The sequence below is a fragment of the Ammospiza caudacuta genome, chromosome 18, assembly GCF_027887145.1.
Source record: "Ammospiza caudacuta isolate bAmmCau1 chromosome 18, bAmmCau1.pri, whole genome shotgun sequence".
Lineage (NCBI taxonomy): Eukaryota > Metazoa > Chordata > Aves > Passeriformes > Passerellidae > Ammospiza > Ammospiza caudacuta.
The window spans coordinates 12,360,313-12,492,530 of NC_080610.1; the positions used below are offsets into that span (position 1 = coordinate 12,360,313).

At 49.8% G+C, this 132,218-nt stretch overlaps 4 protein-coding genes across 19 annotated transcripts; 2 read left to right on the forward strand and 2 right to left on the reverse strand.

Annotated features, from left to right (window-relative positions):
* The first annotated feature begins 277 nt into the window (after window positions 1-277).
* On the forward strand, window positions 278-50,010 carry ATXN2 (ataxin 2). Of its 13 annotated transcripts, none has more exons than XM_058816931.1 (24): window positions 278-490; window positions 6,976-7,012; window positions 8,545-8,604; window positions 9,305-9,376; window positions 9,583-9,733; window positions 16,232-16,356; window positions 17,558-17,649; window positions 20,214-20,411; window positions 20,914-21,092; window positions 22,692-22,901; window positions 25,061-25,243; window positions 26,701-26,889; window positions 27,650-27,757; window positions 28,651-28,721; window positions 29,396-29,703; window positions 30,131-30,194; window positions 30,312-30,464; window positions 31,374-31,440; window positions 33,337-33,521; window positions 34,168-34,300; window positions 43,462-43,607; window positions 44,555-44,782; window positions 48,109-48,277; window positions 49,154-50,008. In XM_058816931.1, the coding sequence occupies exons 1-24, from the start codon at window positions 378-380 to the stop codon at window positions 49,180-49,182; spliced, it is 3,270 nt and encodes a 1,089-aa protein (XP_058672914.1). In that variant the 5' UTR covers window positions 278-377; the 3' UTR covers window positions 49,183-50,008. The 13 variants fall into 13 exon arrangements, with proteins under 13 accessions (XP_058672914.1, XP_058672915.1, XP_058672912.1 ...); XM_058816932.1 differs by having other exon boundaries at window positions 31,374-31,434; XM_058816929.1 differs by having other exon boundaries at window positions 48,109-50,010.
* Window positions 50,011-50,338: 328 nt separating this feature from the next.
* SH2B3 (SH2B adaptor protein 3) lies at window positions 50,339-74,241 on the reverse strand. Of its 4 annotated transcripts, none has more exons than XM_058816987.1 (8): window positions 73,937-74,241; window positions 67,086-67,868; window positions 56,432-56,533; window positions 56,099-56,190; window positions 55,917-56,011; window positions 55,525-55,739; window positions 55,113-55,284; window positions 50,339-54,398 (listed from the first exon to the last, which is right to left on the reverse strand). In XM_058816987.1, exons 2-8 carry the CDS (start codon window positions 67,839-67,841, stop codon window positions 54,103-54,105), a joined length of 1,728 nt encoding a protein of 575 aa, XP_058672970.1. In that variant the 5' UTR covers window positions 67,842-67,868; window positions 73,937-74,241; the 3' UTR covers window positions 50,339-54,102. The 4 variants fall into 4 exon arrangements, with proteins under 4 accessions (XP_058672970.1, XP_058672973.1, XP_058672971.1 ...); XM_058816990.1 differs by lacking the exon at window positions 73,937-74,241 and adding an exon at window positions 68,159-68,574; XM_058816988.1 differs by lacking the exon at window positions 73,937-74,241 and adding an exon at window positions 68,188-68,346.
* A 5,425-nt stretch (window positions 74,242-79,666) lies between these two features.
* On the forward strand, window positions 79,667-84,300 carry PHETA1 (PH domain containing endocytic trafficking adaptor 1). The gene has a single exon (XM_058816800.1). The coding sequence runs from the start codon at window positions 79,667-79,669 to the stop codon at window positions 80,426-80,428; it is 762 nt and encodes a 253-aa protein (XP_058672783.1). The 3' UTR covers window positions 80,429-84,300.
* A 273-nt stretch (window positions 84,301-84,573) lies between these two features.
* On the reverse strand, window positions 84,574-109,794 carry CUX2 (cut like homeobox 2). Its single transcript, XM_058816820.1, has 19 exons — window positions 109,696-109,794; window positions 100,073-100,151; window positions 95,041-95,181; window positions 94,812-94,926; window positions 93,878-93,954; window positions 93,729-93,795; window positions 93,001-93,049; window positions 92,196-92,300; window positions 91,503-91,694; window positions 91,306-91,364; window positions 90,961-91,208; window positions 90,142-90,777; window positions 89,156-89,257; window positions 87,757-88,532; window positions 87,139-87,298; window positions 86,436-86,705; window positions 86,015-86,203; window positions 85,629-85,902; window positions 84,574-85,228 (listed from the first exon to the last, which is right to left on the reverse strand). The coding sequence occupies exons 1-19, from the start codon at window positions 109,792-109,794 to the stop codon at window positions 84,574-84,576; spliced, it is 4,293 nt and encodes a 1,430-aa protein (XP_058672803.1).
* Window positions 109,795-132,218: the final 22,424 nt, after the last annotated feature.

The window sequence follows — 132,218 nt, forward strand, 5'->3', positions numbered from 1 at the left end:
CCCGCCCCTTCACCCGCCGCAGCACCGCCGCCGCGCCCTCCGACTTCCCGTAAAGAGTCCGCGCCGCCGCCCGCCCCGCGCCCGCCGCCGCAGCCCCGCCGCCCCCCGCCGGCCCTGCGGGGGTGCCCCGAGCCCGCGGGTGTGGCCGCCGCTCCCCCCGGCTCCGGCGCTGCCCTCGCCCCGCGGCGCGGCCCGGCCGCCGCCCGCCCCCCCCCCCCGCGGATCCCTCCGCGCCGCGCTCCGCTCCCTCCGCCCCGCTCGCACTGTTTGGGAGCAACCGGCCGAGCCAGCGGCGCCCCGGCCCCGCCAGCGCAGCGCGGACCGGCCGAGCGCACCCAGCCCGGCGCGACCCCCGGCGCTCTCCCTCCCTCCTCGCCATGTCCCTCAAGCAAGCGGCGGCGGCGGCGCAGCCCGCCGGCAACAACCGCAAGCCCCCCGGCGGCGGCGGCCCCGGCCTCCCGTCAGCCGCGGGGAGGCAGAACATGGGCAGGTGGGTGCGCAGTGCCGCGGGACCGGCCCCGGCTCCGGCCCCGGGCCCGGCGCGGGCGCCGCTCGCCCGCCCCCGCCGCCCCCCTCCCCCCCGCCCTCGCCCCGCACCGGCCTCCATGGGCGGCGGCGGCGGCCGGGGAGGGGGGGCGCGGGGCCCGCAGCATGGCGGGGCCGGGGCGGGGGCCGCGATGGCGGCGGGCGCGGCGCTCGCGGCCCCGCCGAGGGGGTTCCGCAGTGCCGGGGCGAGGCCGGGCCGCGGCCGGTGCCCTTCAGGCGCGGGGAGGGCACGGCGCGGAGGCTCCATTTCGGCCCCCCGCGGGGCCCGGGGCGGGGGGCGCCGCTTCCCCCGGGCCGACGTGACCCGCCTGCTGAGGAGGGAGCGGGGGGAGCGGGGGGCGCGGGCCGCACGTGTCGGGGCCGGCGCGGGAAGGGCCGCGAGCGATGGCGGCGGGGCCGGGGGGCGGCCCGGGCGGGGAAGGGGGCGGCGATCCGGCCCCGCGATGGCGGCGCAGCGCCCTCGGCTCACCCGGGGTGGAGGGTGGTGGGGGGGGGGTGGGTGGTGATTTTTAAATTTATTTTAATATTTAGGGATCGTTATTATTTGTAATATTTTTAAATTTTTTTTTTTAAATTTTTATGATTTTTTTTTTTTTTTTTTAAATAATGGAAATCGCAATAAAATTCTCGCGGGAAGGCGGGCCGCGCCGCGCCGCTGGATGGTGGCTCCGAGCGCGGCCTCGCTTTTTCCCGGATTTTTGGGGCAGGAATCTTGCAGAGGCTGAACCCTCTCCTCGCCTCCCCCCCTCTCCCCGCCCCACGCTCGCTGCCTCTGGAAGATTGATCCCGCTCCTGCTCTCAGATCATTAGCTACGCAAATCCACTCACATTTTCCCCCTTTCTTTCCCTCAAATAATAAACTCTATAGTGCTGTGGATTTTTCCGGGGCTGCGGGGGTCATAACAAACGATCAGAGCAGGACGTTAACAGTTCTGAAGGTCACAGTCACTCAGAGCAGTTTCATTTCGAGTTTTATTCATCTTCCTCTTCAACTGGACGTTTATTCCCACTCGGTTTTGTGCACTGGCAATAAAACAGAATTTACAGTGGCCCCATTGTTGGACATCACTGGAAATAGGGTTTTACTTTGTTCCCAGCCAGTGGAACTGGAAGCGGAAGAGCTTTGGAATGGTATGAGAAGGACAAAATAAATAACAACAACAATACCTCAGCAGCTCAGAGCACCCATTTAATAGTTTTTACATATGGCATTAGGTGGGACATGATGTTTATTGGGCTCTGTCCCTGCCAACACACAGTGGCACTGTAGAGGGTAACGTGAAGGGCAACAAAACCTCCAGCTTATATTCTGAAATTCAGCCTGATGGCAACCACTTGCCCCCATAGATTTGGGCACGTGGGCTTCAAATTGTCTCCTAAGTTTAAGATTAAAGCCACTGGATTTCTCCAACCAGTGTTGCCTTTCTGGTTCCATTGGATAAATTCCATTTCAGAACTCCTTAGGTAGTTCTGATGGGGCTGCTGAACAACTGATGAACTCTCAGAGGTGTTGGTGCTCTTTCTTTCTTAATTTTTCAAGTTATTTCTGAATGGAGGATGTGTAAAATCACTGCTGGAGCCCCATGGAGCACCTTCAGAGAACTTCCCCTACACCTGCACTTGGTCTTTTGGGGAGTGCAAATTCAAAGATGGTTCATGCTGTAAATCTGGCCACGTGAATGATAAGCTGAATGGCTTTTCTGTTCAGAAAAATGAAAATTTAAGTGGCCTGCATCTTGGTATTAATATTCTTGAATAAAAACTTAAACATCTCCAGTGTATGTCAAGCTTTCTGCCCAGCAACTGGTTTCCCTGCAGCACTAACATTCCCATGCAGAAAAAAAAAATTACTTTTCATGGCTAAGTTGCTTTTGAAAGCTTAGTTTGGGCAGAAAACTCATTGATAATTAACTGTCCTAGGCCTAATTTTGTGTGTTGCTGGAAGAATTGGGCTGAGCACTTGTCCTTGTACCTCTGCTCTTGAGGGAAGGGTCAGCTCTGCTCTCCATGGCTTCACACTGCTGCACATCTGTATTTCAGATCAGAAAAGGTAAAATCCTGTGTCAACAACCAGTGTTCTTTACCACCCTATTAATTGCTTTTAGACAAAAGGAACAATCAGGAATGAAGGCATCCTTGAAGGTGTTTGGGACAAAAAAGAAGGATTAATACCTTTATGATACAGAGGCCCCAAGTGAGATGCTGTGTTTGTTTAATGTGCACTCTGGCAGATGGGCTTGGGCTGCAGGGGAGATGCCAATAGCACAGCAAGCTGTAATTAGGGAAGATGTAGACTTGGTTCCCAAACTTGCTCCCTGTGCTATCAGAACATTATCTAACATCCACTTTCTGTGTTGGAGTGGAGTTTTGCTGTTATGCAAGCACAGGAGGGTTTGCTCTCCTCTGGCTGCAGGTTGCATCTATCCCAGCCTTCCTCCATCTCCATCCTTTTTTTGTTCATTTTTCCCCATTGTTATTTTATCTGAAGGCAAAACACCTTAGGGTCAGGGTTTGATGTTTCTTGTCTTGTTACAATTGTGGCAGAAGGGATTTTTCATTTTGGTAACTTGCTTGCCTAACTGGGCTTGGGGAAGAATACATGCAGTTACTGCCCTTTAAAAATGGCTTTTTCCCATAAAAACCTAAAACTGAAACCACCCCATTGTTCAGTTTTTAAAGAAAATGTCACAAACTTCTCAATTTATTTTCATTTTTCCTTGACATCCCTTTCTTGAGAGCATGGTGACCATCCTGTTCAGAGGGAAGGGAAGGGGAATGTTGAATTTCAAGGTGCTGGAATTTCAGGGCAGTGGCTGTTCTGGAGATCTGCTCACACGTGCCAGCCCCTGATTTTTGAGTTGCTTCTGACATCTTTGTGTGGGTTTTAGTGCAAGTGTGCTAAACTGCTGAGCAGAGTGACTGCTTAACCTGCAGGCCTCTTTCCTTATCACTGTGAGAGCACTTTGGGGTGGTTTTACATCCCTGGTTTTGAGTAACTTTTAATTTAACAACTGATTCATGGCCATGTCTGTGAAGGTTCTCCAGTGACTAAGCCCATCAAGAGGTTCCAGGTGTGCACTGGGCCAGATTTGAGTCAGGTTGTTCAATATCCAGATGCTGTAGGAGCTGTCACCCTGTGTGGAGACAGGAATTGACATTACTGATGTCAATATTGGGGAAAAACTACAGAAAATAAAACTGCAGGACTTCTTGCATAATCTTCACTTGACATCTTCGATTCATTTGACTTGATAGAGCCAAACACTGCAATGAAATAAAACCTTGCATTTCAGATTTCTCCCTTAGAAGAAAAGCTTTGCCAGCTCTCTGCACTAAAGTTCTTTAGAGTACCCTGTAAATTTGCTTTCCAAGCTGCAGCAATGTCAGTCAATGCTCCAGAAACATCCATTCCCACTTTAAATTCAACTCTTTGTAGCTACATTTCTGCTCCAGTCATTAATTGCAGCGTGGCTGCATTTATTTCTTAGTTTCAAAGTGCAGATGCTGCTGGAAGGAAAACTGGAGACTCTTTCCCATCCAGGAGTGACTTTGTTTCCCTTGCATTAACTGGGAAAATACAAATGCGTGACCTTGTTTTGCTTATCCAAACACTCCACTTGGCATGTAAACACTAAGGAGGGAGGTGAGGGATGCTGAGGAAATACTCATAAAAATAGAAAAAAATGTGCAAGTTGCTGCTGGGAAAAAAAACATTTATAGTGCAGCTTTTGGGCCCTGATGGAGACTTTGCTTCTTGGGGTGGAACTGCTGGAGCCAAGGGGTTGGCACTGAGTTTAATTGCTCAGTTGTTACTTTGTCCTGAGTTTGTGACTTTGCTACCCCCAAGCAAAGGGTTTCCAGCTTGGATTGCTAGGCTGTCCTGCCTTCCCCCAGGTTTACCTTTAACCATGTATCTGCAATGCAAAATGAATTATTTTCTAAATTTTGCCATATTTACCCTAATGAAAATGGGGTTTTAGGTAGCAGTGCTAAATTGCTACTGAGCCTTCCTAGATTCCCCCACCTCCATTTCTTTGTGTTACTCTCCTGTTCCAAATGTTGTTAAACATCTGGCAAAACCCATCTACCTTCTCCTTTTGTAAAGGTCTTGAGGGTTTTTTTTTCATATGTTGCATCAAAGATGTGTCAAATGATACTTTGAACTTGATTCTTCACCTGTTGGAATATGAAACTCAAGTTGGTGGCCTTGGTTTTAGCAGAAGATACAGTTTTGGCTAAATTGTTGCATTGGTAGGATTGGTAAATACATTTCTTTTCTCATCTTGGTGAATGTGTTGGTTTGGTTTTTTTTTTTCCCCACTGGTTTGTGATTAACAGTTGTAGCTGGAAAATAAGAGGTCAGATCTATAAAGAGACCTGGTAGATCAGAGAATTTCTGCTTTAATTTTTGGCTGATGTAGAGGCTGGGACTTCTTGCTGATGTGGATGTGCACAATCAGTTTATTTCTTGAAAAAGTGTGGGTAGGAGCAGTAATTTTGGAAATGTGGTAAGAGATGGAAAATCTGGAATACTCTGGTTGATGCTTAGAGGGAATACTCCAAACTTTCAACCCAGTTATTTTCAGGTCTAAGAATACTTTGTCACTAAAAATGGGAGTGGTTTCTCTTGCAAAGACACAAAACTCTTTCACTTTTGATCTATAGCTGATGAAGGAAAAGGAGGAACTTCTAAAATCTGTGAGGGCAGCAGATGGAACTGGTAAAATAGTTTGAATTTGGCCAAGTTCTGAATGACCATGGTGATCACATTTCTGATTGTAGTAGAAGGACAAATCAAACTGGGCTGTGGGGGTTCCACATCTGGTGAAATTGGCTTTCAGATAGAGAAGGGTCTGAATATTATGCAAAAAATGCTGTTCCGTGCTCACAAAGCTTCACTTCTCTCAGAGGCCATTTAACAAATGTCAGATTTGGTAAATGGTGAGATTTGCTCCAGAGCAAGCCTGACATTGTGAAGCTGCCCTATGGAAAGTTAAGGTAGTTAAATAAAGGTTATTTGCATTAGAGCTTTTTTTTTGGGTGAGATTAGCTCTCTGCAATATCCTGAAAATGCCTGCTGGGCACCCCAAATCTGCAGTTCTGCCATCAGCCAATGCCCTCAGCATGTGTGATGCTCTGAGCCCACAGTTCTGATGCAGAAGCTTGTTGGAAATGAGTCAGGTGATAGTTTAGTGGTTTTTCATTTTTTCCTCATTAAGGCCTTTCATGGCTCTCTGATGGCTTTGCTTATTTCGGCAGAATTTATTGAAGGGTTATTTATGCTCACTGAGAGAAGTTCCTTTGATTTTTTGACTACCCTCTGAGCTCTCTTTTATAAGGGCCTGTTATTCTGGGGGGTAGGGTGTATTCAGCCCCAGCTTGGTGTTTTTAAAAGCACTTCAATGCAGTTGGCATCTAATGAAGGTGTTCAGGAGCTCTGAGCAGCCTGCTCTAGAGGAAGGTGTCCCTGCCCATGGGATGAAAATGGATCTTCAAGGTCCTTTCCAACCATTCCATGATTCTCTGACATGATTCTCTGACAGCTGGATTTAGATTTCAGTGTTGTTTAGATAATACCAGGCATGATTCTTCGGGTGTCTTTATTGAAATGGTTGTGTGTCAGTAAGGTGAGTCTATTTAAAAAATTGAGGAGTTTTTTTAATAGAACAGAAGATTTATTTTTGCCTCACATTCCAGTGAGTGCTCCTGAAGTCATAACACAAATCTAAATCACTACAAGGAGTATTTGAAACTAGGACTTCTTGGTACAAGGGAGGAGCTTGGAATTAAGGCACACCAGTGGAGTTGAAGAATTGGAGCTGTTGGGGACTTTTTTAGCTGCAGGGATGATTTGGGGCTCAGGTCCTGGGGTGGAGGGCACAGACTGAGCCTTGTCAGGGTGTTCTGAGCATCCCCAGGTGTCATGAGTGCCACACACTGACAGATTGGCATTAGGAGGAGCTGGTATTTCTGGGGAAATGGACAGAATTAGTTAGAAATGAGCTGTGTAGGTGGAACCTCACAGTCAGGGCAGGGTCAGTTGTTTGGGTGGCCCAAATCTGACACAGTGACAACATTTGGAGCCTCCTGGCTCAAGGATGGGACCCTGTGCTGTGTAGGGCTTGAGCCTGATCTTGCCTTTGTGTGCCATTTTGGAATTTACTCTTATTCTTCCTCTGATTTTATAAATTGAGTATTTTCTTCATTTTATCCTTTAAATTATGACAGGTACCCCCCTGCCTGCTGACAGGTCAGCAGCTTGGAGATAAACCCAATGGGTCCTTGTCAGGCTCTGCTCTCTGGGAGTGCTGCTTTTCCCAAACCCATTCTCAGCCCTAAATTGGGGTGGGTTTGGGCTTCTTGCTGGGTAGGAAATGGAGCAGTTTCAGCAGCTCTTTACTCACCTGCCGTGTGTGTGTTTCATTGCAGAGGCCGCAGCAGTGGCAAAGGACCCCCTCAGCCCACGGTGAGTTTGTGCTTTCTGCTCCTTGTGCCAGTGCAGGGTTGGGGAAACAACTTAGCAGAATGGCAGATACTGGAATATTCTCTCCATTTTTTCCTTGGTGGGTGGATACTTTAGAGTGAAATATAATTTTTTCAAGAGTAGCATCTCACATTCATTTAAATCGCCTGGGAGGGTGAAGGGGGGAAGGTTCACTTAAACTTTTGTCTGCACTAATATAAATATTCTGCATTTTCTTGAAATTACAGCTGTAAATATAAATAACATTTAACTTAAGGCAGTGCTTTTTGAATTAGTTCCTATCTGAAAACTCTAACATTGGCTTCTCCAAACAGATGACAGTAAGGCAGCATTTAATGAAATAAAAATAACTACTTTGTTTAGCTTTACTATAAAATTGCTGAGCCATTGTTCTCAGTAGCTCCAATGTACAGCTTTAGTTGTGCATTACTGGAGCATAGATGTGACTTGACTTGCAGAACATCATTTTATCAGAGCTAAATTCATGGATCTTGATTGAAAGAGTGAATCTTTGAACTTCACTAATCAAATATTTGCCAATTTGTTGCTGGCCTGGTTTTCAAAGATGCCTAATTTTGGAGAATGGAGCAGAAGCAGGAAGATCTAAAAGGACTGCAGTTTGCTTACATAAATGTTTATTGAAGATACCAGGACACTTGAGAAAAACTAAAGAAGCCTTGAGGAAAATTGGTGGAAAAGGTCATAGGCAAACACTAAACATCCCCAAATGTTGGTCTGGAGAGCTCGAGCTGTCCCCAAACTTGTCTGTTCAGCCCAGAAAAGTGCGTGACAGTTAAAAATACATTATCAGTTGAAAAACTCAGAATGTGGTGAGATCCCAGGAGCTGTTTTAGCATCAACACAAAAAAGTACCAGGTATTGCAACAAAGCAGCTGCACTGAGGTGAACGTGTCCTCCAGCAGCCTGGGGACACCTGCCCAGCTCTCCCAGTCAGGATTGCAGGTCCTGCTGCTGCTGCACTGAGTTACTTTGGACTAAATTAATAATAGGCTTTGTGGCAATTTAGCACTCCACAATTTGATGGCTTTAGCTGCTGTTAATGTGTGTAATCAGGGCTGGGAGATGAAAGGATGAGCTTGAGCAGGCCTGAAAACACCTTTTTGCTTCTGCAGCTCTGCAAGTGCTTTATTCTCTTGATGGTTCTTAAAACCAGCAGGGCTTATTTTTTTGTTTAAAAACAAAGGCTTGCTGACATCCCTCAAATCTGAGCCTATCAGCTGCACTCAGCCAGCCAGAGAATTTCCTTAATGGAGTGACATTAGGGGCTCTCCTGGGATTTTTAGCTTGTTTGGGAGGGTGTTAGATCTTTAACTGGTCAGAAAAAAGTCAAAGGCCCTCTGAAAATCCCCCCTGGCATGTTTAATATTAATATTTAATAATAAACATTCCATCTGTCTTGCCTGAGTAAGTTTCTGAGATTTTCTGTGTGCTGGGTTGGGTGCTCTGGTTTTTGGAATTTCTTCAATATTCATGATGGCTTTCTTATTTTTCAGATTTCTTTTGATGGCATCTATGCAAACATGAGAATGGTTCACATACTCACATCAGTTGTTGTAAGTCTTCATATTTGGAATAATAGTTCCTAGGAAATTGTTAACTGATCCACTAATTGTAATACAAAGGAGTAAATATTAAACTTGAAACACTTTTTGCCAAGGCTGAGCTTTAAAGGATCACAGAAATTTTAGGCTTGGAGAGGTTTAACTCTGATTTGCAGAGCTACAGCAGATTTCTTAGGTGCACTGGTTGTATTTTGAATTTCCTGTCTTTGGAGAGGTTATGGATAAATAAAATTTATTTTATTATATTCATTTTATAGGGATTAGAAACCTTTCTCCCAAGATTTTAAGGGAAGCCCTGACTTGGCAAAATGAAGTAAGGCAGACTGTCCCACATCTGCTTGAGGCCAGGATAAGCTTTTATCCTTATTTGTACCCACACAGGCACAGATTTGGGGTTTGCACAAAACCTCCTTTGTGTGTTTAACTGGTCAAGAGTCTTGTGAGACCAAATATTCTCCAGTGAGTATCTTAAATCCCTTCAGAACTGCCCATACACACCCAGCTATTTGAATTTGCAGAGCACAGCAGTGGATTTATAAATGGGCAGATGCTGAATGAGGAAATTTGGCTAAAAATTGAGCTGTATTTTTACATTTTGGACCTATGTAAAGAACACATGTTTTAGAAAATCACTGTAATGTTATTTGTCATGTTGGTAGAAAGTTACATTTTCATTTTCCTTGCATTCTAGGGATCCAAATGTGAAGTACAGGTGAAAAATGGTGGTATATATGAAGGAGTTTTTAAAACCTACAGTCCTAAGGTAATTTTTTACATTTTGACTCTTCCCTGTTGTTAAAATTCCTAATACCAAATAACCAACATTTCATAAAAAATTAAATATTTACCCTGAATTATTTTTACTGTTCATGCCTAGATTTAAAGCAGATTGTAAAAACCTGGTTTTTGCACATTTTTGAGGGCATGGCTGTGCAATAAAGCAGTGCCCTGTGTTTGTATTTCCCACAGTGTGATTTAGTGGTTGATGCTGCTCATCGGAAAACTGCAGAATCCAGTTTGGGGCCAAAAAGGGAGGACATCCTGGAGAGTATCTTGTTCAAGTCTTCAGACTTTGTTATGGTGCATTTTAAGGATATGGATACCAATTATGCCAGAAGAGGTATATTTGTTTTAAATTTTTTGTTCATATTTTAAGTTTATAATTCAAAATTTTTCATAGTAGATGCTTTAGGATCCAAATACTGAAGTTCATATTTATATTTGTAATTCTTAAAGAGTACAAAACTTCAGCACCTTGTGAAATCAGAAATTTATAAATTAAAAAAAAATGTATTTTTGTGTAGCTGTTTTGGTGTCTGAAAAGCAAAGCCCTTAGTGGTTTTACATAATATTTTATAGATTCTATGGGAGGCAGACACATTTTTGGAAATGTCATTCTAAATTTCTCTGTTAAGTGTTATACAAGAATCTTTGAATACAAAAACTCTTTGGAAAAAGGTAATTTCTCAGAGTTAGGATATATCGAGTCTATACTGAGGTAACATCTATGTCTAAACATGCATTCATAGAAATATTCCATAAATACTCCTGCCAACAAAGCTAGAAATTCTTTTAAAATCCTCTATTTGTGTTTTAATTTCTCCTTTACTCCTTGTAGACCTGTAGGTAAAGCTCTTCAAAATACAGAGAGGTGAGAGACAGATCTTAAAATCTTGAAGACATTGAAACTGTTCAAATCAAACAATTTTGCAGGCAGTCTTCATACTTCTAATGTCTGACCTCCAAGCCCCTGATTATTCTTCTGGAACCTGAGAGCTCATGAGTCAGTTCTATTCCTTTGCAGATTTCTCAGGTTTTGGGCAGTAAATCTTCAGAGTCTTTATGCCTAATGTTGCTGATTTGCTGGGATAAGGAATAAAAGGAAATACAGGTTTTTATGGCATGGGGTGAAATTATCTCTGTGTACATTTACAGGCTGATTAACAACTGTCACAGGAGCTCAGTGGTTATTGGAACATAGGTTTTATTCCCATTAGCAGGGACTTAGAGATGAGGACATTTAATGAGAATTTCTCTCCTCACCTTGTGTTTGTACCTGTTCTTGCCTGATCTAAAGCTGCAGAATGAGAGGTTTGTTGTTTCAAGGAATTTTTTGCTTTTCCCAGATGATGATGCATAATGTCAGAGCAAATGCAGCATTGAAATGCAGATAAGTTCCAGGTTCTGGATGGGACTTGGAATTTAAATTACATGAGAGCTGTTTTATAATGGGTTTGGTATGAACATCACTTTAATGTAAATGCAAACTGGGCTCTCCCTCACCCAATCTTTATAGATTTTGAGCAGACTGAATGAGGAGTATGCTACTGCTTCTAGGAATAATTGCTCAATGGATATTTTCTAGAAGAAAATTACTGTTTCAGGTTGAACAATCCCTCAGTTCACTTTATTAGGTGGAATGACTGAGTCTAAATCTCTTAAATACTGGAGAGCTGAAATAAAGCCATAAAAACTTGGAGCATGATAAACTGGAAGGCTGCAGAACTTGATAAGTCAGAGTGGGTGAATTAATCTGCTTTCCATTTTGTCCCAAAAATACATTATCTGGAAATGACACTTGAAAGTGTACCTCAGTCTCTGATCACACCTTCACATTAGAGCAATGAGGGGCTCTCTGCTTCCTGGGAAATTAAATAAGGATTCAAAAGGTTGGAAGTTTGGGAATGTGCGTGAAGGAACTAGGAACATGAAAGGCCTTTCTTCTTGTAAATAAACCCAAGTCTTTGTGGTGCTGGAATGATTTAAAGTGAAAACTGACTCTGAACTCCTGCCTGAGGACTTGGTGCTCCTTGTTTTGGGGATTGTCCCTGCTTGGTGCTCTGGTTACACTTACCTAGGAACAGAGACTTTTGAATTGTCTAACCCTCAATGTTTTTTTGGCTTTCACAGACAGGTGAGGAGAATTTGGGAATACTTGGTTGGAAAGGCTTTAAAATCATAGTCAAATAAAAGATCTTTTCATCAGCTCTCCTTTGGGAGGCTTACCTGGTGTCTGATGATCCTTGTGGGTCCCTTCCAGCTCAGAATATTCTGTGATTCTCTCTGTGTAGTTTCTTACCCTGTAGGAGACTTCTAGATTTTGTGGAGCCCTTGAACTAAATAAATTTCTGCAGAAGATACTGTTTTGAAACTTTTAATGCATTCTGGTCTCCCAATAAGTAGCTGTGGATTTTATTCTGGTGTTTGTTCTCTGCTGGGCTGGAGGAATGTGGGTAAATGGGTTTGAGGAGCAGAGATGTTCTCTGGAGACTGGAAGGGGAATGGGGAAGAGCAGCAGGTGGGGAGAAAGGGAGCGGGATGGAGTCTCCTTTCAGAAGAAGGAAAACAGAGTTGTGTGTGAAAAGGCTCTGCCAGAGGCTGCCAGGCAGCTCCCTCCCAGTGCTATCACAGCCCTGCAGCTTTGGGGCAGAGCTGATAACCCCCCCAGAGAGCTCAGGGAGGGAGCAGCACTGCAGGCATGGGGTGGGACTGGAGCAGCACAGTGGGGTTTGTGCCAAGCATGACTCTGCACCTTCACAGGCACCCCTGGGCAAAGCCTGGTCTCTTCCCAGATTGTACAAATTGGGAGAGAAGTTGGTAAGTCTGCAGAGAGAGAGGTGTTGTGGCTGTGGATGTTCCAAAATTCAATGTGTCCCTGTTTGCTGGGCCTTCATCTGCAGCTCTGTCAGCCTGCACAGGCCTTGCAGCTCCTGGGGTGCTTGTTTGGCTTCCAGGGGAAGGGGAGGGATCACCTGAGGGTCTCTCTCTGTGGAATTGAGGTTTGATGCAGTACAGGCAGGCTGATGAATGAAACATACACTGGAAAGCTCAGCTGAAGCTGTGTTAACACCCATCATTCCCCTTCCAGACTGTTCTGTCTGCTCCTAAAGAGGGGCTGACACTGATTTCTGTATGATTTTAGCAAATCAGCTGCTAAAACCCCACTGTCAGTGCAGGCTGAAATCCTTGGCTGTACATTAATATCAGCAAATCTTTCTGCTTCACCTTTGAGTGCTGAGATCCTGCTGCTGCTGCTGGGAGATTTGGGCTCCTCATTGATGACAAACAGAATCAGGTTCTGTTTGTCCTGGTTCTACACCAGAATTGTTTCCTGGGAGCCCTGAGCACTGATCAGTCCTCAGAGCTGGTTTGCTTGGGATTCAAATTTCAATCAGGCTTTGGAGTTGCCTTCTTGGCTTCTCTTTAAAGACAAGACAATTCAAACATCATAAATTACTGGTAAAGTAAAAGACTTCTGCAATGTTTTTATGGTTTTTTTGACATGCTGAGGAAAATACTACAAATGCAATGAAAAGAAAGGCAGAAGAGAATTAGCTATTTAAGTTTTTCCTTGAATTAGCTCTGAGAGTGGCATCCTTCCAGAGAAAGTGTTGCAAGGGGAATAGCAGAAGGCATCTTCTGAACAAAGGAAGGAAATGTTGGCTCTGCAGAGCCGGTGCTAACTGGTTTTAATGTTTCAAATCAGTAGTAAGGAGTTACAAAACAAATCAGAGTTTGCTGTTGAAACCTTTGAGGTAAAACCTCAGTTTACTTTGCCTTGATCAAAGCTTCAGTGGGTGCCATCAGCACCTTTGGCACGTAGCACTGATTGGTTTAATGGCATTTCAGCTGCAGACTGGCACTTAATTGCACATTTGTGCTCTTCACCAAAATCTGTTTGTGAAAACAAGCATGTTAGACATTGAAATTAATTAAACCCGGACTCTTAATTGCTCTGCTCTGGCACTTTTTGCTTTAACTCAGTTAGCAGCACACACTTGAGGAATTTGCCCCAGCTGAGTTTTTCGCAGAATGTGTATTTTTAATTTGCCTTAATATGAATTTCCATTGCATAGAGCTGTCCTTGGGATTTTTTTCCATTCATGAAAAATGATTTTTTTACCAGGCTTTAAAACAAGGTCTTTGATACCCAGCTCCTGAGCTTAGGAAATGTCACATTAAGCAGGTACAGAGGCAGTGGGGGCTAATTGAGTGTTACAGCCTCAGCCCCTTGTTTCACCAGGTCCCATTTGATCTTTAACTCAGGTTTTACCATGTAGAAAAGAGATTGATTAAAAATTTGGCCTTGTCAAGGTGTCATGTGAACTGCTCCTTCAACAGCTCAGAGATAAGAGGCACCAGATAAGGGAGAGCCTGGGCAGTGTCTTGTCAGCTATTGCTCTGCCAGTCAGCACTTCCAGCAGCAGCTCATGCTTTACCTTCTACTTCATTAATCATCCTAATTGCCACATTTTTGTTTTGGAAACTGTTATTTTTATAGATTTTTACATTCATTTTCAAGTTTGTTGCTGATTAATTTTGGGAGAGGCTTTGCTGGGTTTTTAATTCTGGTCTCCCATGTGCCTGCCCTGCTGTTTGTTCCAGGAAAATTCTGATCTGTGCCTTGAGGTACCATCCTGCTGCATTTAAACTTTGCCTGGATGCTCTTGAGACCACATTGTCTGGCTGGGAGTGCCTTTGTAACTTGAATTTCTCCTGTCTTTGGGTTTTCTTTGAGTTGTAGAGGTTAAACAGGCAAAGCCTCACTTGTGATTTTAATTGTAAAATGAGAGAGGAACTCAGAGCAGTGGAGCTTCCTGAGCCCTGTGATATCCTGAATTTACTGGGAAACTCAGCAGTGACTGCACACATCCTACTCAGACCTGCAGCACTTGCTGATAGTGGAGTTTTTGTTTTGACTTGGGTGTTTTTTCCATCTGTATCATTACAATAACAGCGCTTCTGAATGTTTATGTGGCTGTTTAAATAAGAAAATTAGTGGGTTGAGTGGATGAGTCTTGTTAAGCTGGTATTTTATTCACAGTATCCAAAATGGCACAGTTGTGTGGAGTTTGCCTGGAGGAATTTAATAGAAATTAAGGAAACACCCTTCTGAAAAACAGATTGCCTTCATCAGGTGCTGCCATCAGTCTCCTAATTCATATTTATTTAATCTCACTGGAGAGGAGCTCCCTCCATTCCCAGAGACACAAAACAAATTTCAGTTTCCTAAAAGACATAAACAGCCTGCAACTTGGGTTTGGTGTGAAATGTCCCAGTCTGAGCAAAAATAAAACATGGAATTAATGATGTTTGGGGCAGGAACAGTGCTGGTTTATCTGAGCTAAGCCATGGGGTATTGATAAGGTAAATGCAGAGTTTACATTTTAAAAAATTCTTAAAAATATCCTCTTTAGCTAGTGCTTAACTATGAGTTATAGCACTGTGTTTCTGTGTAGTTTCAGATGACATTTGAATACATATATATAGTACATATTATAATAAAGTATATTTTAAAAGCTGTTTGTGTGAGCATTTCATGGGATAGTGCTGGCTGTTATTAGAAAGATCAAGCACAATGAATTTTTATCCAATTTATGTGCAGAATTTCACTGTGAGATTGGGTAAAACAGGAATAAAAGCAGTATCAGCAGTCTCTCTCCAAAACATCTTCAGTGATTGTGTAAAAGCTGTTACATCAGTGGCCAACTTCATATGTTGGGAATTCTTTTCATAATAGCTTTAAAGTTAATTTTATTTTTTTTCAGGCAGATTTTTAGATCTTGCCAGAAGTTAATTTAGGCCACGTTTTTCCTTATCTGGCACTGCCTGGTGGTTTGATTTCATCTTTTCTAAAGGTCTGCAATGTTTGCTCCTTATTTTATCAGCAGAATGATGATAGGAAATTCTGGATTGAAGACTTATTTATTTTAGGCTGATTTATTTATTTATGAGCTTACAACAAGCTTATTTGATTTTTTTAAGTTCTTTATGTAGTTCTGAGATCCAGTTGCTTGCAAATACAAAAGCTTAGTGAATGGCTTTAGATATATTTTTACAGCAACTGAAATACTCTGATATTATTCCTTTTTAAGTCTGGCTTGAATGAAACATGAACAAGTCAAAATAAATGTTTGTGATCTTTATTTTTTGATGTTTTTATAATTTTTATAAACAATAGAAGAACCTTACTGGTTATTTATTCTCTTATGTTGTTGAGAACAAAATATAGAGAGTTTCTGAATTTTTCTATGTGATTTGAATAAGCTGCTGCTTGGAAAAACTCTGGCAGGAGAGGAAACCCCTGTGTTCATGTCACAGGAAATGGGAGCACCAAGCTGATGGATAATTGCCCTGTGGTGTGTTGAGGAATTGTGGAAATAGAATAAATTTGGAAATAGAATAAATTTGGATATTTGAAAGGCAAATTGCATTTTGCCCATTTAGGGAATTGCTTTCCTGTTTTTTTGGTATTTCCACACCATTGTGGCGTGCAGTTGTGTGGGCTGGTTGGAAAAGAATTTTATACAAGTCTTTGGATTTCTAGAAGAATAGGGATCCTTGTGTTGTCTTTTTTTCTCGTTTTCTCTCCCAAATATACATGTAATCATAGAAAACACTTTGAAATAACTGAAAATAATTTTATTTGCTGATATGGGAGAAGTTAGTCTGGACTTTTATCTGGAACAGGCACCTTTCTCAGCAGCTCCAAGAGAAGGGCAATGATGATATTGTGCTGTGATTCAGCTGTGTTCGGGCTGTTCCTCAGCTCAAAACCAGTGTGCAAACTTACCCAAACTGGTCTCACTGGTCCCAACCCTCCCCATTTCTGTTGCAGATGCTTTTACTGATTCAGCCATCAGTGCTAAAGTGAATGGAGAGCACAAGGAGAAGGATCTGGAACCTTGGGATGGAGGAGAGAACACGGCCTCCGAGGAGCTGGAGGCGCTGGAGACCGATGTCGTGAGTGATGCTTTGATCATCTCTGGCCAGCAGTACAAAATGAGCTGTTTCCCTGGATATGCCTTGAAATAATTCCTTAATTTCAATTTACTAATGAGCTTTGGAGGAGCAGAATTGCTGTCCTGCATTGTGCTGGTGGATGTTCAGTCTTTGCCAGCAGCTGCCACAGCCCTTTGGAGCGATCTGGCTGAGAATAGCTGCCTTTCAAATGGCACTTTTGGCAAATTCTGAGCAATGGCAGCTGCTGTGGTGAGAGCTGTGTTGGACTCCAGGAGCCAAAGAGCAGCTTTTGTTAAGGACTCCAAATCCAGCAATGCCCCAAAGTGATTTATGTTTAATCAGAGCATTGCTGTCTGACTGTCATTGCACTTGGAAATGATGGGGAGATTGTGCTCAGCTCAGTGTCCCTGGGCTGCAGAGGGAGAGAATTGATGGAAGCCTGACCCAAGCACAGGGACAGACTCAGATTATGAATCATTAGATGGAGAATGTGGCCTCAGATGCCATCTCCTCATCTATCACAGCAGTCAGCTTTTCCTCAAGCAGAAATTCTTGTAGCCAGGTGTCCAGCCTGCAGTGTGTTCAAGGAGATAATGTTACTGATAAGAGCATATTAACTATGGATAGAACAAGTCTCCTGTCAGTTTGGGTGTCCATACTGTAGAGCTGAGATTTATTGGAATATCCAGTACTCTCAGTGCCTTTATAAATATTCAAAGCATTTATTGTTGTGCTTGAGTGCTGTGATAGCAATTTTACTGAAGTGGGGGAGTTGTGCAGATCAACAGGAGTCTTCTGCCTGTGGTGCATCTCAGGTAATTCCATCAGTGCTTTTGAAAAGTTTCAGAAGTGTTAATTTGCACTTTTTGGAAAAAGCAAAAAAGATATTAATGTATGTATATCTTGCTAGCCAGTAGTCTTCTAATACAGAGTGAGCATGTACTTAAAAAAACCTCAAAAAACAATACAGACTCACAACAAACAAAAAAAAAAGGAATTTTGAAGGTAGGATCTGTGCAGCTGGTGAACAAAGCTCCCTGAAATAAACTGTGGCATTAATAACTTTGTTATCTGGACAGTGAATTCATAGGCCCAGGAAAAAAAAAAAAGGGCAGAAGCTTCAACTTCTGCCATCAGCCCTTCATTTGAAGGGAATGTGTTTCCAGTGTCATTTTGAAAAACAAGCATCATTTTCTTCTAGTCTAATGGATGGGATCCCAATGACATGTTTCGTTACAATGAAGAAAATTATGGTGTAGTGTCAACTTATGACAGCAGTTTATCTTCTTATACGTAAGTTCCAAAATATTTTGTTATTAGATTTGTATTGAATGTTCTCCCTGGTTTGACAAACTTTATATTCTGCAGCTCCTTTTGCATAGTTTCTGAAGTTGTGGAATCAAATAACTGCAAAAGCAATGAATGAATGGTGCTTAAGAAACCTTGCCAGCTTTCTGTGAATAGTTAGATGTAGAAATCTTTATATATTCCCTTAAATGGGCACAGCTCATTGCCATTGCAGAGTTTTCTGAATTTAGCCATGCAATAAGGCTTGTTTCTTGCAGAAACTTCCAGGAATAGGGTGGAAAGCTGTGAATTAATCTGTATGTAGCTGCTATACCTACAGCTTTTTGTTTAACCTAGCAGAGCAGTTTAGCTAAACCCTGATTTTATTGAGACAATTGATCTGGAAGATCCTGGAATGCTGAAAAGCTGCTGATAACCAGGCTGGGGGTTGTGTGCTTGTTTAACAGACTTGTCCAGCTCTAAACTAAAGTTTTAGTTAAATATAATAACAACTGGAATATAGAAGTAGTATAAAGGCTGCTCTGGCTACTCTGGCAGTGATTTATTCCCCAGAGTCTGCAGCTCTAATGTTCACTGCAACTGCAACACAAATGGACTGCAGATGTTCACAGCCATTGTGAAATGGCTTCAGTATTTCCCCACTCTTTTAACCCCCAAAGCAGAAATCTGTTTTTTCAATATCAAGGAATAGCAGTGAATATTTTGATTTTTTTTCTGTGTGTATGCACTTCTCTACAATGTGGTTCAACAATGTGATTTCTGTGTTTTGTGCAAATGGACCTGTAACATGGTGATAATCAAAGTGTCCTAATCAGCTTATGTTTGAATCCTGGGGAAGCTGTTCTTTCCTTCCCTTCACTGCTCTAAGTACTTTTTGTACTTTTGAACTTTAGTCTTCCATCTTTCTGCTTTCTGGATATTAATGGAAACAGATTAAAAACATGAAGGTGGCTTTAAATTAATTCCATTTTCCCCCCTCTAGTCAAGCAACTTGCTTTGCATATCAGTCTGCTAAACTGGGAAGCTCTTTTGCTGATTTTCCATGAAATGCTTAGATGTGCAGCTGAAGGGTTTCTTGTTTGATTGTTTTCTCTTCCTAGAGCTAAGCAGTAGCAGGTAGAGTTTGTCAAACTGCATCAAGGTACAACTTTGTGTTCCAGCAAATGTATTGATCATCTCCAGGGTTCTGAACAATGTCATCCTGTCCATCCCCTTCCTCTCATCTTTAATGCCCTGGTAGAAAACATGAAATCATTCCCTGCCTCTTTAGGTTGCCATATATCCCTTCATTTTTTGCACTCACTTGAAATAAATGAGGATTATTGGCTGTTCTCCTTCATTTGTTATTAACAGAGGTGCCTGGGACCAGGTTTGCATTCTTGTAAATCTTATTTGAGCCAAAGCTTTATGCTGAAGGATTTTATTAAATATTCCTGCAGTTACCATTGATAAGGCCAGTAAATGTTTTGACTGGCCAAAAATGTGGGGGAAATCTTGTGCTGCAGTAGCTGAGTGCTGGATTGGAATCTGGCAAAGCCACTTGTTTCCCTTGTTCTGCCACCAACACTTGAGCAATTTTGCATGTATTATTCTATACCTGGCTTGGATCTCCACCCACTTTCTTTGTTTTTCTTCTTTATATTATTCAAAATATGGGCAGTTGTGATTCTATAATGCCCAAGCCTCAGATCTGTTCTGCATTTTTATGTAGCTTATTCTGAAGTAAGGTTGGTGGAACAACTTTTGCAAGTTAAAATCAGGGAAAAATATTGTTTTTTTAAAACCTGAGACAAACATTAGGACAGGTAAACCCCAAAAATGGGTGGCAGAAGGAAGTGCCAGGTATGATCCCATCCCTGGTTGGGTTTTTCAGTGTTTCAGTGCTCATGTATTGAATTTTGACTTGGTAGCTTTCCTGTGGGGTGATTTTTGCAATATTCCATTGCCTGCCATAGAGAGAGACATGGAAAGAATGGGATTGAGGTCCTGGCACTCACAGATGATTCAGAAATTTCTGGTCCTGGGCTCTGAAGTGTTGCATCCATCTTTTCTCAGTTCTTCAGAACTGGGAGAGCTGAAATTCTATGGCTGGAATTATCAAAGCAGTAAGGATGTCAGTCTCTAGTTTCACTAGGATTGTGTCTGCTGGCAATGTGTAAACAGCTCAAAAAAAATTCAAATTTGGGCTCTTGGAGTAGTTTCTTATGTAAACAGCAGTCTGAGGCTTTTTATTCCTGATGTTCTCAATCATGTTAAAAGTTGGAGGCTTTGCACAGCTTTAGGGGCTGGGGATTTTACAAATCCTGTAGAAAATTCTACACCCTGTCCTCAGCTCTCTAAGCAGGTAAATGACCCTGAATTTGTCCATGATATCAAACCAGCCCAGGAATTTTATATTAAAAAACAGACAGCAAGTCTACTGGCTTAGGAGCAAGATTTTTTTTTTTCCTCCTCTGACTCGGTTAGAACTAACACTGTGTGATTTTTGTAACTCCTTTGTGCTTTTGAATGCATTTCAGAGATTCTTTTCCTTTCCATTGTCTTTTTAGGGTGCCATTAGAAAGAGATAATTCAGAAGAGTTTTTAAAGCGGGAAGCCAGAGCAACTCAATTAGCAGAGGAAATTGAATCAAGTGCCCAATACAAAGCTCGGGTTGCCTTGGAAAATGATGAAAGGACAGAAGAAGAAAAATATACTGCTGTTCAGAGAAATGCTAATGAAAGAGAAGGACATGGTGTGAACACTAGGTACTTGAGTACACTATGAATAGTATTTTTATTTAAATTATGGAGGTATTTTGGTGCTGTAGCAGTTTGCTCATTGATACTGGGCTTTTTCAGCAGGCTTGATTAGGTTTGGAGCCTTGTGTAAACAATCCTGTGCTGCTTTTGGCACTCAGGCTGACTTGGACACCTCTGCCTGGCCCTGTATTATCTCTGTAGTGAAACAAACTTCCCCATTCTGACCTGTCACCGTGGTGAATTTGTCCCAGATTCCAGGAAGGGGCAGTGGTTTCGGTGTGTCCTGGAGAATTTCAGGCATTACTGCTAATCCTTCAGTGCTGTGGGCTCATAAAGTGGACTGTGTGGCCATTATCAAAAGCCAATTCATGAGGTGACTCTTGGGTCAACATCTGATACTATTTAGACTTTCCCCCTTGGCTTGATGGGAGAAAAAGAGAGAAAATGGGGAGCTTTTTGTTGCCTCTCAGTTGTGTCTCAACACTGATAGAAATTTGGTGTGTTTCAGAGAAAATAAATACATTCCACCTGGACAGAGGAACAGAGATGTCCTGTCCTGGGGAAGTGGAAGACAAAACTCACCGAGGATGGGCCAGTCTGGATCAGGCCCACCCATCTCAAGGTCTGCATCCCACACTTCAGAATTCAGCCCTAACTCTGGAGCAGATCAGAGAGTAGTTAACGGAGGCAAGTATCTGAAATCTGAGTGTATGTACCTCATAAAACTGCAGAAAATCACCTCATTTTGTGTTGAAATGGTGTGGGATTGGTTTGTGTATTCCATAAACCAGGTTAGCATTCATCATTTAACTCAGAGGTTGTGAGTTGGATTTGGGCTTAACTCACAAAGGAGCCCTCGTTGCACTGCTCTGTCTGTGGCTTTGCAGAGCAGAAATGTCATTTATCTTCCTCCTCAAACGCCTTTGTCTTAGATGATGGTGCACTGTGTGGTTTTAAAGATGAAAAACTGCATCAGCACTGCAAAGCTCTGGGTGGAGGAGCAGCAGTGCTGACACCTGCTGAAAGGCAGTGGCAGGAGGAAGCTTCTCTTCCTTTCTGGAAAAGAATAAAGCCACTTCCTTGCCTTGATGAAAATGGGAGGGGAAAATAAAAACACTGTTAGAGAAAATGAATCCAAAGCCTTCCCTCCAAATGGGTATTTGAGTATTTTCTGCTGGACACATGGGAGGTATTTCTAACCAGGCACTGCATGGCAGCAATTGGTGTCCCAGAAGCCAAAAACATTTCTGGAGATGGGTTTCAGCAGTGGCCTGTCCTCAAGGCATTATTTGTAGAATTTAAAAATGCTATTATAATGAATTGCTGTGAATAAATGAAAAATACATAATACTTGAGTGATCTATCTGGAGAGGGAGTCTGAGAAGCATCCAAAGGTAAGTGAGACTTCCTTTCTAAAGCCAGAGTCAGCTCTGTAAAGGATGGACAAACTGAGCCTTGCCCAAACAATGCTAACCTTGAAATTTGTCTGTAGTATTTGTGGTTTCTCTCACCCTATTCCTCTGCTGAATCGACATCATAGACCTAAAATATTCCGAATGGCTTGTAAATTCAATTAATTCTGCTTTGAAAACCTTGAGCCCTATATCCTAGATTAAAATCCTCCATCAATACCTCAGATAAGTGATAAAGGCATAAATGTCAGCATTCAGACACTGAACACCGCTGGTTTTTGTAAAGATCCAGCTCCTGGATGGATATTTACTCATCATTTGGTTTTTGTAAAGATCCAGCTCCTGGATAGATATTTACTCATCATTTGGTTTGAAAGTAGCAGTTTGTGTGGTCAGTACTGTTTGTGAACAGCTGTTTGAGAACCTCTGGTAGCTGTTAAGGACCTTGTGGAGTGCTGGGTGCTGTGGAGCATTGGTATGCCAGGCTAACAGATCAAACTTTTCTGTCTGTTCCTTAGTAGTGTTTGTAGATCCTAATTAACCCTTTGGGGAGCCTGTGACATTCACAACTTCAATTTGACCCCAAAAACCAAGGCAGACCCAACCGTGCAGAAACTTTTATCTCCTTAATTACCACCTCAATCCATCCCCAAAGGGTTAAACCACAGAAAAAAACAAAAACAAAAACAAAAAAAAAAACAAAAAAAAAAACAAACAAAAAAAATCATTTTGTCATATTTTACTTTTTTTTTTTTTTTTTTTTTTTTTAATTTCTGTTGCCCTCCCCTTCCCCCTTCCCCCAACACCCCAACCCCCCCCCATAATTTTTTTTCTTTAGTTTTTATACTTTCCTTCATATCATTTGTTCTGTCAGGTGTTGCCTGGCCATCGCCTTGCCCATCTCCTTCCTCTCGCCCACCTTCTCGCTACCAGTCAGGTCCCAACTCTCTTCCACCTCGGGCAGCCACCCCTACACGGCCGCCCTCCAGGCCCCCCTCGCGGCCCTCCAGGCCCCCGTCTCACCCCTCTGCTCATGGTTCTCCAGCTCCTGTCTCTACTATGCCTAAACGCATGTCTTCAGAAGGTACAAATATACCACGATTTGTTTTCATGGTTTTTTTTTTTTAATTTATTTATTTTTTTTTTTAATTTTTTTTTTTTTTTTTGTTTCGTCGTTGTTTAACTCCTCCGTGAGTTGTTGTTGACAAGTTGTTTTCATTTCTTTTGTTGTTTTGTTGTTTTTTAATTTTTTTTCTCTTCATTACTTAACCTATAATTTGTGTTTAACTTTAGTTTATCAGACTATTTCTATTAACCTTTTGTTTTTGTTTCGTTGGTTTGGTTGGTGGTTTGTTGTTTTGTTTTTTTTCCTGTTTGTTTGATTTGAAGAGCTTTACAAAAACGAAAGAAAGCTGTGAAATTTCCCGAGTTTTGGTATGAAATTAAACTCAGCTTTGTAAACGCTGCTCAGTGTCTTAAATTAACCAACAGCAACATGCAGGACCTGATAACTTGATAACCTGATAACTAGGGAGCATTTTTAGGACTATTAATTTGTATAAAATACCAATTTGTATAAAATACCAATTTATATAAAATACCATTTAAAAAAAATACCAATTTATAAAAAAGACCAATTTATATAAAAGGCCAATCTATATAAAATACCAATTTTAACACAATTATTCCACAAAACACATAACTAAATCATCGAATCACCTCTTGTAAACAACTAATGGTAATCATGATAATAAAAATGCTGTATTCAGAGAAATGAACTGTAGAATGAGGTAGGATGAACTGCTTTAAAGGTGAATTTGTAGGAAATGTTTATTCAGGACTATAAATCAGCTCCCTAGCAGTCAATAATATGCAAAGAAAGGCTGACCTGTGAGTCTTTGGTAGCTGTGTGCAGAATTATCCCAACTAAATTTGTCCTGGGAGGGTGCAGTAAGGAACGTGGTTTATTATTTTTATTTCAAGTGCATTTAAACTCTGCACAACATGGTGTAGCAAGGCTGAAAAATGCAAAGTAGTTGTACTGAGCTCCCTGGAAACCTGCAGTGGGTGCTGTACCTGACTCCACTGGAGCCATGGGAGAGAGAGGAATGATCCCTGAGACTCAGCAGGAACACTGGGAAATGCTCCTGACCAAAAAGTGGGGGGTTGCCACATCTGTCTGGCCTACTGTCCATTTATTGTGGGTTTTTTGTGGAGTAAGGAACTGAGAATCCACCTGCAAACTGAATTATTTCTTAGCACTTGTGGTTGGTTTGTCAGGCATGCAGTGAACTGGGAAATGTGTGTTTAAAATATTCACCTGTGTGAGATTTGCATTGAAGTGGTCTTGAGATTCATGGTTAAAATAGAGGCTGACATTTAAAGATTTATGTAACCAGGAAAGGTACTTGGTATTTTAGAAGTTTTTTTGAAACCTAAAAGCCATTATCTGAACTTGACCCTGTTACTGACCTGTGTTAAAAAGGAGCTGCAATCAGCCAGATTCTGTTCACACACAGTTTTTCCTCTTGAATATCAACATTTGAGTCTAATCCTGTAAAGAAAATGTTTATTAGTATGTTATAATTGTATTGCTGCTTAGATTTGAGCATGTAACCATGGTGTGGCGGCTGTGCAGAATTCCTGTATTCACTTATGACTTTGGCTTCTGGTGTTAAACATGCATGAGTTGAACCTTGGGATAACAATCCCTTGTTTAGTTGCAATTTTTGCTGACTTGTAAATGAATTGTGACCTGCTGCAGGCAATTGAGCCTGGCTGCAGAGAATGCTCTGCTGAAATTCCCCAAGAGCATTGGTCAGCCAGTGGTGGGATCACTATAAATGGTTGGGATCACTGAGCACCTGACAAAAACACTGGGAATTCTTTATTTTCTGGAAAAATGTTTGATAGCCTGGAACTGTGCTTATCCAGGGGCAGCTGCACCACTTTGTGGCTTGGCAGCAGTGGATGCTTGGATTGAAATATTTTAAATCCAGACCTTGCACACCTGTTTCAGTGCTGATAAAACCTCAGAACACCCAGGAGCTGCCCTGGGGAGGTGATGAGCTTGGCAGCTTGGCTGAACCAATGCCTTGGCCTTTTCAAGATATCATTGCCAATTTTATTGCTGCTTTGTTGAGAGTTTTAAGATGAAATGCAATTTGAAGGAGAGATATATTTGAGTTTTCTGTGGTGAACATCAAGCACTTATTGTGTGGGGTTGTCTTTTTTTCCCCTCAGGGCCTCCACGGATGTCACCAAAGGCTCAACGGCACCCTCGAGGTCACAGAGTCTCTACTGGTAGGGGTACAATTTCAAGTGGCTTAGAATTTGTATCTCATAATGCACCTGGGGAAGCATCTACTGCTGCAGTGGCACGAGGCAGCCCTTCAGGTGGGACGTGGTCATCAGTTGTCAGTGGGGGTAGGTAAAGCTTGGCTTATTGCAGATGGCTTGCAGGGGGATCCTTAGAGTGGGAATCTTGCCTTTTCCAGGCAATTCAGGCTCTGAATAATCATTTTCCAGGCAATTCAGGCTCTGAATAATCAAATATTGGGTTAAAGTTGGAGTGGGGATGTTCCCAGCTAGCTGAGTGAGAGTTGGTGCAATATTGTCCTTACTGTAGAGTCAGGTGTGGAGAGAAAGGAAGGAAAAGTGTGGGAATTAGTTGTTGAAAGGATTCATTTTTAGGGGATTTGTTGGAGGAGTTAGAGATTTGCCACTGCATCCCTGAGTTTGGTTATGGCAGCGTGGCTGGATTGTGGTTTGCAAATGAAGGAGGTGTTTGGGTAGAGGTTTTTGGTGTTTAAAGATGAATTGATACTCAGTTGGATGTACTTCTCCTTTAAAATTTACATGGATTTGAAGTGGTGATGCTGTTCTTGGCTGCTGTAGGAGCAGTTATAGTGAGTGTTATTTTTAATCTGTTAATATTTTTTTTTTTTTAATATTTGACTTAAAGCTCAGTCTTGTGCCACAGGTCTAGTCTGGAGCTCTTGAGTTGAGGCCATGTTCTGGTGGGCTGTCAGGAGCTGAGTGTTTCCTTGAGGGCAAGAGAGCAACAGTTTGGTCCTTTTTGGGTATTTTTAGCAGTGCAGGATTCTAGAGGAGCATAGAGAACACATTTCTCAGAAAGAAGGTATAAATTAGACCCACATAGGCTTGTTGTCTTGTGGAAAAAACTTCAACTCTTCTATTGTGGCATTATTTGTGATTTACCTTCCCTGTTTATATATTATTAACATGCAAGTAGGACTGTTAAACCACTTACCTGCCTGTCTGCTCACTCACTGGGAGTTAATATATGACAAAAAGCACAAGTGGGATGAGCAGGAAGCAGGAGCTACAATTTGCTGTCCAAAGAATACCCAACTTTCCTTGCTGCTTTAACACGGGGGCAAAAATATACCTAAAACCTCTCTTTTTTCAATAGGCTGTGTTGTTTTTTTTCCAGCTGGCAAACCTCCAAGAGAGGACACTGTAAAATGGATGTGTTTTTTCAGCCCTCTTAAAAAATATTTTACATCTCTTTGTGTGGAGACCTGACCACCTTTTGTGTTCTGCCTGAAACTGGGTTAATGTGAGCTGGTGTAGTTGCACTGCTGGGGATTTGGGGAAGCATTTTGCAGATTCTTGCTGGAATTAGAGGGCAGGGATAAATTTTGGGGGACAATCTGCAGAGAAATCACCCCATTCTCTATGAAATGCTGTGCTGTAAAGAACTAGGAGATGTGCCTGAAAGGTAAACAGGTTCTCAGTTACCACATAATATCTCACCAAGTATTTCAAAGCATGTTTTGTAGCCATTTTTAAAACTAAAACAAACTGCTGAGCAGATGGGGAAGCTCATCCTATAACTGCTTTTTCCTGTTTGTTTCTAGTTCCAAGATTATCCCCTAAAACACACAGGCCTAGGTCTCCAAGGCAGAGCAGCACTCCCATGGGACCAGCTCTGCCTTCTCCTCAGCCTGGTACAATTCCCACTGAATCTGTTGCCATGCCTGTTCCAGCTGCCTCTCCTACACCTGCCAGCCCTGCATCCAACAGAGCAGTCACCCCCTCCAATGAAGGTAAGTGCCCCTCACTGCCTTGCAAATGCAATTTTTGCATTTCCCTAATTCCTGACAAGAAATGTGCCCCCCAGGCAGGAGCACAGCTGCTTGCTGAATCACAGGAAAACTTGGGATACATTGAATTTTACTGTGAGTTCCCATTTCTCCAGCTTTAAATTAAGGTTGGAGAGAGGCTTTTTGACTCTATGTTTAGTTTCTTATGCCCTTAAGGAATATGGGTTTATAGGTGTCTGACTTAATTTTTTTAATATTTAATTTTTTTTTCTTAATTTTTTAAAGAGGATTTCTTTTTCCAAACTGAATTTTTGCCTCTTTTTTAATTCAAAGAAAACACAGGCAACTGGTTTCAAGCACAGCAGAAGGAATGGGGAAAAAAAAACATTCAGGAGCACAGTCAAATATCTAAGAACTCTCAAGTCTTTGTAGCATTCTGTATGAAGAGCTTGGACTGCTGAAAATAATTGGCTCTAAGTTTATAGTTTGTTCAGTGTGGTTAAGGTTTTGTGTATGATGAGAGGGATGAGTTTAATTGGGTTTTTTTCATTAGACAGTGGGGTGGGGAAGGAGGATGAGGGAGGGTGATCCTCCAGGCACCAACTTGGTAGCAGAAAATGTGTAAAGGTTTTAAGGTTTTTTAACCTTTTAAAAGGTTTTTCAAGCTAAAAATGGTTAAATCTCTCCCATTTCTCTCTTGTCTTCTCTCTTTGGTCAGTTGGAGTTGTGTGTAAAAGAATAACTTTGGCAATTTCTTTTCCAGCTAAAGATACAAGGCTTCAGGACCAGAGGCAAAATTCTGCAACTGGAAACAAGGAGAATATAAAGCCAAGTGAGACTTCTCCTAGTTTTTCTAAACCTGAAAACAAAGGTTTGTATCCAAAGCTTTCATGTACTGGAGTGATGTAGGCATTGTGCACACTAAACCTGCTCTCCTGGCTGCTTTAGTTGGCATTTTAAGGAAGGCTTGGAGGCAGTCTGGTGTTCTACAGTGAAATTTGGTCATGCAGTTGTGAAGTGGCACTTTGAAATGTTGTTTGTGACTCATTCCATCAACACCAAATGTAGAGATGCTCATGTGGATGGTGTGATTTCACTTGTTTTTTTTCTTTTTTTTCCTCCTTTCTTTCCCCTGCTCACAGAGCTGCTTTTTAGCTGCCTTTGGACTGAATATGTTTCTGCTTAGAGCTGTGCTCACAATACTTCTGAGCATCGTGGTCAGCAGAGCTTTTCTAACTGTGCTTTTCCTATTATGCCTCACATTTGTTTGTCTCTGTAGAGCTGTTTGTTCATTCAGTTCTCAAAAAAAAAAAACCCCAATCTTTTCATGTTGTTAAACTGAGAGCCAGATTAATTCATTCTCTCATTGGAGAGACCTTTAGGATGAGTCCAGCCATAAAACTCACCTTGGTCAGTGTTTCTCCTTCGCTTGGTGTGTTTTGAAATGCTGGCACAGGCTGGGCTGGGGCTTTTGTTGCATGTTCTTTGTGTTCAGTGAGTTCTGCAGTCCCTGCACCTCGGGGCTTCTGCCTTGGTGTGGTGCATGAGAACTAAAGATAAATCAGTTATGTAATGCTCTGCTTTCACAGAGAATTTCTGTGTGCTCACACACATAGGTCATTGGATTCTACCAAATTAAAACCCAAAATAAGGGGCTGGATTTCATTTTTATATCTGCAAAACCATTACATTTCTGCAAACTTAGTGATGTGTATAAAATTTGTGTTAGGAATGCTTGGACAATGTTGATCTTGTGTTTGGCAGGTGTCTCTCCAATTGTTTCAGAGCATAGAAAACAGATTGATGATTTAAAGAAATTTAAGAATGACTTTAGGGTAAGTTTGTCTCTGTTAATGGTGTCATCATTCTCATGTGCATCCAGATTATTTTAATGAATTGAACACACTGCCCATGTTAACAGGTCTTTATGCTTTTGCCTAATGTATGAAAATATCTGTAAGAATTCATGTTATGTATTGTAAAATCAATGCTGACTCTTGTTTGTACAATTGCCTAATGCACATAAATGTGAATATTGACTGCACTGAAAACAGGACTTGAAACCTGTTTGATCATTAGGCACAAATAATTATCTCACACTCCATATGGAGGAGCTGTTGCAAAATTAAATGAAGAGTTTTGCAGAGGAAAATTGAAGATGAATTCATATGACTTATTTCCTGGTTATAAGGGTTTATTAAATCAGGTTAGCTTTTCAAGTGGTGCTGTTAAATCACTCAGGGGATGAGTCCAGAGGGTTGTCTGGAGCTTTCCTGTCACTCATTAATCAACATACAGGTCACTTGAGTGGCTCAGCAGCTCCTTACACAGTGCCAGCTTAAACATTCTCAGTGCCCATGGATTTCTTTCCATGTAGAAATGGAAATGAGTGTTTTGAAAGGTCATTTCCCTTGTGGGACTGTGTTTTACTCTGTGTATGTGACAGCATTAGATGGTCTCTCCTGAGTTTTGTATCAATTTACTGAATATATCCCTTGGGTTTTTTCAGTTACAGTCCAGTTCCTCTTCAGATGCAGTGGATCAGCTGCTAAACAAAACCAGAGAAGGTGAAAAATCAAGAGATGTAGTTAAAGAAAAGACAGAATCCACCCCTAAAGAATCTATCATAGAAGCTGGCAGTAACACCAACTCCAGTGGTGGCAGTAGCAAACCCAACAGTCCCAGTATTTCTCCTTCCATGAGTAACAGCTCTGAGCAAAAGCGAGGGCCTGAGGTCACCTCCCAAGGTGTGCAGACATCTGGGCCTGGAAGTAAACAAGACAAAGAGGATAAAGAGGAGAAGAAGGATACTTCAGAGTGAGTAACCATGCCTTTTGGGAAAAGCACATCTTTATTAACAGCAGACCTTGTGTAGAAGTCATGGCTGGGTGACACATTCCTGGCTCTAGGTGCTGTGACACAGGAGGAGCAACAGGGGAAGGGACTGCCCTGAAAGTCATCTCCTGACTCAGTGCAGAGCTCTGCTCCTGTTGATGCCTAGTTCACATCTAAGAGCTTATTTCAATGTTTTCCTGGCTCACATGAGCTGTGGTATCAACTGGAAAACTTTTGTGGTTAGTTGTAGTAAGTCCCTCAAGGAGAGTGGCTTTTTGCATGCCATGAGGTGTTTGACTTCTCAGAAATGTGACTCACAGGTGGAAATGAGGTGTTTCTTAAATGATTAATTGCAGATACTCCTGTAAAAGAATAATGCCCAACTGAATTTTTTGTTCTTTATGTTTAGGCAAGTTAGAAAATCAACACTTAATCCCAATGCTAAAGAGTTCAACCCTCGATCTTTTGCTCAAGTAAGTGATTTGCTGCTATTTATCAATGCCTTTGAGTAGATCTTTATTGAACCAACCTTTTTTTTGGAGGATACTCAAACTAACCCTGCCATATCCATTGCTCACCTCTGTTTGCAGCCGAAACCTTCTACTACACCAACCTCCCCTCGTCCTCAAGCTCAGCCCAGCCCCTCCATGGTGGGGCATCAGCAGCCAACCCCCGTGTACACACAGCCTGTTTGTTTTGCACCAAATATGATGTACCCAGTTCCAGTGAGTCCAGGCGTGCAGGTAAAGTGCTGCAAACTCCTCAACACTTCACTGAGATCCTCAGGAAGCTGAGCAGGGCTTAGGAGTCATAGAATGGGTTGGGAAGGACTTTAAAGATCAGTTTGTTGCAGCTTGGGAGCTGGGAGTTAAAGCAGTGAAATAGTGCAGCTTGTATTGCTCTTGTAAATATAAATCATGTTGTTGTTAAATTTTGACTGTGTAAATACTGACTTTTCCCAGTGCTCCCCCAGTCTGGATGTTCAAATACTTCCAAACACTTGTAAATGGCAGCAGCCCACGTTTATTGTGGATCTGTGCAGGTTTCCTCCCAGTTCTCCAAGCATAGTCTCTCACTCTGCAACTGTTTCTTTGTTCCAGCTGTGTCCCCCTGGTTGTTGTAGGGATCACTGGGATTTCAAATTTAGCTCCATTATGGAATATCCAGGGGTGGAGGGGACCCACAAGGATCTTCATCCCAACTCCTGGCTCTGCACAGACACCCCAACAATCCCCCCTGTCCCTGAGAGCGTTGTTCAACCTCTCCTAGAGCTCTGGCAGCCTCAGGGCTGTTCCCATTCCCTGGGGAGCCTTTCAGTGCCCCAGCACCGTCTGGGGGAAGAACCTTTCTCTGATATTTCATCCTAACCCTCTCCTGAGTCAGCTTTATACCAAAAAGCTGCTGTGAGGCTGTCAGGGAGAGCCCAGTGCCTGCAGTAGCAGCAGTAGCATTCCTGGGCTGGTTGTTGCCGACCATCTGGTCTGAGTTGTGTGTCCGTGCAGACTCAATGTCACTGATCCAAGAAAATCTCATAGGTTAGACAGAGTTCACTAAACCCTGTAGCAGAACACATCAAAGCTGAGTGGGGCCCCCATCCTAGCACACAATGAGTTTTTAAAGGAATATCATACCTTCAACTTGTTCTGTTTCAGCCTTTGTATCCTATTCCCATGACGCCCATGCCAGTGAACCAAGCCAAGACATATAGAGCAGGTAAAGGTGAGAATAATACTGCCTGTTTGGTTCTCAGTCTGCATGCAGCATGGCTAAATGACAAATGTTTGTGTGTTTTCTAATCCATGGCAATTTGGTTTCAATCAATATTTTAAATGCTATTTTTATTAAAGGGAAGTAAGTGGAAATACTAATGGATTTGTAGATAAACTAATTCAGCTAAAACATGCCAGGTTTGAGTAATGGGGGGTTGCTTGGTTTGGAATCTGATTTGACAAACAGGAAAACATCTCTGTTACTTGGAGCATTAGGGTGAGCTGATCATCTCCTGTATTTCATAAAAATCACAGGTTTGTTTAAAGGGAATTTCTCTGCTGGTTTTCTGTACTGGTTTGCAGCAGTGCCCCAGTTGGTGCTTTATAGAAGGGTTTTTAACAAGATGCAGAGTCACTATTTCTCCAGAAAGAGTTTGCTGTGCTGCTCTCTGGAAAGAGCTGGTTCCAGTTTGTTCTTGTTCATTCCTGCTGCACCAGTGACTGAGCAGCTGGACTAACAATGACAATGCCACGTTTTTAAGTGACACCCGTGGCTGTGCAGTCATGGTGGGTGGTGGGGTGTTCCCTGAGCTGGGCAGGGCAGTGATGGAGCAGAAAGTGCTGCTCTTGTTCTTGTGCTGCTGTTCCAGGGCTGTAACTGTGCCCAGTGAATGCTTCTGCAGTGGCAGCAATGCTGCAGGACAGCAGCGCTGCAGCTCCAGGCACTGCAGGAGGAAATTGTTTCCTGCTGGTCAGAAACAAACAAGGGGCCTTTATCAGCCTAGGGGAGACAAAACCCTGCAATGTATTTCTGTGTTAAAACACAGTGACTTCACTGTGGCCTCACCGTGAAATCTCCTGGTTAGTAACACTGTTTTAATCAGAAATACATTGCTGAGGGCTCCCTTGCTGGGTGCGGCACCTCCAATTCTGAGTTCCTTTTAAAGTTCCAATATTTCCTGCATATCCATCTGTGTGCAGCACAGCCCTGTGGGAGCTGCCTGGGTTGCAGCTCTGTGCCTTTACTCAGTTCAAGTTGCCTCCTGTATTTACTTCTTTCTGTTGTTGATCTGCAGTGTAAATAAAATCATCGAGTGAATTTACGGATGTTTTCAACATTTCCTTCTCCTCTCCCTAAGAGGTTGCCCCTGCAGTGGAGTTTAGAGGAGCTTGAGGTAGCTCAGTTAATAGTTGCAGGAAGCTGGAGCTCTCCTGGAGCTCCCATGCCTGTGCTTTATAGACTGAATTAGTTTGTTCCAAGTGAGTTGGGTGTCACCTTCCCATGACAGCTCAAGTGATCCCACACTGCTCTGCTTTTTTCATCTTTCTTCCTTCTTAATTATTCCTACTCCTTATAGATTTTATCTCCCTCAGTGTTGTCTGTGACGTAAAATTTGCTTTCTGCTGCCCTGAGGGGTAGCACAGAGCTCAAAAGATGTGAAAACCTTGAGTTGTGGCTGGGTGGAGACCTTTATTGTGCTCTCCTCAGCCATAAGCACAAGTCATTTTAACATAAAGTATCAGATTTCCAGCTGATGGAACAGTGGCTGAGTTGTTCTCATAGAAGGTGAAAAAGCCTTTTAAAGGGGGCAGGATTAATTGGTTAATGTAGGAGTCCTGATATAACCTTTCTCTTCCACTTCTGATTCTGGTCAGTCTTTCTCTCCTTCACAAAAAAGGCAGGGCTGGGTTTGTGGCTGTGTATGTCCAGCCCAAAGGCAGTGATAAAATCATGTGTTTCCTGGAGAAATTCTTCTTCATTTTTAACAGAGCTCTAACCCATGGCTAAAGGTGTGGGGTGAGGATATTCCACATGGTCCCAGTAACATTTTTATAACGTAGAACCTTTCAGAAAGGTTTAATTTTTAATCTGTCTTTCTTACATGAGACAATCTTTGTTTTGCAGTACCAAATATGCCCCAGCAGCGGCAAGACCAACACCACCAGAGCACCATGATGCATCCTGCCTCAGCAGCAGGCCCTCCAATTGTAGCTACTCCACCTGCTTACTCTACACAATATGTTGCATATAGCCCCCAACAGTTTCCTAATCAGCCTCTTGTGCAGCATGTGCCACACTACCAATCTCAGGTAAGAGTCCTTTCCATGCTCCTCATCAATCCAAGCACAAATAATGAAGTGGTTCAGAGCTAAATAACCCCCTTGTGTCCAGTCCTGAGTCACCCTGAAGAGTTTCTGTGTTCTGGAGCACACGTGGTGATCTTGGAATGTGCTTCAAAGCCTGTAACAAATTTTAAGGTCCTAATGAATTTTAATGTCCTAACGAATTTTAAGGTCAGTTTACAAGTTGGCATTTATTATTGATATGGTTTTTTAGCTCTTTGAAGAGTTTCTTTAGGTCATGGCCAGCACATCTTCTGGTTAAGTGTTCTAAAAATAGCTTAACTTGGTGGACTGCTCTTACTTCAAAGGCTATTCAATCTACGTGTGTAATTGGATAAATGTATAAGCTTAATGCATTATTAGAGAGGCAAAAATTGGACATGCCAATGATTGCTGTCAGTTTCTAGCCCTTAAATTTTGGAAACAATTGGGACAATCCCAGCAGTGTGAAATCACAACAGTGAAATCACAACAGTGAAATCCTCAGCTCGCTCTGCTTTGAGCAAGGCCGAGCTGCCGCCCTTCAATCCCGACTGTTTAAATGACAAAAATTTCTTTGGAGTTAATTGTTAACCCAATTAACTGTGTGGTTTTTCCTTTGTTCTGCCTGCAGCATCCTCATGTTTATAGCCCTGTAATACAGGGCAACGCTAGGATGATGGCCCCACCAGCACACGCACAGCCGGGTTTAGTATCTTCCTCTGCAACACAGTACGGTGCGCATGAACAGACACATGCTATGTATGGTAGGAAACGTTTTGTGTTATATGTAACTTTTTAAGTCCTTACCTTGTGCAGGGGATGTATTTAATCTCAGCCTTCCAACGTGGGTATCTCAGTAGATGTGGTTTATATTTCATAAAATGATGATGATGATGATGATGAGCAGAGCATTTGAAAACTGAGCCAGCTGGTTCAAATGAAAACTCAAGTGTGCTGATTTCGGTAGGATGCCAGTGACCAAGATGAGATTTCAACCTGGGAGCTGCTAAAGAATATCTGCTGAAAGAAGTTTGTTCAAGTTCTCTTGATGCTCTTGATACATCATCCCTTGTTTGTTCCTTGATTATAATTAGTACTTGTTTTATTGCAAGGTTATGACCTCAGTTTCAAACTTGACTTTAGTTCTGGCAACTAGTGAAATGCTGTCTTTATGATACTACTGGCATTATTAACAGTATGAACACTGCTGTTTAAGCAAAATAAACCATGTGTTGCTTACCTTTCTCATTTGGTAAGTCAAGAATAAGTAAATGCAACAGCTCATGTACTGCTCTCACTTGGACAATTAGTCTCTAGCATTATCAGATGGGCATTTTTCACTCACAGTGAAGTGCTGAAAATGTGGGTTACCTTGTGACAAAAGTAAAATGTGCAAGAACTTTCTAAAGCATTATAAATGTATGATAAATCAAGGCCCAGTTTGGAGGAAAAAGAGCTCACTGCAAAATATGCTGTTGAAAGAGGTAGAGTCAAGGTTGTTTAAGGCTTGGAAATTGTCATAAAATGTCAAAACAGCAGATGGTCTCTTGAAAACATGGCATTTCAATACTTGTTATAGCATCTGAGGAGAAGTTTTATTGGGTCACATATATTATTGACTTAGATTCTAATAAAAGATTTTCTGTACCTTTAGACATCTTTGTATGTTTTCGGGTGCTTAGTTTTACACTGCTACTTAATGGAAGTCCATGACATGTCATGAAAACTTACAGAGAATCTGGAGTTTAGTGGGAAATTAATTCTGATTTTAAGAGGTGTCTTACCCGTCTGAAAACATCTTGTCAGCTCTCTGCAGTGGTGTGGTAACAGAGTTAAGAAACAAAAATAACTTATTTTGATGCTCAGAGGAAGAACATTTGAGCTCATTTGTGCTGAAGCTGAAATGGAAGTTACTTGTAGAGATTAATCTTTCTCTCACAGGTCCTTGCTAATTGTATTACTTTGATCTTTTCAACTCTTGTGCTTGAGGTGTCCATGTAAACAGATCTTCTGTTTGCTTTTTCATTAGATTAAATAGAATTCCGATAAAGAGAATGATCAAAGGCTTTCAGACCTTTATTGGTGAAAACCCTCCTCTCAAATTCTAATTAAAATAAAACCAAACATGAGATAATCTGAGATTTGATTCAGAATGGTTGCATGTGACTTTCTAGCAATTTCCCATTGTGCACCATCCTTATCTTCTGTGATCAGTGGGTTCTGCAGTACAAGCCTGTTGCCTTGCTTGGCTTTGATCAGATGTCTGTATAGGTTTTTTTCACTGATATTCTAACTTACAACTGTTAGATCTCATTTTGTGTTGGTTTTGCAGCTTGTCTGTTGTAGATATGTGACTACCTGCCAGTGCAAACAACTAAGTTGGGTCAAACTTGAGAATTCTTTGGTATTTCCTGCCATGTAATTAAATATTACTTTCCCAAGAGCACCTAATTTAACAGAAATGGCCTGTCCTCCTGTGTTCTTTCAAGTAGCTGCTTGGTGACTCTTCTAAATATTCTCCCACCTTCCAGTAAATGATGGAGTGCTTGAAATTTTTCTTACTGAAACCACTGAACCCAAGAGGATCATGAACTCCACGTGACAGACCTTTTTTAAGGGTGTGTTCTTGCCCCTGTGCAGACGTGTTCAGTGAGCATGAACTGTCTCAAATGTACCCTTCACCTTCCAAGGTGACAGTGACACATGGAATGACTCCTGATGTTCTGCAGCAGCCTCTCAATTCACATTTTTGCAAGGCTTGCATGTGCTGAGTGCCTGAAGACCTGGCCCAGATAGACTGTGCTTCCTCAAAGTGTGTCCAGCTGTATTGTGTCCACTTCAGCTTCCATTTATCCATGTGTGGGGAAAGGCAGGAATGCCAGAGGTGACCAATCTGAGCTGCTCATGGAGCTAAAGAACATCATGCTGGAATTGTTCACACCTGACTGAGTGACTATGAGAAAATACCCATAACTTATGTGCTGTCTATTGGAATCTTAAGTTTACCCACATTTGAACTAAATATACCTGTGCACTTTGATTCTGGTCCTCTCTTAAAAAATAATTTGAAAGTACAGAATTACAACTTCCTGAGAAACAACCACCGCTGCTGCTTTTGATTTTGCTCAAACAATTTCCTTTTTGGCTCTTAAAAATTGCTATCTGATTTTTAAAAGATACATTATTACTTAATTTTAGCACTGATATCAGGATTCAGTGGGGCCACGCTGCCCTTTTAACCCTTGAAGGTACTGGTGCTTGCTTTGAGTTATTCCTGCAAAATTCACTCAGTTTTTCTCCTGCATATGTGGTAGAGAGAAGATGTCTGCAAGAACTACTGTGCTGAGACCTGGGGGTTGGGGGGAAACTGCTTATCAAGTGTTCCTAAGGTGTGAAATGTTTTCTGGTAAGATCTGAAACTCCACCTTCACTAATGGTTTGGGACGAGTTGAAAATCTGTGGCAAATAGTAACAGCCTGACAGCCAAGAGAAAATCCTGTTGATTTAAGGGAGCCACCCTCACTGCCAGAATTTTGGGGTTGTTTTCCTTCCTGTCTTGTGAAGAGATAGCTGAATCCAAATTACATGCAGTGAGCTACACTTGGTGATAAGCACTCTTCCATTTTAAAGAAAAGTACTTTTGTCTGATGCTGTTTAAGGGGATATTCCTGCACTTCTGGGATTTCCTTGCCAGTTCACGGTGTCGCAACCCCGCTGTTGCCAAGAGAGAGAAGCAGAGCTGCATGGTCCCAGTAACCCCAGCCAAAGACAGGACAGAGGAGTGTTCAGATCTCTGGGGTTTTCCCCTCAAAATGGGGAAGGACAAAGTCCAAACAACTTTCATCCCAGCCAGACGATAACAACGTCTGTGACACTTCAGCTGCGGAGCCACCATGTCCAGGAGAGTTTGAGATGTGACACCTTTACCTGGAAATGTGACACCCAGCCCACCTGGAGGTGTCATCCTTCCCCTGCTCAGCTGCACCTTGGGTTCGGGAGGTTCTGTATCTGTCTGGCAGCTCTGGCTCGGGGTGGCCTCCCAGTCCTGTCCTTGGGCTGCTGGAGTTTGCTGGCCACGGTCCCAGTTTGGCTCCTGTGTCACACAAAGCCCAGGCCAGGCTTCTGCTGCTGGTAGAGAATTTGGTTACCAAGTAGAGGGTGGATCTGTCCATTCCTGTGACAACGAACTTGTGGTAGTTTTCTGTGTGGCTGATTTGTTTCCAGATAATTGGAGTCCTCTGAAAAACTCAACTTTTGTGTTTAAGAACTTGTGTAAAACCAGACCTTGGTTTTACACAGATGCATTTCCTGTTTTTTGTGCTCTCATTCCTGTCCCTGTTCTCCCTTCCCTTTTCCCCTTGTGCTATGTTTTACTGGTGTGGTGTTGTCTCTAACTTTATCTGGTTTCTGTCTCAGCAGTAGAGTAAATTCTATTCCCCTGGTAGTACAATGGTGGATATAATATAAACTTCAGAGGATTCTCCAGGGACTAAGAGTGAACCAGTCACCAAAATTGTCTTGGAACTGTTCAGAATGGCAGTGCTATAGCTGAAAAAGCAAGGGCCAGTTTCTGCTCTAGTGTTAATTGCATTTTAACCTTCTTGTTACAGTGGACAGTAACAGACCATGAATTGACATTAAGTTTCTTTTTGTGTTAATGAAGAACTGCAGACCTCAGTGTCAGAGTTAAGGAAGGCTTACTCAGACTTGTGTTTCATCTCCACTCATTTGTAAAACAAAATATGTAGCTCTAATAGCAGCTAAGTGAATAAAAATATCTGCATGGTTCTAGAGTCTTCAAAAAAGAATTAAAAAAATATTAAAACTGACACTGACCTTTCCAGAAGATGGGAAGTATGCACGTGGCAAGAGGCTAATTTACCTTTCTATTTCCCAAATTCAGCATGTCCCAAAATACCATACAGCAAGGAGACAGGCCCTTCTTTCTACTTTGCCAGTGAGTTGGGTTTTTTGTACTAATTTTGATTGTACAGAAAAGCACTTTCTAAAGAACCACATGTTAAAGGAATGGGACCTGTTGAGGGAACAAGTTTCCTTGCACCAAACCAGGATGTGGAAAACGCAGGAAGGTTCCTCTCAGTGGGCAGGAATGGAGATTTATATAATCACAGGAAGCTAAGTTGTTAAAATCTTCAAAAATTTATTTTGAATATGGAATAATCTCTGACTTCACTACCCAGTATTTTCATGTGCAGCTGGAAGTGGGCTCTAGAAATCCTTCTCTGTGAGGGTGCTGAGGCCCTGGCACAGGGTGCCCAGAGGAGCTGTGGCTGCTCCATCCCAGAGGTGTCCAAAGCCAGGCTGGATGGGGCTTGGAGCATCTGGGATGGTGGAAGGTGTCCCTGCTATGACAGGGGGTGGCACTGGATGATCTTGGAGGTCCCTTCCCACCCAAACCACTCTGTGATTCTGTAGCTTCTGTTTAAACCTGTGGGAGCTGCCTTGCTCCCTTTCATGAGCCCACCAGGATTTTTACACCTGCTGAGTTCCCAGCTTCCTAAAAGGAGAAGCAACCTTGGGTGTCATCCCTTTTGAAAGCCATGGCTCAAGTTCTGAGCTCCTGGGAGGAAATAACTCGAGCTGCAGCTGGGGTGGAGGAAATTTTCTGTAGAAATGCCACTGAAGGAGTGCTGGGAACAACTTGTGGTGATCCTTGTGTGACAGGGATGAGATGAGGGCTCCTTGGGACTTTCTCAGTTCCATTCCCTGGCTCAGGTGGGGCTGTGGTGGCATCACTGGAGGCACTGGGACAGGATCTGGTGCTCTCTGGACACAGCAGCCTGATCCAGCTCATCCAGGAAAGGCAGAAAGCTGCAAAATCCTGCCTTGTCTGCCCTGCCGGTGTTCAGCAGCTGCTTTGAGGAAGCTGAGGTTTGATTGAGGGGTGTGTTTGCAGGATGAACTCTCACCCAGGACATGGGAAAGGAGGAGTTGCAGTTTCAGACTGTTTCTGTTCTTGCTCCTGTCCTGCTGTGGCACTTGTTGCTGTGTCTGTCTGTCAGTCTGTGCAGCCCATGCCAGGCACTCTCCTGGTTGGGTTTTTTTTTTTTGTTTTTTTTTTTTTGTTTTTTTTTTTTTTTTTTGCATTAGCTCATGCAAGAGGGATGTGAGAAAAAGCATTTGTTCTCCAAAAAATCTCCTCTGGAGCAGGTTTCCTGTGTTTCTTGTGCCACACTGGTTGTGCCTGTGTGGGGGCTGTAGGATGCTGCCCTGGGCTGTGTTCATGCCCCTTGGTTTGGTGCACTGAAATTACTTCAATCACCTCATTCCTTTCTTGGATATCTTTGAAGTCAAGTCCACTCTACCTGTGTAAAATGACTTCTTGAAATGTTTGTATGATGAAAGAAACATTTGCTATTTCTTTGCTTCCTACCATTCAGGTCTTTTAAATGTAGTTATCCTCACCATCTTACTGGCTCTGGTAATGGTTTTGAGGTTTGTTCACTGGTCAGTTCTTGAAAATAGGCTCTTCAGTGCATCTTTGGGCCATGACCAACACTGACCACCATTGGCACCATTGAAATTCCAGGGAAAAAAACAAAATTACAAAATGCCACGATGTGGTTTCACATATTCCCTTGTAGCTGGGAGTTCTGCTTGATTTCTGCTGCTCTGACCTCTTCTGATTTCAGCTCCTTCTGTGGCTTCTGTGGCTGACTGCTTCTTGTTTGCTCTCAGAAATGGGGTGCAGTTCTGTAGGGTTGCATTCAGTAATTCAATCCCTGTGATGTTTTTCTCCCATCCCGTGACTGAGTCCCTCCCCTCCCCGTGTGGCTCAGTGCAGTGAAATATCTCACATTAGAGCCAATTTGATTAGAAAGCTGCAGAAGTGAAGCAGGGCAGCCCAGGCAGAGGAATTTAAGGCATAAAGGCACAGAAACCCAGTGTATTTGTGCTGGAGAGAGCTGAGGTGACTTGCAGCAAGGTGTGTCCTTTCCTAGAGCTTATTCTCAGATAATAGGTGGCCATTTGAAAAATCTCCAAAATACTGACAACTGGGGGAAATGTTGGATAATGGGTCTTTTATTTGATTTTTTTTTTTCACCTCATATCTTGTCTTATTTGCTGTTAATTTGTGTAGTGAGCTGTTTTGATGAGCAGGCAAAAATTCCTTTTAAAAATCCCAGGGAAAGTGCTTTAGTTCAGGTGAATTTTTCATGACTTTTACAAGACTCCTTTGACAGCCCTGGTGGTCTCAGAGATTTCATTGGCTTGGCAGGAATTACTTGCACTAACTAAACATGAAAAGCCATTTACACTGCTGGAGTTGGAGTCTGAGCTCTGGTTTTGAGCTGGGAATGCATTTCAGACCTGCTGAGTTGTCCTTGGTTTGTGTGCAGGGACTGGCCAGGATGTGAAGAAGTGCCCGGATAACATTTTTTGAAAAGCATTTTTAATATTACTATTAAAACATAATTTGCAGCAGCATCTGAAGTGGTTTTAAGCTTTATAAATTTGGCCATTAGGGTGACCTGCTAAAGACAAAACGAAGGAGAGGAGAAATTGAAAATTAAATATTTTCAGTATACAAAAATCCAGTGCTTCAAATCCAAAGCTGTGGATAAAATATTAGGTGGTTTTGGAAAAGCTGCCACTAAGACAAAAACCTGATCCTCCCCCTGGTTTATATCTGTTCTTTGGGGTGCTATTCCTTGGTTTAAATGGTGTCTTAAGAGAGAAATTCCTTATTGTGAAGTTTTATTGCAGAAATATCTGCTTCAGAACAACTGAGTTTATTATTCTCTTGGCCATAAAGAACCAAAAGATGAATTGCACAAATGGTTTAATGGAGTCCCACATTATTTTGGGGGCTCTTAACGAGTGATGTGGGAAGCCTTGAGTATCTTACAACTTGGAATTAAATTTCACATACATTTTAAAGCCTCTTGAATGGAGTTAAGTTGTAGTCAGGATTGCTGCCCTTTGGCAAGCAAGTAATCCCTCCTTCCATTTATTTCTATTGCTTTAACAAAGATAATAATTTCTGGCCTTCTTCAGAGTGTGTACAATAATGAGGTTGAGAAATTGTCCTCCTGTAGAAAGCCATAAACTTGGTACTGTAAAAATGATCAGTGTTGCATTGATAATTTTGGTGTTGTCAGAGGAGAAATGTCTGAAAGTCAAGTAGGAGCATGGCAGGGATGCTGCTGCAAAATACATTTTAGTAGTGATACCAAAAAAAAAAAAATCAAAAATACTTGTATTTAAAGCATAACAAAATGCTGTGGCAGAAGATCCTGCTGGCTTTGACAGCGTGCTTAGAAAATATTGAGGTGTTTTTGAAACCCCTCTCAATCAGGAGGCCTCAGAGTGCACAACTGTGCTTGCACATGTGGATAAGAACATTAGGATCAACTCCAGGCTGCAGGAATTTAGTTCATCTGCATTAATAGCCTGAAACTGCTCATCACTGCAAGGCCATTTGCTCAGTGAAGATTTAATAGAGCTTGCCAGGGATTAAGTTAAATGTGGCAGGCAGTTATTTTCTAAAGGAGGAACCTGCACAGGGGAGAAAAACCTCAATTAGGCAAAAATATCCAGGCTCTCTGTATTCTGGTGAGTTGGAATGTGTCAGAACTTGGATTTTTAAGGTTTACAGCAAACCAGACTGGAGGAAAACTGCAGTGGCCATCAAGTTCTTATATAATACAAACCTCATTAAAAAATATATATATATCTATATATAACCTGGTAGATACTCATCAGTAATTAACTTCAGAACCACCAAAAGACACCAAAACAAATAAGGAACAGTTGAAGGAAATATTGAGGAGCAGGCTGATAATTTTCTTTGGCTGTTTGCTTTTTTAGCACTTTGTCAGCAAAACTCTCCTTGGTCTTTCAGGCTGTGACATCAGAGGGATTGACACGAGTTGTCACACACAGAAGTAGCTGCAGACAAGGCTTGCTTGTTGCACAAGACCTAAAAAAATAGGGGGAACATCCTCATTTTGAGGGTCCTGCCTTTGCATTGCATGCTTTGTGTTGAAAGGAAGACTTCTTGTCATTATGGCTTTTCATACTTGCTGAGATTCCCTGAAAAATTAAAAAAAAATAGGATTTAGTGTGGCCCATTTGAAGCAGGACAGAGCAGGATCCAAGAAGGAACTGGGTGTTTGTTGTTGGAGACTGGCACAGCTGTAGCAACAGATGTGGCTTCACTGGGGTAAAACTTTTCTGTTGTTCAGTTTCTTCCTTTTTGGGAATTTTGTACCTTATTTGCTTCTGGTTCAAGGAATGAAGAATTCCATGGCAGTGTTGGGGAGCTCACAGGATGGTGGTGATCCAGAACAGATTGGCCTCGAGGGCAGAGGCAAAACGGGTTATTTTAGCACAAGAAAGTGGCTTCAGCAAAAATCTGATGCTTGAGCAGCCTCAGTTTTGTCAGCTGTGATGTGTTTATTTACTCTGGAGTGCAAGGGCAGAGTTTGTGCTTCCCTCTGACTGTTCTGTGAGCAATTTCCAGAAGAGTAGCATGGTGAGGTTAGCCAGGTATAAGGCCAAAGAATTTTTTTTGGATGGTGGAAATAAAAATGGCTCATAACACCTTTGAAAAGTATATCTCAGGAAATCCTAAATTGTATGAAAATTATAAATTTGATCTGTTTGACAAAACAAAAGATGAAATACTGCTTTTCTCTATGTAGTATCTGTTACATTGTCAAATTAGGGAAGATGAACTGTCTAATTATGGTTGTTTATAGACTTTCCTGCCAAACCAAACTACACAAAAGCAAGGTAAGATCATCAGCTATTTGCAAGATAAATATATTTTTTTTTTTTTAGAAGGGGGAGGGAATATATTTACAGACTGAGTTGTAGTGAAATCTTCAAATGCAGCTGGTGATTTGATAGAGGTGCATGTCCTGTACCTGGTGTTAAATATTCTTCTTTTTCATCCTAGTTTCCACTGGCTCACTTGCTCAGCAGTATGCCCACCCTAATGCTACCCTGCACCCGCATCCTCCTCATCCTCAGCCTTCTGCCACCCCAACTGGCCAGCAGCAAAGCCAACATGCTGGAAGCCACCCTGCTCCAAGCCCCGTGCAGGTAACACAAGCCTGAGTGGCTGCAGATTGTGTGGAAGGGATTGCAGCTGTCCAGTGCTTGTTGTTGATGTATTGATTTCTCTGAGGGGGAAAAGGGGAGGATGGAGCAGAGTCCAAGCACTCATTTCTCCCTGTTCACAGGGGATGGGGGATGTTTCAGTTTAAGGATTAAGGAAGGATCATAATTGTGTCAGTGCTTTCATATGAGAGAAGTGGAAATAGCAGATAAATGCTGAGAAATGTTTGATTGGATTTTGTCAAAGCAGCTGAAAACAAAGTGATCCTTGGATAGTGCTGCATTCCTTAATTCCCTCCTGGGAATAACTGAGGCACTCCCAGCTCCAGGTCCTGCATGGTTTTACCTGGCACTCTGGGTTCTGTGTGCCAGAAGCTGAGCCTGGTGGGTGTGACCGTGCTCACAGGGGTTTTCAGATGGAGGAAGAGATGAGGATCTGACTCCGTGTTGCAGAAGGCTTCATTTATTATTTTATGATATATGTTACATTAAAACTATACTCAAAGAACAGAAGAAAAGGTTTCATCAGAAGGCTGGCTAAGCTAAGAATAGAAAGGAATGATAACAAAGGCAGCTGTCTTGGACTCTCCATCTGAGCCAGCTGGGCTGTAATTGGCCATTAATTACAAACAATGAACATGGGCCAATCACAGACCCACCCGTTGCATTCCACAGCAGCAGATAACCATTGTTTACATTTTGTTCCTGAGGCCTCTCAACTTCTCAGGAGGAAAAATCCTAAGGAAAGGATTTTTCATGAAAAGATGCCTGCAACAAGGGGGGTTGTAAAGAGTTCCCCCACGAGCACAGCTGATCCTTACATTCACCATTTCCAAATTCAGAATTAAGAGCAGTTTCCCACCCCTTTCTCCTCAACAGAATCAATACAATTCCTCAGCCCTAACCTAAATAATTTTTGTGTTTTCTTGCAGCACCACCAGCACCAGGCTGCCCAGGCCCTGCACCTGGCCAACCCCCAGCAGCAGTCGGCGATTTACCACGCAGGTCTAGCTCCAACCCCTCCTTCCATGACGCCAGGCTCCAACACGCAGTCTCCACAAAACAATTTTCCTACAGCACAACAAACAGTCTTCACCATTCATCCCTCCCATGTTCAACCTGCATATACCAATCCGCCACACATGGCCCATGTCCCCCAGGTAAACACAGTTTAACAACCTTCAAGACTTAAATGTCTTAATGCCACAAAAGTTAGGACAGTCGGGCCTGCTGAAGTGATTGCCAATCTGTCACCTCTCAGCACAGACTTACCTGTTGTTGTTATTTAGGTTTCTGTCTGTACATTGCCTTTTATTTAGAATTTTGACAAGGTGTACTTGGACCTCAGCTTCCAACACCTAGTGCATCTGCAACTGTAGTTTAATGAAGACATCTTAAGCTGGCACTGCTACTGAAATAAATTGAGCTCTCTTCCCAGTTCCTGGCTCCCATCCTTGTCCCTGCCCCACCACTCTGCTCACAGAACTGCTTGGCCGTGGAGCAGAGCAGGCTGGGGACACAATTCAGCTGAAATGTGCCTCCCCTACCCCCTTTTTAGGCTATTTCTTGGTCACATCAGTTCCCTGCTCAGTCAGGTGCCTGATCCCAGGAAGAGCTGGCATACAGAAAGGTTGGAGGTGGGAGGTGAGTGCAGAAAGGCTGAATTGCTGCTTTTGGTGGCAGTTTCAGGCTCTGCATCCTAGACAAATTTTATACAAATACATCCAGAAAAGGACATGAGAGGATTTCCAGGGAGAAGCAAGGCAGTGCAAGGGAGAGAGGAAAGAGTTAAGGTGACTGCAAGACAATCCTTGCAGAAAGAAGCCTCTGTGTGTGTGGTGTGAGTGTGGTTCTAAATGAACTGCTTGTGCTGAAGCTCCCCAAAGATTGTTGGCTAACCTAAACAGTCTTGGCTTCAGAATCAGAAACTCACTTCTCTTAACTGCTCCCTCGTGGTCAGCTTCCTGAGAAAAAGGATTTGGGGAAGGGAAGCACATGATAGATTAATCAAGAGCTCCATGTAAAGCAGTGTGACACAGATTTTCTGATGTTTACTAAATCTCCTGGATTTAGTGTCCTTTGTCAAGGAATGGGCAGTTCAATCAATAATTTGCCTGCACAATTTTTTCTTCAGACCAAGAACTTGGTGTCTGGTTTCTGCCTTCTCCTACAGGTTAACAATAGTTTGGGATAAGGTGACTAACTGTGATTAGGGATGTTAATCTGACAGCTGTCCAGTCCCTTGCAGAATTCTGATAAAATCTTTGCTTTGGTCCCTGGGACAGTCAGTTAAGCCAATAAATCAATAGTTCTGTAGGAATCCTTTTACTGATGTTGAGTTTTTACCTTTTTGATTCTCTTAGGCTTTTGATTTCTCTGCTTTTTTTTGGGGGGGGGGGGGGGGAGGATAAGGAGAGGATGGCCAGAGCTGATGATTGCTGTGGCATCTTGGCTCATCCTCCCCTTCTCCGGTTTCTGCCAGAAACAAGACTCCTGCTCTGCTCTGGTGTGAGGACACTGCTGTGAATGCCTGGGTTGTGTTTAGAGCTTCTCAGAGGGGTCTTGGCTTAGTGGCGTGTCCAGTGCTGTGATTTGAAACGTGAACATTTGCTTGAAGGCCATGAAAGGGTAAAGCTGTGCCTGAGCTGTGCCCTGGCCAGGCCAGGGGTGTGCAGGATGTGACCATTGCCTTCCTTTCTGTGTGCCAAGCAAACCAAATTAAACAAATCAGATGCAATTTGGAGTCAGAACTGACTGCTCAGGCAGCATTTTTAGCAATCACAGACAAGGCTTGCCTTGCCCTTGATTTTAACTTGTGCAGTCTCTTCTGCAATTTTTTTAGAATGAAAGCTGCAATTTGTGATATTTACACCAAACTAATTGACTTTCCCAATGAAGTAGTTCCCTCAAAAATCTCTAGTGAAGGCATAACTACAGTTCTGTCAGAAATGTTAAATGCATGTAATTATTCCATCGTGGGGAAACTAATCACTGGATTTAATAATTTTTTAGCAGCCTCATTCCCAGCTTCTAAACACAATTCTGAAATACCACGTAGTAAAAATTTCAGTTAGGCCAACACAGGGGATCAATCCAATTTCCCTTCAGGTTATCAGATGAATCTTGAGCTGGTGGATATCTCACTTGAGAAGCAGTACTTTAAAATTCATTAGAGAGTGCTGTCAGCTGCCAATTTGCAAAATGTTTGAGCCACAGCAGAAAAATTTTATCCACTGTGTGTATTGACTCCAGCTGCTCTATGAATAGCTGCTTTATAATGATGGCTTCTACAATAGCATGTTTGTCAAAGTCAACGTGGAGCCAGTCCTGGGAGGTATTTCTGTTCCACAGCCTGATCTCCTAAAGCTTTTTTAGAGCAAGAGTGAGATTTGAATTGCAGTTCCTGCCTTTAAAGGCTTCTGGGGTGCTACTAACACGTGCAAGTCTGATCAAAGAGTTTGGGGAATGTCTGTGATGAGTCAAGTAACCCTTTTTGTCTTTAAGAAATAAAATTCTAGCCACTACCTGCTATTTGTCTTTACTGGCATGGGAGACCTGTGAGGCTGCAGTGCTGGGATATGGTAGAAGGACAAAGCAAACCTTAGGTACAAATGATGGGGTTTTGGGGCTGCTTTTTTTTTTTTCCCAGGAGAAATCCACCGAGAGCTCTGAGTTCCTTTGTGCTTTTAAGAAATGAATGTTTGCTAGGTTTTTAAATAAAATAAATTGATGACCTCTAGAGACATGAACTGCTCTGAGCTAAAGAACCCACCAAGTTCCTGAAGTTGTTTGCCAGAGGTGATCAGCCATGGGAAGGAATAATCTCCTTTTCCACTGAGACTTAGCCCTGATTGCTCAGATTACACAAGAACTGCGATGAGCTGAACTGGAAGCAGAACAAAGCTGCCCTGAGAGTGTGAAGGGATGAAATCACTCGTGTCAGGAGGACTTGGCTGAGCACTGTGTGGGCACAGGTCACTGGAGAGGACAGGGAGGTTCCCAGGGCAGGGAGCCAGCACAGAACATGGGGTTGTGCAAGGAGAGAGCTGGGGAAGGGATGCCAGACTCCCAGTGCCTGTGAAGTTCCTATCTGTACCCTCTAGGAAGTGCTTTGATCTAAGGTGTCTAACAGAAATGTTTTGAAGATTTGTTGCTGAATTGTTTTTTATTTTTTTAATACCCCCCCCTGTTTAATGCTGGCAAAATGGCTAAAACTGAGAACGCAGCTCAGAGCCAGCAGTAAGGAGCGCTTTTTTAATTATTATTTTTCCTTTTTGTTGTTATTATTATTAATTTTTTTTTTTTTGTGTTACAACTTCTGCCTTAATCCCTAGTTTAAATAAAAAAAAAAAGAAAGAAAAAATAATTTAAAAAAATCAAATAAATGAAGAGTAAACCTTTGCTGACGGAGCAAACTTTCGCCAGTCATGTGGCCAGGAGTTGCTGCCTCCTTGTGACCATGATACTAAAGAGCTCTTTGTTTCAGGCTCATGTACAGTCAGGAATGGTTCCTTCTCACCCAACTGCCCATGCTCCAATGATGCTAATGACGACACAGCCTCCCGGTGGTCCCCAAGCCGCCCTCGCTCAAAGTGCACTACAGCCCATTCCAGTCTCGACAACAACACATTTCCCCTATATGACCCACCCTTCAGGTGAGGAGTGTGTGCCTGGGAGACCTGCACCCTAACTGAGCCAGGTCGAGGAGTGAGGACTGGGAGAAACCAGATCTTTGGGGAAAAAAAATTCAAAAATAATAATTAAAAAAACAAAACAAAACAAAAAAACGACAAAGAAAACCAACCAACCTTAAGATGTCCTTGTGTTTCACAGCTGTGCTTTGGCAGCCTGGAGGAGAGTAGGTTTAGCTGAGATGTACCTAATTCAGGGAATATTCTTGATTTTTCTCTATCTGGAGTAGAGGAATGAGGAGTGTGAGGCCCTGGCACTGTGGGACTGAGTTTTCCGTGGATTTGCCGTGGGGGATGGAGTGTGTGCAGTTTATAATGATCAGAGGTTGGATTAAATCTTGAGGACAGCAGTGAAATGTTGTGTGGGGGTAGGGCTGTGCTAGGCTGCTGTTAAAGTAAAGTGACAACTGAAATCTAAACTTTAATTCAGAGTAACATTCTGCAGCTTTGCTTTGGGGGAAAAGTAGGAGTTGTGTGACTTCTTTCCGCTTTAAATTTAACCTTATTTAGGTTTCTTTGATTATTCAAGTTCAAACAGCCTCTGAACTTTTGTAGTGATTTAGTTTTACCTGATATTTCTTGGGGAATGTGTGAGCAGAACAAAGCTGCTCTCTGAGGGCTTTCTGAGGGCTTAGGTAGGGAAAAAGAAAAAAATAAAACATCCCAAGGACATCTTGATGTGCAGGGTTTTGTTTTGTTCTCTAAAAAAAATAAAACAAAAAGAGAAAAAAATAAAAATAAAAGAAAGTTGAGCTCAGTAGTTGTCCTGTGACCACTTTACTAGCAAACTGTTGTGTGGCTTGCCAATTTATTATTTACATTTGAACTTTTTTTTTACAGTACAAGCCCACCACCAACAGCAGTTGTAAGGCTCATCTGGAATAACTGAAAGGCTGGATACCTTTTGTAGGCCAAATACCCTCCTTCTACTGCTTCTGCCAACTGGAAGCACAGAAAACTAGAATTTCATTTTATTTTGTTTAAAAAAAAAAAATTTGATTTCTTGTAACATCCACTAGGAATGCTAACAGTTCATCTTGCAGTGGGAGAGATTCGGACTGAGTAGAGGCATTTAGGAACTTGTGGGCTATTCCATAATTCCATGCACTGTATCTGAGTCCTGCAAGTGCCCCAACTCTGCTTGCTGAAAAACTGGAAGTTATTTATTTTTTAATGACCCTTCAAAGTTATGAACTCGTCAGCTAGCAAAAGAAGTAACAAGAGTGATTCTTGCTGCTATTATCACTAAAAATCAAGACTTGGAGATCCCTTTTACTTCTAACTAAACTTGAAACAGGTTCAGTAAAAAAAAAAAAAATTCTAATCGTCAAACGGATGAGTTATTATTTATAAATCACGTTTGATGAGATAATCACTATCGTGAGACAGTGATGTAACTTTTAAGTTAAGAAAACTTTTACTTTGTAGATAATATAAAATAAAAACTTAAAAAAAAAATTAAAAAATAAAAAAAGTTTTAAAAACTGACCCTCCTCGGTGTTTGTGTGGTGATTTTTGGATCGCTTCCCATACCAATCCCAGCTGGAGCCAGGGTTTGAGTCTGAGTCTATTGTGTGCTGCAGGGGCATTGCAGGAGTAAGGGAAAGGTTTGGGAATCCCAAATTCAGCTGTTTTCTAATGAGGTTTTGTGTCCAGGTGATTTTGTGTTGCTGATCCCTCAGCCTTGAGCTGCTCCACACGGGCTTGGGGAAGGTCCCAAATGGGCCTTTAAGGTGATAGAAGTATAAAAATCAGTGATGCTGCTGGAGAAGGAAAGGAAAGGTAAGAATTCCCTGGGAAAACACCTTATAAAATGGGGAGATAAAGTTATTCCTGCTCCAAGTGCCCTGTCCTGTTGCAGGCATCATCCCATGGGGATAAACCAAAGTATTTTCATGTCCAGGAGAGCATTCCTGCCTTTTAGCACCCAGTATCCACTAAAACAATGTCCAGGCACCTGGAGAGAACCAGACTGAAGACCACAAGTGAGAAACAAGTTCTAAAAACAGTTTATTAAGAGCAGATTTTTTTTTTTTAATATTATGGTAAAATCGCATTATTCAAGAATAAGTTACTTGTACAGTACATACAGAAACAATATATAGAAAAAAATTTACTATACAAGAAGAACTTTTCTGTGCAGGTGAAAAGTAGAACTTTCAAATTAATACACTCCCAACAAAACTGTTGGCTTTAATCGTCCTGCTGAAGGCTGAGTTAGGGAATGCAGAGTGACCTCCCTGCCTCTGGGAGCTGCTGGGGAATGTTGGGGCTGTTGGGATCAAAGCTAAAAGTTTGGAATGCTGGATGACACCAGGCTTTGGTGGTCCAGATGAGGAATGAGAAGTTTGGCTTCTCCCTGGGTGCTTTCCTAGAAGTTTCACCCCAAAATCGCTTCAATCCAAAGGGGTGGGTGAGGAGTGGTGGTGTCAGTGTTTGGTACCTGCTGGGCTGGGAGGGAGAGAGGGAGAAATCCACTAATGCTTCGTGTCAGGAGCTCCTTCAGAACCTGACACCCCTGGGGACACAATGGCCACCAAGCAGGAGTAGCCATCAGCAAACAGCAAGAGGAAGAGGAGGGGGAGGAATTCTGGCAGGGCCCAAGTTTTGGATTGTGCCCTAAACCAAGTCCCTGCTGTCACAGAGCAAAGGCACTGCTTGGTTTTCATTTTTATTGCTCAAAACTGTCCTGTGTAGCTGGATGAAGCGGGGCTGCCCACCCCCAGCTCTCCAGGGGGACACCTTAGGGCAGGGCCAGCTCCAAGAGCTGCTCCTGAGGCTCCTGCCTTCCTTAGGTGGGATCCAAACTCGTGTTCCATGTGCCCTTCTCCAGGGCCAAGGCACAAACTGCTGACTACACCTGACCAGGGGCCACCTGCCCTTGGCTTCCCCTCCTCCCAAAACTCCCACAAATGCCAGTAAAAACCCACAGGGGCTGGGGAACCAAACCTGCCCAGCCCTGGGCTCTTCTCTCAAGTCACAACAACATAAAAATCCTGAAAAATGCTTCTATTCCATAGAGTGGAATGGCTTTAATGCTGTTTGCCCACTGCTGTAATGCAGAGGAGTGAGTACCTTAGGGCTGCAGTAACGTGCTGGCAGGAGCAGAGCTCTGACCTGTGTCACAAGCCAGATGTTTTCTAGGAGAAATGAGATTTCAAACTCAGCTCCCCCTGGGAGCTTGGGAAATAGCCCAAAATTCCCCTGCAATGGATGTGAAATGAGGAGCTGGTGGGGCTGGCAGGGCTGGACAGCCCTCGGCTGCCTGTGGGTGAGTTTGGGGATGGAATCAGTTCAATAATTATTAAATTAAATAATCAGAGGGACTCTCCCTCCTCACTGGTGGCGAGAACAGGAGTTCTCCCCCACTGGAGTTTGTTTGCATGGGAGAAGTGGCTGGCAGGGAGATAATGAACCCAACGTGTATTTTACTAATCAAGCACAGCAATTTCCATTTAAGCTGCGGAGAACCCCCTTGTAATTAAACTGCAGGTTAAAAATACCACATGCAGACGCGTGTTTCAGTTCTGGCACCGGAACAATAAAGTCCTGGCGTGCCAAAACAACCCACCCCAGCAGCATCTGATTTATCTGGCAAGGATTTCTCTGGATTCATCTGGCAGGGGATGTGAATAGCGCTGCCTTTTCCCAGCCCATCCTTTCTTTGCAGATGTCGGGAGATCTGGGAGATTACACCTTGCCTTTTGGGGGAAAACCCCTTTGAGCACAGCTCCCTGGAGCTCAGTGGGACTAAAACCAGCAATCTCAGCAAGATTTAGCACACCCCTGTGTTCTCCAAGGCTTTGGGAAGCAGGCAGCCAGCGAGGAAAGGAAACGACAACTTGTGCTGCGCCGTCCCCCCTTCCCTTCCCCATCCCCATAAATGCAAGAGCACGGGGAGTTATTTATGAGCCTGGGAGGGAGCTGCCTTGCCTGGCACAAGGCAGCCCTGGGGATGTGCTCCTGCCTCTGGCTGCAGCCTTTGTGCTGCTCCAGGGAGGAGAACGGGATGCGGATACAGCTGAGGAGCCCGGCGAGGACAGGGCTGCCTTTGTTCCTGCATCAGCCTCTCCGGGGCTGGCACGGCTGCAGGACCAGGGCAATTTGCTCTTAATGCTCCAGTTTCAGGCACAAGTGTAGAGAAAGCAGGGGGAAAAAAAAGCCTTTGCCTGCTCTAAATGCACAAAGCCCAGGAGAGAGCAAGAGCAAGCAAAGGGGAGGCACAAAAGGAAAACCTAAATGGTTTCTCCAGTTGATGGTTCCCAGCCTCATAGTTTGATTTATAAACCCACATTTGCTCTCATGGCTGCTTCCTGGGCTGTTTGCCTTTCATCTCCTGAACTTGTCTCCTTGAACCTGCAAAACCCTGTCCTAGAGGCTGGGTTTTTGTGCAATTCCCTAACTCAGCCCAACGAGGCTTTTGTGTTTGCTGGTTTGCAAATTAATTGCTAAATGTTAATGCTCCTGAGGGCTCCCACCTGTATTGCAATTTTAAGGAAAACAGGAATAAAAAAAGCTTTCTGTAAGGCAATCTCAAGGCAAGTTTTGCATCCAAAATCCCAGGGAAGGCTGTGCTGGGAAATCTGGAAGTTGAACACTGTGAACATCCCCTCCTGTGTGGCGCAACGGCTCCAGCCCTTCCTCTTTCCTAAAATAAAGGCAACTTCTCAGAAGTGCTTCCTCTCTCATGGCTGCCCCAGGCAGGTGAAGCAGCCCCGGGGGCTCAGGAACAGCAGCAAGAGTCTGGGGACAGTTGGGGGTTCAGGGGATGCTGAGACCCAGGGATTTGGACCCCAAATTTGGTCCCCAGGGGCCCCCATTGCCTGCAAGAGGCTTTAAATGCCACCAAGCTCCTGGTGACAGGTTTTGGGGGGAAAAAGGCAAGCAAGAGTAGGGGAAAACTGACTTATTTGTGCCTAAAACCACTGGGATAAAACGGTTCCATCACTGGGATAAAACTGTTCCATCACCAGGATAAAACAGCTCCATCACCGGGACAAAAACGCCTCCATCTCCAGGATAAAAACCCATTCACCACAGGGATAAAAAAGCCCCCATCACCAGGATACAAGGGGATAAACCCCTCCCTCACCAGCAGGAGAGGTTTGTGTCAGTCTCTGTGTTAGTTCTCAGCTGGTGCCATGGCTAAGGATGGAGCAATTAGTGTTCAGTCTCAATCAGCTGGGAGAGCAGGGTGAGGATCCCTCTGCCTGGCAGTGACCAGGGCTGTGCTGGGTTAAAAAGGAAAAGCAAGAAAAAGCCAGTTTTTGCCGTAGCTATAAAAAAAAGCCCAAACCCTGCTCAGGTCAGGCTTTGCTGGTGGGTTCAGCAGCCGGGGCAGGAGGATGAGGCCTGGAGCAGCAACTTGGCAATGGATTTATAATCATTCTTTTGTTGTTATCCTGGGTTTTTTTTAACTTCCTCCAATTCCACGGGTGGAACACAAGCCCCTGGTTCCTTGGCTGGGCTCTGGGGTGTCAGGGACAGGCAGGACACCGGGCCCAGCGCAGGCACAAGTGGCATTGTGTAAACAGTAACGAGAAAGCTTCCATAAGAACAACAAAAAACAACAATAAGAGGCCCTTCAACAGGCCAACGAGAGGGAGCACACCCGTACAGGAGTGAAAAATTACCCCCTTCCTTGCAAAAAAAAAAAAAACAAAAAAAAAAACCAATAATAATCCCTAACCAGAAGGAAGAAACAGGTACATTCTTTCTCTCGATGGATCCCCCAGAAGGTCTCCAGGATTTCTCCACCCGAAAGTGCATCCCAGTGCCGGCCGTGCTGCTCACAGTGGCGTGTACTGGTTGTCAATGGCACGGACGTGGCCCCTGCCCGGTGCCTCCACCTCATAGTCCGAGTCGCGGGGCCGGGCCGCGGTGGCCGGGGTGGCCCTGGCCGGGCGCAGGCTCTGTGCCAGCTCGGCCGGTGGTGGCACCAGGTGGAAGATCTGCTCTGCTGGGGGACCCCCGGGGGGCTCGTCGGGGCCGTGGGGGCAGGAGGAGCTGGCGGGGATGAGGCTGAACTCGGGGCTCCAGCCTGGGAAGGGCAGGGGGAGAGGGACCGTGGTGCTGGAGCCGGGAGCTGCGGGCAGAGAGAGGAGGTGATGGTAAGGGGGATGCTCCTGTCACCCCCTCTCTGGGGCTGTGGCGTGCATCCCATGACCCACCCCCCCAAATGGTGGCTGGGAGCAGCTTCTCCTTTCTCAGAAGGGGAAGTTGGGAGCTTGGGAGTCACCTTTTGTGCCACTGCCACGAGGCTTCCGCTTCCCCACTCCAGGAGCAACCAAAGGGCCCGGGGATAGCACCCACACCCAGCCCGGGCACCCTCCATCCCCGCATCCCAGGGGAACATCCCTTTCCCTTCCTGAACACCTTGTGTCCCACAGGAACACCTTGTATCCCATGGGAACATCCCCTTCTCTTCCTGCACACCTTGTGTCCCACAGGAACATCCTCATTCCTGCACACCTTGTGTCCCATAGGAATATCCCCATTCCTGCACACCTTGTGTCCCACAGGAGCCTCCCCCTTCCCTTCTTGAGCACCTTGTGTCCCACGGGAACATCCCCTTTCCCTTCCTGAATACCTTGAGTCCCATGGGAACATCTACCTTCCCTTCCCTTCCCTTCCCTTCCCTTCCCTTCCCTTCCCTTCCCTTCCCTTCCCTTCCCTTCCCTTCCCTTCCCTTCCCTTCCCTTCCCTTCCCTTCCCTTCCCCCTTGTGTCCCACAGGAACATCCCCATTCCTGCACACCCCCTGTGTCCCACAGGAACAGCCCCTTTCCCTCCCCACACACCTTGTGCCTGTGGCAGCACCACGACGTAGCTGGAGAGCCGCACGTCGCAGGCGGAGCCGCACTCCAGCGGGATGGGGTAGCGGTGGAAGTGCTGCAGCATCTCCATGATGGAGGAGAAGCGCAGGTGCTGCACCCGGCACTGGCCCCGCTCCGTCAGCGCCAGTCTGAGGTGCTGTGGAGAGAGGCAGGGACCTGTCACCCTCCCTGCCACCCTCCCTGCATCCCCTCCTGGAGGGCACAGTGGGGATATTTGGGATGGGGGACACGCCGATGTGCTGCATCCCCAGCCTGCGCCTCCCTGGTCGGGGCAGAGAGCAGCAGAGCATCTCCCTGGGGTGGGATGCAGTGGGACAGGGGCTGTCCTGCCCCTGTGAGATTCCCCCTCCCTATCCCAGCCCCGTCCCGCCCGTACCTTGGCTCTGCCCTGGAAGTTGAAGGTGAGCACGTACTCGCCGCGGCGCGTCTCGCTCTGCCGCACCAGGAACACGCCGTGGCCCTCCAGCCCCCCCAGCTGCACCAGCTGAGCTGCCTTCACGCGGGAGATGGGCCCGTGGAACCAGGGGCAGGAGGAGAGGAACTGCTCCATCTTCGGCCCCGCCGCCTCCCCCGGGCCCCCCGGAGTCGCCCCTGCCAGGCACAGGGATGAGTGGCCCTGGGAAATGGGACCCCTGCCCATCCCTTCCCCTCTGTCCCCTCCCCTCGTGCCATTTGGGGAAGGCTGATCAGCCCAGCCATGGCAGGATGTGGTGGCCCCCCAGTGAGGGATGCTCTGTCCCCAGGGTCCCCTGGGTGTCCCCAGCTCACCTTGGCTTACAGGGTCGGTGCTGGTGGCGAGGCTGGCGGCCGTAGGCTCGGGGTGTCGGCACGTCAGGAGCTCAGGGTCACCCGTGTCAGACCTGCTGGGGACAGGAGAGGCCAGGCTGAGTGCTGGCAGCGGGGACACAGAGTCACCGTCCCCAGCCCCAGGGACATCCAGCAGTGCTTACCCCCTGTGCACACACTCCCGGATCTCGGCCGTCCAGCAGCTGAGCTGCTGCTCATCCCCTGCCTCAAACAGGATGTCGGTGGCATTGGTGACCTGGGGGACATCAGAGAGGTCTTCAGAGACAGAGAGGGATGTGCATCCCCCACCCACCCACACTCGGGACCCCAGCAGGGACAACTCATCCCCCCCCCTGCACTCCACATTCCCCTGTGCATCCCCTCCCGTGATGGGAAGAGGAACTGAAACTTGGCACCGGAGCTTTTGGGAGCCACACGTGCCCCAGGGGCTGGGAAAGGCCTCGGGGGTGGCTGCAGACCCTCCCAGCAGGTCCTACCTTGAGGACAAAGGTGTGGAGGTTATCGGGCATCTCCAGGCGTGTGCACCTCCGCACCTCCTGCACGGCAGAGCAGGGCACGAGCAGCTTGGGCTTGGAGCCCTGTGGGGGGAACACGGAGCCTGAGCCAAGCCCCAACTCCCCCAAACCCCAAAATACTCCCCTAGACCCCAAAATACTCCCCTAGATCCCAAAACACTGCCCCACACCACACTGCTCTACCCAGTCCAAGAGCCACCCGAGGCACAGCAGCCAGCAAGGAAATACCCTAGGGAAAGGGAAATACCCCAGCAGCAAGAAATACTCTGTGTGGTGAGGAAATACCCTGTGTGGTGAGGAAATACCCCCCCAAAACACTGCCCAGTCACTGTCAGGACACCCCAGGGGGGCTGAGTGACATCCAGACCCATCCCAGGGGTCCCAAGGAGGAGAGGAGGGAGAAGGGGTTCCCAGCATGGCAGCACGTCCCAGGGATGTGGCACCAATGGGGAAATTGGGGTGCAGGCAGGGAACGTCCTGCTCATGGCTGAGAGGGTCAGTGGCCTGCCAAGAGCTCCCTGGTGGCTTTGGCACCGACACAGGCACGTGACAAAATGCTGAGCAAGCACTTCCACAAAGGCTAAAATATCCCTGCGGCAGCTTTCGGTTCCTCAGGAGGCTGCGGCACGTGGCACAGGATCCGGGGTGCCAGGGGGGCAAGAATTCCCTGAATTGGGCAAAAAAATCACCCAGTGGGGCTGGGTGATGGAGCCAAGGCTCTGTGCTCAGCTCCACGGCCAGAGCCACCCTGTGCATCCTGGCAATGCCCAGGCAATGCCACCACGTGCCAGACCCTGTCATCCCCCTGTGCCAGGCTTGCTGCACCACATTTGGGCTGGCTGTGATTCACACAGTGGCTTCATCACCCCACGGGATGCTGGTTCCAGTGTCCCTCCTCACTCACACTGTCCCTACACAGTGACAGTGTCCCTACACCCTGTGCTGTGGCACTTCAGCAACTGCCAACCAAACTGCCCTGAGCTCATGAAGCTCACAGCAAACCCACCCCAACCACCTGAATGACACTCAGAATGTCCCCACCGGACACTCCTCAGTCACCCAACCACACCATCTTTAGCTTTGCTTTTTTTTTTTTTGCTTTTTTTTTCCGTCCCCCCCTCCTTCCTCCCTCCCTCCCTCGAGCACTCGGTGTTCTCTGGGGCCGGAAACGCAGCGCGAGAGGGATCAGCCCTTATCAGCTCCGAGCTGCACCGAGAAGAAAGTTCTTAGAAGTCGCTCGCGTACGGCGTCATGCACGGGGCTGGTGACACCGCGGTGGCTCCGGCAGCCCCGGGCCCGCTGGTGACAGTGATTGCAGCTGTGCTGTGCTGCAATCACTGTCACTGGGCTGCCGTGGGGCGCCGCCGCTTTATCCCGAAGGAATTCGATTTTTCTGCCACCTTTGGAACGTAACCGTGCCCCGTGCAAAGTCCTGTGTGTGGAGAAGGTGACAGGATCTCTCTGGTCCTGGCCACTTTCCCACACAAGGAGCTGTGACGTCCAGCGTGACCCTGAGAGGGTTTTATCAACATCCCAACCACAGAGCTCGGGGTCGGCTTCTCAGGAAACGGAGAAATTCCAGGAAAAGGGAGTTCGGCGAAGCCCCCCGCGTCTCTCGGCGCAGGGAGCGCAGCTGGAGCGTGGAGGGAGAAGGAAATGATGCAGCACAGAGATTAGGGTGCCCAAAAACCAGGCTGGCTTCGGGGAAGTGCCTGCCGCAGGCACGGTGCCCCCGCTGCCGCACCTGACCGCAAGATGCCCGGCGTGATGCGGCCGCTACCGGGAAAGGGAGTTCTCAGTAAGCAAAAGTGCACACTCAACACACCAGGGGTTCACCCACGGGCTCCTTCTCGGCAAGAGGTGCCCCAGCAGCGCTGCAGGGATGGGTAAAGCCCGCTGCTGCCTGGCTCAGGATGCTCAGGATGCTACAGGTGTTGCTCCAGTTTAACCCCAAACCCCACCAGCATCAGCTTCCCCACTGAATGTCCAGCAAGGGCATTTGGGATTGACGGTGTTTTTCACAGCAAAGCTCCTCCCAGCTCGCCCAAATGTGCCAGGAATGCTCTCCCCACGAAGCTGCGAGCTGCTGCCACAAGGAGCACGTCCTGCCTGGGTGCTCAGGGGACACTGAGGGTGCTGGGGGAGCTTTTCCCACTCAGGTGAGAGGGAAGGCGGCTCTCCAAGAACGAGAGTGGCACGATGACGACAGCGGTGGCAGTGGCTCGGTGATGATGGCAGTGAGGAGGGTGGTGGTCTGGCAGTGGTGGCACAAAGATGACAACAGCAATGACGGCAGTGTCGTGGTGATAGCGGCAGTGGAAGAATGATGATAACGGTGGCACGATGACGACGGTGGCATGGTGATGATGACAGTGGCACGTTGATGATGGCACTGACAGTAATGATGACAGTGGCAAGGTGATGATAGCAGTGTCTGGGCCATCAGGCCAAGTTCATGCAGAGCAAATCCTTCGAGAGCAGCAGGAGCTGCCCCCGGCCCCTCCACGCTCCGGGGTTTCCCCAGGCCGGCTCTCGGCTCTCGCTTCCACTCTGAGTCACCCACGGGAGGTGGGGAAGTGCCTGAGCCCTTGTGCAAGGTCCCCAACGGATACGGGCGAGATTTGTCACTTCTTGTAAATCACTGTGGCCCTTACGCAAGGGACAAACCTCAGCCAAGCTGCAGGGCCAGGCCTGGCTGTGCTGGATGGACACAAAACCGTATCCTGTGCCTGCAGCCATGGGGAAGCTGTGAAGTTTTCCAGAAGTGTGGGTACACACAGCTCTTTTCCAGGGAATGCTGAGTGAACTGGGTGGGAAACATCCCCTGGTGCCAGGGCAGGGCAGGGGGAGGCAGCAGGGCCCTGCAGGGCTCCAAGGGTTCTGCTGGAGAGTCCAAAGTGTCTGCTGGAACAGCCATCATCCTCAGGAGTTTGCACCAAGGGTAATCCCAGCCTTCATCCTTGGGGATTTTGTGTGGCAGGAAATACCACAGGTGGTTTCCCTTGGGAGTTAAACCCAAGGCTCACCCTTGAGGATTTCAGCACCATAGATAATCCCAAAATGTGTCCTCAGGGATCTGCACCATGGCTAACTCTGGTGTTCATCCTCAGGGATCTGCAGTTGACTAATCCCTCTCTCCAGCAGCTAATCCCAGTGCTCTGGGGGAGCTGACAGCACAGTTAATCCCAGTGCTCTTCCTCAGGTGTTTGCACCACAGCTCATCCCAAGGGCAGAGATCCACCCTGGACAGCCCCTGCCAATGCTGGTTTTTGGGACAGGCACTGGAATCCCATTGATTTGTGCCTGCTGCAGGGACCCCTAGCTCAGGGTGACATTCCCAAAACATTCCTGCCTCTCTGCAGGTGCAGACTGCTCACTGAGAAACCCGACAGCAGCAAGCACCACCCTGGGCTCTGTTCTGCATTTGGGGAACTGGAGCCTGGACTGTCAAACAGGAACATGGGAGGTGATTCCCGTTGCTGTGTGAGCTCAGCACCCCCCATCCAAAAATCCCCAAACCCCTCCAGCATCCTCCACCCAGCACACAAAGGAGCCCCCAGGACGCGGTGTCTCGGAGCATCCCGCGGGCTGGGCAGGGACAGCGCTGTCCCCAGCGGTGACAAGGGACACCGTTGTGCTGGCCCTGCCACAAAGACCCCTCTGTTCCTGCTGGGTGAACGGTGACGGGAGAAAGCACAGCCCCGATCCCAGTGCTCCCCGAGCCCCCATCTCCTGCTGGATTCACCCGGGGGGGCTGCGAAACAGAGCCCCAAAACCACGGGGGGAGGCTGGGGGTGGGATTTGGGGGGTGCAGGAACCCCCACCCATCCCTGGATGGTGTTCATGGATCATCTGTTCATTGATCGTCCTCCCTGCTCTGCTTGAGTGAGCCAACGTTCCCAAACTCTCCAAACATCTGCAAAATCCCAAATCCCTGCAAAGCCCCCCAAAGACCCTGCAAACCTCCCCAAAACCCTGCAAAGCTCCCCAAATCATTGCAAAATGCCCCAAAACCCTACAAACCTCCCCAAAACCCTACAAAACTCCCCAAAACACTGCAAATCTCTTTAAAACCCTGCAAGGCTCCCCAAAACCCTGCAAGCATCTCCAAAACACCCCAAACCTCCCCAAAACCCTTGAAAGCCTCCTAAAACCCTGAAAACCTCCCCAAAACCCTTACAAACCTCCCCAAAACACTGCAAAGCTCCCCAAGACACTGTAAAGCTCCCCAAAATCCTGCAAAACCCCCAAAAACCAGCGAGCCCAGCACCTCACAGCAGGGCTGAGGGCGATGGGGGGCTATAAACAAGATCTGTAAACAGCTTTCGCCAGACCCTTGATTTTTTAAAATTTTTTTAAAATTTATTTTATGCCAGATTCGGTTCCAGCGTGGGCTGCTTTAATAATTTCCTGGAATAAATAACAAGCATGGAAAGTAAACAAGGTGTCTGCGTGCAAGTGGGAGCTGCTGCAGCCAGCACTGAGTCACCCCAAACCTCAGCCCCACGGGAATGAGGGGGTCCAGCACAGGCTCTGCAGGCTCCCCACAAGCCCTGGGGTGTCCTGGGGTTTTTCCCAAGTTTTTGCATCACCCAGGATGATGGAAAAGGTTCAAAATTCCCACAGAGGGTTTTTGGTCCACATAAGAGCGTTCAATCCCACTGGATGGGTGTTTTCATTCCTGCCTTTTGCCTGGGGCTGGGGGAAGTGAGTTTGCCCAAAATGCTAATTTTTAACACAACCCCAAAATGAAATTGAACATCACAGACACTGGATTTGGGACCTGCCTGGTGGGAAGGAGCAGGGTCCACCCCAGCTGAGCCCCCAGCAGGGCTGGGATGAATCCTTGAATCCTTCCAGAGCCGGTGCTGCCTGTGCAGGCTCTCATAAATATTTACCTTTGAAAGAAGCAGCTCTCAGCCTCGAAACAACCACATCCTGGGCCGTGAAAAAAGAGAGAGAGAGAGAGAGAGAGAGAGAGAGAGAAAAAAAAAAGAAGAAAAAGGGGGGAAAAAGAGAAGCAACCACCCAACAAAACCCCACTAGGCTTTCCACATCAGCTGCGGGGACGCAGCACCCACAGCTCTTGCGGAGCAATGCATTCCCTGAGTGCTTTCCCAGCCCTTTTTCCTGTGGTTTGCCCAATACCTCCATTTTTTGCATTTTTTGCCCACTTCTCAGCTGGCACATGGTGCTTTCCACCCCGAGCAGCTCTGCAGCATCCCTGTGAGTGACACTGATAAGCAGGGGCAGTAGGACAACAGCTCCGGGAAGGGCAGATTTTAAAGGATGGGGTTAAAAGGACGGAATCCTTCCAAGCCCAAAACCCCAGAGTTCAATGAAGCAGATATTGGGGTCCATCCTGCACCCCTCCCCTCCCACCCAGGCCCTGGCAAGCCCCCATCCCAGCAACAGTTTCCAAAATAAGAAACTCTGCTCTTCAGCAATTAACGCCGGGGCTGTGGTTACGCTGCTAAAAGTGTTTTTTCCGTGCATGACCAAGGATGGAAAAAGTTGTGGTTAATAAATGACAAATAACCTTTGTCTCCTCGCCCTCCTTCCCACCCCCCCTCGATACCCAAAAACAGAGCTGGGGGGGGAGGGGAAAGAGAGCAAAAGTCGCCACCAAAATCTCACAAAGCCCCGAGGCCGCCGGTGCCTTCGAAGAACAGAGAGGATGCGCCCGCCCTGCCCCGGGGAGAGGCTGCTGAGGGTTTTGGGACAGCTCCAGGGCAGGTTTTGCCTCTCCCAAGGGATTTGAAGGACACCCAAACCCCTCCAGGGTCATCACAGATGTTTTCCCAGCTCCTGGCTGTGTAGTCTTTGGGGTTGCCAAAAGAGGGATGCGATCCTGGAGGATGCTGCTGGGAGCAGGATCTCAGAATCATAGAATGAAATGAGTTGGAAGGGATCTTCAAAGGCCACCCCGTCCCACCCCTCTGCAATAAGCAGGGACACCAAGCAGATCAGGCTGCAACCCCTGGGAATGCCAAAAAAGGGATGCAGTCCCTGGGAATGCCAGGAGAGGGATGCTGGGAGCAGGATGCTTGGAGAGGGATCATAGAAGAACAGAATAGTTTGGGTTGGAAAGGATCTTGCAAAGGCAACGAGTCCAACCCCCTGCAGTGAGCAGGGACATCTTCAGCTGCACCAGGACAGGATGCAGCCCATGGAGATGCCAAGAGAGGGATGCAGTCCCTGGGAATGCCAGGAGAAGAATGCCATGAACGGGATGCAGCCCATGGGGATGCCAGAAAAAGGAGACCAAGAGAGGGATGAAATCCCCAGGAATGCCAGGAAAAGATGCCAGGAGAGGGATGTGATCCCTTGTGGATCCAGATCGGCACAAACCTGCCCTTTCCTGGACCAGGGATGGGATGATGGGACACTGATGTGCTTCCCATCACTGGGAAAACTCTTCCCAAGGTGCTCCGGGGAGGAAAACTCCCCCTCCACCACTGCCCTTCCTTGGCTGAGTCACTCAGGCCAGGTTTGAGCAGCTCCAGGAGGAGCAGGGACAGGGAATGGGGACCAGAACACTGGGATGTGCCCCATCCCATGCCTGACCAGCTGCCAGTCACAGCCCCAAGCACCAAAAATCGGGGACAGGAACCTGCTGGCTCAGGAGGTGGCAGTTCTCAGAAACCAGATTCAGGTGAAAGGTGTAAAAAAAGAGAAAAAAAAATTAAAAAAAAAAAAAGAGAAAAAAAGAAAAAAAAAGGAAGTCAAAGCAGGCTCACACTGAGCACAGATAAAAATACTGCTCCTCCCGTGGCTTCAGCAAAGATGTTTGAGCTGGGGCAGAGGCTCCGAGGGCTCTCTCCGGAAGGAGTCTCCGGGCCAGCCCCGGCGTGCCATCAATTTGCGGGACGCGCTGGATTTCATTAAAATGCTGTAAAGAAGGCAGCACAAATGCAAATCCCATTTCCCTTCCCCTTCCTGTAAAAACATCTGGTCAACAGAAACGGCTCGGGACATTTCCGCTGCGAGTCACGGCTCTCGTGGAGTTTGGGATTAGGCCACAGAAAAGGGATCCGGGGCTGGGGCTCAGCTGAGGAACAGCCCCAAAGCTGACAAAGCTGGGTCTGCCAGCTCTGGTTGAAATTTATCAAGGTGGAGAGACCTCAGAGTTACTCTAAAGGGTACCCTAAAGTAGTCCTAAAGGTGGCATGGGATAAAATGGTGTGGGAGAGGAGAAAACTCTTAATGCCTCCAAGGAAATCAGGGAGGATTGGTGAGCATTGCCCTCATAGCAGAGATCAGAGAATCCACATGGGTGCAACTCCAGGACCATGCCCAGGTTTCCAGGTTTTCCTGTGGCACATACATAAAAATGAAAAAATGTGTGTGTGTGTGTGTGTGTATAATAAATATATATATAATAAAAAATATATATAGCCTTATATAAAAATATTTTTATGTATACTATATTTTTATATATTATACATATATGTGTGTGTACATAATAAATATATATAATAAAAATATATAATATATAATAAAATATATAATATATAATAAAAATACATGCATGTGTATATGTAATAAATATATATAATAAGTATATATAATAAATATATATAGCCTTCTATATAAATATTTTAATGCATAATATATTTATATCATATTATAATTTTATTATATATATATATATATATATATATAGCCATATAGAGAGAGAGAGAGCGCCATATATACAAGTCTGGCCTCCAGAATGTCCCCAGGGTAGGGTTGCCCCCCAATCCTGTGCCCTGCAGCCAGGCACGGACCCTCTCCCAGGAGAGATCCCATCACCCCCAAATCCCTCCTTGGCAGCATCATTTTTCCAGCGCTGGAGGGAGGAGGGAGCGATGCCAAAACCAAGCCAGCTGTGGCTGTGAGCACGGGAAGGGGAGCTGCTCCCTCTCCCAAAATCTTCCCAAATCCAAATCCTAAAGTCCTCATCCCTTCCGGCACACACCTGGGGCAGGGGATGCCCACTCCAGGCAGTGCCACAGGTGTTGCCCCATTCTCCAGCACAGCTCCCTGACCCCTTCACCCAGCACAGCCACCCAAGCAGCAAATGGGATCAGGGCTCTTCAAAGCCCCCACTCCCTTTGATGCCAGGCACGTTATGGGATTAAGCTCAGAGGCCCCATTGGAGCACCAGGAGAAAGGGGGGAAAATGAGATAAAAGCTGCCAAAAGCAGCAGGACCCCCCTCCTTTCTCTGCACACCTGCCTTTTCCAGGGTCATTCCAAGGGGATGGATATTTGGGGGCTTGGTTTGATACTGTAAAGCTCTGAGGCTGAGATGAAATTTCAATTGCATCCTATTATTTATAGGGTGAAAGGGGGAAGGAGGAGGAAGGGGAAGGAAGAGAAGGAAGGAGGAAGGAAGAAGAGGAAGGGGGAAGGAAGAGAAGGAAGGGTGTTTCCAGAAAAACTGAGGGTAACCAACCTCACAGTCCAGAGATCATTTGGGGTTGAAAAATCCCAAGAACAGATTTTACAGTTGCTTATTTAAAACCATCAATTTTCTATGGTGATCAACAGCATCCACAAATCAGACCCATGAGATGGGGAAAAAGCAGTGGAAAAACCCTGGGAGCATCCTGGGGCAGGAGGATGGCAAGGAAGGGGTTCCTCACAGCCGAATATTCCCAGGGGGTTGTTGAGTGTTATTCAGTTATTTTAAAGGAAAATAACCCCCCAAACAAACTGTTCTGTTCTCACTGCTCTGTGGTTTGCCCCGTGCTGGGTTTGGGGAGTGGGAGCCACCAGCACCGTGGGGGATTTTCCACCGCCCCCAGAATCCAACCGCAGTGACTGGGAAAGGGTCAGGATTGATTGTGCTGTAAAGGAGAAGGGAGCTGGCCCTGGCCCAGGGAATTGGAAAGGAAGGAGCCGCCCTGAGAATATTTGCACAGGAAGCAATTTAATCCAGAGACTCGCAAAAATCCAGCAAGGAACATCCCCTCCGCTTCCGCAGGCCTGGCTGAGAAACCCCCCCCGCTCCAGGCTCGGGGGTCTCCAGCCCTGTGGGGATGTGGAGCTCCAGGAAATCTCCATCCCATGGAGACTGCAAGGAATAATGCTCAGAGCACGGGGGGAACGTGGTCAGTGCCTTGTTTGAAGCGTCTCCCACCCCTGGGTCACAGCTGGGCAGGCAATGTGGGGAGAGGAAAGGAAGAATGTGCTGGGCTTGCTTCCCAAGGGGGAGGGAAACAAAGAAAGAAAAAGGAAGGAGAGCAAAAAAATAGGGGGGGATAGGGAGAAAAAGATGGGGGTAGTTAAAAAAAAAAAAGTGTGGGGGAATTGAAAAAAGAAAAGGGGAAGTGAAAAAAGAAAAAGGAAGGGGGGAAAAAAAAAAGGGGGGGAAGAAAAAAATAAAAGGGATTTTAAAAAAGAATAAGGGATTTTAAAAAATGGGGAAAAGGGAGAAAAAGGATGAGGGAGGGGAAAAAGGCAGTGCTATCCAGCTGCTGGAGGACCCTCCAAGTGCCCCAGAGTGCCTCTGACCTCCTTGTGCCCCAGGATGGGGACACACACTCCCACGGGGACAAACAACTGCAACCCTTGACATGACGGAGCAAAAGCAGCTTTTACTTTCAGATGTTACAATTTTGATGTTGTTTCTTTTTTCAAATATTTAATATTGGAGCCGTTTGATGGAAATAGCAGGAATTCAGCCAGCTGCTCCCTGACCCTGCTGCCCTGAAGGCAGGGACAAGGCTCCAGCTCTACCGGAGGTTTCCTCCTTCCAAAGCACAAGTTTGCCATCAAAGTTAAACGAGAACAAAAAAAAAAAAAAAAGAAGAGAGAGAAAATTCATCCCATCACGGCCTGTGCAAGTCCTGCCATGTGGAGGAACCATCTTTTTACAGATTAAACACCCCAACTCCCCCCACATCACTCCCCACTCCCTCACATCCTGCATCATCTCCACTCCAGCCACGTCTCAGCACCACGGGAGCTCCCTGCAGCAGCTGGGAGCTGAACTTCCAGTCACAAAACTCCTCACAAAAAGCAAAACTATGGGTCCCACAGGGAGCAGAGAAAAGCACAGAGCCTAATTCCTATTTTCCCTTTTCCTCTCCCAGCTTGCCCAGGCGAGCAGATGCTCAGGCTGCCAAAGGCACAGCACAAGGGACAGGGTGAATTTGGGGTTCATCAGACTGGTGGAATCAGGCTGGGATGAGTGGGATGGAGGCCACCAGCCTCTATCCTCAGCTCAGAAGGCAGGCACTGTGCTTCCAGCTGGAAAACCCAGTTCTGGATTCCCAGCAGGGAGAAATGCAGTGACACATTGACCGACTGCAGCAATTAGCACACCTTGGTCTCAGCATCTCTCACTCCCCAGACAATACTCACAGGGGCGTCTTTGTTTCTTTCCCAGAGATATTAAACAAACAAGGCCCAGCCTCGTGTGGCTGCAGCAGAGGGCGAGCAGTGGCAGAGCAAACCCATCCAGGCCCCTCGTGGTGAGAAACCCTCGTGGTACTGGGTGCACCGTGGCCCGGCTCGTCCCTGTGGGATGCACTGGCACCCAGGCATCATTCCCAGCCGAGGGACCCTCAGCATCACAGGCAGACCCTCAGCATCGCAGGACCAGGCGAGAGGCGGCAGGTCCTTACCTTGGGCGGGTCGAAGAGCTCCAGCACGAATTCCTCGTTGTCGGGCGGCGCCGCTCGCCGCAGCACCAGGCGGCAGCGCTGCCAGCGCGTCCCGCTGTCCAGGGAACGCTCGTCCAGCAGCCCGTACTTGAGCAGCCCCTCCTTGCGCACCTCGGGGGGCTGCTCCCGCGACAGCCCCCAGGGCAGGATGCGCTTCCCCAGTCCCGGCTTCAGCGCCGCCTCCGCCGCCTCCCCATCGCCATCCCCGGGCAGCGCGTCCGAGGAGCGGCGTCGGAAGAGGCTGCGCCAGCTCCGGCGCAGCTGGCTGAGCGAGAACGGCCTCCGAGCCGGCCCCGTCAGCTCCTCCGAGCTCCAGGACTTGCGCAGCCCGGAGGGAGCGGCCTCGGAGGCCCGGACGGGCTGCTCGGGGCGGGCGCCGGGCTCCGCCTCGGCCTTGGAGGCCACCGTGCCCAGCGAAGCGTCGGTGTGGCGCCGGTGCGTGTCCCGGTAATCCCGCGCCGGGCCGGCGGGCAGGATGCGCAGCTGGTTCATGGCGATGCCCTCCTTCACCTCGTGGCAGAAGTACTGCTGGAAGAGGTCGGTGAACTGCACCGAGAAGTTCTCGGCGGCCAGCAGGTCATGGTGCGGGTGCTCGGTGGCGAAGCGCAGGTAGTGCCGCGCCAGCTCCTTGGCCGTGCTGATGGCGTGCAGCTCGCAGAACTCATGCCAGCCCCGGGGATGCGCTGGCGTGCCGGCCGGCAGCGAGTGCCCATTCATTGCCGAGGCTCCAGCGAGGTGGCGGCGCTGCAAGACAGAGCACACGGATGGTGAGGGCAGCCCAAGGGTCCCCATGTGTCCCCCACCCTGGCTGGAGTGGGCACACCCCACTTGGAATGTGACTCCTCAAGGGAACGCTATGGTCAACCAGGCCCCACTTTAAGCTACCTCATTCCTATGGATACATTGGTCAGGAGACGCTGCTTCCCAGCGAGCAGCATGGCCCTGTGACCAACCACTGTGACCAACCACTGTGGCCACCAGCAGTGGCCTTGCAGACCCTGAGCCCCCCAGCCCCTTTATACGCCCATCCCCACCTGGCTGGGCTGTGCCTCAGTTTCCCCACCTGCGCGGTGGGAGCGGGCAGGTCCCGGCTCGGGGCGTCTGCGCGGCTTCCTGCCAGCACAGCTGCCTGCAGCTGCCCGCCGCCCGCGGGGACGCCTGGCCCGGCCACATCCGCTCGGCTCCTGCCAAGGCTCCGCAGCGCCGATGGGTTTCCCTCCAGGGACCGATTTCAACGGAGTTGATAAAACTGGAACGGGGGCGGGAGGGGAGGAAGCGACATGAAAAGCTGCAGAAATCCAGGGATGGAGCTGCGTCGCTGCCAGATCCTCCCGGCCCCAGCGGCCGGAGAGGAGGCGGCCCCGCTGCCCGGGGTGAGCAGTTCCTGAGGGGATGCTGTGCTGCCTGCGGCACCGAGGAGCTGCCGGGCCCTGGCAAACCACACCGTATCTGTGCCCCCAGCAGATTTCGCAGCCAGGCTAATCTGGCAGCACCGTGGCTGGCGTGCAGCCGGCCCGGCGTGCCCGGCTCGGCCGGCAGTGGTGCTCCCCAGGGCCGGCCCCGCTGCTCACCAGAGAACCTCGTGCTCGCCCGGGGCACTTATCGGGGCCGTGCACTCCGCTCAGGAAGGAAACATCGGCCAACCCACCCGGATCCTGCCGCGCCGGCAGAGGCGTTGCTGCCTGCCCGAAACTCCTCCAGCAGCAGCACCCCGGCTGCTGGGAGGGGAGGAAAAGCGGATTTGTCATGGGGAAGAAAAATAATAATTAAAAAAAAAAAGACAAAACAAAAGCCCTGAGGGGCCAGGAGGAAGCGAGCGGGCGATGAGGAACGTGCGGGCACCGGGGATGGTGTTTGCAGCCGGGGCGGCGATAACGCCGGCAAGCGGAGCTCTATCTCTGCCCACCCGCTGCCCTGCCGAGCACGTCCCGCCAAGGTTGCAGGCGAGGGAAGATGCTATCAGCCCTCCGCCAGCCCCGGCTTCTCAGAAGAGCCGCCCAAAGCTCGGGGCCGTGCGGCGAGCCGGCAGCGCGGGGCATGCGCCCGCCGCAGCCCGGCCGAACCCCGGCAGGGCCCCGTCTATCAGCGCCGCCAGCCTGCCGGTGACTCAGCATCCCCCGCCGCTGCTCTCCCGCTTCCTCCCGGCACCCGGGAATCGCCGCCGCACCGCCCCCGCCGCCGGCACGCTCGGCGGGATGCTCCGCTAAACGCGGGGGGAAGGAAGCGAGGCGCTCATGGTGAGAACGGCTCCTCGGGCAGGTGGGAGATTCCCAGGATAGGGAATTCGCCTTCCGAGATACCAGGCTCGCTTTGCACCAGCTTTGGGAGAGGTTTGTGGCGCGGGAAACGCCGGGCTTCGTCTGGGCCACGCGGTGGGAAGCAGCCGAAGGCCGTCGCCAGTGGCAACGCGCTTTTCCAGCCCGACGATGGGAAACGCTCCCCAGCGCTTCCTCCGCCCAGCACGGGCACGATGCCGACCTCACTGCTTCTGCCTGGCACACTTCCCGCATGGAAGGAGCTATCCCGGGTGAATCCATGCTGGAGTTACCACAGCTCTGCTCTGCCCCAGGTTTCAATAGTGACAACCACAGGGATGCGAGTTCCTGCTGCTGGGTGAGCTTCCCCCTGCTCCAGCCCGCTGTGCTCCACAAAGCTGGAATGCAGCAGCCAGAATTTACGTTTTATTCCTCATGTGTTCCTGTGAGGAGCTCCTGGCCATCCTGCAGGTCGGATGAAGGACTTCTGATCGCTTTAACTTGCTCTGAGTGGATACACCTGGACTAGTTGGGGCTGGGGGGCTTCCATCCCCTGCTGACTGCTGCAAGAGCTGTACTGCACCAAGCCCGCTCCACCTCGGGGCTGTTTGCGGCTGCTGAGGTTGTTTCGGGGTGCTGGGATTGTTTTGGGGTGCTGAGCCAGGAACTCGAGGAAGAGCAGGACAGGACAGACCAGCCACGGTGGCTTTGATGCGGGCTGGGACGGCGAGCTGGGGCTTGTGCAGGATCCAGCCCTGCAGCCCAGCCACCCCCAGCAGCTTCCCTCAAACTCTTGCCCAACCTGAGCGTTGCTGCTGCTGCGGTGCCAGCCCCGAGCGGGACGGGAATCTGGCAATGGGTTATTTGTCCCAGTAAATGCATTTGTTGTTTGATTGCAGCCACAGGAGCTGCCAGCACCAAGCAGTGCCAGGAGCCAGCGCCGCAATCCTGCCACCCTCTCCCGGAGGATGAGCATTCAGAGGCAGCTGGACTCGCCACAGATCCAACTCGCCACCTTCGCACCACAGAACAGCCACCCAGGGGCGTGGAGGGCACCCTCCAGCCCCCAGCACCACAAATCAGCCTCGAGGGGAAGCGTGAGGGAGCAGAGCCCACGTGCCCTGTGCCCAGCCCTGCTCACAGGCTCTGCATGTGCAGCAGCACCACCTGAAAATGAAACCGGCCCCACTCGCCACCAGCTCCACGGCAGGAAAATGCACACCAGTGACGTGAATGGGAAATGTGATTGATGCCCTCCCAGAAATAACTGTTCCCAGCTGGAGGAGAAGCATCCTGAGGCATTTTCAGCTCCCTTTATAAGCACAGAAATACTCAAAACTCATCCCAAGGACTATTTTCAGGAGACGGCAAAGCGAGGGGCCGGGAGACGCCCTGGTCGGGCCCTGGAGCTCCCCATTTCCTGAGTGGCAGAAATACAAAGTTCCCACAATCCCAAGAGCGGGAACATTGTTCCTTCCCAGGATGTCCTCCATGAAAAGAGCTATTCTGAGCCGGCTGCAGCCTTTCTTGGCATGGCCCCGCGGCCGCTCCGAGGCAGCTATAAAAGGCCAGGTTACAATGAACGGCGCTTCTCAATGGAGCTGCATCTGGCACGGCGAGCTCGGGGGGATGCAGCTCCCTGCAGGGGGCTCAGGGGGATGCAGGCCCCTGGGGGATCCAGCCAGCCACAGGTGGGCTTGGAAGGGCTGGGGGATGCAGAGCCTCCTGCCAGGATGGGGGTGGTGCAGCTCTGCATCCCAATCCCCCAGAGATGGCAGAAGAACATCTGGATGCACCCCTGGATTGAGGGGGACAAGCGGGTGCTGCAGCCATTTGGGGGGGGCATGGAGATGCTGCCATTCAGGAAGGCAGCAGGGGTTGGTGCAGGGGGAGAGGTGGGGAAAGGGTCTGGCAGCAGCCTCGGGATGTGGGAGACACCCACACATTCATGGATACACCCACATACTCACAGCATCACCCACACATTCACAGCATCACTATAAACCAGCCAAAGCCAGTGCCAGCACAATCCACAGCAGAAACTGCCCAGCATTCTCCTCCTCCTCTTCCCTCTGGAGCAGCCCCCTGTGATGGTGAGGATTCTCTGGGTCTCACAAAGGGTGGTGGCACAGCACCATCGCTGCCTGTGACCCTCTGGCTGTTTCCACTCAAGCTGGAGAATCCCACAGGGTCTCAGGAGTTTCCCTCTTTCTTTTTCGGCTGAATCAAACCAGCCAGACAAAAAGCAAGAAAGGAGCAGGACAGAGAGATCCCCCAGTTCCACATGTCCATTACAGGCTGTAGGAAATCAGTTTAAAAGCCAGTGTGGGAAGGCAGATTTTGCCCTCCTTCTCCCCCTTTGTCACAGGACGTACACACTCCTCTCATTTCACCTCCTGGCACTACACAACTTTCCATATTAAAGACCCAAACCTGCCTTAATTTACAGCTCCGTGTGGACTGAGCAGCACCACAGACCTCTGGGCATGTGGGTGATGTTACAGCACTTCAAATCCAAGGAAAGTTCACCCGTTTGGCTTTCCCTGACCACTCCAACAGGACGGAGACAACCCAAACCCATCTCAGGTCAAATCCAAGCTCCACTCTGGCTCGGCCCACAGCAACCCACCAGCACAAACAGCTGTGGCCAGCCCAGCTCCCCAAAAACCCCTGAGCCTGCCTCTGTACCGTGGTGTCTGGCACCTTGCAGCCTGGTTTACACCATCACACTCTCCTACACCCACTGCCTGCGGGGAAAAGCCCGGCAGCGGGGTGGCCTCTTTCGACAGGGCTTGTTTTGTTGCATGAAATGAATCGCTGCGGTGTAGGCGTGGGAGCACCCGGGTGCAGGGAGTGCTCCTGGGGGGGAGCAGCTGCCCCGGGGTCCCTGGGGACAGCAGGGAGCAGCTGAGCTCCCAGGCAGCCTGGCTGGCCACAGCAGCCCCCGGGGATTGCTGGATTTGGGCCTTTCTCCTCGGCGAGCTGCGGCGGCACCACAAACCCCAGCAGCGATGAGCGCTTGCACTTTCACTTTGTGTCACCCACTGGGATTTGTCACGACACCTCCACGGTGCCCAGCAGTCCCATGGGTGTGTGGGTGGGGAGGATTTGCTCTGGCAGAGGATGGAAGAGCCCTCAAAAGCCGCTGGCACTCGCACCCCAACCTTTCCAACACAGCACAGACCTGCAGCCCTGTAGGCTCTGGTGAAACCAAACCAGACCTTACCAGAGGCAATAAATATATAAAAGTTAGAGAAAATAGAAGAAGCTTTGGGGAGGGGAAAATGCACAGGGATGAGTCTCTCCTGCCCCAAAAACAAGTTAAAAAGAAAGCCAAAAAGCATTGTTCTAGTCCCAAACAAGTAAAAGTGAATTTGCCACTAATTCCGTAGGCCTTAAAACAGCAATCCTGCCAGCAAATCCAAGTGCAGTGAGGACACGCAGGAGCTGGCAGTGCCAGGTCCCCTCACAGGCCACCTCTTCCTCTGGCTGTCGCTCCACTGAGTCTCCAGGCCACCAGCCCACAGCTCCAGCACATCTTGAATCAATTTACAATAATATCGAAATCGCAGCTCGGCAACTCATCCCGGTTTCCTTGACAGTAAATCCCAGCCCGGGCTGCAATGACCGTGTCACTGCCATGAGCCAGCGGCTCCAGGCTCTCCGTGGGTGACCCTGACGGGGTTTGGCACAGGCAGGACCGGGCACGCTGGCAGGGCATGGGAGGGCTGCGGGGATGCTGACCGCGGGTGCATCGGCCCCGTGCTCCGAGCCCCTGCCAAGCGGCGGGGCCAACAAAGTCTGCAGGGAGCAGAGAGTCAGAGGAGCTGCCTGGCAGGCTCCAGGTGCCAGCTCTGCTTGGCACTCGCGGTGGGCACGGGGGCAGAGGCGAGGCACGGCCCCTTCGGGCAGCGCAGGGCCCCATAAATGGGGCAGGTGGGCATCACCCCACTGGTGCTTCACCCCCCCAGAGGGGTCACCCCCACGGCAGGGGCTGCGGGGCTCCGAGGGGAGGCAGAGGAGAGGAGCAGGGCTGGCTCCCTGCGTGCTGCACCCCGGCTCTGGGATCACCAAAATGCGGATGCTGGGAAATGGGGACATCGAGAGATCCTAAAAGAAGGGTGCTTTGGGGTCCTGTGCTGCTAGAAGGACGGGGGTCCCCACGATGGGGGCACGCACAGAGGAACAGGGAGTGCCCACGAGGAAAACGGGACCACGGGTCCCCACGCGTGAGCAGTCCCTGGAAAGAGGCAGCCCGAGGAAAAGGCACTGAAAAGGGGTGAGGGGGACGGGGCTGCTGTGCGAGGAAGGGGCTCACGACCCCGGAACGGGGGCACCGGAGTTCCCCGGTGAGCGAATCCAGCCCGGGGCAGCTCCGGGGGCTGCACAGGCGGAGCGGCCGCCTCGCTGCTTCCTCCCGCCGCTACTTTCGCTTTGCCGCGGCCGCTTCCCGGGGCCGCCCGTCCCGTCCCGGCGCAGCCCAGCCCGTCCCGGTGCGGTGCAGCCCAGCCCAGCCCAGCCCGTCCCGTCCCGGTACGGCCGCTCGGTCGCGGTTACCTGCAGGAGAAGGCGTCCGGCTGCCGCTCGCCCATGATGGAGCGGCGGAGCGCCCGGGACGGGGCGGGCGGGACGGCGCGCACGGCTCAGCACAGCACGGCTCAGCACGGCTCGGCTCGGCTCGGCTCAGGCAGGAAACCGGGGCAGGCGGCTCCGCATTTCCGCCGGGCGGAGGCGCGGGGCGCGGACCCCGGCCCCGGACGGGTTATGTAAAGCGGAGCGGCGCGGCCGGGGGCGGAGGCTACGCGGGGGCGGAGCGCAGGGGCCGCCCCGTCCGTCGGTCCGTCCGTCCGCTCGTGTGACTGTCCCTGTGTGTGTGTCTGTCCGTCCGTCCGCTCGGGCTCCGCGGGTGCGCCCGGCTCCGCGCCGCCCCTCCCCGCTCCTGCCTTTCTTATCTTATCGCATCCGCGCCCGCGGAGCCAGCGGCACAAACAGCCCGGCCGCGCTCCCCGGGGTGGATTTAATTTTAATTTTTACATATATCTCTTCAGTTTTTATGAATTTCTAGAATGTTTTCTCCGTGGATTTGGGGGTGTCCGCCCCAGCCCCCCGGGAGTCGGGGGGGAGCCCGAGCGTGGGGCTCTTGGAGGCTTCTTGGAGGCTCGGGAGGAAAATTCCCCTTTCCTGCTCCTGCTCCACCAGCTCCGCGGGCTGGGACCCGAGGGACCTGTGCGGTGGAAACAGTGGGCCAGATGCCGTCTCAAACCCCACTTCTCATAATTTTCCCAATTATCTTGTGGCGAAAGGCAGCGCGGGCTGCTGCCCACGTCCAGCCAGAGCGGATCAGGACAGTTGTCCCACAGCTGTCCCGCACGGTGGGCGAGGGGCTCGGCCGTGACAGAGCGGTCACAGCCGAGCAGGACTGGGGACTGGTGTGGGTGGGCAGGGGTCAGGCTCAGCCATCCCGGTGCCATCTCATCCCAGGGGAGCAGGGCCCCCACGGCAGAGCCGCAGCCGCCCACTCTGCCGTGGGAAATGGAGCAAAAATAAACTTCCACTGCACCTTTTTCCAGTAAAGCGCTGGACTGTGGTCTGTACTGTCACGTCTGGCCCATTGACATCCCCCACTCGCGTTACTGATGGTTCCAAGAGTTCCTACAAAGCCTTGTCTGGAATGGCAGCAGTGGCAGGGACAGAGGGACAGATCCCCGCGCAGAGGCCACTCACACAGGGCGGGCAAAAGTCACGGCAGAGCCCAGGATGTGGCACTGGGATTTCACACACACCACACAATGGATTTGCGGGTGGTGCGAAGGTGGAAGCTGCAGGAATTTGCCCTTGGAGAGTGGGCTGGGACACACTGAGCCGTTTGTAAACATTTGTGAGGGTCCGTCCTCTGTGGTGCTTTAAATACACCTCAGTTGTTCACCCCATCCATTCCCAATCCATTTCCAGCGAAGAAAAGACTGAAATGCGAACTCGCTGCTGGAGCTGCGCCACCCCTGGACCGCAGCCGGTTTGGACAGAAGAGCCCTGCTGCCCTTCTGCAGCCTCAGCAACCCCCCGGATCAGATTTGAGCCATAACCCCGCACCCCTTCGGGCATCGCCAGGGATCCAGGTGGCTCTGCGTCCAATCAGCCCTTCCCAAACCCCACAAGGAAGTGGCTGGGAGCAGCTGACACGATAAAATCTTACCTTGAAATCAGCTTTTTAATTCCTCCCGCCGTTGCTTTATGCATAATTGCCCCTTCTGGCTCTTTTCCTGAGAGCGGAGGAGCGGCCGGCGGATCCGGGTGCCCGCCCCCCTTCCCGCGGGCGGCTGTCCCAGCTCCCAGCGATCGCACTTTCCTTTATCAACTTCATCTACGTCAGGTCATTTTCACATCTTTTCCCATCAAAACGCCCTCCCAGCGCCCTCAGCCCCACTGGCCTGAGATTTCTCCTTTGTTTTGCTTCCTGTATGGATTTTTCTCAGTCTCCAACTGCTAATTCACTACCTCCGACTTCTGCTTTTTTGTTGTTTGTGTGTGTGGAGCTGCGCAGATGCTCTTACACTCACTCACTCAGGCGCTGCTGCTTCCCTTCCGCTCTGCACTGCCCTCAGCTTTTAACCATTGCTGCTTTCTTCTGCTGCGTAAAACCCTTTACCAGCCTCCAGCCTTCCCAATTCCCTCCTTAACTGCTCTGCTCTGCCCCATTCTGTTTGCAGGATGGGTGGAGTGGTTTGGAAGTGGCTCATTAGCACATCTCGAGGTGCGATGTGAAGGGTTTCAGGTGACCTCTTCCACCCCACTCTGAGGTCTTGTTCATCCCAAGCTGCCCGGAGGGGGTAAGGACACCTGGAAATGCTTGGCTGTGAGGGTCGGTGCCGAGCTGCAAAATGCCCCCCAAAATCAGCCTGGCTTTTACCGAGGTTGGGTGTGGGGGAGATGGTAACGGAGGTGATTTAGGGATGGTTGGGTTGATTTAGGAGAGGGTGTTGATGGGCAGGGCGGTGATGGAGCAGGATGGAGGCGGTGATGGAGCGGGATGGAGGCGGTGATGGAGCGGGATGGAGGCGGTGATGGAGCGGGATGGAGGCGGTGATGGAGCGGGATGGAGGCGGTGATGGAGCGGGATGGAGGCAGGGATGGAGCGGGATGGAGGCGGTGATGGAGCGGGATGGAGGCAGGGATGGAGCGGGATGGAGGCAGGGATGGAGCGGGATGGAGGCGGTGATGGAGTGGGATGGAGGCGGTGATGGAGCGGGATGGAGGCAGGGATGGAGGCAGGGATGGAGCGGGATGCAGGCAGGGATGGAGGCAGGGATGGAGGCAGGGATGGAGCGGGATGCAAGCAGGGATGGAGTCAGGGATGGAGGCAGGGATGGAGCGGGATGCAGGCAGGGATGGAGTCAGGGATGGAGGCAGTGATGGAGCGGGATGGAGCGGGATGCAGGCAGGGATGCAGGCAGTGATGGAGCGGGATGGAGCGGGATGCAGGCAGTGATGGAGGCAGTGATGGAGGCGGACACAGGCAGTGACGGGGCTGGCTGCCCCCGCCGCGCTCCGGCCGCCGTGCCCGGGCTCCCGCCGCCCTCTCCCGGCCCTTCCCCGCGCTGCAGCCGCCGCCTCGGCCCTTCCCCTGCTCGGAGGGGCCCCGGTGCCCGGTGGAGGCGGCGCGGGACGGGAACCCCGCGTGGAGCGGAGCGGGGCAGGTCCCGCACCCCCAGAGGCGCCGGGAGCGCCCCACGCCCGCGGTCTGTGACACTCGGGACTCGCTCGCCTTGAACGCCGAGGCACGGCCTGGGATCCATTTGGGTTCTCCAGGAATGGCTCTCTGCACAGAGCCGGGTATCCGAGAGCCCCCGGTATCCCAGCACCCCGAGTTTCCCGGCACTGGGGGTGACTCAGAGGCCCCGCTCTCCTCCCTGAGCCTTCCAGCACTCGCTGCTGTGTAATCGCACCCAGTCACCGGTCATGGGAGCAGCAGGAAGCGGGGCCCAAGGGCATCCCACGTCCAGAAATGCTCCTGGCACCCCTCACCTCCTTTCAGACCCTTTTCTTTTCCCTTGTCCCCAGCTGTAGGGCAAGATCAACATGAGAGGTCATTTTCACATCTTTCCCATCAAAACTTGATGGGGAAACTGAGGAATGAGGTCTGGGCTCCTCCTGGGGGACAAAAGGGAAAATATGGAGCTGCTCAGAAAGTGAAGTCCTGGAGCTTGTGCAGCAACGCGTGGCTGTCCCAAGAGAGACTCAATGGGAAGCAAAAATCCACAGGGGAACTTTGTCGGTGTTTTTGAGGAATTGGGATGATTTTCCAGAGCAGCTGTGGAGGAGGAACAACTTCTGCTAGATGAACATGTGGCTTTGGAGTCCCAGGAAAGGAAAGCAGAGCTGAGAGCGCTGCTGCCTTTTTCCAATTACCCGAGCTACTCTAATAAAGATATTGCTTCTCCCCACAGCCCTTCCCATCCTAATCTTGCCGTGTGAAAAGCCATCTCTGAGCTAGGCAGGGAGATAAGTGCTGCAGAGCCCCAAGAGCTTCCCACCAGCGACCTTGAACAGAGCTGTTCTGCTCAGGAGGGAAGATAAAGCCCAGATGGTTTTAGTGCTGGTTTGAATCCCTTTTTATATCCTGAAAGTGAAAGTCTGCAGGTGACAAGGAAAACCCTCGGTGAACTGAAAACCTCTGACACAAGCAGAAAATTGCAAAGTCCCGAGCAGCTGTGCAGGGAAATGAGGGCGTCTGTGGGTGGGGATGAACCACAACCTGTGGCAAAGGTCAGGGACAGCAGGGTTTCTGGGATGGGGACCTGTAAAATTGTTGCCAGTGCCTCGATTGCCAAAATGCACACATGGCTGTGGAGCAGAGCAGGGGGATGAGGAAACTGGAAGAAAGGGACAGGAGATAAGGAGAGCAAATCCTTGATGCTGGCATTCACTGGGACGTGGCGAGGACAGCAACACTGCCAAGGTGGTCCTGTGAGCCTGGCAGGCCAACCAAGAGCAGAAGTCAGACTGGAGGCTTGTCCCACTCAGCTTCTTCTGTCCCTCTGCACTGAGACCACCCCACGCGTGCCTGTGGCCCGAGGATGTGGCTGGAGGGTCAGGAGAGCAGCCAGAACTTGCAGCCTGGTCCCCTGCAGCATCCCCCACCCACACAGGACCAGTCCATATCCTGACATCAAACCTCCTTGTGGGGCTTGTGTCGTCCACCTCATCCACCACCTCTGCCTGTTCCCTGCCAGGTGTTCCCAGAATCCCAATTCTTTCCCTCCAAAACGTGATCAAAAATTCAGCGTTGCGCAGCCACCTTCAGGACTGAACTCCTGGGTTTCCCACACACGCGCACATCCCTGAGTAAACCCATACATTCGTCCTGGGATGTGCATATCCCCTGCATCCTCCAACGCGTGCCCCCATCTCTCCCCCATTCCCCCCTTCCTCTCCCCGCTGCTATCCCAGTGCCCATAACCGTGACCTGCCGCGGGTTTTGGGCCGAGCCAGGATCTCCCTGCCCCGGGGCCGAGCTCCGGAGCGCTTTTCCAGCTCCTCCCTCCCTGCCGGCCGCGGGGATGGGCGGTGGCGGAGGCGGGCGGGAGCAGCGCTCCGCCCGCGGGGCCGGGCGGGCCGGGCCGGTGGGAGCCGAGGACAAAGGTGACTGTGCGGGAGCCGTGCCCCAAAGCCCCCTCAGCCCCCTGGCACCATCCCACCCCGGACCCAGCGCTCCCACGGCCACCGCGGCCACTCGCGCGTCGTTGATGCTGGTGAGCGCCGCACACCGCAGGTAGAGCCCAGGTGAGTGCAAAGTCTGGCACGGCGAGGCCACCAGCGATTAGGGGACAGGAGCAGCGGTGGCCTTGCCCGGGTGGCAGGGTTCATGGCCACGGCTCTCTGGAGCGGCAGCCAGATCGGCGGCGCCGGCCAAAGCCTTCCGTGCCGCCGCGGGGAGGAGCGAAGGGACACGGAAAGCGCGGCGCCGGCGGGAAGGTCACCTGTGCCAGGTGAGGCACCGGGACAGGCCCTGCCCGGGGCTCCTCCCTGGGAAAACACTGCCGGGGTGGCGGTGGGAGGGTGAGCCTCATCCCTTGGGCAGCCGGAGCCCACCGGCCATCCGCCGGGCTCAGCCCCTTATCAGCGAGTCCTCTTATCCCGGCTATCCCGGCGTTGTTTATTCAGCAGCTCCATTTCCTGGGCGCCAGGGCTGCTGCTGCTGCCGCCAGCACGAACAAAAAGGCGCTGGTTCGTTTCCGTGCCATCGATGCGCGGCGCTGAGCACCCGCTGTCCCCGCAGGGCGCGCAGCCATGAAGCTGAACGAGCGCAGCTTGGCCTTCTACGCCACCTGCGACTCCCCGGCCGACAACTGCGGCTTCCTCTACAAGCGCGGCGAGCGGCACACGGCCTATCACCGCCGCTGGTTCGTGCTCAAGGGAAACATGCTCTTCTACTTCGAGGAGCGCGACAGCCGGGAGCCCGTGGGCGTCATCGTGCTGGAGGGCTGCAATGTGGAGCTCTGCGATTCGGCCGAGAACTTCGCCTTCGCCATCCGCTTCGGCGGCAGCAAGTCCCGCACCTACGTGCTGGCGGCGGAGAGCCAGGAGGCCATGGAGTCGTGGGTGAAGTCGCTGTCCCGAGCCAGCTTTGACTACATGCGGCTGGTGGTGCGGGAGCTGGAGAAGCAGCTGCAGGAGATGAGCCGGGGGCTGCCCGGGGGATGCTCCCAGGACGCTCCCGACCCTCGGAAGCCGAAGCCGTCGGGGCTGGAGCAGTGCCGGGAGCGGCTGCCGGCTCTGCCCGCTGTCCCGCCGAAGGAGAACGGCTGTGCGGTGTGGAACAACGTGCTGGAGGCCGAGGAGCGGCCGCCCGACACCTCTGGGCACGATGAGGAGGGGGCGCCGCGGCCGCCGCCGCTGCCGCCCCGCCGGAGGGTGTCGAACGGCAGCGGGACAGCGAGCGCTGTGGCACAGAGCCCGTCCACGTTCTGCCGCCTCCACGAGCAGTACAGCCGGGAGGTGGCCCGGCTGCGGCAGGACTGGCAGCAGAAGCGGCGTGGCTCCCAGCCCTGAGCGGCGGATGAGCACTGGGAACCTAGCAGGAGATGGGGCAGGGTGGAGGTGGCCGTCCGTGGTGATGGACGTGTCCCCTCCTCGCCCCGGGGTGTGCAGACCTGGCTGTGGTGGTGTTGGTGGTGCCAGCGAGGGCTGGGCACCAAGGGACACCAGTGATGGTGAAATGGGCACCATATAGGTGCCCTCCAGCCATCCCTCATGTGGGTTTGGGGTGCTCCACTCAGCACGAGCAAACTACAAACCACTCACTGCCTGAGTGGACATAGACCTCTGCTCTGGCTCTGCTGGGGCCTCTGGGTGCTCTTGCAGTGGGATCACACCCTGACAACCTCTGGAGGAGGATTGTGATGGGATCCCGCCCGCCTGAGCTCCCGTGTGGGTTCCACAGTGGAGAGCCTGCCACCGACTTCCCCTCCTGGCCAGCACAGGGCTGAGGTCGGCTGAGCTCTGCCAGATCCCTCTGCTCCAGCAGGATGTGGTTTGAAATGAAAATATCAGTGAGTGCAGCCCTTCCTTAATGGCAGCAGCAGCTCCGCACGCTCCGGGGAGCTGGTGACGCCCAGCCCCGGGCATTTCACAGGGAGCAATTGCTGCTTGCAGCCTGGATGGTGAATGTGGAGGGGGGATCAGACCCTGGGGGAGTTCAGCAGCTGCAGGCACTGCTTTGCTGGTGGGTATTTTGGGACAGCACATCATCCCCGTGCCAGCTCACTAAGGGGAAGCATCGCTCATGGTGGCAAATGGGAACGTGTGTGTCAGCAGCAGAGCGTGAGGAATGATTCATGTGCCAAACCAGAGCAAAGCTGGTGTCTCATGCCTGTGTTCCTATCTTATTTCCACATCAGAAACTCAAGCTGCTGGCCCAGAGGTGGGGTGACCCACTCTGGAGCACGTGGGAGCAGTCAGGGTGCCCTGGCTCAGGGTTGGGTGGCTCGAGCTCCCTTTGCTCCCTTGGGACAGGCACAGGATTTTTCTACAAGAAAAGTTGTAGATTTTTCTACAATAGAAGTTCAGAACTTCCCTCCCATCCATGGTCCTTGTTTGTGCCTCTGAGCCCCTGGGCACAGGGGTCCAGGCGGGAATTAATGATTTATTTTAATCCTCCTGCTGTCCCCACCATGTCTGTGGGGCTGGTCAGGGACTGTGTCACCCGAAGGGGACATGGCCAATGCCAGGGTCTTGCAGTGCCCTGGAGCCCCATATCTGCCTGCAGGGATGGGGTGAGATGGGATGGAGTCACCCTGGGGACATCAGGACACCCAGTGCCAGGGTGGTCCCATGTCAGGGCACCTCTTAACCAGGACAAAATATCTGTCCCCTTGTTGATGCCACACAGGGACCAAGGACTCTGCCCTTGTGAAAGTGGCCAGCACATCCCCATGTCCCTGCCCACACATCCCACTTCATGAATATCTCCAACTTCTCTTTAATACAGGGTCTGGCAGAGGCTGGGCAATCACTTATTGGGGAAACTGAGGCACGAAGCCAGCCAGGGTCACCTGCTCACCGAGAGTCCTGCAGAGCATGGAGCCTGTCCCTGGCCAGGCATGGCATTCCTCTATGGAATGTGGCATTTGGAGCAGTGCCAAGGGCAGCCAGGGTGCAGCTGCACCCAGATGGTTCCGTGGCTCCGTCCTTTGCCACAGGGAAGATCCTGGTTTCCATGGCAGCTGGCACAGCTTCGCCAGACGTTCAGATATTCATCAATAAAAGTCCTCCTCAACATGTTAGCTGACAAACAAGCTCAAACAGATATGCAACATATGGATTTATTAATTCATCAGACACAAACAGCCCTGCCTGGTGTCAGGAGCTGCCGACTTGCCCAGCAATGTTGGCTCTGAACGAGAGCCGTGCTGGGGCACGGTGCCACAGGCACTGCCAGGCTGGACAGGGCTTTGGGCAGCCTGGTCTAGTGGAAGGTGTTTCTGCCCATGGCAGGGGGATGGAGTAAGATGATCCTTAAGGTCTCTTCTAACCCAAACCATTCCAGGAAATGATGATTTTATGATAAACTCACGCTGGAGGATGCTGAGCTACCCCAGGGGCAGGAGCAAACCTGCAGCAGGGATGAGCACAGGAGTTTTATGGGGCAGGATCACACCCTGAGCTGGACTAACCCCATTTAAAACCCTCTTTTTTTATCCCCCCACTCACAGGAATAATGAGAGCTCTTGCCACAATCCCAAAGCAAAGCTGAGACTTCTGAGGGTGCCAACACTGGGCAAGTGTGAGAGGGGTTTCCATTCCATCACCTCCAGACAAAACACCCCAAGGCCAGAGTCGTATCCAACTTCTGTATTTAGTGGCTCTTTACAGAACTTGTTCCTTCCAAAATTGTTAAACAAAGTTCATCGATCTCATAGAAACTTTTGAAGTACAGAACATGAGCCTAACAAAAACGTGACCGGTGTGTCCCGCTGGCTTTCATACAACAGGATTGCCGTGCTCAGGACTGTCCCAAGTGCTTCCTCAAATCCCGTTCCACTTAAAGCTCCCTCTAGCACACAACGGAGAAGGCAGGCAGTGGTCACACCTCCACCTGCCACAGCACGGTGGCAGAGCAGCCCTGGGGTTTGTCAGGGCAGGAGAGGCAGGCAAGGAGAGCTGTGCCCTCACCCAGCATTGCTCCACTACCACCCGAGTACAAAAATACCCTTTTTTCTGATAAAAACATCTGCAGTGGAAAATCAGTCAATGGGAGCCTGGCAGGGCCTTGGTGGGCAATGGTTGATGCTGTGTGGGCAGGGGACAGGGCAGAGCAGGCCAGGGTGGGACTCCCCACATTGTTTAAAGGCATTTTGTTAGCAGAGGCTGGCTGGAGGTGGTGGGGTCAGGGAGGTGACAGGGAGCACACTGGGATTGTGCCACCACTGAGCTCCTGTGTCTGCACAGGATCAGCCCTGGAATGCCAAAGCTCCGTGATGCTTTGCCCAACTCAGGGCTGAGCTTGCCCAATTTAGGCAGGAGCCTGCTGTGACACCCCAGAGCTCATCCTGGCATCACTGACACCCACCACCTGGGACATGGGAAGGGGATGCTCCTCCTGCCCAGGTGCTCTCCCTAAAAAAGTGCTGGGCTGTGATGCTGGAGCAGCCTTGAGGAGGGCTCAGCCTGTGAGTGGGTGGCTCACGATTTTTGGGTGCTCACCTCAAGCACTGCTGCCCCAGAGCCAAAGCTCAGAGGCTCCATCTTTCTCTTTCCTCAGTGGATGGGGAATCAGGATGCCATGGATATCCATCCCCAGTGAGCTGGTACCATCCTCAAGCACCACACCCAGGGACATTTTCCCATCCCAAGCTCACTCAGGTTGCTTTCTTTGCTTTTGCCTCATTTTCTCTCCTCCTTTGGGAGCTGGCACGAGCTGCAGATGGCAGGTGGGAGCTGCCACCGGCCGCCGGCCGGAGGAAGCGCGAGGGACGGCGTTGGGACCATGCTACATCTTGTTCCAGAAGGCTATTGCAGACATTTCTACAACATATACAACCGCACGGGACATTCTGTGTTACAAAGGCTTCCAAAAACATAAACCACCAGAACTAAATACATACTCGATGGCGTCGGGGGCTTTAGAGTCTTCAGGGACTAGGACGCAGTCTCTGGCTGGGGCAGAAGCGATGCAGTGTCTTACAGACAAGGGTGGAAACTGCAAAAGTTTCTTAAATTTGGTCAGTCTCATAGTGCTTCTTGATGGCTTTGCTCAAAAAGTCTTTTCTGTGGGTTTTTTTTTTTTTTGTTTTTTGTTTATTTGTTTTTAATCTCATCCAGTGGCAAACTACAAGACTTCAGTGTACATTTAATGACACGACTGCTACATCATCTTGATTTTATAGCTATCTTTAATATCAAAGCAGCTTAAGCTGTTAATAAATTCCAAAGTATCCTTTTATTAAAATATCTAAAAGAGGTCTATAAATATTTTTTGTTTTTTTGTTTTACTTTTCTAAAATTGTTCCCAGTTTTTCACATTTAAAACAAAGCCAGAGGGGTGGGGTGGATTCATAGAGAGGGGTCCCCTCTTTTTTCACGGGCGCTCCTCTTCCGTGGCGCCGGCCACTCGTCACCTCTCGGTGCACACTGCATTTATCAAAATATATATATATGTGTGGGGGTGTATATATATATTTGGGGCGTCGGGGGGCTCAGAACTCCCACTCGAGGGCCTCCTCGCGGTTGGCAGCCCGCTCCAGGCGGTGGATGATGTTGTTGAGGTTGGCCATCTTCTCGTGGCGCCGCTGCACGCTGGTGCTGAGCCGGGGGCCGGCAGCCGGTGGCAGCGCCGGCGACACCGGCCCGGCAGAGGACGGTCCTGGAGAGGCTGAGCCGGTGAGGCCGGGCGAGGAAGCTGCCGAGGGCGACGTTGGGGACACCACCAAGCTGCAGCGGGACGAGCTCGCCGAGGACTGGGAGCTGTCGGGGTGTGGCGGCGGCGGCGGTTGGGGTCCCCCAGCGGTGGCACCGGCGCGGCCTCCCCGCCGCAGGAGGCTGGGGGCGGCGGCGTGGGGGGCTGCCCCCGGCTCCTCGTGGGGAGGTCCGGTGCCTTCGGCCGCGCCGGCCGGGCTGCGTGAGTCCCGCCGGCGGCTCCAGCCGCCCGGATCGCCCTGCTCCTCCTTCACCTTCACGGGCGCAGCGGCACAGGGGGGCTCGCCCCCCACCAACACGGGTTTGTGGTCCTCGGGGTCCGAGTCGGGGCTGTGGGGGGCCCGGCGCCCGGGGATGGCCGTCCCACCGCTCTGCTCCGGGTCCGTGTCATTGTCCTGTGCGCCCTCCACCAGCATCTCTCGGCGCATCCGTGACCTGCGGGACACAACCACGGAGGGGTGGCAACAACCACCCACTGCCCCATGCCACATCTCCAGCCAGTGGATGAACTGTCCACTGCAATGTCACCTAAGGATGAAACCTGTGCTGCTCCCCAGGGCTGGGCTGCTGTGGGGATGGATCCTGTGCTCCAGCAGCCTCCGTAAGGCTCTCCCCCTTCACAGAGATCCCGCTCTGGGGTGAGCAGGTGGATGTGAGCATGGAAACCACTTTAGATGCTCAACATGACTTGGTCAAGGTAGCCAACACCACCCACCAACCTGGAGACCTCCAGTGGGTCTGCACCTCTCATCTAGTGAAGAGTGACATGGAAGGCTGGAAGGGGAACAGAGACACTCTGTGTCACAGTACCCCCAAAGCCCGGGAGTGCCCATACCTGTAGTTGTGGAACCAGTTGATGACGGTGTTGGTCTTGAGGTTGAGCTGGAAGGAGAGCAGCTCGATGGTCTGCTGGGAGGGATATGGCTCCAGCTGGTAGGCTTTCTTTAGGGCTTCCTTCTCCTCCGGCGCCAGCACCACCCGCGGCTTCTTGATCTGGAGCAGGCTGAGGTCCTGCGGCGGCGCGCTGGGGCTGGCGCACTCGGAGCGCGCGCTGGGGGACTCGCTGTCCGAGCCAGCACTCATCAGCCCGTATCGGCGCTTCAGGTAGGCTGCAGGAGAGGACACCCAGCTGGCACCGCTCGCCCCGCAGCCCAGGAACCCCCCCTCAACCAGTGGGATGTGTCACCTAACCCAGCAGGGCCGTGTCACCCCGTCCCTCACCCTTCTTCTCCAGCTTCTTCATGTCGCGCAGCTTCTCCACGTTGTGGGGGTCGTTGAGCCAGAGCTGCATGCGCACGAAGGGCTCCCTCCCCTTCAGGCTCAGCTTGTGCCACGGCTTGGGCCTGGAGAGGAGATCGGACACCGAGCCCTGCGTCAGGCCCAGGATGCTCTCCCCAAACAGCCGCTGGCCTGGCGGAGGAGAAGCAGAGGTGGTTAGCGGGGTAGAGCGGCGGGACGGGCACTGCAATCCCCCTGCAGAGCAGGTGCACCCCATTTCCCAGCCAGCATCCTCCTGGAATTCCCATGAGCACCCACAGAGAAACATCTGGAAGGGGGGGTTGCACCTACAGGAACTGAGGTGCTGGATCCATGCAGTCTCACCAGCAGCTCCCAAAAACCTGGGCAGAGAGAGGGCCCGCACCTAAATTGTTGTCTGTCAGGACCTCCTTGACCTTCTTGGTGATGGAGTAGGTGTCCAGCTCGGGGGACATGGCGACGATCTCCTGGATGCCCATGGGGCCCTGGCTGTTGGGATACATCTTCCCGCCCAGCGCAGGCGTCGAGCGGCTCTCGGGCTGCTGGTTCTCCTTGCTGCTCTCCAAGGCCAGGGTGAGGGGCTCCTGGCAGCCCTTCTCGTGCTCAGAGGGGCTGGGGGGCGGCGAGGGGGACGGCTGGGGCTCCGCTGGGCTGGCTGTGTGACACCAGGGCACAGGGGTCAGTGGGAGGGGACGGGGCAAGGAGCAGGAAGGGCATTTGGGGGATGCTTGTGGATTTGCCCTCTAGAGGAGAGGGATACCAGCCAAGCTTCTCCAAAGTGGGAGATGATGGTGGTGGAATAATTAAAGAGAGAAAATGCCACCAATATAACACAAAAAATCCAGTTATTGCTTTACGTCAGGCACGAAGCCCAAGGTTTTTGATGTGGCTTTCCTTTTATTTTTGTTTTAAATGAAGGAGGTTGGGGATGGAAGGGACTTCCCAGGATGTGGGTGCTGGTACTGGAGTTGGCAGGGACAGCTCTTCCCGTGCTGGGGTGGGAGCAGGACAAACTCCCTGGGATGCAGGGGATGGACACAGAAGTGGTGGGGACACTGATGACACATGGGGACACTGATGTCACTTACCCTGGGAGGGTGTGGGCTGCTGGCTGATCCCCTGGCCCAGCTGGTCTGTCAGCCAGAGCTGCATGCGGATGAAGGGCTCCCGACCCTTCTGTGTCAGCTTGCTCCACGGTTTGGGCCGCGACAGCATGTCACTCACACTGCCCTGGGACAGTCCCAGCACCTGGGCACCACGCAGGTGTCACCCTCTGAAGGTGGGCTGCACTCCCCCAGTGCTGGGAAGCCGCCTGCCCTCCACTCCCCTGTCAGGGGAGGGGGAGCAGGATGCCACCCACTGCCACATGCTGCCACCCGCTGCCCCACAGCATGTCTGGACCCTCTGTCCCCAGCCATGGGTGCTGATGGTGGGCCCCCCAGGATACCCAGTGGGGTGGGAGGCTGGTCCCCAAAGGGCTGGGTTGAGGGGACTGTGTGCTCTTGGTGGGAAGTGCCACAACCAGTTAGCGGTGGCCACTGGGAGACTGGGCTTGGGTCAGACCTGAGGACTCAGAGTCCTCCAAGGAGAAACAGACCAGGGAAAAGGAAGACTCTGGAAGGAGCTGGTGAAGGCCATCAATGAGCCCCAGGCTCTGGCTCATGGAGCAGAGGGGGACACCAGACCCCCCTTCTCCAGGCTGGTACCTTCTCTCCGAAGATCCTCTGGCAGATGCCGTTCTTGGCCAACTTCTCCTTGACCTGCCGGGTCAGCTCCAGCGTGTCCACCTCCCTGTACATGTACATCTCATACTGCTCTGGCGTCAGCGGTGGCACCGTGGGCTTCAGGGTCCGTGGCACGTACGTGGGGTAGTAGGACAGACGCCCACCGGCCGCCGGCTCCGCTCCAGCTCCCTCCGCCTTCATCTCCGACAGCCGCTGGGGCTCCTCATCCGCCGGCTGCGGCTCGTCCTCGTTGGTGCCGCCCTCACCGGGCTCCCCCCGCGGCCAGCCCCGGCCGTTGGCCATGCTGGAGTAGCTGGAGGAGGAGGAGGACAGCGAGGGCGACACGGAGGTGTAGGGCCGGCTGAGCAGGCTCCGCTCCGACGCCCAGTGCTGGTCGAAGTAGGAGCCGGCATCGCCGATCTCCGACTTCACCTTGCGGATGATGCTCTGGACGAAGGCGGCGGGGGAGAGCACGGCCAGGGGCGTCTGCGGCGGCCCAGGGCTGGCCCCGCTGCCCTCCTCCTGCTTGACCAGGGCGGGGGTGATGTTCTGGCTGACGGTGCCCAGCGTGGAGCGCTCGGAGGGCACCGTGTCCCCTCCGCGCCCGCCGGGCCCCGACTCCATGTCCAGCAGCGCCTGCTGCTGCGCCTGCATCTCCCGCCGCGCCTGCTCCAGGATGCTCTTGATGGCGTCCTCCGAGCTGCTGCTGCTCGCCCCGTTGGCCACTGCCTGTGATGCTGATGGTGTTTTGGGCTCCCCTGTAGAGAAAAAGGATGAGGGCAGCCCAGAGGAGCAGCAGACATCGTTTACTGTGCGGCCACAACTCAAAGTGTGGGAGGAAAGTGGTTTATTCCAATCTGGTTTGGACCAGCAGCATTCACAAAGCAATGGCGTCAACAGCCCCAACTCAAAGCCAGCTTCTTTTTTGATGATTGCAAAATAAATCCCATTACCAACAATGCGATAGACAAACATGTTTGTTTTCCCTGCCTGTTTTTTCCACCGTTGCGGTCTAATTTAATTCTCCGGGATTCTGCTTTCTCAGCAGACTACCTGTTTTAATGTATTTCATTTCTTGTAATTGACTGTGAGAGCAGCTGCTTTAATGGTTCCTTGTGCCAGATGGATCCTGAATACTCATTTAATCATCTGGTTTGGGGCAGGGGGGAGGAAAAAGAGTGCATCCAAAGTTTCTGAAAGCCCAGATCTGAACTCTGCTGCACAGGGACTCTTCCATCCCACACGGCATTTTCTTCCAACATGCCCTAAAATTCTACATGGATGTCAATGGGTGAAACACCCCCCAAAAAGCCAATTTTTGGGATGGGTGCTGCTGCCACAGGGCAGAGCAGGGATTGGCCACCCCTATGGCAGCACCTACCTCCCTTCTGCGACTCAATCTCCTTTTTTGCCTGCTCCAGGATGCTTTTGATGGCGTCGTCGGAGCCGGTCTCCGGTGTCCTGATCCGTGGCGTGATGCTACCTGATCAAAGAGGCAGGATAACAGCTTTGTCACCAGCGCTGGTTTTACAAGCTCCACTTGTATGTCAGGAAGTATTTACTGCTCCTCATGTTCAGTTATTTTTAGGGATGCTGGTTTGAAGACAAATGTCACTCCCGATTAGTCGCTACCGGAGCACAGGGAGCCCTGGTAGCCCTGGCTGCCAGCTCCTGCCTCTGGCACAGCATCTCCCACCACCTTGCTCATCCCAGCCAAGGGCACCCTCTCCCCACCAGGAGCAGAGACACGGGCACAGAAACCATGTCCCCATCCCTGGCACTGTGCCCTCCTGGCTGTGCAAGAGAAGTGTTAATGATGGATCAGATCCAGGGGATAAATCAGAGCCCTCCAGGCTTAAACCAGCAGGGGCATGAGCCATGGGTCTGCATTGTCCACTGCTGGTGCCACCATGGGGACTTGAGTGACCCGCTGCCACTGCTGAGATGTGGCCAGCAGCCACTGTCCCCAGAGATGGGAGTCACCATTCCACGACAGTGCCAACGCCGCGCCGAGGTTCCGCAGCACTAAAACTTCATTATTTTAATGAAATATTCCCCAGCACATTGATTCATACAGCACAGAACAGCCTAATGAATAATTAAATGGCACTTGTCAGAATAAATGAGTAAAGCACGTCCGGGGATGCAGTTCCACAGCCATGGGTTGCTGTTAATTGCTGCCGTTTGCCAGCGTTCATCCCACCCAGCAGCCAGCTCCATCCCAGCAGGGAAAATCCTGGGGAACAGCATCCCAGCACATCAGGCTCTGGTGAGCATCCCTGCCACAGCATGAGGCACCCCAGGGTGAACTGGGGTGCACTGGGAGGGGGACAGGACCCGTTGGCCAGGGCCACCCCAACCACTCACCTCTCTGGCGCACCTGGATAGTCCTCAGGGCCAGCACGTTCTGCTCGTCGGACAGGAACTGCTTCATCTTGATGAACGGCTCCTTGCCCTTCACCGTCAGCTTGTGCCAGGGCTTGGGCCGCGCCAAGATCTCGCTGACGGAGCCCTGGGACAGCCCCAGCACGTAGTGCCCGAAGACCCTCTGCCCAATGTTGTGCTTCAGCAGCTGCTCCTTCACCTGGAAGGCGATTTCGGCCGTGTCCAGCTGCTCCTCCTCGCCGGAGCTGCCGGCGCTGCCCTCGGAGGGCTCGCCGGGCGGGCTGGTGGCACTGGTGGCCGGCACGGGGACGGGGTGCACGGTGCTGCTTTTGGCCCCAAAGAAGGAGGAGGGGAAGGGCGGCGCCCCGCTGCTGCTCTCGCTCTTGTAGCCGGGCACAGGGAGGTGGGGGGCCTTGGGGTCCCCTGAGAGCCGCTCAGCCCCTGGGAAGGGGGACAGCGAGAAAGTCCGGGGACCATCAGGGGCCACGCCGGGGCCAGGCAGCGGCGGGAGGGGAGTGGGGGACGCGGGGTCGTCAGCTGGGGCGTGGTGAGGAGATGGGTACGGCTGCTCCATGCCCAGTGGATCCTTCCCTGACTCGTCTTCGGAGTGATCCTCCTCTAGAGATGAAGGAGAGAGAGGGAGACACACTAGAGTCCCCCTGACCACGGCTCAGGCACAGCCCTGCAGCCAAACAGCTCCTGCCTCAGTTTCCCCAGGCAACATCCCACCCCACCACAGCCGGGCCACACACATTCCCACGGATATTCCCAGCAGGATGGCACAGAATCTAACATCCCTACCAGTGCTGGCCAGCAGGCTGGGCTTCTCCAGCAGGTACTTCTGGGAGGGGTAGAAAGCCTCCTTCCCCAGCAGCAGGGCCTCCTCTGCCTTGGAGATGCTCTGCAAGGAGCCAGGGCGAGATGGGGACAGGCGGCGGAGGCACCGTCGGCAGGGCTGGCTCAGCCCGGCCAGCGCCTCGGGACGCGCCACGCCACTTGCCTGGGGCAGGCTGCAGCCAGCAGAGGCCACCTTCATCGCCTTCAGGATGCTGGCAGGGAGACAAGGAGGTGACATGGTGGCTGTGTCACAGCTGTGGTGCTGGGACACCAGTGAGGAGGCAGCCATGGGCGCCGGTCAAGCCATACCTCAGCTCGGTTTTGATCTCCTCGTAGTCAGCCTGTGCCTGCAGCTTCTCCTCCAGCTTCTGTGGAGCAGAGGAGGGGACTCCTTGCAGCCAGCTCCTGGTGGCCACACGGCATGGCTGGACCCATGTCCCCCACCCCTGGCATGGCAGGACCTGTGTCCCCCACCCCTGGCACGCCCCAAGCCCCCACGGGCGCACCTCGATGGCCTCGTTCTTGGCGGCCAGCTGTCCCTCCAGCTCGGCGATCTGGGTGGCAGAGGACTCCTCCAGCTCCTGCAGAGAGCTCTGGAGGTGCTGCACATCCTTCAGGAGCCGCAGGATCTCCCGGTCCTTGGCAGCCAGAGCTGCCTCCAACCTCGACCCTGAGCACATGGAATAGTTCACTTTGTCCTGCTGGGAGAGGGGACACTGTCAGCTCCCGGCCACCCAAGGTGGGGACAAGGGCCACCCTCCCCATTGGACATGTCCCTGCAGGAAGCAGGGCTCAGCTTAGTGCATTTGGGACATTGGTGACAGAGCCCTGGGGAGGGACAGACATTCCTTCTGCCCCTTAAAGGTCTCCCAGGTGCATTTCAGTGCTGTGGGGGTGCGTGTCCCCTTCTCTGTGAGAGGCTGACAGGCACAGCCAGTTCTACTGCCTCAGGGTGGAAACACTCCTCAGGCATTTTGGGTTTCCTCCCCTCAGGCATTTTGGGCTTGCTCCCAAACACAAAAAGGTGCTCCCTGCATCAGTGAGGTGCTCCCAAGTGCAGTGGGACGTTCCTGGCTGTGACAGATGCTGCCGGCCCCAAAGGATGCTGCAGGCCACAGGGCTGTCCCTGGCCCTGAGGGGTGCTCCTGGCCCCAAGGGCTGTTCCTGAGGGGTGCTCCTGGTCCCAGGGATGCCCTCACCCCCGTGGTGCCCGTCGGGGAGCAGCAGGCCAGGCGCAGGGAGCTGTTGACGGCCGCCAGCTGCTCCCTCAAACTCTCCACTTCCCTCTGCGCCGCCTCCGCCCGCTGCAAGGGAACAGAGCAGGAATCACACCAGGCACTGCAGCTCAGCCCACCCCACACAGGGCCCAGGATCTGCCCCAATCTCTGCCTCTCCTGAGCATCCCACTCCCACCTCCAGCATCCTCAGCCCAGCCCAGATATTTAAGTTCCCCCCATGTATTTAAGGTCCCCATGTCCTAGCACAGTTCCTGATCCCCATCCTTCAGCACTGGCTGCAGACCATCTCCAGGATATCTTTTTTCCACCCAAAAGGATGGTTTTATTTACACAAATTGTTCTTTAGACCTCTTGTATTATCCACATGCATTTATTTGTACCTACATTTTCAGAATTAAAAAACCCACTAATTAAGAGGAGTGGAGAGACCAAGAGAGATTTCAACGGAATCTACCACAGGAACAGTGTGGGTTGTGCCCTAAAACACCCATGGGAGGCTGGAGGTGACAAGTGCCAGCTCCAGCAGCCAAATGGAGCCTGGCAGAATCCCAAACACACCCTTGACCCCATACATGGGGCAGGGGGTCCCACCAAGGGGAGGAAACTGAGCCCTCCTTTGTAGGAATTCCCAATCGTTGTGCCTGTCAACCCCTTATCAGTTTTGGGGACAGACACTCAGGCCACACAGATGCTTGGGGTGCATGCAGCACCTCGAGTTCTGCAGGGCCAACCCCACCAGCCCCTGCCAAGTCAGCTCCTGGCTCACCTGGTTGGCTTTCTCAAGGTTGGTCATGATCATGGCCACTTCATCTGCCCTGAGACAGAAAACAAGAGGTGTCAGAGGGTGTGGGGGCACAGACACAGCCCAGAACATGGGCAGGAGGCTGAGGGATTTTGCCTTTGCCCAGGGGGAGGAGAACTGAAGTTTCTCCTCAAAAGACTCCCGGGGAAGAACTGGGAGTAGCCGGGAGATAACAGGAGATAAGAGAACATCAACAAACATTTCCTCCCTGGTGGGTCGGAGACACCTGGTCTGGGAAAAGATCGATAAGAGAGCCCAAGGATGAGGACCCAATTAAGATCGAAGGTGAAGAAATTAATAACCAATAGGAGATGGAATACTAAGGGTTGTGTCATTTGAGATCAATGAATGTGAATTTCTGTGGGGCTTTTATGTACTAATAAATAAAGGTCTGGTACAAAACCAGGTGTGGTTTAATGATTTTCACTGCATAACCCGGGCATGAGTGGATGAAACAATTTCTGTTGCACATCCCGGCCAGAATAAAGCAACACCTTGGCTCTCCAACACTTAAAAGATGTTGTTGGAGAGTTTGTGTTTCTCTCACAATTTCGGTGACACCACAACTGAGGATGTTCCTGCAGGGGCTTGAAGCGTCTCAGCTCCTCAAGCAGCACCACAGAGATGTCCCAGTGCTGCCAAAGGTGTCTCAGCTCAGCTCTGAGCACAACCCAGCCCTGCTGGGCACTTACTTGGACGCCGCTTCCTCGTCGTATTTACAGCGCAGCTCCAGCAGCTCCGTCTGCGTGGCCTTCAGCGCTGGCAAGAGGAAGAGGAGGGTGAGCTGTGGGGTGGGGGCCAGGCCCTGCACGGTCAGCAGCCCCTGTCCCGGCCCCACTACCTGCGTGGAGCACTTTGATCTTCTCCTCTGCCTCCCCCAGCCGAGCGGCCAAGGTGACCTGAGCTTCCTGCAGGCCCCTGCGAGAGACGGGCACCAGGGATGGACAGGGGGCACCGCCGACCCCACAGCCCCCCAGAACCACACAGAGACCCCTCAGAGTCCCCTCCTCTACCCCATCACTCACTGAAGCCAGGAAACTCCCACCAGTGGATACCAGGATGTGTCCAAGCTGTGTTACCCCTCAGTAAAACATGTTTAATGTTTATTGCCCCAAGTGTAAAAAAAATTCACATTGGGTTGAAAATGGTCCCTGATCCCTGAGGCTGAAACCCCTCTGAGGGGGGCATGGCAGCCCACCCCCACCTGTAATTAACTGGAGGAGGGGGAAGCAATCAGGGCAAAGTTATTCTGCATTATTTATAGCCTGCACTTGCCAGGAACTTACTCGCAGAGATCTGCAATTTAGGCTTTAAAGATTCTTCATTTGTTTCCCTGGTGCAGCGTGTTAAGGAATAACAATGAAGGCACCAGAGTATCCGAATTAAAAGGTCATCTAATGAGGTTCACACAGCGACCTGGATTGAGCCCACCAGTCCAAGCAAAGCCACGAGCCAGGGATTCCATGGAAGGGGACAACAGGAGGGACCTGTCCCCGCTGTGCCTGTGCCTGCTGCTTCCCCAAAACCACCCGGAATGGGGATGGACAGACAGACAGACACTGGGAGAGTCTGGTATCGAGTTTCTGAGCATGGTGTGACTGCTTCAAACTGGACAGCAAAGGGAAGGAGAAGATGGATGGATGGATGGATGGATGGATGGATGGATGGATGGATGGATGGATGGATGGATGGATGGACATCCCCGTGCAGGAGCGAGGACAGAGCCACGCGTCCTTACAGCGCCCCAAACCCACCCCATTTGGTCTCTCACATACTTTTGCTTGTCTGCCTCATGTCTCTGCAGCGGGGTCTCTGTGCCGGGCGCTTTGGCTTTGCCGTCGGGGCCGGGCAGCGGGGGCTCAGCTGCCGGCGACCTCGCGTCCCTGCGCTCTGCGGGGACACAGGCACACACACACGGCTGCGGAGGGGACACAGCGGTGGCCAGGGGGCAATCCTGGCCCCGCATGCCAGGGATGCTCCCAGGGGCTGCCCCTGTCCCGGTACCTTTGGTGCTGCCGAGCTCCGGGTGCTTCTTCCAGGGCCGGCTGAGATCCTTGAGGGGCGGCGGCGGCTCCGGCTCGAGGCGCTGCAGCTGCTGCAGCCGATCCTCCAGGCTCCGGGCAGCCTCCAGCACAGGAGCGGGGTCTGTGGGGTGTGGGATGGGCGGTGAGAGGCAGGGATGGTCCTGCACAGGCCCTCTCCCACCTCCCCGTGCCGTGGGGACACCCCAGATCCTGCGTTACCCAAAGCTATGGGGACAACACACCAGGTCCTGCCTTGCCAAAAGCCATGGGGGGACACGCCAGGTCCTGCCTTTCTAGGAGCTGTGGGGATATCCTGAGTTCTGCCATTCCAGGAGCCATGGGGATGCACCAGGTCCTTAACCGTGGGGATATCCTGAATTCTGTCATCCAGGAGCCATGGGGACATGCCCCGAGTTCTTCCTTTCTAGGAGCTGTGGGGACATGCCACCTCCTTCCATTCCAGGTGCCATAGGGACATGCCAAGTCCTGCTTTTCTAGCAGCCATGGGGACATCCTGCCATTCCAGGTGCCATGGGGACACACCCCAAGTCCTTCTTTTCTAGGAGCCATGGGGATATTCTGAATTCTGCCTTTCTAGGAGCCATGAGGACATGCCACCTCCTTCCATTCCAGGTGCCATAGGGACATGCCAAGTCCTGCTTTTCTAGCAGCCATGGGGACATCCTGCCATTCCAGGTGCCATGGGGACACCACCCTAGTCCTGCCTTTCTAGGAGCCATGGGGACATGCCAAGTCCTACTTTTCCTGCAGCCATGTGGGCATCCTGTCATTCCAGGTGCCATGGGAACACCCCCTGAGTCCTGCCCTTCTAGGAGCCATGGGGACACGCCAGGTCCCGCCTTTCCAGGAGCCGTGGGGACACACCAAGTCCCTCTTTTCCAGCAGCCATGGGGACATCCTGCCATCCCAGGAGCCACAGGAACATCCCTGCCTTTCCCCGCCAGCCCCGCGACACGGAGGGACGGGCTGGGGACATGGGGACATCACCTCCCCGGGCACGGTGGCTCCTGCAGGGCTGCTTTGGGCACAGACAATGGAGGTTTGTGCCGAGGTAAGCAGGTGCATCCGGAGCCGTCCATCTTCCCTCTGTCAGCATTACACCATCATTAGCTGGTGTCTGCTCAGCGGGGTGTGCCATTATGTCTCCCAGGGCTGATGTAATTATACATTGACATAATTAACCCAGCAAGCCCATTAAGCAGGCCAGCTAAAAATTCATCTATAATTATTTGTTGTGTGCATGCTAATGAGTCCATCTGCACTGCCATTGTACAACATGAACAAATTAATTTACAAGTCTGGGTTTTTTAATAAGTTCAAGAAAATGCCTCCTATTGAGCCAGGTTAATGTAGGTTTGGGGGATTTTTTTTTTTTTTTTTTTTTTTTTTAATGGAAAAGAAGAGGAGAGAAAATAGATTTGAATTCTCCAGGGTCAAAAAGTTAGGCAAACAGGGAAGTGGGGTGGAGTTGGGCATGCTACTGTACAGCACGTGGCAGGCATCCAAGGGTAAAAGATAATAACAGTGGGTGGTGGAAAAAAATTCCAACAACTGGCTGCCTCCACTCAGAACGGGACACAGAGCAGCTCTGCTGCTTGGCAAGCCCCTGGCTGAGATGGAAGAGGGATGAAGGAGGTCAAACATGGGATTTGGGGGTCAAACACAGCACCAGATGATTTTGGGGGTGAACCCGCCCAGGAGATGCAAGATTTGGTCCATGCCCATGTGGATGCTCCTTGCAAACAAGAAATGCCAAGGCTGTGCTCCTCCAAATGGGATTTGTGTGTCTGTCTGTCCCATTGCTGCCATCCCACAGCATCACACCCCACAGCATCCCCCCAGGATTAGTGCCTGCCAGACCAGAGCATCCTCCACAGGGAATGTTATCCCTTCTTTCTGCTGGACATCACAAATGAATGGATGGAATAAGAGGTTTGTGCCAGGATTCTGGCCACAGGGATCCAGAGGCATGAGTGCTGTCAGCTTTGTCACTGAAACAGGGACGTGGCTCCAGCTGGGACCCTGCTGGGGATGCTCACAGCATCCTTCAGCTCCTGGTGTGTCTCACTCAGCTCAGCATTCCCCAGGCTGGTTCCCCACCCAGGGGTGTGGGGTGACAGTGATGCAGCACAGCCCCAGCCAGCCTGGATGCTCCCACAGCCATTAATAACTCCATAACGACATGAGTGGAGATAAGGATATGGATAATTAAACCCTGCACTCCGGGGGCTGCTGGGATCCCCCCTGTCCCCCCAGCCCTGGGGGTGCTGGCAGGAGGCTCCGTGCCAGCCTGTGAGCTGCCTCCATGGAGATAAACACTGGGACAGGCCCTGTTTGATACAGACCAGCAGCTCCTCCTGCCTCCAAGATGAGAAATAATATGGGGAAAACGGGTCTGAGTGATAAAGCACCAGGGATTTTCCTCGGGTCAGCATTTTCCTTCCCATGAGCTGCAGCTCTCCGTGTGCTGTTCCCTGTTTGGAGCTGCCAGCCTGGGATGAAATGGTGGGAACAGAGCTTTGGGAAGGGAAGAACAAACCTTTACAACAGCCAGGGCAGTGCAGATGCCAAATTCCGGACTGGAATAACTGCACTGAGCTAATGCCACACTGCCCACCCACTGGGAAACACCATCCTCAGCTGTGGGGCTGGCTCTGCCACCACCTGTGAGATATTGGGGTGTAATCCCTTCCTCCATGGATCACATCTTCCACTGGGACAGGTTAGACCTGACACTGGCCAGCAGCACAGATGGGTGACACGAGGGACACGTGTGCCTAAACAGGATCTGAGGGCATCACTCTGGGGCCATGGTGCAGGCAGCTCCCCTGGGAAACAAGTGTGTCCCTGCCCTGGCACGCTGATCTATCCCTCCATACCCTCACCCATTATATATGCAGTTTTTATATATATTAAATAAATAAATAAATAAATACAAATATAAGTGCCACCACTAGCTGGCGTCATTGGCCACCCTTTAGTGGCACCAGCAGCGCTGCAGCAGGATCACAGAATCACAAAATATCCTGAGCTGGAAGGGACCACAAGGATCCAGGAGTCCAAGCCCTGGCCCTGCACAGACACCCCAACATTCCCACCCTGTGCGTTCCTCAGAGTGTTGTCCAAGTGTTCCCAGAGCTCTGGCAGCCTCAGGGCTGTGCCCATTCCCTGGGGAACATTCTCTCTGGGGGAGAACTTTTCCCTGATATCCAACCAAAAACTCCCTGACACAGCTCCAGCCATTCCCTGGGTGCTGCCCCTGCTCACTGAGATTGGAGCTGTCCCTGCACTGCCCCTCCTGAGGATGCTGTGGGTTGGGATGAAGGCTCTCCTCAGTTTCCTCTTTTCCGCATTGAACAAACCAAGTGCCCCCAGCTGCTCCTCAAATGACTCCTCCTCCAGACCCTTCTCCATGGCACTCCTTTGGTGGCTCACTAACAGGGACAGGGGCAGTTCTGAGTGCTCCTCACCTTCTCCTGAGCAGACGAGCACCTGTATCCCCGGGGATCACCAGCTAATCCCGGTGCCAGGGCCATTCTACCCAGCCCACCTTCCATGCTGCTGCTGCTGCCTGGCCCCAGGAGGAGCACAGGTCACCCTTGGTGCACCCATGGGACACCCACAGCACCTCCATAGTGCTGTCACCTCTCCTCTGCCACCCCATCCCAACCTGCTCCAACACATCCAGCAGCGCCCTACGAATCCCTCCACGAGTCAAAGTCAGCCTTAAATCAAATCATCCCCAACAACAATGACATTAATTATGCTTTTAACACATTTTACTGCTTCCCCCCCTTCCCTTCACGCCACATCTGTGTGAACAATATCCAAAAGATTTACGGTTTTCTCCCGTAATTACAGACACACAGCCAGCTCACTTATCAAAATACTTGCTGAGCAATCAGGCTCCGTTACAGTCTCTGCCAGAGATTTGTGTTGACAGCAGCCATTCAAAGCAAAAAATGTCGAATCAGGACTTATGTGGCGCTTGGAAAGTATTCCACAAAGAGTTTGCCTGTCGAGAGACATGTGGACATGGAACAGACGGGGATGAACCGCGGGAGGGAGGATTTGGGGTGCAGGAGAGGAGCCAGAGATGCTGTGGAGAGCAGGGAGAGGAGAAGGAGGAGTGCAGAGAGCACAGGGAAGGAGTTTTGGGGCGTGCATGTGTGTGTGCATCCATGTGCAGGCGGGAGGAGCCGGTGGGTGAGTGCGGGGAGGTGGGGAGGGAAGATAACTGGGTTCTGCAAGCCGAGCTGACATTTGGTTCTCGTAGCACAGGAGAAAATTTAATGAGGACAAAAATATGTCTCCCTAATTCCCCTAAGAAATCATTAAAACATTTTGTTATTCCTAAATGTCTGGAAAATGAATTAGTGGCCCTGCAGGAGCTTTTCCGCGCGTTTCCAGCCGTTTGCAGCTCTCAGCCCCCGACGTGCCCGGGGACGCTCTGTGCCTGGCGCACACCAAATCCCCCAAACTGGGGAGCAGCAGGAGGGGGCTCCCAGCTCCTCACCCATCTCTAGGACCAGCTCTGCCAACACAAACCGCAGGGCTGCCCCGTGCCTCAGTTTCCCCCACCCAGGACAGGGTGACAGAGGAAGGATGTCCCCGTGGCTCGTGCTGCGAGCCGGAGCTCGGCCGTTTCGCTCAACTTACCGTCAAACAGACAAGTGGGAATAGCCGCAGTGTTACTACACGGGCTGAGCAAATGTATTCCTTTCCTAATGTCAAGATGCATTTGGCTCAGGGGCTGAAACACAGCGATGGCAAAAGCTGCTTCCTCTCCTCTCTTCGGCTGGGATCTCCAGAGCACCATGCGCCGGCCGCGGTGGGCGACGCCAGCCGTGCCAGGGACGGTGCCAGCAGCGCCGGGGACGGTGCCAGCCGCGCCAGGGATGGTGCCAGGGATGGTGCCACGGTCCTCGCTGGCTCCTCGGGGCACCGGCACGCGACTCGTTAGGCAGCCAGGTCGCCACCGCGCTGCTTACCTGGAGCTCCGAGCAATTGCGCGTAAACGCTCAGGAAAGCCGTCTCAGCCTCCTTGCTGCTCTTACTAAGTGCAATCACCTGCGGGGAGAGGGATAAAGGCGTCAGGGATGGGCTTGGAGGGAGGAACCGGCCGAGCTGGTGGGATCAGCACCACCGCAGCCACACACGGGTCCCCCCGGCGCGGCTCCGTGCCCCACGCAGCCGTCGCTGCCTGTGGCCAAACTCCTCGTGCTGCTGCCATGTCACGTCGCCCTAAATCATTGATGTGCTCTGAGTAAATGAAAATTATAATTTAATGTCGGCGCTTAAATAAGGAATAAAGAAGCGCGCCCGCTGTTGTGCCCGCCGGGCCGGATCCGGCGCGCGGCCTCGCCCGGAGCCCTGCCAGGCTGGTGCTGGGGGTGGAGGGGATGCTCACATTGGGAATGGGACATCTCCTCCTGTCCCTGTCCCCCTTGGCTGTTGGGGTACCAGGGTGCTGGTGACCCTCACGCCAGCCACATCCCAATAACCCAACAACGTTAATCTGCTGTGTGTTCCCATCCAACATTTATGAGCATGAATCATTTACTCCCTTTAATTTTTCAAGGCACAATGACACCTCAGGGCAGGGGCTGCTGCCCACCAGGTCATCGTGGTTACCCCTCACATCCAGCCCCACCTGGAGTGGACGGGATGGGGCAGCAGAGGGACACGAGGGCACAAGCATCAGGGATGGAAGTGACCCATTCCCAGCTGGAAAGAGCCAAATTGGGCACTCACACCAGCCAGCGATGGAGGAAGAGGTGCCCACCCAGCAGACACACTGTTATGACAGGGAAATAATCAATTAAATTGCTCTTATGCCACCGATGGGTTAATTATGAAACAAAGCCTGAACTTTGGGCCTCAGTCTGATGGCATCTCCCACACTGGAGCATTTCCCCCTCCTGTGTGCCAGCAGAGCTCCTGGCTCACCCCTGCAGCCCAGATTGCCATGGCTTGTCATTGCAACCCAAAGCAAACGGCTCATTTGTAATCCAGCAGCCACCTGAGCAAGCCGCCTTCTCCTCCGGAGCTCGCAGGCACTGGAGCACAAAGATCATTTTTCTATTGTTAAAATTGTATAAGCCAGGCTTTTTATAGCAGCTCATACACAAACCCACTTTCTCAGCACCGCGGCTCCAGCAGAGGAGGAATTTGGGGGCTTTTCTTTGGCGTTCTGCAAAAATGCTTGGCTTCAGGGTGCTTTAAAACAATAATAGTGAAGAGGGGAAAGGAGGGAGGAGGCAGCCAGGAGCCAGCACTGCCTGTGTGCTGGGGCAGGACAGATCCATGCCTGATGAATCTGCCAGTGGGGTGAGCCCTGGTGGGGCATTTGTAGGGATGTGGCACCCGCCCTGTGTGACCTCCCCATTCCCAAACCCTTTGGAATGCACAGGAGGTGGAGCAGGAGCAGATATGGGGCCATGAGGATGCCTGGATCTCTCCCAGCTGCTCTGAAGAGCTGCATCTCCCCTGAGCTGGTATCAACCAAAGGATGCAAGGCAAAAATCCAGCCCAAATGTTCTCCATTCCCTCTCCATCACCCCGTGTCTGTCACTGTGCACCCCCAATCAATGCCAAACCAAACCAACTCCAAACCAAGCTGTTTGCACTGCATCTCCTCCCTCAAGTCACATCTCAGAGACAAAGCATTTTCCAAGGGGAACCCTTCCCTCTCCTCAGCAATCCCTGTGGAGGTCTGAGCACCCCCATTGAGGGATGGGAAGGGGCCTGCAGCATCCCCTGTGCTGGGCCCCAGCACATTCCAGCCCATGTCAGTGCCAGGGCACCACCAGTGCGAGCAACTGGCACGTGCTGAGCCAGACACCCACTCCGCTCTTCCACAGTCCCACTAAACTTGTAGGAAATGTCAGCAGAAAAAAAGATATTTAACATTTTCAGTGATCTTTTCCAGATGGGGGATAATTTACTCAAATGCCAGGGGGAGATTCTTGCTGGAGCAGCTCTGAGTCCCACACAGGGATGGCTCACCCAACACCGAAACTGCTGTAATTCCTCACACAGAGCTGAATAAACACCTGGAAAAAGCTCACATCAGCCCTAAAATCAAGGTATTATAATAAAACACCTAAATTCTCACTTTCTTGAGGCAGAACCAAACCCTGCATCCACATCCAAAAAAGCAACACCTGAAAACATGCTGAAAAGAGGAGGAAATGGCTAAAAGTGGGGGAGCTGGTTTCAGTTCAGGATGGCATCGCTCCCGTTCTCCCCATCACCACGATGCCCATGAGTGACACAAACCCAGTGCCCACTCTGAGCAAGCTCTGCCTGTGCATGAAACACCCAGGTACTCTTAATTCCCATTTTTCCCCCTGCACAGCACCCGTGGGCTCAAGGTGAGGCTCGGCACGGGATCGCCGCCGTCTGATAAATTACATTTCCGCGCCGGGTCCTTTTCATGGCTGGTGACTTTCCAGCAAAGCAATTATCACTGCAGAATGCGTAATAGCCTAATTAATTACTATTGTCAGGCTGGCCTCTGTGCCATGATTATACCTTCCGAAGCCAACTTTTTAAACATTTGGAAGCAGAAATATTATTATAATTGAGTGACAAAAATGGTAAAACTCCCCCGGCGCTCGGAGCGTCTGAGCATCCCCGCTCCAGAGGCGCGGGATCTGCGGAGAGTTTATTCTTGCATCCACCAGATCAAGTGCAGGATAAGTAGTGGGTTATTTCCATCTAAATACTGGTGGCAGTAAACCACAAATGAGCTCTTTTTCAGCGTGGAGGAACAGCTGTCGGGGGAGAAAGCGGCAGCAGAGACCCCAAATGTTGAAGAAAAGTGATGAAAAAGAAATTAATTCAAGGCTTCGCTGTTTTTTTCTTGGGTGTTTTTTTTTTTTTTGCTGATGTGTAAAGAAGTTGGGGAGAGAGAGAGGGTGGCAAGGAGGGGGAGGTTGGGAAGGAGGCAAAGTCCTGGGAGAGCTCTGGGTGATGGGGCTGGACCACCACGAGGAGCCAGACACACGTTGGGGTCTTTTGGTGCCTGAGTGTCCAAACAACCCCTTAAATCCACCACAAGTGTGCGCAGAGCCCTTGTGCACCCACAGATTCATCCCACGCCCCCACAGACCCATCACAGACACACACCAACCCCTCACACACATCCACAGACCCATCAAACACTCACAGACCCATCACACCCCCCACAAACCCACTGCACACCCACCCAAACCCATCACACCCACCCAGATCCCACAGCATCCCCCCACTCCCACCATTCCCCCAAAGGCAGGAGCAGCTCCCAAGATTTTCACAAGGCCAAAAAGCAATTCATGTCAAAAAGATCAATAATATAAAAATAAAGCCTGAGAATTCTAGTTAAAGGGAACATCACAGAAATATGTTGTTCACGTCCATGATTCGGAGATTAAAAAAAGAAAAGGGGGGGGGGAAAGAAGAATCAATAAAAGTTCTTTAGATGATGTTATTTCTAATGAGAAATACACCAAGACTGCTGCAAATAACTGCTTAACGGAGGAAAAAAAATGCATTAATAATTTACTTTCTAAAGCGCGGGATCCCGAATGAGAGAAAATTGCTGCTGGTTCTTAATTTTGTTGTAATATTGCCTGACAAGTTCAGTGATGTTTTGGCAAAGTTCTCAGGAGCAGAGACGGAGAATACTCAGTTCATTAGGTTATTTTTCCTCTCTTTTTTCCCACATCATCCTGACCCTGCTGCCTCTGGGAGAAGCTGCCCAAGCTCTTTCCTTCCTGTGCACCACAGGATTTTTTGGGTTGAGCACCCACACCAGCAACAGGGAAAATATTTCCAGCTTATCCACCCTCCCCACCATAACCTAATGTATGTTTTTTCACTGACTGTTCGAGCTGGTTCTTTCCTTCTTTTTTTTTTTTTTTTTTTTTTCTCCTCCATTCTTTTTCCCTGAATTTACTTTTTAGTGCATTTGCTGACAGTTGGCAGCTCTGAACCATCTGCCACCACCACAAATCTCAAAAATCAAAGTTTTCAGCACCCAACCCAACGAGGAACAGGCTGATTTCTGACCACCACCAGGAAAAGGTGCCACCTGGGCAGGTTAATTCCCAGCAAGGATTTCTTGCAATGCCCCCATAATTACTTTTCATGAAAAATATTTTCCTGGAAATTTACGCTTGTGAAAAAATATTTTCTTGCAAAAATAGGGAAAATTGTGAGGCTGACAGCAGTGGGCCAGGTTGGTGTGGGATACAGGCAGGGATGCTCAGGCTCTGCATCCTTGGCATGGATTAAGGGGGTGATGAGGGGGTTCCCACTGATCCCCAGATTTGGGATGCAGCCAGGCTGGCCCCGCACCCCAAGGATTGCAAAGTTTCACCTCCCACTTAGCAGAACAAAACTTTTAATTTAGATGTTTTCATCTATCTATCAGAGTAAAAAAAAAATAAGTTTAAAATAATGACTGTAATAAATGAAGGTAATTAATTGTAGTTTGTTCCTTTACTGTCTAGTCAGCTTAATTTTACCTTTTCATCTAATAATGAGAAAATAATTTTTGTGCTCTGAGGGTTAATGATATGTAACTGCAAGAGCTGCTAATTGCATGTTGCAAACTATTCATCAAAATCCCCATCTGCGCTACTTGATTATGTTTGCTAAATTATTGCTTTGAATTATCTTTCATAAAGCAACTTTTGTAATTAGCAGGGCTTTCGCTCTGCTCTTTTCTCCGGCACAAGGATATTCAAACTTTGTCCCTCTCAAGCTGTTGCCATTAAACTGCTTTTGGGGAGAGAAAGGAGCTGCCCTTTAGTTGAAGAGGGGGGAAAAAATAAAAGCTGGGTTTATCCTCTGTGGTTACAACTTCTTCTTCTGGTCCTGCTACTCCTTCCTCGAGGAAAAAAAAAATTGTGTAAGGGCCTAAATATTTAGGAGATGTATTCAGGAATAGGAGAGAGAAAGGGCCTAACAAGCCCATCCACACCCCTCCAGGTTAATATTTAAAAATTATTTTTTCCCCTTTTTTCCTTGCCATTTAGAGGAAGAAGCAGAGAGGGAATGTTTGCCACACTTATTTTATGGGGTGATGCACTTGGCTGTCCCTGCTTAATATTCATGGGGAGAGAGGAAAAGTGGGGTTTGAGGGGGAAATATATGGGATAAATTTGAAAAATAGGAAAAAAGGCAAAAAAAAAGGAAAAAAAGAGGGGGAAATGGAAAAAAGAAGAAAAAAGAGGAGGAAAGGGAGAAAAAGGTAAAAGCGGGAAAAGTGAGGAAACATGGAACAAAGAGGGGAAAAGAGGGAGAAAAGAAAAAGGAAGAAATGGAAAAGAGGAAAAAGCATTAAGAGAGAAAAGAGAGAAAATAAGAAAAAGATGAAAAGGAGGAAAAAGGAAAAATATTTGAGAAGAAAAGGAAAATAGAGAAGGATTAAAGGGAAGGGGGAAAATGATAGGGGAAAAGGAAGCGGAAAAAGGGAAGGGAAAAGAGGGAAGGGAAAAGAGGGGAGAAAGGGGGAAAAGGGGAAAAACAGAGTCCTGATCCCCCTTAACCCTGGCTCCAGGAGCAGCAGCACCTCACTTGTATCCACCCTGCACCGCCTGGCACCAAAGCAGCCCAGAAACCCAACCTCAAGGCAGCAGAATACATTTTTTGGGCTAAAACCCCCCCAAAACCTCCTGTGGAAAAACTCCCTGGTGGGAGGAAGGAAGGTGGCAGGGCTGGGTTTGCAGCTGCTGCTGGGCTGGGAATTGCATCCTGTGCTCCCTGACACCCCCATAAATCCAGAGCCACTTGGGCGGAGGGGCCGGCTGGGCTTCCCGAAGGACATTGCTCACGTCCCCGGAGCGGATCTAATGAAGACTATTGGAAAAAATGCAGTATTTAAGAGACTGAAAATGTATTCCTATTGTTATCACTCTCTTTTTATGTGTTTATGCACAGTGCATCGGAATGAATCAATACTGGATTGCTCTATAAATAAATGAGCATATCAGTAAACCCAGTAATAAAATGAAGTGATGAAAAATATGGAAATCAGCCACATTTGTGTAAATCCACTTATTGTTTACTTTAATATTTTCCTATGCAGCTCCGTAGCTCCGAAGAGACAGATTTAAAACCAGGTAATGCTCAGCAGATGACAGATCCTAATGTGCCACTGCTGGCGAGCTCGGAACACCAGCAGCTCTCCAGGGGTTTCCATCCAAGCACATAAGAGGAGCAGGGGAGGCAGCCCCTGAAGAAAACACTGAATTGCCAGGGAGAAAAGAGGGTGTCCTGAAGTGCCATGCATCAAGGACCAAAGCCAAGGCTCACGTGGATGTGGAGCACCTGGGGCGGGATGGAGAAGCCTCCCCTGGCAGCATGGTGGGCTGGGACCATGTTGTCCCACGCCAGTGGCTTGGTTCCTCCTCAGATCCCCCACTGCAAGCTCATCCTGGGATCCTGGATGTGCCACAGCCCCTCCACAGCATTTCCCAGTTACATCGAGGCACTTCCCAGGCATGGCATCTCACTGCGCTTCCTGGTCGTGCTTTGGCAACTCCTGAAAACGTCATGGCATCTCCAAACCACACCTGGCCATCTCCAAACCACACCTGGCATCTCCAAAACACACCTGGCCATCTCCAAACCACACCTGGCATCTCCAAAACACACCTGGCATCTCCAAACCACACCTGGAATCTCCTGGCCACACCCTGGCACGTCCCAGACACACCTTGGCCCCTTCTGGCACCTCCCAGCACTGGTGGCTCCTTGCCCTGCCTGGAAGCTCTGTCCACTCTGTCCTTCCCAGAGCTCTCCCCATTTCAACCCCCCAAGAGCCAGCAGGCTGGGAAAGGCCTGGGATCATGCCCAGGAGCGTGGGTGGCAAGGGCAGGTCCTGATCCTGTTGCCCAGCTCTCCTCTGAGCATTCCCCACAACGCTGCCAGTTTTCCCTCCCACCCAGCCAGGCTGGTAGAAACACCCCTCCCCACACAGCCTCCAAGAAAAGCTATTTTAGAGTTGCTCTTTTTTTTTTTTCCTCCCCACCCTTTCTCATCTTTTTTTAATTCATTTTTTTTCTAACAAACAACCCATCTCCCCCCATCTGGGCTGCGAGCTGGGTGCCAGCAGCTCCGCGCCAGGCGCTCAACGTTTGCTTTTTATAAACGCCTCGAAACCCAAAATTCCCTCCCGCGCTGCTGGGATGCTTCCAGGTGGATACTGCGTCCAGCAGGATGCTGCACCCCCCTCAAGGAGCCCCTTTCCTACAGCTCTGCCCACCCAACAGAGCCACCAGAGGTGGCAAGAGCCAGAAATCCCCAAACCTCAAGGTTAAGGGCTAAAATTTGCCTTTGTGGCCAGTTAACTTCCCTTTTGTTAGTCACTCACATCTACAGCTCCCAAAAATCTCATTGCTGGGGAGGAAAATCCGCTGTCCTGCCGAGTTAATTCCCTAACAGCAGATCTCCTGAACCTCAGGTGCATTTTTTCCTAAATTCCCAACTGAGTTCAATTAAATGTTTATGAGACTCTGTGCTTTTCCCCCACCACCCTGCCAGCACCATGAAGCTCCTTCTGGAACAAAACTAAAACAAAAGGTGGACAAAAACAACAAGAAAAATAGGGGGAAAATAAAATAAAGGGGGTTTAGGAGGGCTGGAGTCTGAATTTAAGGAATACAATTCCCCTGGACCAGTTCTGCTCGGTGTCGCGCTGGCGGTATCGACAAGGGGGTTCACATGAATAATTGAAGGAATTCTGTATTCCCCGCAAAAAGAAAAGGCAAGCCGAGAGGGCTGTTGAGATAATCAGGAGCTTGCTAATCAATATTCTCAGCCCCAGCCTCCTCCTCGCTTCTCCAAAAGGAGCAGTGCCATAAGCTCATCAGTAACTGTAAAAAAAACATCGCACTCCGAGTGTCAAAATAGTCAAGCACAGCATATTGTATTGCCAGATTTCCCTCCCGGTCCACCTCGGTGCCAGATTCCATCCATCAGCAGGGAGGGAAGCCGTCCAAAGATGACTTACTTACGCTTAAGTGTTCATAAATAAGGTTTTTAAGATATAGATGGCTTTTTAATTTTGGTGGAATGTAGGGGAAAAAAAATAAAATCGAATTAAAAAAAATCACGGGGTGGATGCGGTGGGAAGAGATCTCTTGGGTGCTGCCTGGTAAATTCCACAGCCCAGGGGATGTCCTGGTCCTTGTCCAGCTTGTACCAGGGTGAAAACAGCCGGAAAAAATTTAGGTTGGCACCATAAACTGTGGCAAAAGCTTTGTCTGGTGGGGAGATATGGCAAGAGGACGTATTCCCGCTATGGAAACCTCATTAGATGGACTCTAATTACTGCCCTGCAGTCAGGGGGGAAGAGACAGGCACCATAAAAATCTGGGCGGGGGGGGGTGGCTATTAATTGCTTTTTGATAAATTGGGGGCTGAGGTGCTGCTGGCTGAGGTCAGAGCCCCAGGCTCTGGCTGCTGGTGATTCAATCCCATCCTGCTCCCAAAACGGGCATTTTTGGGGCAAATTTGGTTTGTGGCGGAAGGAGCCGCCTCCCTCTTTACCAGCAGCTGGTCCTGGCCTGAAGAACTTGCAGTTTGCTCCATTTTCATGTCCCAGCAAAACCTCAAAACTCCCATGAAACCAGCCCTGCACCCCAGCATCATGGGGATTTAAGCTGCCTGAATCACAAGGGATTTGGCTCTTTCCTCTCTGGCATCACCAAAACCCACCTGGCAGTGCCATGATGGGATGTGGGGCAGGACATGGGGCACAGGGGGCCAGCAGCCCCCTCTGGCCATCCATCACCCCCTTCCCTCTATGTAAATCCCTGATGCCAAAGATGTATGGAGCCAATTACCAGGGGTCACTGCCGGGTGGAAAATTCAGACAACGAAGCTCCCGGTCTCCGATGAATTTGCGCGAGATTGCAAGTTACTGCCTTTTATTGGACAATATAAATATTTCACTGTTATATAAAAAAATATTGGCGAGAAAGCAGATAAAGCCGGGTCCTGTGTGTATACAGAGAAGCAGGGAGTGAAAAACGGCCGTCAGCAGGTTTTTAACAGCCTCTGGTGCAGCACAGGAACGGCTGCAGAGGGGCTGGATGGCCACGGTGGCACCACAGGACTGGGGCATCTCAGGGACCCCCCAAGGATACAGTGGGAATGGGAATGGTGCTGGAATGAGCCCAGACACACAGCAGGGTGGTCAAAGGGGTTGTGTCCTGAGCCAGCAGAGAGCAACACACAGGATGAAGAAGCAGACACAGAAACCTTGGAGGCTCAGCGCCATTCCCAAGAAATGGATTTGTCCCCAAAGCTGTGCCTACCACAGAAGATGCCCATGAAGGCTGGGGCAGGAACATATAGATGAATCCCAAATGCATTTTCCTAAGTCTTTCCCAATTTGTCCTTCTGCAATCCCCATCTGCAGATCCCGTGCCAGCACAGGACACCCTAATTTCATGCTCACCAACACATCAGCACATTCTGTGTGACAATGAAGCCAGAGGAGAGAAAAAAATAAAAAGCCTATAGGAATCAATACCTCTTTCTCTCTTTCCCTATATTTTATTAAAAACTTTAGCATCAATATTAATGTTTAAATCCCCACCAAGCTGAGTTTAATTACCTGTAAACTGCATCCACAGCTACGTGGACTTTGCTCCTCGCTGCAGTAAATACAGCTGAGAAGGAGCAGTGCCAACACCTCTGAGCATCCCTTTCCCATTCCTGCAGGAGGGGATGAATCCAGCACCCCCCACCCTCAGCAGCATGTGCAGAGGGGATGGTGGGTGATGGAGCCAGAGCCACGACCCCATCTGAGCATGGATGGAGCTGAAAGGAGAAAGGGGGAGAGAAGGGAAAAATTGAGATCCCGGGAAGAAAATGATGCGTAAATATAAAATATCTGGGACTCTCACTGCCAAAAGGAATCTGCTTCCAGCCACTACATGAATCACACTGGGGGGGGACGAGGGAGAGGCAGTTGAATGGAGTCCATTAGTGGCTGAGGACGATGAATAACTCGCAGGCAGCAGGAGCCGCTCCGGAACGCAGCGAGGGCACGGAGGGCTGGGAGCTGCCAGGGAAACCAAGAGGGACTGGAGCAGATCCCCCTGAACCCCCACCAGCAGCCACCTCCTCCCTTTGCCTGCTGTGCCAGGAAAGAGGAATACATGCTGTTGTGCGTTCCCAACTGCTCCCGCCACATCTTGAACCCTGGCATCCATGGGCACACAGCAAATGGCACAGCAGCCAAGGGAGCAGGGATTGGTCCCCACTGGTGCCACTGGTCACCCCAGGGCCATCCCAGGGCCACCAGTGGTCCAGGGCACAGATGCTGAGAGTGAGGTTTCAGCATCTAAAATGGAATCAGGGTTTACAGAGCGTTATCAGAGGAGCTGTAATGGGATCTCGCAGAGGGCAGAGATTTGAGACCTGCATCAGATTCCCATTCCCGGGGAGGCAGGAACAGGCTGTGTGTTTAAAAAACCCATCTATCAAGGGATGCTATCACAGGCTCTGGTGTTCTGTTGGTGCTCACAGGCAGCTCCAGAGTTTTGCCATCCTGCTCCTTTGAGAGGCCAAAGAGCCCAGCCTGCTCCTGCCCCTCCAGACCCCACATCCTGGCAAATACCCCCCAGGCTTCTCCTGCATCCCACAGCTCCCCCCAGCCAGCTTCTTTAAGGCCCCTTCCCTATTAGATCCACCCCGGGCAGCTTCCCAGGGCCAGGGCTGGGACGGGCGTTCGAGGGCTCCACTCCCACAATAATATTCATTTCCATATTCATTCCGTGTTTATCTCGCAGATGTACGGATCTGTTACAATGGAGAAAAAAGAGAACTCAGAATTTGTTCTCAAAAGATATTCAAATTAGTTAATCAAGAGTCCTTTTATCACGTGTCTCCTGTACCAGCAGCAACTATCCATCGAGATAAATGATCAGCTGCTAATAACTGATTACACTGCAGCAAGTGTTTTCTTATCCCCATTACCACCATGTTTAAAGACATTTTATAAATTTCTAATTATCGTAAATTGTTTCTTCTTTGGAAAACATCTTCCCATAGTCATCAGCTGTCAATTTGCTCTGAAAATCTCTCTTTGAAATGAGCTCATTGCAAGATGCTTGGGAAGCAGAGAAAACCCTTCCAGGCTCCTGGCTGGTGGGATGCAGCCTGGACACCTCCACCCCGGGGCACTGGGGCACTGGGATGTTCCTCCATCCCCTCAGAAGTGGATCAGACTTGAAAATAAAATAAAAGCATCCATGAGTGGGATCAATCCTGGATGAAGGTGCTGCCTTTACCTGGCTCATGATGCCCAGGAACTGTGTGGTGGAACGGGCCGTGGCTCCAGATGGATTCGCTCTCCAGCGAACCACGGAACAATAAATAAACCAACGGTTCATAAAGCAGCTCTTGGCAAGCACCAGCTCCTTTCCAGCACTGGCATCCCAGGGTGGATCTGGGCTTGGGAGGGCCCTAAATAAGATCCTGCTGGTTTTCTGTGTATTTTACCGACGAAAGCTAAAATAGTGGAGAGGGTTTGAAGCCAACCAGGACTTTAAATCCAGCGGTGGCCTCGAGCCGCCGCTCCAGCGGATTTCTGGGCCCCATTCATTATTGCAATCAATCAGCTAAAAGAAAAACAACCACATAAACAACAATAAACCAACCTCTAAACTCTCTCAGGCACTTTAAGGGGTCCTTCCATCTTCCCCAGCCGTGACCACAGGGCTGGAGCTGCCATCTATGGGCCAGGATACAGATGGGAATAGGAACACGATGGCACAGGCAGAGCATCCGTGTGCTCCTGGATGCAATGAGCTCCCCTGACACCCATCATTCCCCAAAAGCACCAGTCACACAACCCTCCTTGGGTGATGGTGGCTCCACTGGTGACATTCAATGCCTGGGGATGACCAGGACAGGCACATCCCTACTGTCCCCCATGGTGTATCCAGACCCTGGAGATATTTGCCAGGGTTTGGCCAAGTGCCTCCGTGCCGGAGCTGATTGAGCCAAAGCTGCCGGAGGCAGAGACAACACAGGATGGGAGGAGGAGGAGGAGGTGGAGGAAGGCTGCCCAGGATAAGCTCCCTGCAGAGGATCAGGGTGTCCAGCCAAGCCTGTCCTCCAGGCAGAGCAGGGCCCGTGGATGCCAGGAAAGGGAGGAGCAGCCGCCGGGACGCGGAGCCTGGCACGGAGCAGCCAAGGTCCTTCCCGGCTCCAGGGGGGCTCAGACCAGGGGAGGAGACGCCGCAGGCACCAGCCATGCCATTATATGCTTTATTGATGCTGTTCTGAAGAAAGCTAATCAATATATTAGATTTCCCAAAGAAAGAAAACACCAGCTGCCAGCAGCCCATAACTCCTCCGCCGCCGCCGCGCTGCATTTTTCCATCAAGCCCCGGAGCCGCGCGTGGCTGCGCAAGATGAGGTCACGTTCAAGAGGAGACCTTGTGCTCCTCTGGCCACCAGGTCAGAGCCAGGGCCACGGCCACTGGGCAGCCACACGCCAAAGCCCACGGCCCCTGCCTGGGGTTGAATTAAAATGTGGGATTTTCCAGTTATTTTGCACCAGCATCGAGTGTGGGGTGCGGGGAGAGAGCCCAGCACCCAGCAGGACAAACCCAGCCTGGTCCAACAGGGCTCCCCAGGGAACTCCCAGTCCCGGTGCCTGTATGGACTCACAGCCCCCATTTGCAGCTCACAAGGGTTCCCCAAGAGCTTTTCCCACTGGGAAAAGCCATTTGGAAACTGCCCTTTCCCAGCCACATTTCCCTATAGAGACATTCCCTCCACATTGATCAGTCCCAAGCGTGGCCACTCAGCCACACACCAGGACTGGAGGGAAGCTGGAAAGCACCAAACCAATGGATGCTCCTGGGATCCTGGCACACAGAACCCTGGAACACCAAACTGTGGCACCTGATGTGCCCTGCTCCCCACTGCCCACTCCCAGTCACCACTGCTGGGAGTGACCATTTCTCAAGCCATTAAAGCCTGTGCTGTGGCAGCTCCAAAAGCCATTTAAAAAGGACAGGATAAATCCACGTTGGACAGGCAGGAAAGCAGACTGACGTCACAGGGAATTGATTAGTGCTTTAATAGAATTGGATCATTGGGAGGGCTGCAGACCCTGTTTCAGAAACCCAAATGTTATGCAGATTCACATTGAAAACCCTAAACCAGGGCGCATTTATTTAACCAAGGCAGAGTAAATGTCCCACATTTCCCCAGGATTATCTGAACCATATCAGATATAATCCAATGATCTGTAAAGTGATTATACCCAACTGAATATACGAGATCTCTTCTGGTAATGCAATATTTCATCCAGCTGCAGACATTAGGAGGAGGCAAACAAAGGAGGAGATTTAATAAGTGGAAATAAAACTATAGGCAGAGATAGTTTTAAATTTTTCTTTTTTTTTTTGTATCGCATCTAATTGCAATCAACAACAGACATCTGACACAGTGACAGCATCAGCAAAATTGCTGCTGAGAGCACAGAATCTTTGTCTAAAAATAATCAGACATTCAGCGCACCACTGTTTGTTATAATGGTAATCGATGCTGGAGGCTTTGAATTCCATCAATTTATAGATCTGCTCTGTTCTGCCTGGTGATTGTGTTCTGCACACATCCCCTCCCGCTCGGCGCAGGCAGCGCCGGGGCACTGTGTGATTAAGATAAGCTCAGATTCCTTTCATACATTCCTTATCAGCTCTAATTCTCCACCAGGCAGAGATGTTCACAGCAGTTAAAGATTAGTTCAGCTTCTCAGACGCCAAATTTGAGGGTATTGATCAATAAATCAAATCACGGCAATCAATCGCCCGATCCAAGTCTAGCCGATGCATTATTACTGGCGCCTTCCAAGCCCAGGCTTTTTCATGGGTTTCATCAAAACGCCGCTTCCCTGGCTCCCCGCCAGCTCCTGGGCTGCCTAATAGACTCCACAGCAGAGGAGCTCCAGCCCAGCAGAAGAGCAATAAATCTCTCATCAAACAGCCGATAGAGAAACAAGATGAACATCTGTTTTGCTGCAATGAAACTCCTGTGTTCTTCAGAAGCTGCAAACCAGGTCTGACAGACCACCCCAAAGGCAGCTTTGCCTTCAACAAAGCAGCAAAGCAGAATATTTGCCGGTTATTTCAATCAGGTAATTTAAGAAGACTTTGCATTCTCCTCTCTGCAGCTGCTGGAGCTTTACAGACAGGATTCCTGCTCAGTCGATAATAAAAGCCATCCTGGGACCCTGTACTATGAAGGCAATTTTATGATACCCATTATGTGGCAATGTAACTTCATTAAAAGCTGTTTATTCCCTCTAAGCATTTTAAGCACTTTCCCTCACCCATAAAGAAGAGCCCTGGGAAGGTTATTTGTGCCGGGAGCTGCTTTTTGGGGATTTCTGAGCGGGATGAGGGTCGTGCCAGCAGCAGGATCCTGGCAAAGGGGCTTCTCCTCCCATCCAGCAGCGAGTCAGGAGCTGTATGTTATTTTTATTATCCACTCCAGATGAGCTGCACTTACTGGAGCTCCATTCAGGTGACATTCATTATTTCTTTCTTTTAGAAATTATTAGGGACGAGCGCCCCAAAAATCTACCTTCACTGCAAGGATGGGCTGGCTCCTCTGAAAGTTTGCTGCACAGCCATTTGCTCTTCCATTTGGGATAATTTGGGGTGTCTCAGCCCATAGGAACTTAATTTTCTAACCCAATGCTATAATTCAGCATCCAAGGATGGAGCTGTAACCATGGCAAAGCAGGAGCCAAAGCCCATCCTGCAGCCAACTGCATTCCAAGAGTCACCTTGCTCCAAAGGAGGGACAAAATGAAATCCTTCCAAACATCTTCACCAATTCATAATTAGAACAACCGTTGGCACAAATATCCATGCTTCAAGGAAAATAAAACTCCCTCCTTACTACCTTCAAAAAACCTGCACCTCTCTCCAAATAAATGGATGCAGAGACCTTGCATGGCTTGTGGGAGGAGCACGGGACAGGACAGAATCCAGAGCTCATCACTGAGCACCAAACTCAACAGCAACAGCTCAATATTCTCCCATAAACACACAAACAAACGTGGAAAATGCTGTTAATGGCTCAGTATTTCTTTAAACAGAGTCACCCAGGAAAAATAGAATTACTAGAATACATTTTAATTGATTTACAACAGCACTTAGTAACAGTGATAAAAGAAAAACTTGTTTTATTGGACCTCCTGCTAATTAGCTGGAGTGACTCTGGGTTGGAAAAGTGTATTCCTCCAACCTGGCACGACCCCGACCAGCACTGAACACCAAACAGCCTTTGAGCACAGAAATTCCTTCAGGAGATTCAGAGCAAACACACAGCCAGGTGGTTACAGCCAAGAGATAGAGGAGAAAAAAAGGGCTGGAGCCCCTGACCAGGATACACCAACCCCTCCAGCAGATTCCAGCATCCTCTTCCCATCCATAAATATGCCTCTATCATGACTTTGATATATCCTTCCCTTAATGACTTTTAAGGGCACCAGATAAAGTCGAAAGGAGTGCACAGGCAACAGGCAAATGTTTAATATTCAATAAATGTGTCAATTTTACATACGGACGCAAATGGGGCTTTATTGAAGAATTGGTAAACTTCCTTGGAGGAAAGTAAGTGCGTTTTAGCCTTCAAGGGGTCCCCGAAGAATAGAAATGGAATGTGATTTGTGATAAAACTCAGCTGCTCTATAAAAGACGTTAAATAAATGTTGCTGTTTCACTGGGGATATACAGAATTGATTGCATTATAGACCCATTGGAAGGCGCGCGATCCCGCCCGCCACCCGCTCGCTCCGCGCAGCCCCTTTCCATCCTCTCATGTTGGCTTCCTAATTCCAGCACAGAACTTTCTGGAAATGCTTTAAAACAGCCATTCTCTGTGGTTTTGCCTGGTATGGCACCCCAAGCATCAGCTGGGCTGGATCTGGCTGATTTCCCATTTCAGGGAAATGCCAGATTTCAGTGAGAGCCACCACGGGTGACAGAACCATGGAATGGTCTGGCTTGGAAAGGACCTTAAAGATCATCTTGTTCCAACCCCACTACTATGGGCAGGAACACCTTCCACTAGACCGAGTTGCCGCTCTGGATCCATCCCAGGCTGCTCAATTCCCACAAAACCCCAACATTCCCCTATTTTTGCAACACCACATCGACAGCGCAGAAACCGGAATTACCGCCAAACAGAGAACAGGGGAACAGAAACAATTAAAACCATTTTCACCACAGGGACAACACCAAGTCCCCAAGCACCCTGAGCCTCCTCTGCTGGCGCCAGGGGACCCATCAGAGCAAGGAGCAACACCCGGGAAGGGCGAGGAGAACAAACCAATCTCCGACAGACAAATGAGAGGCCAACGGTAGCACCGCGGCGAGCACAAACTGTGATATAATTGTGCTGCTGCTACATCATCTTTAATCAATAACATGATTGTGCACAGCCCAAATCCCAGCCTCCGCCAAGAAACAGCATGTTGTTAAAAAGCCCAATAGCTTTTTTTTCCCCCGCTAATAGGTGGCTCGTTCCCTCAACCCTGCTGATTTTTTAAATAAAGCTAAATTCCAATAATTGTTTAATGTTTATTTTTATTTAGCTCTGGTTCACCTACCCTGGGCTCTGTGTGTCAGAAATTGATATTTTGCTCCGGTGACTGGGGGAAAAAATAAAATAAAATTAGGAAACTGGTGGTTATGTCTTGTCATAGTTAGAGTGTGGTGTAACTGCAGCTTGGGGCAGCCTCCTGGGTTGTCAGAGGATCTGTGCTGTCTAAATTTGTATTTGCTGTGTTTCCCGGGGACCAGCTTGCCCCAGGACCCTTGGGTTTCCAGCAGACAAGGGCTTCCTCATAAACATATTATCATTTTTTTCTTCTGCCTAACAAAAGGCTGGATTTAAGCCCAAAGGAGATGTTTTTGCTTTCCAGGTGGATTCATCCCTTTAAAACCCACCAGTGCCACACAGCAGTGCTGCTGCCTTCCTGTCCCCAACCCCGAGCAGGGTTGAAGGTGATCCTGGAAAAGTACAGGAATGCTACAACCAATTCCTTTAGGAGATCCATCATGTCAGATTAGCAACTTAGTTTCTTATTAGCTATTTTCCATCCTATCATATTAATATTTGTTTTCACTATACAATGCAGGAGTCTTATCATATTAGCAACTTTCACATCACATTAGTGAAAACAAATACTAATACAATACAATACTAATATGACATGATCTGATGGGAAATTGCTAATACAATAAGACTCTCCTACCATATTAGCACAGAGACATGGTGTGTCCCACTTACAGCTCTCTCTGAACTGGGTGAATACCTGGAATTCCCAGAACCAGCCACCCTCCTGTCCAAAGGTGCCCGTGTGGGATGGGAGGAGGTGGAGGGTTGGGCACTGGGGACCCTGCTCTGTCCCCATGGTGCAGAGGACCCACTGTAGATGCATTAAATTGCAGTGAAATTCTGGATTTAGAAATGAATCAGAGACATTTGGGTGCTCTGTCCGTGGGACTGAGTGTCCCGGCAAGGGATGGAGATCCAAGGCAGCCGCCACAATCTGGGAATGCCACATGGCTCTGGGAAACATCGTGGGCTGAAAACTTGTACAAGCACTAATGATTTGAATTAAACCAAGATCAAACCAAAAGTTTCAATTAAACCAAGAGCCTGATATGTAGTTCCTGCAGCAGCAGGACTATGGGGAGCCCCAGTCACGTCCCCAAGACAGGGATGTTGCCCTGGAGCTTGGGGAGTCCAAGCTCAGCACCAGGCCAGGAATGAGATGTGATCCATGCACTGGGAAAAGCAAACAGCTTAAAACACCAGCTCCATCAGGAGTTCATCCTCCCACACCAGCTTTACTCCCCCTTTCCCACCAGCACCTGGAGCCATTTTCCTGCGCTCCTGCTTCGGCTCTCACACAGGTCCCAGTTAACATCTCCTAGTCCCTGATCACAAGTTACTGGATTGAAAGCAAAGGGGGGTTTCTCTCCCCACCTCCAGAGCCACTCTCTGGCTCAGCTCTGGCACTGATACATCCTGGCATGCCCCGTGTCACCCTGGCCAACATGCCACAGCCACTGAGGAAAGCTCTCAGCACAGGCAGCGCCTCTCCTCCCAGCCATGCCCAGCTTCGGCACGCTCAGCAATTTTCTATTCTCTCAGCAATTTTCTGTTCTACTGAATTAGTAGTTTGTATTGAATTAGTATTCATTTTCCCTAATATGATATATAAGCATAATCATGTTAGTGACTTTGATACCGCATTAGGCTGCAAAGCAGGAGCGCGTCCCGGCCCCCGCAGCGCCGGTGGGGAGCCCCACGGCCAAGGAGGAGCCTTCTGTGGGAATACTCCACATGTGGGGCTGCATCCTCCTCTCACCAACCTCCCCCAGCCCCGTGGGGCCAAGCTGAGGTCAGGATTTCCCTGCCTGTGGTGGCAAACCAAGCTGAAGGATGCTGCATCCAGAACGAGGAGCTCCATCTCAAATACAAGATTCCCAAAGGTAAAAGCAGCAGCAGCCAGCAGCAGCCATCCCCAGGGACATGGCCCTGGTAGCACTGGGTGCTCCTCACCTCACAGAGCCATGGAAATTTGGGAATTCAAGCTGAGCCAACAGCAGGGTGCAGGAGGTGGATGGGGGTCACGGCAGGGATGGGGGATGCTCAAGGGCTGGCATTCCCATGGGAAAACCCCAGCCAGCACTGAGCCTGCCTCAGTTTTCCCACCAGGATGACACCAGGGCCCAAACCTTAATTAACTGATGAAATTGTAATGAGCAGAAGCAGCCAGAGGGAGCTGGGGGGACAGGGGAGGTCCCTGCCCTGCAGGCAGCAGACAGGTCTGGAGGGAGGGAAAGGCACCAGGGCCAGCACAGGGACACCAAGGGGCACAGAGCCCATCCTGCCCAGCCCCAGGAGCCTGGCAGCAGGACAGGAACGGGCTTTGTGTCAGGGTGAGGGCTCCCAGAGCTGCAGCACCAGCACACAGCTCCCTGCTGGCCACCTGCCACCTCCCCAAGAGCTCCTGGGCGGATTCAAACTGTCCTCACATCACCATGAAACCGCTGCCCACAAGGCTCTGACAGCGCCACACCTGTGCCTCTGACCAGGGTTCCATCTCCCACCACAGCCTTGAGCAGTGCTGGGAAGAGCCAAAACAGTGCCAGGACCAGAGCTGAGCTGCCCAAGGAGCAGCAGCCAACATCAGAGCAAGTCAGGCTCTAAGAGCTGAACTCTCACTATGCACCTTCTACATGTCAAAATTTATTTTTATACGAGGTAAATATATTTTAATATAGAAACCCCTACCTGCTGGTGCCCACACAGACACCCCTGGAGGGCTGGCAGATCTCAGCACTGAGCACCCACCCAAGAGCCCCAAGGTTTGCAAGGAAAACGTTCCTGGGCATGCACAGATGTGCACACACGCGTGCAAACACACACAGAGGCATCTTTTAAAATCCTAAGAAAACCCTGAGTCTTCACTGTCAGTGCTGTATATCACTTTGAGATATATACCATATTAGCAAAAAGAACTGAATTATATTGCATTCATGATGCAATTAAACACTTCACTAGGAATCAATGTAAAACTGATGAGGCCTGAAAGTAGTGCATATGGCTTAGAACATTATAAAACATTACCTTCACTCAAATCCTTTTCAGTAGCAATTTAAATCTTCTTACAGTTACTGCTGCCAATGGTAAACCATCTACTGATTCATAACAGTGCATGGGAACGAATGAATTTTTTTAAAAATTTATTCAACTACTAAATTACCCATGAAACCGGAATAGCTGACAGAAGTAATCTGAATTATTATTAGCTCTGCAAGTATTCTGCATTAGCCAATTTAAAACCACGGCTCACAGGCAGAAACCAGTTAGTACAGGCAGGGTGTTAAATGACTGCCATAGTTCTTCATTTTACTGCTGCTTACGTTTAAAGGTCAAGAGATAAAAATTACATATGACTGCAAACACAGAAAGGGTGTTTATCTTTTATTTTTTTTTTCTACGAATCAGGTCAACCAGAAACTTCCAAAACATTTGGAGAGATGAGTGTGTAAAGCACAATGCTGCTCAGCTACCTCAGGATTTAGGAGGGGGTTGTGGAGCTGCAACAAAGGGGGTTATTCTTCCTCTTCATCCTCATCGCTTTTCATGGGAGAAGGTGGGAAAAATGGTCCTGAACTCTGAAACATGGGCACGGTGTGATGACCTGACTGCCAGGCAAGCTGGGCATGCAGGGATGATGATCCCCACAGTGACCCAGGGTCCAGGGTGAGGAGCAGGGGTGGCTGGAGGGGCTTTCCCACCCCTCTCCCGTCGACTCCAGCACCGGGAGCTGCTCGCAGGAGGATGAGCAATTCATCTCCAGCTGATAGCCCTGCTGGGCTCCTAATCCAGGGGCTGATTAATCAGAAAGCAAAACTACCTGGGGATTTGGGCACCAGCTGCTCCTGGCAGTGTCAGGCCCTGGTGCTCCTGGAGCAAGGGCAGGGGGTGGCACCTGGGGACAGGCGCTCAGCGTGCCACAAACCCTCCATTTACAAACCCCCTCAAGGTGAAAGCAGCCCCTCAAGTGCCAAAAGTGCCCCAGATTAATTTTCCTCTCACCTGGGGACGGATGGGCTCAGCACCCTCAGGGATGGGCTCAGCACCCTTAGGGTCCCCGCCGCCCATTTGGGGGTGCAGAACATGTCTGACCCCCCCAAAGCAAAAGCAGTGATGGGGAAAACAATGCCACAGCCCCATCCCAGAGGATCCCACAGTCACTTTGCCCCTTTCCCATGGATGGAGGGGGCAGGCTGGGGCGGGTGCCCAGCAGAAGCCCCCGGTGCCAGCACGGAGCACAGGCGGTGTCTCTTTGCCTGACCATAACACTGCATCATCCTTTCTCTTCCCATTTTCAGTTTTATTAGCAAAGCAGCACAATGTTTATACGAGTGGGTATTACATTTGCCAGAACAATTACGCTATGACAAATGGCACATCAATGTAATCCATCAACCCGGCCCAGACAGGAATCCTTTATCCCGGGCTGCCATTAATTCCCAGCCAGGTCCCTGGGGTCCCATGCCTCAGTAACCATGACAACCCAGGGGACGCTGGCAGGGACTGGGAGAGGTGGGCACCTCAGCAGGGCGCTGGGGTTTCAGCTTTGGGGATGGCACAGCAGCCCTGGGGCGGGACATGGGGGAGGCATTCGCAGGGTGGGATCCGTTTGTGAGGGAACCAGGACCAGGCAGGAGCCCAAAGTCAGTGTGGGGACACCAGGGGAAGATGTGGCACAGACAGGGGGTGGCACAGGAGGATTGTGGCACAGCCCAGGACATGGCAGACAGCTCCCATGGGGATTCTTCAGTGTGTCACATGATGGCTGTGCTCACATCCCCTCTCCCCACCAAGGAAAATCATTTAAGGTGCTTTTCTCTGGCTCATTTCCATGGAAGACTTTGGAAAATCTCTTAAAACACATCACCAGCACCTGAGTTAAAATTAACCAAAGGAATTCAGTGTTGGATCCATCCAAGCCTCAGCCCTGCAGGGAGCAGGGCACAGGGGGACAGGGATGAGATAAGACACAGCAGCACCAAACCCTGGCCAAAACCACCTGTCCCTCAGCAGACACATCCCAAATCCTGTGGGGTTGTGGCCTGCAGACTTTAGCAGAAACTCAGAGGGTTTAACTCTTGTTTAAGGTTTTAGGTAATCCTAAATTTCTTAGATGATGGTAAGGATTATAGGGGAGATAGGAAGGAGGATGATGGACATCCTCTGGGAGATTCCTCAGTGCTCCCCCTCATCTGTGACCACTCATCACCAACAAATGAATGCAAATTCCACCAGGCAAAAATTCCCAGAGCCACACAGGAGCCAAAACCAAGAGGAAAAATCAAACCCTGCCCATGGCCACGCTGCCCAAAGCACCAAAGGGTTTCTCCTCCTCTGCCAAATCGATGTGGCCCTGACCCAAAGGTGCACACAGACATCCTCACCCATCTCCCCTGCTTCATTAAGCCATTCCCAGAACCATCTCATCCCCATTTACAATGTTCAATACATGGTCTGAAGACTTCTCTAACCCAGTAATTAAATGCTTCCAGGGATGAAACTGGGAGGGAATTTCACTCAATTATGCTGCATTTTCCAAGGGGCTGCCCTGATTTCAACCTCCCAGTTCCCTCCATCCACGCCTGGAAATGGTTCAGCTCACTTTGGGGAAAGCAGAGGGATTTTGGGGGTAATGTCACCATCCCAAACTCTTCACCTGAATTGGGATTTCCCCTCATCTCAGCACAGATCCAGGAATATTCCTGGAGCATCCTCACCATCTCTCTTCCCATCCATCCCCAAACAGGGCTGAGCAGAGAGGAAAAATGAGGTTTTCCCCATTTTTCTGTAGGTAACACCCTGGCTGCTGCAGCTGCCACAATAAAAGCATTTTCTCTCCAGCCTCTCCCACGTGCAGGGCCAGGCTTTATCCCCCTGAATCCTGTAAATCATCTCAAAGCCATCCTTGCAATTTATAGGGAGGACATTAAACATTATGGCCACTGACAGCATCAAATTACGCTTGAAAAATTGAGTTCTGCCGGAAAATGAATTTAAAAACTAAATTAAATTAAAACCTAACTAAATTAAAATTAGGTTTCTAAACTAAAATGACTTTTTAATATTTTCAGGAGGAAAAAAAATAAAACCACCACCCTTCTGTCAACTAATAAAATTTGCCAGTGTCTTTTATAGCTGACAAGTCTTGTCTGAGAGCAATCCTGGTGATGCTGCATAATAAATAACTGGGATAGGAAAGGTGGAGGAGGATGGGATGATCAGCTGTGCCATCTCAGCTCCTTCAAAGGGGGCTGGGAAGGAGCAAAAAGACCCTCAAAGCAATTAAAAAATCATCATAATTAACACAGTCTTGAGCAAACACCTGGATGGGGCAGATCCAGCTGCGACCACGGCGTTGTAATGATGTTGATGCAGCCCTGGAGCACTTGGGATATTTGGGGATCATCCCAGGCCATGGATCATGGATCAGGCATCATTCCATGAGGACACTGGGCTAGGGGTGCTGGAGGAGAGTCTGCTGATGTGGGATGCAGGGGTTCCATTCATTAGGAATGAGGGCATTTAGGGTATTTTTTCCCCAGATCCATTCCTGGCAGAGCTCCAGGGACCCTCCACATCCTACAAATTTGGGTTGCTCTCATGAAGATGGGGAACATGGACCAGACCATCCCAGCCCCTGGGTGAGGATACTCAGTTGGAGGGAGGTTTGGGGATGCAGGACCAAAGGATCAGGGAAAAAAATATCTCTAAATGCCCTCATTGCCAGGTAGGAATTTCCAGACCTGCAGGGACTCATCCAACCCTACAAATCTGGGTTGATCTCACGTGGATGGAGACTATGGACCACAGCACCCTGGACTTACTACAGAATCAAGAGCACTGAAGGACTGTAAGATACCACCTACTCAGCTTCTCCAGCCTTGGAACCTCCAGCTGCAGCTTCCCAGAGTCTCTCCCCGGTCATTAACGGCGGTAATTAATTCATCCTGCTTTTCCAAGAGCGCTCGATGGACGAGCTGCCCGCTCCCATCCTGGTCTGGAGCTGTCAGGGCTGTGACAGACAGAGGAGCTGCACACACAGCCTGGGTGACCATCCCTCCATCGATCCCTGGGGCAGCACGCTGAACACCAGAGCTGGATCGGGAGGGAACCAAACGAGGTTTGGGAGATGGGAGGGATCCAGGAGTGACCAGCAGCTCCCAGCAGCTCCAGCAGCTCCCAGCAGCTCCCAGTATTTCCCAGCAGCTCCCAGTATCTCCCAGTAGCTCCCAGTACCTCCCAGCAGCTCCCAGTAGCTCCTAGCTGCTCTAAGCTGCTCCCAGTATCTCTCAGTATCTCCCAGTATCTCCCAGCATTTCCCAGCATCTCCCAGCAGATCCCAGCAGCTCCCAGCATTTCCCAGCATCTCCCAGCAGCTCCCAGCAGCTCCCAGCATTTCCCAGCATCTCCCAGCATCTCTCAGCAGCTCCCAGTAATTCCAGCATCTCCCAGCTCCTCCCAGTAGCTCCCAGCATCTCCCAGCATCTCCCAGCATCTCCCAGCTGCTCCCAGCATCTCCCAGCATCTCAAAGCAGCTCCCACTATCTCCCAGCAACTCCCAGTTGCTCCCAGCATCTCCCAGCAACTCCCAGCTGCTCCAGAATGTCCCAGCATCTCCCATCTGGCCCCAGGGATTTGGCCCTGGCCGAGCACCCAGAGGAGTCACACCACGAGGACGCTCTGGATCTCACACCGCCCTTGCAGGCAGGGAAGTTTCTCGACAGCAGCCCCCCTTTCTAAATGTTCTTTTGAATCTCCTGATATTATTTATTGCTCTGCTCAATTGGCAGCTCCCTCAGTGGGGGATTTTTCCCCCTCCCTGGCTCTCTGCTGCTGCTGCTGCTTCCCGAGATGCCAGACTGGGGGCCAGCCTGCGAGACGCCAACCCCACGGTCCTCTTTCAACAACATTAATTATCTCAAGCTTTCCATAACAAAAAAAAAAAAAAAAAAAAAAATTCTTGATCCCACTGGCTGCCAATAGTGGAGGAGCTGGTGGAGGAAAAGGCTTTTATCTCCACATCTCAGAGAAGAGCCTCGTGTTTGATCAGTCGGGGTGTTTTTTTTTTTTCCTTCCCTCTTTGTACGTTTTGAACTTTATAGACTGATTAATTCCTGCTATTGTGGTAAACTGCTGTGTATACTCTCGAGTGTTGACTTGATTTTCTTTCTATTAAAAAATAAATATCTTCATAAGAAATTAAAAGAGCTGAGCACATCTCTGCTCCGTAAGCAGGATGGGAAGCACCTCAGCCTGGAGGAGGGGAGAGAGGCGAGTTGAAAAGATTTCTTTATTTTAAATTAAAGTTTAGGATTAAAGGCATCAGGCTTTCAAGAGTTATTGTGGAAGCCTTTTTAAAAAGTCCCAAGTGCATAGTCCATAATCTTCTTTTAAATGGCTAAATTTAGAACCAGAAACCCTCCAGCCCTCCACGTCTGGCACACGGCACCAGAGAGGACTCGGGGGCTTTTTTGACATGATCCCTGTTTCACAAATACCAAACAAGATTTGCACCATTTTGGTAAAACGTGGCTCCACAAAGCCCAGCTTTGCTGGGCTCAGTATCAGTCAGATAACAAACAAGTGCCTGTCCCTGCTGCCCATAGCACAAGGGATGGAGTCTGGAGAAAAAGCTGGAGCCACTGAGTTCAAAAGTTAATTTCTCTGGCTAGGCAGGAAAGGCAGAGTCAGGCACCATCCCAAATATTGACAGGCCACATCAGAAATCCTATTTATTGTTATTTATTTCCTACTTTTTCATTTTGCCAAATTATCTTAACCCTTGCCTCTTATCATGGATCAATGGATTAGCTGGCAGAAACTCTGGGTTGGTCACAGAAAAATAAGGTTTATGTTTTGCTCTTTTACTTTGCAGTCTCAGCTCTGTAATTGTGTCCAAGACACACAGGATTTGACTGAGTTTGCAGCTATTTGGGTTAATAAATGCTTCCAGATTTATGGTAGTTATTCATGCAAGGACCACATTACACGTAAATCAATACCAGAATGAACTATTTGCTAAAAATACAAATACCATGTTTAGGCTTCAGTGATATTATCAAAGTGGGATTGTTTGGGGCGGTATGTAAAATAACTGCACCTGTTGGAGTGATCAAGAGGATCAGAATAGTGCTCAATGTTAGTCCACCCTAAAATAAGAAATACCAACAACAACTGCTCTTCCAGAACAGCTCCCAGAGCCCCAAGAGGCTGGGAGACTTTGCTCTCCATCCACATGAATGCTCAGTTACAGAAATCAGAAATAATTGCAAGTAAATAAAAATAATTTGCAATTAAATGGTAATTAATGTTTAAATAAATGTGAAAGCTGCTGCAAACCCACTTGCAAGGAGACACCAGAGACAGCAGCCTTTTTTGGGGACCTGAGTTCTCCTGCCCATCCATCTCCCAGTGCAGACCAGAGCTGGACCCACAGGTGGCTTTTCCACTCCAGCCTGACCACCACCATCCATCTCTTCATTTGGCTGATTACAAGGGAGGCAAGCAGAGGATTGGGGTTTATTTTTGTTTTTGGTTTTCCCTCCCCAGCCAGAGCTGGGCATCCCCATCCCACAGCGAGGATGTGCCAGCACTGTGGCAGGATGGGAACTGGGAAAAGGACCTTTCCTGTGGGATCTGTGCTGAAGAAAGACATCTCTGCCTGTAACTCCATAACTCAGAATAAAAAGCTGAAGCTCGAACACAGCGCAATTAATGCAGGAAGCATCGATTCCTGCACGGCACCAAGCTGCCTCATTAATCCCAGGTGCTCCTACGAGCCAATTCCAGCACTGGCCTCCCTCAACAGGAGCCAAATGGGAGAGCACCAAAGGCTGAGATTCCTTCGTGCACAGAGCTCCAAACACTTCCCAAATCCACGTCCATTGCTGGTGCTGCAGAGCCACCATCCTGGGAAATGCCAGCCCAGGCTCTGGTTCCATGGGCAGCATCCCACCCGTCCCTGCCAGGGACTGGGATCACACAGGAATTTCTGGATGGGAGGGACAAGCCAGCTCCACTGGATCCTCACACAATCCCCCTTAACCCCTTGGGCTGCCCAGCAGGATGGACACAATGGATGGGGGAAATCCCAGAGCTTTTGGGAAGCTGCTGGAAGTCCCTTAACCCCTGCAAACCACCAGAGACCCAGGTTGCTGCTCCAGTGCCACCTGGCCAGGAGAGCATCTCCCCACACTGGGAACCTGCAGGTTCCAACATCCCTGGATGTAAAAACAGGCTCAGGCAGAAAAAATAGAAACCTGAGGCAGGACTCAGCTGCCTTTTGGATCCAAGCTATGTTCCAGGCAGCCAAAATGTGAGTGTGAGGAGGGGACAAGCTTCTTCACCCCAAACACCAGGATCTGTGTGGTTGGAGGCTGGAAAGGAGAGAGAGCTGCAAGGAGAGAGAGAAAGGAGCAGCCAGGATGGATGCAAAGCTTGCAGCACCCAGAGCATCCCCACAGAGCACAGGGGAGCACCTGGCCAGGAAAGCATCTCCTCTGGAAGTCACTTAACTCCTGAAAACCATCAGAGACCCAGGTTGCTGCTCCAGTGCCACCTGGCCAGGAGAGCATCTCCCCACACTGGGAGCCTGCAGGCTCCCTCCAACATCCCTGGATGTAAAAACAGGCTCAGGCAGAAAAAATATAAACCTGAGGCAGGACCCAGCTGCCTTTTTGACCCAAACACCCCCAAGTTACGTCCCAGGCAGCCAAAACATAACTCCAAGGAGGGGACAAATATAACACCAAGGAGGGGACAAGCTTCTTCACCCCCAAACACCAGGATCTGTGTGGTTGGAGGCTGGAAACCCTCCGGAAAATGCAAGGAGAGAGAGAAAGGAGCAACCTGGCTGGATGCAGAGCTTGCAGCACCCAGAGCATCCCCATGTCCCTGGATGCAGCAGCCAAGGGAAGGCAGCAGCATCCTCCCCGCCGGAACAAATGCCAAATCTGGTTTGCACTTGACAGAGCCTGACAAGAGCAACAATCACAGATTAGTAGGAAAACTTCTTGCTTTTCAACAAAGGTTAATAAATAGTGACAGCATTAAGTCTCTTCTGATTAACTATGCTGAAAGATATTATTGCCGTTTGGAACATGGGATCATTATTGGATTAACCACAGTGTATAAAAATGAAATGTGAGTTTTAATCTCTGGTGCAGGCTGGGCAATGTGGAATAGCTCCTTCCTATTAAATTCCCCGACTCTGGCTGTGGAGAAATTCCATCTAAACCAAGTCACCTTTCCAGTTTTGGGGGTTTTTTTGTCCCTTTCCTCAACTACAACAAAGCCACCATCTAAAAATGAGCCACGATTTTCTAAGGAAACATTAAAAGGAAAACTCCCAAATCCACAAGGCAATTCCCAGGCTGACCCTGCTCGTGTCCATACAGGAGAGAGGGAAGGGAAAATCCACAAACAAACCACAGGATTTGCTGTAAATTAACAATTTCCATACATCCCATCAATTCTCTTCAGCTGCTCACAGGGCATCTGTGCCCAAGCTCGATGCTCAAAATAGAGAGAAGGTGCTGCTGCATTTAATTAGACAAACTTGGGCCAAACCCAGGCATGGTCCAGCCTGTGTGATGCCAGGAAGGAATTTTACCCATTTCTGCTTAAAGTTATCTGCTGAAAAAGAAAAGCTCATGACTGAGGATTCTGTCAGCCTTCGGGTGTGTTTGGGATTCCTCCCTCCAGGCCTCCCACCAGGGCTTAAAATACCTCCAGGCTTGGCCAGGGGATAACACAATAAATATCAACCTTTAATGAAAGTTACAGGTGAAAACTGGAAGGGAAAGAAGGCAAAGGCACATCCCACCCTCAGGGAAAGTATGGATGGAAAACCCTGCAGGTCCCACTGGAGCTGTCCTGGGTGAGACCATGGGACAGGACCCAGCATCCCAGTGAAGGCACCAAACCCAGAGCACCCAAAAGATCTGCCTCCCTCCCTCATCCTTAAAAAAACCCCAAACTAGCAGCAGGAGTGGTTATTTTTTCACAAAACCCCACCGCTTTTATGAAAAACAATGAATTTTCACCAGAAAAGGCATTTCTGAAGATGGAAATACTGGGGAGAAACAAATCCAAGCATCTCCCAAAAGAGGAAATTTCAGTGGTTTTATTTTAGGAGGATTCTCTCCCATTTATCATTCCCACTGTTGGCTTTACACCCACCTCACTTCAGTGCACAGCACCAGGACTGGTTTACAACATGACATAACAGCTCCACTATTCCATTATTATATTTTTTTCTTATTTTTATTTTTAAAAACCCTTAAGAGCAGCTGCTACTTAGCACCAATTGAAACCCCTTATCTCGCTTTCTGGATGAAAGGGGGGGAATCTGTTTGTTGTAGTAAAACCAGTTTGCACCTAGATCAAAGCCTGCACTGTTTGCATCTCCAGGAAAGTGTTTGACACTCGTGTCAAAGTGTCAAACTCTTTCATTACCACGCAAAGAGGAGACACTTTGACTAGAGGAGATAAGATGTTTCTGTCAATCAGCATCCAGAAACAGCCTCCCCATGATGATTAAAAAATATAAAATAAAATAAAATAAAATAAAATAAAATAAAATAAAATAAAATAAAATAAAATTAAATTAAATTAAATTAAATTAAATTAAATTAAATTAAATTAATAAAAATAATTTTAAAATAAAATAAAATAACATAAAATAAAAAATAAAAAATAATAATTTTAAAATAAAATAAAATAAAATAAATAAAAAATAAAAATAATTTTAAAATAAAATAAAATAAAGAATAATCATTAAAAAAAAAAAAAAATAAAATGGTGGTTTCAGCCACAGCATCTGAACGGTGGCTGTGTAGGGGTAGAGATGGAGTAATAAATAATGGGCTGAAAGCAAAGCTCCACTCAAGGAATGAGCAGCCCACTGTGCTCTTTCTGGGGGAATTCCACCTGATAAATGGAGAAAAAGCAGGGAAAATAAAGAATTGTTGCCCAAAGGGAGAGGGGATGCTGGTGCTGGCTTCTTCTGCCATCAGATCCAGAGTCCAACGTTTGAGGATGGAGTTTGGGGGATTTTCCTGGTCCCACAGGTGGGGAAAGATGAGTCAAGCCAGAGAAATGTCAGAAAGTCTAAAAACAACCCAAAATCCTCTGCCCACAGAAAATCCACATGGGAGCTGCTGCTGGTTGGAAACACTTGGATGAAACATCCCAAAAAATCTGTTCCTCCCCATTTCTGCTCATTCCTCCCTAATCCATCTCTTACAGGAACACAGGGTTGGGGTCCACATGGTGACACGGAGAGCTCAGACACTCATGGTTGGTGCCAGGGGGTGGCACAGTCCCAGCAGTGCCACCATCCCAGCAGTGCCACCATCCCAGCAGTGCCACCAAGCTGTGCCAAAAGCAATAAGCACCCTAAAACAGGATCTCCTTAACAGTGGGGGCAATTGATCAGTTTGTTCAAATGAAAACAGAGCTGGAAGCAGCATCCAGCCATGGTGGAGATTAGAGAAAAGCCTGCTCAGAGCAGCCACGTTGGAGGAGCTACACAGGAGCTCTTCATCCACGTGTAAATACTGCCACCAGAATTCCAGCACTGCTCCTGGACCCGCCAAACTCTGCTGGTTTAATTCCCCATTGCCTTCAGGTACACTCACCTCACCCAAATGCTCTGCCTGGAGGAAGGAGACATTCCTCAGGCTCATCTCCCATGGGATCCACAGGGATTCATGGATTCAGAAGCAGCAGCAGAGTGGCCACCCCACACTGAGGGGATTTCTGAATTTCCCAGGTTAATCCGGGTCGAGCTCCTGGCTGCAGATGCAGATCCTCTCCGCTGACCTCTTTGCAAACTCCTCTCGCAAAATTGGTTTTTAGCAAAGCCACTTATCACCTTAGCCATCTATTGATTCCCTGACTCCTGGCCAGAGCTCCCAGGATCCAGCAGCAGGGCAGGAGCAGCTGAGGGACTCACAGCAAAAGAGGGAACCACAAATGGGGCCAAAAAAGAGGCTCAGGAGGGACCTTTTGGCTCTCACAGCTCCCTGACAGGAGGGTGCAGCCAGGGGGGATCAGGGTTTGCTCCCAGGGAGCAAAGGACAAGGGGGAACAGCCTTGAGCTGGGCCGGGGGAGGTTCAGATTGGAAATTCAGGAAAATTCTTTCACTGAAAGAAAAATTATTTCACATAAAAGTTAGGTATTGGAACAGACTGCCCAGGGCAGGGTGGAATCACCACCCTTGGAATCACTTGTGGCACCTGGGGACATGGCTTAGTGGTGAACATGACAGTGTTGGGTTCATGGCTGGACTCAAAGGTCTTGGGAGATCTTTCCCAACCTGAATGATCCCACGACTCAATTCCATCACAGAGCTGGGACCTGGACCCCCATCCCACACAGAAATTATGAGGAAAATAAACAAACAACACCCTCCCCACGAGCATCCCTCCCCAGGGAATCCTCCCCATCACTCCTGTGCCACCTGAACCCCATGGAAGCATCCAGGAGTGGTTGGGAGCAGCAGCTCCAGGCCAGGGCTGCAGCAGGAGCTCGCTGCCTCTCCCAGCAATATTGATCCCCCAGCAGTTACAGCTGGTATAATTTTTGCTTAGCTTCAAATACCTGGTGATCATGAATTCCTTTGGCCACAAGGTTATAAAGCATTCTCTAAAACATGAGGAAAAGATTAAGCCTGCTTATAGTTAATAATATACTGTACACTGTCTATCAAGCTGGCTGTTTGCTATTGAGAGCCTACTATTAGACACTTATTTAAAAGGCCTTTCAAGGCTTCCCAAGAAAGTGCAGTTATGCATTTTTTTTTTCTGGCAAGAACTACTATAGATAAACATCAATTCGCTCCTGCGGATCACAGTCGCAGTAAATAAATTTTTCAGGAAGCTAAGTTCCATACAAAGCCTCCTCAAAGCTCCCGTTTCACACAACATCAATGTTTTGGCCTCTAAGAAAGAAAAAAGCTGCAAGGTGGCTTTATCAAGAGCTAAATTATCAATTGTGCCTGCTTAGGAAAAAAAATAAAGTGTGTCAATGAGAAATGGGGGTAGGAGAACTGTGGCTGGATGGTGATGCTGGGTGAAAATGGGGAAAAACAGGGATTTTTGGGGATGGATCTGCACCCTCCAGGATGGCACTGCCAGCTCCAAAATCATCATCCCTGCCAGCTCCACATCACGATGGTGAGTGGGGAGCAACGAGCTCTGGGCCAGCTCAGCATCCAAAGGGGCTTTTTGGAGCAGCTTCCTGGGATTCACCCATGGGATAGGAAAGAGGGGCAGGAAAACATCTCAGCTCACCCCTAGCTAACAATGCCATTGAATTTTGGTGTTGCCACCTGCTGCCCACCCAATAACAGAGTCCTTGGGGGGCTCATCCCAACCCTGAACTCCAGGAGCTGCTGGCACTGTGGGAGCCAGGGCCATGCTAATATCCAGAGCACTCCATCTGCTCTTTAAACAAAGAGATGCTGGGCTCTGTCATTATGGTTT

Excerpts from the sequence above, each read along its gene's own strand:
- ATXN2 (XM_058816929.1), top strand. The coding sequence starts at position 378 with ATGTCCCTCAAGCAAGCGGCGGCGGCGGCGCAGCCCGCCGGCAACAAC. Across the intron at positions 31,441-33,336 it reads GACATATAGAGCAGGTAAAG|TACCAAATATGCCCCAGCAG; the intron begins GTGAGAATAATA and ends TTTGTTTTGCAG. Across the intron at positions 34,301-43,461 it reads ACAGACACATGCTATGTATG|TTTCCACTGGCTCACTTGCT; the intron begins GTAGGAAACGTT and ends TTTTCATCCTAG.
- SH2B3 (XM_058816987.1), bottom strand. The coding sequence starts at position 67,841 with ATGAATGGGCACTCGCTGCCGGCCGGCACGCCAGCGCATCCCCGGGGC. Across the intron at positions 56,191-56,431 it reads TCCACACCTTTGTCCTCAAG|GTCACCAATGCCACCGACAT; the intron begins GTAGGACCTGCT and ends GATGTCCCCCAG. Across the intron at positions 56,012-56,098 it reads CGGGAGTGTGTGCACAGGGG|CAGGTCTGACACGGGTGACC; the intron begins GTAAGCACTGCT and ends TCCTGTCCCCAG.
- PHETA1 (XM_058816800.1), top strand. The coding sequence starts at position 79,667 with ATGAAGCTGAACGAGCGCAGCTTGGCCTTCTACGCCACCTGCGACTCC.
- CUX2 (XM_058816820.1), bottom strand. The coding sequence starts at position 109,794 with ATGGGAAAGGGATGCTCAGAGGTGTTGGCACTGCTCCTTCTCAGCTGT. Across the intron at positions 93,050-93,728 it reads GACGAGGAAGCGGCGTCCAA|GGCAGATGAAGTGGCCATGA; the intron begins GTAAGTGCCCAG and ends TTTCTGTCTCAG. Across the intron at positions 92,301-93,000 it reads ACCTTGAGAAAGCCAACCAG|CGGGCGGAGGCGGCGCAGAG; the intron begins GTGAGCCAGGAG and ends GTTCCCTTGCAG.